At 39.5% G+C, this 144,179-nt stretch overlaps 3 protein-coding genes across 4 annotated transcripts in view; 2 read left to right on the top strand and 1 right to left on the bottom strand.

Moving 5' to 3' along the window:
- Positions 1-20,250, bottom strand: part of ODF2L (outer dense fiber of sperm tails 2 like) — a 55,766-nt gene extending 35,516 nt beyond the window's left edge. The window contains exons 1-8 of the mRNA XM_032155463.2: positions 20,174-20,250; positions 12,879-12,940; positions 11,220-11,391; positions 9,780-9,912; positions 9,004-9,129; positions 7,475-7,537; positions 7,273-7,344; positions 6,572-6,688 (exon numbers count right to left, since the gene is read on the bottom strand). Coding sequence (XP_032011354.1) covers positions 6,572-6,688; positions 7,273-7,344; positions 7,475-7,537; positions 9,004-9,129; positions 9,780-9,912; positions 11,220-11,332 — 624 coding nt within the window. The 5' untranslated portion in view covers positions 11,333-11,391; positions 12,879-12,940; positions 20,174-20,250. The remainder of the gene's footprint in view (positions 1-6,571; positions 6,689-7,272; positions 7,345-7,474; positions 7,538-9,003; positions 9,130-9,779; positions 9,913-11,219; positions 11,392-12,878; positions 12,941-20,173) is intronic.
- An 18,961-nt stretch (positions 20,251-39,211) lies between these two features.
- CLCA2 (chloride channel accessory 2) lies at positions 39,212-71,184 on the top strand. Of its 2 annotated transcripts, XM_032155462.2 has the most exons (14): positions 39,214-40,106; positions 41,014-41,151; positions 44,068-44,218; positions 46,511-46,619; positions 48,017-48,176; positions 50,162-50,389; positions 54,518-54,748; positions 55,778-55,955; positions 57,057-57,163; positions 59,407-59,631; positions 62,124-62,394; positions 65,226-65,396; positions 68,045-68,278; positions 69,768-71,184. In XM_032155462.2, exons 1-14 carry the CDS (start codon positions 39,921-39,923, stop codon positions 70,208-70,210), a joined length of 2,832 nt encoding a protein of 943 aa, XP_032011353.1. In that variant the 5' UTR covers positions 39,214-39,920; the 3' UTR covers positions 70,211-71,184. The 2 variants fall into 2 exon arrangements, with proteins under 2 accessions (XP_058295604.1, XP_032011353.1); XM_058439621.1 differs by lacking the exon at positions 65,226-65,396 and having other exon boundaries at positions 39,212-40,106.
- An 11,943-nt stretch (positions 71,185-83,127) lies between these two features.
- Positions 83,128-114,702, top strand: CLCA1 (chloride channel accessory 1). Its single transcript, XM_032155461.2, has 14 exons — positions 83,128-83,334; positions 87,634-87,774; positions 87,946-88,093; positions 90,674-90,779; positions 96,300-96,477; positions 99,777-99,995; positions 100,971-101,198; positions 103,392-103,566; positions 105,653-105,759; positions 107,775-107,990; positions 108,576-108,837; positions 109,922-110,092; positions 112,990-113,229; positions 114,072-114,702. The coding sequence occupies exons 1-14, from the start codon at positions 83,173-83,175 to the stop codon at positions 114,461-114,463; spliced, it is 2,745 nt and encodes a 914-aa protein (XP_032011352.1). The 5' UTR covers positions 83,128-83,172; the 3' UTR covers positions 114,464-114,702.
- Positions 114,703-144,179: the final 29,477 nt, after the last annotated feature.

Here is a 144,179-nt window from a genome sequence, read left to right as displayed (position 1 = left end):
GAAACCCATCTCACGTGCAGAGACACACATAGACTCAAAATAAAGGGATGGAGGAAGATCTATCAAGCAACTGGAAAACAAAAAAAGGCAGGGGTTGCAATTCTAGTCTCTGATAAAATAGACTTTAAACCAACAAAGATCAAAAGAGACAAAGAAGGCCATTACATAATGGTAAAGGGATCAATTCAACAAGAAGAGCTAACTATCCTAAATATATATGCACCCAACACAGGAGCACCCAGATTCATAAAGCAAGTCCTCAGTGACCTACAAAGGGACTTAAACTCCCACACAATAATAATGGGAGATTTTAACACCCCACTGTCAGCATTAGACAGATCAACGAGACAGAAAGTTAACAAGGATATCCAGGAATTGAACTCAGCTCTACATAAAGTGGACCTAATAGACATCTACAGAACTCTCCACCCCAAGTCAACAGAATATACATTTTTTTCAGCACCACACCACACCTATTCCAAAATTGACCACATAGTTGGAAGTAAAGCTCTCCTCAGCAAATGTAAAAGAACAGAAATTGTAACAAACTGTCTCTCAGACCACAGTGCAATCAAACTAGAACTCAGGATTAAGAAACTCACTCAAAACCGCTCAACTACATGGAAACTGAACAACCTGCTCCTGAATGACTATTGGGTACATAATGAAATGAAGGCAGAAATAAAGATGTTCTTTGAAACCAACGAGAACAAAGATACAACATACCAGAATCTCTGGGACACATTCAAAGCAGTGTGTAGAGGGAAATTTATAGCACTAAATGCCCACAAGAGAAAGCAGGAAAGATCCAAAATTGACACCCTAACATCACAATTAAAAGAACTAGAAAACCAAGAGCAAACACATTCAAAAGCTAGCAGAAGGGTAGAAATAACTAAAATCAGAGCAGAACTGAAGGAAATAGAGACACAAAAAACCCTTCAAAAAATTAATGAATCCAGGAGCTGGTTTTTTGAAAAGATCAACAAAATTGATGGACCGCTAGCAAGACTAATAAAGAAGAAAAGAGAGAAGAATCAAATAGATGCAATAAAAAACGAAAAAGGGGATATCACCACCGATCCCACAGAAATACAATCTACCGTCAGAGAATACTACAAACACCTCTATGCAAATAAACTAGAAAATCAAGAAGAAATGGATAAATTCCTCGACAAATACACCCTCCCAAGACTAAACCAGGAAGAAGTTGAATCTCTGAATAGACCAATAACAGGTTCTGAAATTGTGGCAATAATCAATAGCTTACCAACCAAAAAGAGTCCAGGACCTGACGGACTCACAGCTGAATTCTACCAGAGGTACAAGGAGGAACTGGTACCATTCCTTCTGAAACTATTCCAATCGACAGAAAAAGAGGGAATCCTCCCTAACACATTTTATGAAGCCAGCATCGTCCTGATACCAAAACCTGGCAGAGACATAACCAAAAAAGAGAATTTCAGACCAATATCCTTGATGAACATTGATGCAAAAATCCTCAATAAAATACTGGCAAACCGAATCCAGCAGCACATCAAAAAGCTTATCCACCATGATCAAGTGGGCTTCATCCCTGGGATGCAAGGCTGGTTCAACACACGCAAATCAATAAATGTAATCCAGCATATAAACAGAACCAAAGACAAAAACCACATGATTATCTCAATAGATGCAGAAAAGGCCTTTGACAAAATTCAACAACCCTTCATGCTAAAAACTCTCAATAAATTAGGTATTGATGGGACGTATCTCAAAATAATAAGAGCTATCTATGACAAACCCACAGCCAATATCATGCTGAATGGGCAAAAACTGGAAGCATTCCCTCTGAAAACTGGCACAAGACAGGGATGCCCTCTCTCACCGCTCCTATTCAACATAGTGCTGGAAGTTCTGGCCAGAGCAATCAGGCAGGAGAAGGAAATAAAGGGTATTCAACTAGGAAAAGAGGAAGTCGAACTGTCCCGGTTTGCAGATGACATGATTGTATATCTAGAAAACCCCATGGTCTCAGCCCAAAATCTCCTTAAGCTGATTAGCAACTTCAGCAAAGTCTCAGGATACAAAATTAATGTACAAAAATCACAAGCATTCTTGTACACCAATAACAGACAAACAGAGAGCCAAATCATGAGTGAACTCCCATTCACAATTGCTTCAAAGAGAATAAAATACCTAGGAATCCAACTTACAAGGGATGTGAAGGACCTCTTCAAGGAGAACTACAAACCACTGCTCAATGAAATAAAAGAGGATACAAACAAATGGAAGAACATTCCATGCTCATGGGTTGGAAGAATCAATATCGTGAAAATAGCCATACTGCCCAAGGTCATTTATAGATTCAATGCCATCCCCATCAAGCTACCAATGACTTTCTTCACAGAATTGGAAAAAACTACTTTAAAGTTCATATGGAACCAAAAAAGAGCCCGCATTGCCAAGTCAATCCTAAGCCAAAAGAACAAAGCTGGAGGCATCACGCTACCTGACTTCAAACTACACTACAAGGCTACAGTAACCAAAACAGCATGGTACTGGTACCACAACAGAGACATAGATCAATGGAACAGAACAGAGCCCTCAGAAATGACGCCGCATAGCTACAACTATCTGATCTTTGACAAACCTGACAAAAACAAGAAATGGGGAAAGGATTCCCTATTTAATAAATGGTGCTGGGAAAACTGGCTAGCCATATGTAGAAAGCTGCAACTGGATCCCTTCCTTACACTTTATACTAAAATTAATTCAAGATGGATTAAAGACTTATATGTTAGACCTAAAACCATTAAAATCCTACAAGAAAACCTAGGCAATACCATTCAGGACATAGGCGTGGGCAAGGACTTCATGTCTAAAACACCAAAAGCAATGGCAACAAAAGCCAAAATTGACAAATGGGATCTAATTAAACTAAAGAGCTTCTGCACAGCAAAAGAAACTACCATCAGAGTGAACAGGCAACCTACAGAATGGGAGAAAATTTTTGCAACCTACTCATCTGACAAAGGGCTAATATCCAGAATCTACAATGAACTCAAACAAATTTACAAGAAAAAAACAAACAACCCCATCAAAAAGTGGGCAGAGGACATGAACAGACACTTCTCAAAAGAAGACATTTATGCAGCCAAAAAACACATGAAGAAATGCTCATCATCACTGGCCATCAGAGAAATGCAAATCAAAACCACAGTGAGATACCATCTCACACCAGTTAGAATGGCCATCATTAAAAAATCAGGAAACAACAGGTGCTGGAGAGGATGTGGAGAAATAGGAACACTTTTACACTGTTGGTGGGACTGTAAACTAGTTCAACCATTGTGGAAGTCAGTGTGGCGATTCCTCAGGGATCTCGAACTAGAAATACCATTTGACCCAGCCATCCCATTACTGGGTATATACCCAAAGGACTATAAATCATGCTGCTATAAAGACACATGCACACGTATGTTTATTGCGGCACTATTCACAATAGCAAAGAGTTGGAACCAACCCAAATGTCCAACAACGATAGACTGGATTAAGAAAATGTGGCACATATACACCATGGAATACTATGCAGCCATAAAAAATGATGAGTTCGTGTCCTTTGTAGGGACATGGATGAAACTGGAAAACATCATTCTCAGTAAACTATCGCAAGGACAAAAAACCAAACACCGCATGTTCTCACTCCTAGGTGGGAATTGAACAATGAGAACTCATGGACACAGGAAGGGGAACATCACACTCCGGGGACTGTTGTGGGGTGGGGGGAGGGGGGAGGGACAGCATTAGGAGATACACCTAATGCTAAATGACGAGTTAATGGGTGCAGGAAATCAACATGGCACATGGATACATATGTAACAAACCTGCACATTGTGCACATGTACCCTAAAACCCTAAAGTATAATAAAAAAAAAATAATAATAATTTCAATGTATACATAGAGCAAAACATCACATTGTACACATCATAAATATATATAATTTTTATTTGTCGATTATATATTAATATAGCTGAGAAAGGATTTGAAATTTTAAAAAACAAAACTGTACTACCCAGTGCTCAGTGGCTGCTGTGGTGGTACTTTTCTTATAGGACCAGGCCTATGGCTGGTATTTAGACATTTTTTCTGGAAGTTCAGCCTCAAGACTGGGAGTCTCCAGTCCTCTATATATTTCTGTGAGCACCCTCTATCCTTAATAAACCAAAGTTCATTTTTGTTGTGTGCTACTAAGAATTCTGACGGAATCAAAACCCAGCTCAGACAGCACTTGCCTGTACAGTCCACCAACATTCTTTTAATGGATGACCTACATCATTAAGGAAAGTTTCGATTATATTTTCTACATTCTGATTACTAGGATATAGAGTGTGGACTATCATTTTGGAAATTTCCATTTAAAAAAGAAAGAAATGGTTTTGTTAATTAAATAAAATCATCCAAAACAAAAAAAAAAAAAAAAATTGCAAAGGAGTCACAGTAAAAGCTAAACCTAGGACTTTTCAACTTAACTCTATAATCATCAAAATCTAAGCTTCTTAACTGCCTCTAAAATTGAGATTAAGAAGTATATATTAAGATTTAGATTTGATTTCTTTGAAGAGTGACTAAGTAAACTAAAAGAAGGAGCAATACATTCTTAAATTGTTTTTAAAAAACAAAATCTCATAAAACATAAGTAGCTGGGGAAAAACAGCAGTACAGTAAGTCGACATAAGACAAAGGAACATCCCACAGGAAACACTGCTGTCATTCCTCTAAAAGTCCACACGGTGTCATCATCACACCATGAATAGTTGCCATCTTAGGTTAAAAAACTTCTAAACCTAGAAACTAAATTTTCTTTTTGAACACGGTTCCAGACACGATTTTCTCACCAGATTTATCAAATCCCACACTTACGCACTATCAAGGAGTATACTGAAACGACAAATTATTTTTATAATTTCAAAATAACCTCTCAAGTCATTTGCCAAATGAACACATAAAGCTGATTATCTTCTTTTACTATCTTCAAAGCAGTGTCTGTATATACATGTTACATTTTATACAGACAATTATTCTCAGTCTCTTCTGAAAGTATGAAAATGTTCTAATTGCTATATCACAAAGATCTAGAAAGAAAAATTGGTGCAAGGCATCTGTGGGATAGTTCCCAGAGATTTACAATGTAAATTTTTAAAAGACCCAATAAAACAAATTACTCAACGCTAGAAAGTTGAGATTGATGTTGCCAAATTGAGTTCACTGGATTCAGACTCTTAAAAAAAAAAAACACAACAACAAAACAAAAAAAAACACTGTCAAACCTAAGTCAAAAAGAACTAAATTCTGAACCGCTTAATTACTTAATGGCTTAAATCCAAAAGTGTGTGAGAGAAAATGCAGAAAAATCCGTAGACTCAGTTTCTTTTAATCATTTCTTAACAGTAGCATTTTGGTAAAAGAATTTGAATTCAAATTATAGTAGAATTTCATAGCAAAATTTTAGGATTTTAGCCTTACGTTCTTTCTCCAAATTATCATGGTTATAAAAAATAACCACTATGCTTTAAGATAAATTGGGAAAGATGATTATCTAATATGTTCAATCACACATCAGATGTATTCAATCACATGTGTTCTCCTGTATTTACTATGACAGACCACTGCAATACCAAGTCCAGTTCATCTGCAGTGCCCTAGCATATAAAATTTATATCCCCCATAAACCCGCTTAATGTCCCTTTAAAGGAACACACATACACACACACACACACACACACACACACACACACACACACACAAACTCGAGTATGGTTTTGAAACATGCTACAGGTTGCAGACATCTGCTATGATTCAGGAGTGCAAAACCAAACAGAAATCTAACTCAGAAGTCCTCACACTCAATGGAGTTTGAGTCTCTGTAACCTCTCAAGGTGGGAATATTGCTTCTTTGCCTTTGACGGAAAAAAAAAGTTACCTTATATTGTATGATATGCCACCTCAAATTCTTATCTCAAAGTGACTTTGACTCCAAAAGAATAATTAAACCAAAAAATTCTCCTTAATTATACTTCTACAAAGTTGTTTAATAAGGGAATTACTTAATTTTGTGAACAACAAAGTTGGGCTGATTTTAAAATTATTACGATTAGTAACAAAAAATAAACATTGTATTGACTGTTAAACATGTGAAAGAATGTATGTATATATGTATAGATGGAGAAAAAAGATTGAAATAATGTACACCGAAATGTTAACAACGATTTTGGTGTATTTAAATTTATTTTCTATAAATTTTCCACAGTAAATATAAATTAACTATAAAGTAGAAATGATTTTTAAAGTAATTCAATTCCATAAATCCTTCCTAGATTGGTATTAAACAGAGACAGCATTCTTATATTGAAATTTGGACCCAAACCTTTAGTTAGGCCACAGATATTAAGATTTACCTTAAATATGTATTTCCCATGTCAACAATTGTGTATTTTAAAACCACCAAATTCTAGAACTAAGGAAGGCTTTATAGCCTTTCATTAATTTTATCACTTAAGCTATAAAAATGGATACATATTTATATATAACCTTTACATATTCTTTCAACTTATCGTTCTCGGCTTCCTTTTTATGAATTTGAATCTGTAGTCGTTCATGTACTACTTTTACTGATTGGGAAAAACGGTTTGCTTTCAAAGTGTTTGTCTGTAACAAAGAGAAAGAGAAAACCAAAAAAAAATCCATATTATTTGCTGTATCCCCAGCCCAATATCTTCAATTTTACCCTGATTGAGGCACAATCTAAACAGCTGATAAAAAGCAAAGCACTACTTTACATAAACTGCCGCCCCTATTACAAATGTATTTCATGCTCAACCAGGGCTAAGTTTTTTTCCCCAACCTTTTTTATTTAATGGCTCCTGATAATCATCTCTTTTTTAAAATTCTCATCTATCTTTCTAAATAAAGGTATGGATATACCTAAAATGCTCCTACAAACACTAAAATTCCTTAATTTGTCCCCCAATTGAAATACATACAAATTTAAAACAGTTCCTATATGAAGTGATTTATGCCAAGTATCCTGACAAACACCATAAAATTCTAAAAATACTTAATAAAATTAAGATGTTATATTTGATAGGTAAAACCTGTAAAATATCCAAATAATCTAGAATTTCAAAACACTTTTCTGTGTTTATTTCTGAGGAGTTGAAGCCAGGGTGGGAAAAAAAAGGGGGTCAATATTAATATAATGAATTAAGCTCAAAAGCTCAAATTTTGCTTACCTTTTCACTCTGAAACAAATAAGAAAGTTCTTGGATGTGGGCCTCCTTTTCAAATACCTTCTTCTTAAGATTCTTGAGCAAATATAAAATAAGAATTAGAAATTTCACAACTTGGATAATATTGGCTAATTTATAAAACCAAGCAGCATGCAAATAACAATGACAGGAAGAATGGACACAAAGTAAGTGTGGAAAGACTTACAGTATTTTCACTTTCATTATCAGTTAGATTTTCTAGCAACATGCTGGGTAAATTGTCTCCTGTCTGAGAAAAGAATGTTATAAATCAGTGACCGCAAATTATATTTCTCTATATAAAAAAGTAGGAAGTGAAATAAGCATTACTCAATAAATTAATATATTAATTCAGATTTTTAAAAGAGTTAACCATTGAAAAGATTTTTGCCCAAGTATTCCAAATTATTTTTGGTCTGCAATTTATGAAATTAGTTAATTTACTAAATTGATCTCAAAAGAATGCCTCAGAAAGTATAGGCCAATGACACTAAAATCACAAAAACCCTCTATACAAAAGAAGTTTGTATAGAGTTTGTATAGAGTATAGAATGCAACACAGTGCTGTTTACAAATAGGCAAAAATTATCAACAATCTAAATTCTAGCAATAAGAAATCTCTTAAAGAATTACAGCAAATCAGTAACAGAATTCTATATAGCCATTTTAAATGAGACCATAGACGACTATTTATTCATTTTTGAGAGTCATACTTCTGCTTTAGAATGTGAAAAAGCTATCAATTCTTTTCACCCAAAACCACATATATATGTACATATAATGCAAAATTGTACATGGAATTTCAGAGGGCTCATGGATTTCATAAAGGCCATCCTTGGATCCATAAGCGTCTAAAGAGCTCGAGTTAAGATTCCTTTCTATTCAAAAAATATTCAATACATGAGAAAATATTGATACAGTGTTAAGTATAAAAGTCCAATTACAAAACAAAGATAGTAGTTTTACTCCATTTTTCTAAAACACCACGTATATATGCACACATAACATATATAAAGAAACAAAATACTGCAAAACGTACACAACATAAAATTAACAGTCCTTAATAGTGATGTTTCACTAAGTGCTGAGATCGAGAATATTTCTCTGCTTATCACAATTTTCTATCAGCATGTAACCTTTTAATTACAAAAGCTATTACCTAATATTAGATAGTTTTTACAATTCTGAAATAATTTTTATCATAGGAAAAAGCCAAAAGGGAGTCAGAAGAATAATTTAGGTGATTTAAAGGGTATAAGCTTTCTTTTTGGAGTGATAAAAATGCTTTAAAATTGACTGTGGTGATGGCTGCACAACTCTGTGAATACAATGAAAACCACTGAATTTTATAATTTAAATGGAAGAACTGTATGGTATGTGAATTCTATTTCAATAAAGCTTTTACCAGATGAAGAATATATAGATATGTATAAATATAACGTACAAAAAGCTTAAACTCAAAAAGTGTATATTTTATTCGAATCAGCTAAGTATAACAAAGTTTTTGAGATGAAAAACGAAAATACATTTTCTATAAAAACGTGGTTTTCATATACAACTACTTATGAAACATTAAAGGTATGGATTAATGACTGACAAAATTCAAATAATTATTTCCATTTAAAATATACCAATAATTTCTACAGTTTAAAAATAATGTATCCTTCAAATGAGAAATATCACTATTAAAATGAGTGCTTAGTGTTGATGCCTTACTTGTTTGTAGTCTCTCTTTCTAAGAAGATGTTCTAAAGCTAGTTTTACACTTTTGAAGGTGTCTAATTCTTTTGTTAATATTTCCTTCTGTTCGGAAATCTTCAAATTCGATGCAGAAAGATTCACCTGACAAATTATAAGAACCACATACACATTTTAAGACAGCATTAAGTAAAACCCTCTAAAATATATTATCAAACGACATTTTTTCCTACTAAACAAAATCATTCTTTTGTGCATAGTAATAATAAATGTTACAAAATTTGTTAATAGTAAATTGGATCTGTTATATAGTACATTAAAATAAAATGAAATCAAAATAAGAGCTTAAATTTTAAAAGCATTTTAGGCTTTTATTTAAATAAGTTATAGAAGATAATCTATTGTTTGTCCCTAATTTAAACTTTAATATGCTGAAACTTAAAAATAGTTCTCTACTCCAAATAATACTATAGAAACATATATTTCATCTCTCAGAAGATTTTAGTTTAAAATTCACTCTTAAGAAAAGCTGATTTTCTAGTTGAACTCCGGGTAATTCAAACATCCAAAATATATTGTTTCTAGCTTAGCCTCTTATCAGGTGTATGCTGAGATTATCTTTCAGGAAAAGAATTGTAGTTAATGACACGGGAATAAAGAATTCTGATAAACCCTCATTTTTGGTATTAAATACTCATATGTGAGCACACCTATATAAGATATGAGACCTCAGTTAATGCATTCTGAGTATTATACTAGCTTTTCATTTTATTATATATTCATAAGTCACTCACATTTTCAAAATTAATCTTTTCAACGGTGTCCTTAAATAGTGGCAAAAGCAATTCTATAGAACGAGTTACCAACTCCGCTTCCTTAAGTGTTGCTTCCAATTCAGTCTTTTCATTTAGAATGTCCTGCTTCAGGCTAATTACAAATGCACATACAAAATTTAAGTTAAATCCACTTCATTTAAAGATGCTCCTCAGAAATGCCATATCACCTATACAGTACTCTTAATAGCAAGGACAACTTTTAGTTCAAAAGTAGCTCGAAACTTGGATTTTGAGTGTAAGCAAATTTTAAGAATATTTTACTTATATTTTACTTGTATGTAATCACAAAAGTTATTTGGATTAAAGATGTATGTATAGTTAAGTTTGAAGGAGCATTTTCAATATTTATAAGTAAAATTCCAAGTGATATGGAAACTCTTTAATTGGCAGCTTTTCTCTTTCTTTGTAAAACATAACGGCTCATTAACAACTGACGGCATCTTAGAGGCGATGTCAAAAATATATGTGTTCTTAAGCACAACTGGCTTAAAGTAATGAGCCTAAGAACATTCTATCTATAAATGACACCTGTCCCTTATTAAAAACCATGGGCAGAAAGTCAAGTGTGATTATAGATGATAAAATATTATTTTCATTCATAACAAGTTAAACCAGAAGCTGGACTAAGCTATCCATACTGACAGTAATGGTATACTAAGATTGCCATTTGACGGGGGGCAATATTCCATGTAAATAACAAGTGTATTCCTCACTCTAAAGAAGTATGACAAGTATTTGCTATATAGTAATATACCAAATGACAGTGATTTCACATTCATTAACTACATTTCTAATATCACATATTATATTTTCATTTATCTTAAATAGCTTTATTTTACAAATTCTTAACAGATGAGGTTTTCATTTTTTTTTCTTTTTCGAGATGGAGTCTCGCTCTGTCACCCAGGCTCTGTCACCCAGGAGTACAGTGGCGTTATCTCGGCTCACTGCAACCTTCGCCTCCCGGGTTCAAGTGATTCTTCTACTGCAGCCTTCCAAGTAGCTGGGACAACAGGCACATGCTACATCTGGCTAATTTTTGCATTTTTTCAGTAGAGATGGGGTTTCACCATGTTGGCCAGGCTGATCTTGAACTCCTGACCTCAAGTGATCCACCTGCCTCATCCTCCCAAAGTGCTGGGATTACAGGCATGATCCATTGCGCCCAGCCAAGTTTTCATTTTTAATTGCTTTCATTAAGATTCAAAAAAACTAGCTGAATTCTGCTAGATGAGTACCTTTGTAATCAGATTAAATATATTTTAATAAATAAATACTAGATTTGGAAAAGATATTCTTAAAAGAATGCTGTATTTGATTCAAATAATTTATATTATAGACAAAACAGGAAATCCTGAAATCGGAAATTTAGATTTCCCCTGATACTGATGAGAATACCAGCTGAGATGACTTTCACTGGTACACCGTGGTAAATCTTCTTTCTCTGATATAGTTTTAAGATGGGAAAAGAGTTCTTCAGAATGACTTCCATCATTTACAGCCTTCTCCATAAATTCAGTAAATGGATTTATAGGTGGCTTCACAGAGACTTCTCCACATAAGCTGAAAGCTAGGAAATATTTTAGTTATTAAATTTATTTCAATAGAGATTTTTTGTCATTACTCTCATAAAAAATAAAGGTTATAAGGATGTGTAAAAGGATAACATTTCAAAGACAAAATAAGAGGTATAACTGCTACTCATTGTTATACTAATTCAAAATTGTATCAAAATTGCATAGCACAACCACTCAACAATTGCCAATTTCCATACACTGTTTCCAAAAGGCCTGATAATTCCTAAATAATCACAAGAGTGTAAAAATCTTTATTAGTCTATTTCTTGAAGTATTACAATATTTGAACCCAGCAGGACTATAAAACAAATATAAAAACCATGGGTTACCTATAGTCTGTCTTATTAGGCCCATGCCATAAGAAATATATGTTATTTATGCCTAAATCTGCAGAAATTCAACTTTCCAAAGTACTTGGCAACAATAGCTACAAAGGATAGGATACTCAATTGCAAGTAGACATTTCAAAATTAAATTCACTTACTCCTATTCCCAACTCAATCTAGAATATTATTGCTGATAATGAAAAGACCAGACAGATGACATTACTTCCAAATGTTACTAATTGTTTTTACTCACACCTGTAGATGTCACTTTAAAAATGTGAACATTTATTAATTTCTTCAAAACTACTCCAATTTAAGTAATGAGTTAGAGCTCTGGCAACCATTAAGGCTCTGTTTTCCCAACTCTAACAATACGTGGTAATGTGTTCCCTGACTTCATTTTATGTTTACACAAAATCAAAGGTTATATTTAAGGTTTTCTACATTTTTTTTGGATATTTGCCTCCTTGTAATTTAGTTTTATATGTCTGTATTACAAAACATATTACATTCAGGAATTTTTAACACTTAGAGTAGAAGTGAAATTACAGGTTGAAGATTATTTAAATTAGCCATTCAGAAACCTTCCAAAGTGTCCATAAAATGTATACATTTTATCTGAATGTTCTATATACTATAGAGACAAATATTTAGGAAACAGGCCAAAGAAGTATGGTCATATTTTTTAAATACCAGAAAGTGAAGTCCAAAAAGAACTGCTAAGTAACCAACAGATAGTCTAAGATGATTCCCTTGAACGCTGCAAATATGCAACATCTATTACAATGGTATAACAATATTTTGAGCTATTTATAGACTAGAAGAATTACAAGTACACAAAATAAAATAAAAAACCAAACCTGAAAGTTAAGAAGAATATGTTCTGGATAAGTCACTGCAATCAAGAGAACCATCATCTACTAATTCGTTCAGTTGCAATAGCTATCCCATACAGAGAGCAACTGGTACCAACCCTTTACTTGTTTAAATATTTGTCATATTTGTCTCTCTGTGGACTGGAATCTCAAGAAAGAATGTCTTTTTTATATTTGAATCCTCAGCACCTATAAGCCTCGTAAAAGCTAAGCAATAATGGAAGGAAAACACATAAGGCTTAGAGCTTTTAAAGAATATAATGACTAAAGACTGTTTACCTTTTTTTTAAAATTCACCCCTTGATTTGTCTTTTCAGGGATCATTAAAAGACAAATGGTTCCTATATTTGGAATAAAAGTTTAAAAAACAATGTAAGAAGACAGAAATTTTCAATTTGTAGAAAATATTTTACAAGATAAGACTAGTTTGGTATTGGTATTTTATACACAACTTTTCTAAAAGTTTTATCATAAGATAAAGTCATAAAATTTTTCTGCTTCATCACGTATAATTGGTAACCGCCATTTATCTTAAAGGGTAAACAAATAAATAAAATCAATACACTGTAAAACTAGGAATTCAGAATGACTTTCTACCTAACATTCTAAAATGGAATCTACATTACATTACTGATTTCTCAACACACAAGGAAGAGAACTATTTGTCTCAGGAATTTCCATGAAAATTATCGACAGTCATCTTCTCCAGGATAAATATTGTTCAGAGATTCCAAGGCACTCCACTGCTTTTGTGTTGTGATAATTGTGTAACAAAAAATATGTGTTGAACAAAAATGTAATAATTTTATTTAGCATAAAAAGTCCTACTTTATAAGAAATGCTATCATTTTATTGGACCAAATGTATTCTTGCATAGAAAAGCAGACATTTCACAATAAAATGTTTTCAGTAATGTGGAATATACTGTTAACTGACAAATATACTTTTGTACAACTTTTCAGTGGTGGGTGAAACAAAGACACATATTCTGTATACATGTTTAATGATCAAATCATTTTAAAGATAACTTTAAATTCTTCAAACTGAATGATAAGAGTGACACTATCTATCAAAACCTCTGGGTGCTAAGAGAAAGGTTCATAGCCTTAAATGCCTACATTGAAAAGTCTGAAAGAACACAAACAGACAATGTAAGGTCACATCTCAAGAAACTAGAGAAACAAGAACAAAACAAACCCAAACCCAACAGAAGGCAGGAAATAACCAAGATCAGAGAAGAACAAAATGAAACTGAAAAAAAAAATACAAAAGATAAATGAAACAAGAAGCTGGTCCTTTGAAAAGATAAATAAAATTGATAGACCATTAGCAAGATTAATCAAGAAGAGAAAAGATTCAAATAAGCTCAATTAGAAATGAAACGGGAGATATTACAACTGACACCACAGAAATACAAAAGATCACTCAGGCTACTATGAACACCTTTACACACATAAACTAGAAATCCTAGAGGAGATGGATAAATTCCTGGATACAACCCTCCTAGCTTAAATCAGGAAGAATGAGAAACCCTGAACAGACCGATAACAAGCAGTGAGACTGCAATAGTATTTTAAAAATTACCAACAACAACAACAAAAAGTCCAGGACCAGATAGATTCACAGCTGAATTCCACCAGACGTTCAAAGAACAACTGGTACCAATCCTATTGACACTACTCTACAAGATACAGAAAGAGAGAATCCTCCCTAAATCATTCTATGAAACCAGTATCACCCTAATACCAAAAGCAGGAAAGGACATAACCAAAAAAGAAAACTATAGACCAATATCCCTGATGAACATAGATGCAAGAATTCTTAAAAGGCCAGGCGTGGTGGCTCATGCCTGTAATCCTAGCACTTTGGGAGGCTGAGGCGGGTGGATCACGAGGTCAGGAGTTCAAGACCAGCCTGGCCAAGATGGTGAAACCCTGTCTCTACTAAAAATACAAAAATTAGCTGGGCATCGTGGCGGGCGCCTAAAATCCCAGCTACTCCGGAGGCTGAGGCAGAGAAATGCTTGAACCCGGGAGGCGGAGGTTGCAGTAAGCCAAGACCATGCCACTACACTCTAGCCTGGCAACAGAGTGAGACTCTGTCTCAAAAAAAAAAAAAAAAAAAAAAATTATTAACAAAATACTAGCTAACCAAATTCAACAACGTATCAAAAAGATAATCCACCATGATCAAGTGGGCTTCATACCAGGGATGCAGGGATGGTTTAACATCCACAAGTCAATAAATGTGATACACCACATAAACAGAATTAAAAAAAATCAAGCGATCATCTCAATAGATGCAGAAAAAGCATTTGACAAAATCGAGCATCCCTTTATGATTAAAACCCCCAGCAAAATCGGCATACAAGGGACATACCTCAATGTAATAAAAGCCATCTATAACAAACCCATAGCCAACATAATACTGAATGGGGAAAAGTTGAAAGCATTCCCTCTGAGAACTGAAACAAGACAAAGATGCCCACTCTCATCATCTGTATTCAACATAGTAATGGAAGTCCTAGCCAGAGCAATCAGAGAAAAGAAAGAAAGAAAGGGCATCCAAATAGGTAAAGAGGAAGTCAAACCGTTGCTGTTTGCTGATGATATGACTCTATACCTAGAGAATCCTAAAGACTCCTCCAAAAAGCTCCTAGAACTGATAAATTCAGCAGTTTCAAGATACAAAATTAATGTACACAAATCAGTAGCACTGCAATACATCAACAGTGACCATGCTGATAATCAAATCAAGAACTCAAGCACTTTTACAAAAGCTGCAAAAACAAAACAAAACAAAATAAAATACTTAGGAATATACCTAACCAAGGAGATGAAAGACCTCTACAAGGAAAACTATAAAACACTGCTGAAAGAAATCATAGATGACACAAACAAATGGAAACACATCCCATGCTCATGGATGGGTCAAATCAATATTGTGAAAAGGGCCATAATGCCAAAAGCAATCTACAATTTCAATGCAATTCGCATAAAAATACCATCACCACTCTTCACAGAACTAGAAAAAACAATCCTGAAATTCACTTGGAACCAAAAAAAGAGCCCACATAGCCAAAGCAAGACTAGGTGAAAAGACATCACATTACCCAACTTCAAACTATACTCTAAGGCCACAGTCACCAAAACAGCATGGTACTGGTATAGAAATAGGCACACAGACCAATGGAACAGAATAGAGAACCCAGATATAAACCCAAATACTTACAGCCAACTGATACTTGACAAAGCAAGCAAAAACATAAAGTGGGGAAAAGACACCCTATTCAACAAATGGTGCTGGGATAATTGGCAAGCCACATGTAGGAAAATGAAATTGGATCCTCATCTCTCACCTTACACAAAAATCAACACAAGATGGATCAAAGACTTAAATCTAAGACCTGAAACTATAAAAATTCTGGAAGATAACATCAGAAAAACCCTTCTAGATATTGGCTTAGGCAAAGATTTCATGACCAAGAACCCAAAAATAAATGCAATAAAAATAAAGATAAATAGCTGAGACTTAATTAAACTAAAGAGCTTTTGCATGGCCAAAGGAATAGTCAGCAGAGGAAAGAGACAACCCACAGAGTGGGAGAAAATCTTCACAATCTATACATCTGACAAAAGACTAATATCCAAAACCTACAATGAACTCAAATTAGCAAGAAAAAAACAATCCCATCAAAAAGTGGGCTAAGGACATAAATAGACAATTCTCAAAAGAATATATACAAATGGCCAACAAACATGAAAAAATGCTCAACATCACTAATGATCAGGGAAATGCAAATCAAAACCACAACGTGATACCACCTTACGCCTGCAAGCACAGCCATAATCAAAAAAAATAATAGATGTTGGCATGGATGCAGTGAAAAGAGAACACTTCTACACTGTTGGTGGGAATGTAAACTAGTACAACTGCTATGGAAAACAGTGTGGAGATTCCTTAAAGAACTAATAGTAGAGCTACCATTTGATCCAGCAATCCCACTACTAGCCATCTACCCAGAAGAAAAGAAGTCATTATATAGAAAAGATACTTGCACATGCATTTTTATAGCAACACAATGTCCATCAAACAATGAGTAAAAAAACTGTGATATACATATATATAATATATATGATAAAATACTACTCAGCCATAACAAGGAATAAATTAATGGCATCCGCAGCAACATGGATGGAATTGGAGACTATTACTCTTAGTGAAGTAACTCAGCAATAGAAAACCAAACATCATATGTTCTCACTCATAAGTGGGAGCTAAGCTATGAGGATGCAAAGGCATAAGAATGAATCAGTGGACTTTGGAGATTCAGGGTGAAAGGGTGGGAAGGGGGTGAGTGATAAAAGACTACCAATTGGATTCAGTGTACACTGCTCAGGGATGGGTGCACCAAAATCTCACAAATCACCACTCAAGAACTCACTCATGTAACCAAATACTACCTGTTCCCCAAAAACCTATGGAAATGAAAAATTTTAAAAAACCATTTAAAAATCCTTAAAGATGAGCAATTTTAAAATATTTTAAAATGTTTAAAGATTTAAATTTCCTATACAGAGACAATTTTGCCAGTCTACTGCTAAGAGGACATGTACTTAAAGCTTTTTCCAGGAGTGCTTGTAGGCTATGTTCCATTGTGGCCAACAGCAAGCATTTGGGGATAACTGTTCAGGGATCATGATGCCAGCCATGGTCAGAGAAAAAGGAAAATCATGGTCCATGGCAGATCAGACTAAGTGAATTAACTAACTTCAGACGAATACGTATTTTAAAATAATCTCTCTGAAGAGAATAGCATATGAAACCTGCACATTTTGTTTTCTCAAACACGAATTCTTAGAAAACTAACTTCTACTGGCTTCAAACACAGCTTCTACTGAAAAAAGTCACCATGAAATATTCAGCAAGGAACACAAAGTAGATGTAGGAATGCTCTTTTTTTCCCCCTACTATTCTGGACACTAGTCAAAAGTTCACCAGAGAGGTAACTGTATGAAAAAAAAAAAGTATAGGAAGTTTGGAAAAAGGCAAAAAGCTGGAAAATAAATTTTATAGGTAAAAGCTACCAAAATGGAAAAAACATTTTCTGATACAGAGAGATTAGCTTAGATAACTAATTGGCTAATGCCTCTCTCCAATGAATAAAGAAGGATGTATATTTAAAAGATGGGCTGCAGATTGGATAATATAGGCAGAAGAGTTGACAGCAAGAGTGGCTGGTCTGTAAACACGGCATGTACTTCAAAGCCAACATCCCATTTCCTTCTCAAAGTATTGCCCTGATTTCTTCAGCCCACCAAGAACTCTAAACAAAAGTATTTTCAGAATCATATAGTTTAGAATTTAATTGCTCCATAAATGCTCATATTTTAGTTTTCTTTTAAACTTGCCATTAACTGTGAGGACAAATATACGCATCACTCTGTGCCCTAAAAAATTACCTAACACAGTGGGGAGCGTAGATTAGGTTCTCAAATATAAGTTAGGGTGACTAAATTATTTATTGTTTAAACTCAGACACTTTTGAGTGTCCATATAGAGCCCAATTACTCGGAAAAAGACTGGGCCAAAGATGTTCAGAATATTGTCTAATCCCAAATAAAGTCACCATCCTGTACCAGATAAACATAAAGCATATTCCTTTCCTTCAACATGACAGCTGTTGTCATTTACTGAGCAGAGCACTGACTGACCTTATAAACATCATCTCACAAAAGCTTCATAAGGTTGCTATTAAAAAGCTATAAATAAGGAAATTAAATCTTAGAAGAGTTAAACAGCTTGTCCAAGATTACAAGTACGAAATTGGTGGAACTCAGTTTTGAATTAAAAGCCATGAGATGGTGAAACCCCGTCTCTACTAAAAATACAAAAATTAGCCAGGCATGGTGGTGGGTGCCTGTAGTCCCGGCTACTCGAGAGCGGCTGAGGCAGGAGAATCGCTTGAACCTGGGAGGCGGAGGTTGCAGTGAGCCGAGATCGCGCCACTGCACTCCACTGCGACAGAGCGAGACTCCATCTCAAAAAAAAAAAAAAAAAAGCCATGATACGAAAACATAAATATAAAAATCTACAAAGCAAAAAGTACCCCACAAACTTGCCTTTATTCAGTCAGGTTTTAATACTTATAAATTCAATTTAGATTCAAAAGATTAAAACTGTTCTGGACAAGGAAATGAGTAATGAATAAGATTGAGCTACCTAAAAGCTCTACAGACTACAATTCTAAAGAAAGAGAGCAGACCCTGACCAGATCACTAAATTCCATTGTTCTAAAGTCTGTCACAAGGAACTTTTGGGATAGAAAAACTACACTATAAATACACATCCATTGTGAAATAAGAAGATGAAAAAGAGAAACAAAAAGCAGATCATAAACATGATCATGACATTCTTACTATAAGCAAAATATCAAACTAATTTCAAAAGCAGACAGGTTTTCTGCCTTTTTTTTTTTTTTTTGAGACAGAGTCTCGCTCTGTCGCCCAGGCTGGAGTGCAGTGGCATGATCTCGGCTCACTGCAAGCTCCGCCTCCTGGGTTCACGCCATCTCCTGCCTCAGCCTCCCGAGTAGCTGAGACTACGGGCGCCCGCCACCACGCCCAGCTAATTTTTTGTATTTGTTTTAGTAGATACGGGGTTTCACCGTGTTGGCCAGGATGGTCTCGATCTCCTGACCTTGTGATCCGCCCACCTCGGCCTCCCAACGTGCTGGGATTACAGGTGTGCGCCACCGCGCCCGACCGGGTTTGTTTCTTTAACCATAACTAAGTTGCACTTAAAACTCCAAGAACCTCATTCATTCAAAAACACTTGAAACCGTACTATGCGTTGCGTGATGAGGAAACTGTCTTCGAAATAGATTTTATCCCCAACAGCAGCCCCAGTATGGTTATTCTCAGTAAATAACAAGCACCACCAATCACTAACCACCTACATTCGGTGCCACCTTAATGGCCCTGCGTTTACTTAATCTCGTATTACAACCACCCCAAAGTGATGATTATTGTCTCCATTTTAGAGTTATCAGTAAGAAGCCAGGAAGGTTCAGTGACCTAGACAAGGCCACACAGCGGGTTCAGTGGCAGAGCTGGGACTGAACACAAGTCGGCCTTTAGCACTCTCCACGACCCTAGGTCAATCCCGCACTAGAGGGGTCGCCTACAGGGGCTGGGACCTAGAGGAATCCTGGAGAAGGAATTATTTCCTGAGGATTCCTGTAATATACCTCACTTACGAAGCCCCCAGGGCTTCCTACAATTTGATATATCACATGATGGGCGCTTAAAAGCCAGCCCAATGATTAAGAGGTCACTATTTCTGAAAGAAACGCAACCATATCCAGGAACAGCCCGGTCAGGACTTCGTTCTGGACAAGCCCACCTCACGCTAACATCTGCCCTGATGGCCCAGGGACCACAACCTTCCTAAGAGTGAGTCTCGCCGCCCTTTTCCCAGGCCAGGTAGTCAGCCTGAGGGAGGTGGAGGGTTTGCGCGGAGGGGGCTGGGTAGGCGCGAGGGCCTGTTACTTCCGGGACCCACCACTGCCTCACCTCCAGACCTCTAACGGCTCCCGCGGTAAACGCTCAGCAGCAGCTAGGCTCCCCACAAAGTCGTCCCCAACCCAAAAGGCGTACTTACGCCCCCGCCGCTGCGTCCGCACGTCTTCGTGACGTCAGCCCGCCATCGCCGCGCTATAAAAAAAGGGTCAGAGGCGCCAGGGCTGCTGCAATGGAAACCCTGGCAATCCTTCTTGTGCTCTGGGTCGGCTAGGAGGGAGCGGGACGCAGGGGGCACTACAGTGGGTAGACTAGGAAGGAAGGCAAGGGACGCGAGGTGGGAAGCAGGCGAATTCCTAGACCTGCTTGCCGCGGAAGAGTGCCCGCTCAAGTGGAACAAAAGCGCAGCTAGTAACCGGCTAGTGGCTTCTCTGGCAACGGCGGCCCCGCCCCTCCCGTCAGGCCCGCAGCAGGCTGCTGATTGGTCCGGGTTAGGGACGGCGGGCAGCGCCTGTCGCTATTGGCGAGGGTGAGGAACGGGTCAGGGAGGGCAGCTTCGTGTCTATCCTTGTTTCTCGGGTAAAATTTGTTTTAAGCGTTTGTCTATGGAAAAGGACAGCACTTGTGTACGTTACCGAAAATCATAACCGAGCCCAACTAGAAAAAAAGGAAATAAAGCCAATTCCGAGTTTTCTGGCGCTTGGCCTGGATGTGCCCTGCTTTTGCTTTTTAAAGAGAAGATTTGAAAACGTGAAGGCAACTGCGACCGGAAGAAACCTCCTTTTAAATGTATAGTAGTATTTTTAGCTGAGATGCCTCCCTGGGCCTCAGGTTTTTTCCTGTTAAATGAGGAAGCCTGAGGATGTTCTTCAAGGTGCCTTCAAGGTCTCAAAGTCTTTCGTATCTGTGCTACAGCCAGCTGGTCTGGTTTATAAAGTCCTGAAGAAGCAAAGCAAGATTATAATCGGAAAATTATCTTCATTCAATGCCTCTACTTAATATTCATGTTAAGAATCGTACACCAACCTATGAAGTTGACAAGTAGAGTAACTGTCAACTAAGCCGTAACCGTGGCATGCTGCTACCTAAATAATTGGTTTCACTAAAGCACTCCAGCAATGTTTTTCCACCAGTACTGTAATTGTCCCTTTCATAATTTAAAGTGGGAGACAGAATTAATACATTTTCAGCAAAGGGCCAGTGATATGGTTAGGCTCTGAGTCTCCAACCACATCCCATCTTGAATTGTAATCCCCATAATCCCCACGTGTCAAGAGAGAGACCAGGTGAAGGTAATTGAATCATGGGGGCAGTTCCATAATCCCCACGTGTCAAAAGAGCGACCAGGTGAAGGTAATTGAATCATGGGGGCAGTTTACCCCAATGCTAGTGAGTTCTCAAGCGATCTGATGGTTTTGTAAGGGGCTCTTCCCCCTCCACTGGGCACTTCTCCTTAACGAAGAAGGTGTCCTGCTTCCCCTTCACCTTCCGTCATGATTGTAAGTTTCCTGAGGCCTCCCCAGCGACACTGAACTGTGAGTCACTTAAACCCCTTTCCTTTATAAATTACCCAGTCTCAGGCAATTCTTTATAGCAGTATGAAAATGGGCTCATACAGCCAGATAGTATTTTATTAATAGGTTCGGCAGGTCATATGGTCTCTGTGATACTATTTAACTCTGCCATTGTCGTACCAAGAAAAGCCATAGATGATACATAAACATAAACATATCAGCTCACTAAAGTACATTTGTGTGTATGATGCAACACTACAGTGTTGGGTAGAAATCACAATTTCATGGCAACAAATAGGGACTAGAATGTAAAAATAGCAGACAATGAAATAGAATAAAGATACTTGAATACAAATAATACTTCAAAATTAAAAAGCAACATTTTAGATAACCTTCTGTTTGCAGAGGACAAACAGAAGGTTAAATGAAAGTGTGATGGAGAATCACCACCTTTACATCTTTGCACTCTTTGATAGTGCCACTAATCACTGGAATTCCCCTAGGACTATGGTATTGCCTTTGGTTTAATCTTTTAGTAGATAAGGGCAGTTCCAAAGGCTTCCACTTTGTCTTCCTATTATAATAGCCATGAGTCAAAAAGCCAATGACAAGATGCTGTAAATCTCCTTTAAGGTTATGACATTCAGGTCTCTTTATTGGTTCTGGTAAATTTTTTGCTGTACAAATTAAATAGAATCTTAGCAGACTATCCATTTCAATTATAGGGGCAGTGATTAATTATGAACTCCTAAAAATCCCGCTTAGTCAAACAATATGATACGTCCTGCTGGTATCATGGTAACAACAGATATCTCATCTCTGATGGCTCAATGGTATCACTTGGCCTCTATCACTTTGGGATCTTACTATTTCCATTGGGGAATTAGGGATTTCATGCAATGGCAGCATCTTTATCCCCAGGCTTATAGAATAGCAGCTACAGAGCTTTTAAAGGATTCTGGCATTCCCTATATTTTCTCAATGCTTTAGTAAAAAGAAGGTCCTTTGGCCCTCTCAGAACACCTTTGAAAGGAGATGACTGGGTAACATATGATAAATCCATTCCTACAGTACTATTCCCTAAGTCTTCTTTAAAAATTATACATACTAGATGAACATATTTTCAGGGTACATGTGATAATTGGACACATTTATATGAATGTGTAATGTTAAAGATCAAATCAGGATAGTCAGGATATCCATCACTTTAAATATTTATCTTTATGCTATGAACATTCAAATTGTTCTCTTCTAGTTATTTTGAAATATACAATAGATTATCGTTAACTATAGTCACCCTACTTATCTGTCAAACACTGGGTCTTATTTCTTCTATCTAACTGTATGTCTGCACTCGTTAATCAACCTCTCTTCGTTACCTGCTTCCCTAAGTCTTTTAATTCAATCCTCTAAAATCAAGAGATTTCTAACATCTCAACTTTATTTAGTTTCAATCAACCAACTGAGCAAACCTTGACAGCCACTCCCACATGTTCAAAGCAAGTACAGTGAATTATGGTCTCTGCTAAATGTATTCATATTAATATCTTGGTCTCATCAAAAATATTCCTTCATCCCTGGTCTGCCACACTTGGAATTCCTTATCATTTTCTATAGTCTTCTGCCGATATAAGTAAGCAAAATCTTGCACTTTTTTGGTATGAAAGCCTTCTCCCAGGTCAGATCTTTTATTATACCCTGGAACATGTTAGGATCTAACTTTAGATCTAGACCAGTGGTTCTTGACATTTTTTTGCCACAGCCAAAGGGGAAGGGCAAGTGTCCTACTGGCATCTAGTGAGTAGAGGCTAGAGATGCTGTTGAACATCCTACAATGCATGGGACATCCTCCACAACAAAATGTCAACAGTGCTGACATTAAGAAACCCTGGTCCAACATGGAGAATACAAAGGCCACCAGCCACCTATAGCTATTTCAAACAGTTGAAATGTGATGATTCTGAATTGAGACATGTTGTAAATGCAAAATACACACATTTTGCATATGAAAAAGAACATAAAATATCTTGATTTTCATACTGATTATGTTGAAATGATATTTTGGAAGGCAGCTATACTCACCACTATACCACCAATGCCACCAGAAATGATATTTTGTATATGTTGAGTTAAATAAAATATATTACCAAAATTTAACTATAACTATTTCTTTTTCACTATTTTAAAAGTAGCTAGTAGAAGATTTTAAATTACGTATGTGGCTCACATTATATTTCTACTAGGTGATGTAGTCTAGAGGTATAAAGAAGTGATAACAGTTGAGTTTTGAGAACAATCAGTTCTTCTCAATTGATTCACAAGGTAAATTCCTCAGATTAAGTTACTTCAGAATTTTCAAGGAGTACAAGACCAGCCCTATAGACAAGAAAGAAAAAAGCTCTGTAGTGTCTGTGTATTAAGATAATAGAGCTATCCAAATTCACCCAACCTCTCTATCACAACTCTAAAGATCCAACTCCTTCCCAATCAATGCCTTAATTTCTTACATAAGAGAGCTGAGGAGTCTGTTTATTCAACTTACCTTGTAATTTAGCTCTTCACAGCATTGATACGTGATTTGGATGTGTCATCCCAGCAATTAATAAAGTTTTAAGGTAATCATAGAAGTTCTCTGGGCCTCTGAGCTTATCACATTTTTCTTTAAGCATCCTACTACAGTCATAAATAGAAAAATCACCCCACAATCTTTGTATTCTTCATTCCTGCCATTCCCAACCAAGGTGTGCCTTCAGTGACTACTTAATTCCTGAGGATTACAGGCCACTTTTAAATGGTTGTATAATTTATATTCAATAAAGTACATATGTATTAAATGTTCAGAGTATGACTTTTGCCAATTATATAATTATACACACTCATGAAAATAATACCTAAAACAAAATTTAGAACATTTATGTCAGCCCAAAGTGTTTATTTGTATCTGTAGCTTGTCAGTTCACCAAAACTACCCTCATACCTCTCCCTTCTCCCCTAGGCCACACACAGAGAGACTACTACTTTCTAATTTATATGACTAGAGGTTAATGTTGCCTATTCTTGGTGTTCATATAAATGGAATCACACAATATATATTCCTTTTAGTCTGACTTCTTTCATTCAAATATGCATGTGTGTGTGTATATATGTATATATGTGTATATACATATACATATATATACACACCCACATATTTGAATGAATATATATATACATATATATAGTGAGAGACAGAGATTGAGATTCATCCATGTTGTTGCATATTTTAGTAGTTTGTTCTTTTTTTGGGGTGGGGGGTGCTGAGTAGTTGATATAGTTTGCATGTTTGTCCTCTCCAAATCTCGTGTTGAAATGTAATCCCCAGTGTTGGAGGTGGGGCCTGGTGTTGGAAGTGTTGGATCATGGGGGCACATCCCTCCTGCTGGTAATAATGTAGGAAACCAGCAACAAGGCTTCCAGGGATTTCCTGAAAACAGTGGATCTGATACTGCTTGTGTTTTTCATCAGTGACCACCCCCAAGTGGACCCTCGCACTACTCCCTTCAATTAATTGCCTCAGCTTGCCATCTGAGCAATTGACGAGGATGTGCTGGGCCTAGGTTAAACTTTAAAACATGCTTGACCATTGTATTTCCTGATCCTTTCAGAACAGCTTTCTACATTTTGGTTTATGGGGCCCTCAAATATAGCTGGAAATCGAGTTAGAGGTATAAGAATGCCTTAAAACATGCCAGCTTATGAGGGGAGTCAGTGGGTGAGTGGCAGGTAGCTAGAAAAACACTCGAGGAATCATAGACAGTTTCAACATGGCTTTACTCTCTCTCTGGGCATGAGTGAACCATATGTACAGCGTTAGCAGGGTAATTATACCTTTTTCAGACAACAGTGGCTCTCAGCCCTAATGTGCCTTATGTGGCATGGTTACATAATGTGTGGGGTTGTGCACCTGCACTCCAAACCCACTGAATCATGCTGCACCGGAAGGCCACTTCAGCCTACTCCTGACTAAAGTTAAGCTGTATCGCTTACACTCCACCCCCTAGGCTGAGGGCCTCCTCCAGGCAGGGATACGTGACCATAGGGTGGAGACCTGAATCCATATCCCACAACAATACAGACAGCAATAGCTCACTACTAGGATCCCAGCTATGCTACTTATGACTGTTAGGGCCCAGCATAGGCCAGAGCCTGGGGAATGCCACCATCTCTGCAGGGGGTCATCAGTAAGTCTCTCAACCGCCTTAATCTCCCATGAGACCTCTTGCAGGGCTGCTGTTAAGTTCTGCTGATCGTCAGGGATAAAGGTACAACACTGTGTTCCTAAAAGGACACAGGTGCCTCCTTGGGCAGCAGTTATTATGCCTAAGGCCATTCTGTTTTGCCACCCCACCTTTCTGATCTGATCAACCTCATCCATTAACAGGAGGAGGGCCACTCGGGTGTAATTCAGAGCCCAAGTGGCGTGCTCTACAAGAGCAGTAACTTGTGCTTCTAAAGTTATGACACCCGCTCCAGGGATAGTCATTGCCAAGGGGTAGAACCACCAGGGGGCTCGTTGCATTTGCGAAAACAAAGAGCGTAGCACCTCCCAGTTACGCAGACATCTGGGCAACACGGAGAGGACAGTGGCAGGTACATAAGGCCACCCCCAGGTACAACATCCAATCCAGTCATCTGGTAGGTAAGGCCACCCTGTGTCCCCACAGACCCATAAAGTCTCAGGGGCGAAAAGTCCATTGGGCCTGACCTTGGTGGGGCCGCTTGTTCCAGCCTACCTTCGGTGTGGTGACACATGTTATGTTTGCACAGGCCATGACGGATACCCATCCCACAGTGGTGCTACCCCAATGTTGCTCTACGAACTGCAGTGCCTGGGCCAGGGGTACTACATGTTCCCCCACTAGCCAGCCCCACCTGTCATAAACGCTATAGGCCAGCCAGGTGATGGGCGCACCATGGGTCTTGCAGCGTCCTTTGTCCAGAGTTTGCCACTTTGCATTCCCAGTGTCAGCTATGGGACCCCAAGTCTCCAACTATGTCCAGTTCTCTGCAGATGTGGGATGCATGTGCCAAGGCAAGCTATCTGCAGCTGCTGCTGGAAGGGTGGTGCAGACCCAACAGTTGAAAACATTGGTCACCTCAGCATAGGTCCACAATGCAGTTGGAGCATGTTAACCTATGTCGAAGTGACAGAGCAAGCACGGGTACTAACGGGGGTAAGTCACATCCCTCAGGCAAAATACAAGCTAACCTTTCATCCCTGGATAACAATGCAGCCACCAAAGGACTTTTGCCCTGGGCGATGGTACAACTTCTCAGCTCCCCATGGTTTCTTTGAGTCCTGTATCAGTGCCAAAGTCACAGGGGAGCTCATAATAGGCCACACAGACAGTACATATGTCCCCCAGAGGAGGGCTCCTTCCCCGACCGCCCCACCATGAATAGCCAACCATGGGAGCCATGCATCAAACACCCAAGGAGCGAATGCAAGTCACACTGCAGGCCCTCCCCCAAGGGAGCTACAATGGCCAGCCACCAGCAGTGGGGGACTTGGAGGGTCCACAGCCACAGCCAGGTTTTCTGTTCTCCTGCCGTCAAGGGTGTTGAGGCAGGCAACAACAGGTTACCATATGTCCCCATATATGGTCAGAGGAGGTCATCCCTGGTATGTATCTGCAACTGAATGGGACAGTGGCCCAGTGTAACAAAGCCTCCACTGGGGCTGGGCCACCTTTTGGTGGTCATTCATTCAAGGTTTGGAGCACCAGGTCCAGCCTGGAACTCCAGCCCCACAAAGATGGGGGTGTGACATGCAAGCATAACCCATTCTTCAGGAGCGTGTTATATCGCTCAGTCATACCCACAGCTTGTGGTTTGTATGGCACATGGAGTCCCCACTTTATGCCCATTCGTTGTGCCCATTTTTGTACCTGTTGTCCAGTGAAATGTGTTCCTCTATCACTCTCAATGGCCAGAGGGTAACCACACAGGGCACATAAGTGTTGCAGGGCCTGAATGGTGTTCTGTTGGTTGACCACCCTGCAAGAGTAGGCAAACAACAGGCCTGTGGCCATGTCCACAGCTGTTAGCACATGCATATACCCTAGCAGCTTCAGCAGTGGCCCAGTGTAGTCTACCTGCCACCTGGTCAAGGGCACTTGCCCTGTCATTACTGTTGTGTAACACTGGGCAGCTGCCTCTGATTAGGGTATGTGTGAGCACATGCTGGGCATTTCTGACAAGCCTCCCAAATATCTTGCATGGGAAGGGACAGATCCCGGTGCATATTGACCTGTTGCATCAGTTTACCCCCACAAGTCCCAGTTTCTGGTGTAGCCACATGGCCACATCTCATGTAGGTGCCGACTCTAACCATCAGACCTTGGCTAAGACATCTGCCTCATCATTGCTGGGGGTAGCCAAAGGCCACTCCTGTATTTTCCTGGTAGTTAACCACAAGGTTAAACCTTGATAGACCACCCAAATATCCGTACAGATTACCATAGCTTTCACCTCCTTGGTAATCACCATCCATAGTGCTCTATGTTCAGCCCGTTGTCTACTTTGTCCATACCCCGTTTCAAACCATATGGTGTCAGTACTAGGTTGGACTGCAACCGTGGTCCAGGCAGCAGTAGCACCTCAGCTAGACCCATCGTGTACCATGCCACATCGGGAGTGGGGGGACGCCCTTCCTTAAATGGTGAAGGCTCAGGGTCTAGGGGTGCCTCAGGCCTTATTTTGCATTAAGACTACAGGTCTCAAGACCTCTTGAAACTCTGCTGCTAAGGGGCTTGTACCCAGCATACTCCACTGCTCCAAGTAGGCGGCCCACTTTGCCAAGATGGATGTCTGTGCCATCCCAGTCTAGGGGGTCATTACCCATGATGCACCCATCCTGCTATTGGGTAAGTCATTCGCACAATGACTGCAGCCGATCCTGTCACACTCTCACAAGCCTGAAGGGCAGCATATACAGCTGCTAGCTGTTTCTCTCAAGGAATACCAGAGCTCAGCTCCCTTCCATAGGGATCAAAAGCCTAATGGCATTCTCAAGCACTCCTTGTGCTGCCACAGGTCCCAACGGAAACCATCTATGGTCACATGCACATCCAGCTCAAATGAATACCCCTGGTCAACTACACATAGGGCTTGTGCTGGCTGAATAGCCTGCTTGGCTGGCAGGAAGGCAATCTCAGCCACATCATCCCAATCCCAGGTAGCTCCCTTCTTTGTTAACCAATGCAATGGTTTTATCATTTGAGCTAAATTGGGCACGAATGCCCACCAATATCCCAGCAGGCCCACAAAAGTTTGCAAGTGCTTCACCATGGTGGGGCGGAGATATGCCTGAATTTTATCAATGATAACCTCTGGGATGGCCTTTGTCTCACCCAACCAGATAACTCCCAATAATTTGGCAGATAATCTAGACCCTTGGACCCTGGATTCATTGACAGCCCAACTGCATGCTGCCAAATGTTGCTGCAAGAGGGGCACTGCCACTTCTAAATCAGCAAGTGAATCAGAGTTTAACATAATATCATCAACATAATGGAATAGGCGGGCCCCTTCTGGACATTGCCAGGCAGCTAAATGTGTGGCAACTAGACCATGACATATGGTGGTGCTATGCACATAGCCCTGTGGCAACACTGTAAAAGTTCATTGTCCCCCGTCCCACATGAAGGCGAACCATTCCTAGCTTTCTGGAGTGATGTCTATGGAGAAAAATGTATTGGCCAAGTTCACTACATAGTGGTACTGTCATCAAATGGTCCATCAAATCCATTATTGATGGTACAGCTGCATGCAAAGTGGATGTTACTTAATTTAGTTCCCGATAGTCCACCATCATCCGCCAAGTTTCATCAGGCTTCCTATCTGGTCACACTGGAGAATTGTAGGGGTTGTAGGTGCCACACACTATCTGCACCTCCTCCAGCTTTTTAAGTGTCTCAGTCATCTCTGTATGCCCACCTGGCAAATGGTATTGATGAATGGAAGTAACCCGTTGGGGTTGGCAGGACCTGAGGCTGGCGATGCATATGTCCATGCAGCACTGGCTTCACGACACGCACTCGGAGTCTGAATTACCTTGCTGTGGTTTGTAACATCAGGCCCTGTAAAATTTCCACCCCCAGAATGTATTCCGGTATGGGAGAGACATACACAGTATATAAGTGGAGAGCCAAACAGCCCATGCCAATGTACGATATAGGCTTCACTTTCACTGATCAGCCTCCATAACTGTCAATATAAGCAAAATTGCCTGGAAACTTACCTAGGTGCCCATAAACAAGGCTGCAATCTGTGCCAGTATCCACCAGTGCCAGCACCCACTGTACATTAGTGGGGGAGCAGTGGATTGCTAATTCCACATGTGGCCTCCAGTTATCTAGTGTCCCTGCAAGCCGGGGACCTCAGCCAGTTCCCTAATCAAACAGAAAAGTCTCTACATTTCCACCTGGCTGCAGCAAGTAGTCTTTGAGCTAAAGTACCCAGGTGGGACCGGGTGGCACCGAGTGGCACAGCAACATCCTTCTCCCCCTTGGGCATTTTCTGGAATTGCTATTCTGAAGACAACTATCTTCACAAAGTTAAGAGTACTTCATTGGGCTGCTTATCAATTTTCTCTCATCCAATCCCGGCCAAAATCAAATCTATCTACATCTGTGAGCATGTCACTCATTGTGGCCCCCTTTTATTCCATGGTGGGGCCCCTATGGGCAAGATGTCTTCCCCTTCTTTACTGCGTGGAGCCCTTGGTCCCACCAATGGCCTTCTGCTTCTCCAAGAGCCGCCACAGCAGTAGTCACTTCATGTATGCAGCATCCTACGTATGGGGTGAGGACAGCAGCTAGGAAGCCAAAGGCACTGGGGAGCACAGAACCCAACATGAGATCCCTCATGTGGGAGGTGAAATGTTCATCATCTGGGGCATTCAGGTCAAACATAGTGTGATGGCTAATACTGAGTGTCAACTCACTTCAATTGAAGGATACAAAGTATTGATCCTGGATGTGTCTGTGAGGGTGTTGCCAAAAGAGATTAACATTTGAGTCAGGGGGCTGGGGAACGCAGATCCACCCCTAATCTGGTGGGCACAATCTAATCAGCTGCCAGCAAATATAAAGCAAGCAGAAAAATGTGAAAAGGAGAAAACAGGCCTAGGCTCCCAGCCTACATCTTTCTCCCATGCTGGACGCCTCCTGCCCTAGAATATTGGACTCCACATTCTTCAATTTTGAGACCTGAACTGGCTCTCCTTGCTCCTCAGCTTGCAGACAGAGTTTAATACTTAATAAACTCTCATATATATATATATATATACACATATATATATGTATGTATGTATGTATTTCCTATTAGTTTTGTCCAAGAGAATCCTAATACACATAGCCTGCTGCATACTTATCTCCCAGGTGACTTGCACCAAATTGGCATACAACTGCCATTTACCCACAGTTTCAGGTATTTCACTGGTGTCGTTCCACACCATCCGTATGGCTGCCCATAGCCACTCAATCAAGGTGTGGTCACCTTGCCCTTGTGTCAGCCACCAGCTAACCTGCAACCGCTGATGGAGGGAGGGGTGAGTCGTGATAGAGGCCATCTTTTCCATTTCAGAGGCAGAAGAGGAGATACTGTCTGATCCCTCATCCCACAGACAAAGCATCCAGATGAGCAGAGGTTCCCCTGGATGCTGACGGCACTGCTTGCCTAACTCCCACAACTCAGTTGGGGTATAGGCAGTATTTGAAGTATGTTGCATTATGGTGGTGGGTCTCTGAGCCTATCCTTGGGACCCCAATGGCTGCTTATGTTCTGCCTTCTGATGGGCCACTGGGTGAGCCCACAACAGGGGTTCTTCCTCCTCGGTATCTGACCAAGTGGGGGTCTCTGGCTGAGAAAACAGACCCAGGCCTGCATTCACAGCAGCTTTTTAAATTTAATTTTATTTTTTTGAGACGAGGTCTCACTCTGTCACTCAAGCTGGAGTGTAGTGGCGTGATCTCAGCTCACTGCACCCTGCACCTCCCAGGTTCAAGCAATTCTCCTACCTCAATGGCCCAAGTAGCTGGGATTACAGGGGAGCACCACCATGCCCAGCTAATTTTTGCATTTTTAGTAGAGACAGGATTTCACCATGTTGGCCAGGCTGTTCTCAAACTCCTGACCTTGGTTATCCACCTGCCTTGCCCTCCCAAAGTGCTGGGATTACAGGCGTGAGCCACCTCACCCGGCCCACAGCAGCTTCTAATTCCTTTTCCAAGCTCTGTAGCCAGGACTTCAGGCACCCTGCCTACACCTGGAGGTCCCCATTCATGGCAGCTTCTAACTCTTTCTGAGCTGTGTAGCCAGGCCTCCATGTGCGCTGCCTGCACCTGGAGGGTCCTTATCTGCATTGCATCCCTCAGGGACTGGGTGTGTACTTCTCATAGTGCAGTCAAAAATGCCCATCCAACTCTGCCAGCAAAGGCTCGCTCCTTGGTGGTCTGTGCTTCCAGCTGCTTCAGCACCTTCTCCATGCTCATGGGGGACCCAACTACTGCTGCCCGGGTTTCCACCAGAACAAATCCAAGCAGAACAGCCGCCACGGGGTACCACAACCCATGTTGCAGCCACATGGCCAACCTGGAATCAGTGGGGGACCAAAGGCTCACTCTCCTCAGGATCCTGTTCATGATGCCAATTGTCAGATTCTAACTGAGGTCTGAGGGGAGTCGGTGGGCAAGTGGTGGGTAGCTGGAAAAACATTGAGGAATCATAGACAGTTTTGACATGGCTTTACTTTCTCTCTCTGGATGCGAGCGAGCTGTATGTACAGCGTTAGCAGGGTAATTATACCTTTTACAGACAATAATGGCTCCGAGCCAAGCACGAGCTCACATGGGTGATCACCTTATGCACCTCGTGTCACGTGGTTACATAATGTGCAGGGTTGTGCACCTGCGCTCCAAACCTGCTGAGTCATGCTGTACCAGGAGGCCACCTTGGCCTGCTCTTGACTGAAGTGCAGCTACTTCCCTTACAAGAATGTTGCCGTTTTCACTGACTGCTTAAGTTTTATTTTTTTCTGTGATATAAATAACTCTCCAGTTTCCCTAAGAAATCTTTAGTAAAGTCTAAATTGCTGCAAACACAGTATATACATGGTTCTTTGAGAAATTCCAAATACACATTTAAGACAATGTAGTGAAACACAGAAGCAGCAGGTGTGGATCTGGGAAGCAGGCGTTTTGAGAAATCGAGCATCCAGCATATTTGCAGAAATTTAGGAGGGGCTTGATCTTCCACGGGCCATGAAATTGACAAAGGTGAAAGCCAATTTTACATACTTCTCTAAGGAGCAAGAGAACTCCAACAGAGAGTACTGATAATTATACTAATTAATAATTACTGTAGAATCAGCTGCCATTTATGGAGCATTTATGGATGAGGCATTAAGAACCACAGCCTTATAAGCTTAAACTTGAACTACATTTTTGTCATTTGACTACCAATGACTATAGGTCTCAGGTTATATTTGTTGTTGTTTCTCATTTTATCTCATCTCTTGTCAGTCAGCATTACATTAAGGCCATTTGGGCAGCCAAAGAAGTATGATCCTTCCTCTTAATAAGCCTATAAGCTGAAGGGCTCTTATTTCACCCACACAGCAACAATATTTAATAGGGAGAGGAAAGGAAATTCCAGGAAAGTTGGACAAAGAACACAACCCAACCTGTTGTCTGAGCTTTGTCTCCATTCCTCACTGGCATTACAGTCACACCCTCCAACTGGCCCCCACTCCACCTGCGGCCTCCTCCCATTGACTTTCAACTCAGCAGCCAGAGTGGTCCTTACAAAAAGAACGTCTGAAGGTCATACTATATCACTCTGCCAAATTTACCACTGAGTCCCCATTTTACAGAGTAAACTCCCATCCTTTACATAAAGTTGCAAGCTTTGCATGATCCGTACACCAGAGGCCACCTGGGTGCTTTAGCCTCTCCAGAGCCAGAGATTTCACCTCCTCTCTCACTCTGCTGTCCTGTGCCCACTCCACTGCAGCACCAGCCAGTCTCAGCCTCTTGCCCTTCTATCTGCTCTGTCTTACTCTAGGGTAGTTGCATGATTCCTCCCCTCACTCCTGATAATCTGGTCTGCGAGGCCTTCCTCATACCACCTAGCACAAAATAGGGAACCCCAACTTCTGCCTTCTCATTGCCTCCCCACCTTATCTGATTTCTTATATGGCCACTAGATATCACATTATACTTCTTTGTTGTCTCTCTCTCTTCTCTGGAATGTAAATTCCATCAGGACAGGGACTTGGTTGGTTTTGTTCATTCATATCCAGCACGTAGAAAAGTGCCTGGCATCTAGCAGGAACACAGTTTTGTTTTTAACAGCTTTATTGAGATATAATTGGCAGAATTTTACTTTTGAATGAATGAATGAAAGAGTGTGCAAAAACAGAGAGTAAGAAAAGTTAAGGGAGCAGTCCCCTGCTGAGTAAGGCAATCATTGAAAATCACTTGTTTGAGGCTATGTGTTGGAGATCACTGAGGAGGCATAAGAAATTTTTTAAAAAGTGCCCATTAAAACAGTCTTACCATGCCTCACATATGATCAATAAGAAAATAGATGGATTGAACTGGGGGCGGGGAGGGGCAGGGCAGGGCTTTAATAATAGAGAAGTGATTGTGAATTTTAGGATTCCAAAACCTACAGATCAGTGTTTTTTTGTTTTTGTTTTTTTTAAAAAACAACAACAACAACAAACCCACACAGTTCTTTGCAGTTGTTTCTTTACAAAGAATATTTAAACAATGGTGTCACCATAACTAATGCAATGTTTTTCTCCTGAGTTCTGAAGAATACACAGGCCTTTTCCATAGAAGGTAAAAATGTGTTTGAAGACTATAGAGACTACCTCTTTCTGGTGTAAAGGCTATAAACACGAAGTAAATCCCTGGACATTTCCCAGGAGCTTTCCTGACCCAGAGGTTACTTCAAGTATGGCCCAAGGACCAAATTTATATTTGGAATATAAATTTCCAATATATATTTCATATATTAGGTTGAGTTTAGTGTAAGTTATTAATGTTTATCATAATGATTTATTCGTTATGGGCAATCTTCACTTATTAAAGATGTCATTGATTGGCTGAAATTAATAATTCCCTGTTAATTCACAATTTATATTTTAGTGGTAACTATAAAATAAAACAAAGGCTGCATCAGTCACAAATTAATTTACATTTGTATTAGAAATATAAGGGAGCATAATGGAAGCTTAATAGACATGTAGAATATTGGTCTCATCCTGACCCACTGAGTCAGAATCTGCATTTGAATACGTGATTCTTGGGTATAATAAAACTTGAAAAGCACTGTTCTAGACAGCTTTTGGTACATTTTGGAACGGAGGTCTGTGCAGGCCCATTCTGTTGCTGAGAATTTATTTAGAGATTCATAGCCCCAGATACCTGCACCCCAAGAACAGAAGGGGGAGCCCTAATCCCCCAGTTGCCGGCTGAAAAACTGGTTATAGTTGCTTCCTGTTCTTCCCAGGGCAGGCAATGTGAAATGGAGTATTAGAAGCAGCAGAAGAAGAGGAAGGAGAACAAAAAATACCCACTACCCCTTCCCAGTGGGGTTGCGAGCAAGAGGAGAATCTGGCAAATCCCTGGGGTCTCAGAAACATATGGAGGCCACTGTCAGAGCAGGAAGCAATCAAAGGGAAACTAGGGAAGAACAGAGACGAAATCTTGTTCTACTACTTCTGTGTCCTGTTCTGAGTCTCGCTGGTTATTTTTCATCTCTTTAATACATTTCCTACACTTCTGCTTTCTCTTTTTTTTTCCTCTCAAAAGTAACAGCAGTAATAATGATAATATCTTATATCCACATGATGCTATATACTCTCTGGTATATAGTAGATATAACAGTCTTTTACAAAAGTCAAGTTTGAGGCTGTTTTGCAAATGATAAATGTTCCATACACTTTCTCCCATTTTTTAATTGGGTTATCATTAAAAGTATTTCTTGTTTTTCATTCATTTTGGCAAATTTTGGAGGGTTTCGGTGTGTTTGTGTGCACACAAGATAATCTGTTGAGTTATTGCCAAAGTGAATTGAATGAGGAAAGTGAGGAAAAATAATACCATTAAGTAGATCAACCCCCTTATTTTGAAGGTGACAAAACCAAGCCTCAAGCGTTTAGGTGATGTGACTTGGATCCTACAGCAAGTGAATAAAACCAGTATCTCCCATTCTTTACATTCCACAGTACACTCTGCTGATATGCATGGAATAAATTTTAGAGAACCTGTGAGCTAAATCTTAACCTTGTATCCAAGACAGATCTCACCTAAATGGTCCTTTAAGAAGATAGCTACTCTTACTATTCGTTAATTTCCACAGAAGCAGAATTTATAAGTTCCTGTGACTCATGAGATACAGTATGATTAAGGAGGGCTTTGAAAAGTGCAAAGCACCATACAAACATGAGAGATTGTTTCTAATAATGACTGGTGCCCATAAGCCTTTATTGCTGAGAGTGTCTTTACAATATCCAAACTCAGTGCCTCCTTCTGCAATGTGAGACAGTCTCTGTTTTGTTCAATTTTGGAATCTTTTCACCATCAGGTTCTCAAGCAGCTATCTCTGAAACCAACTGGTTTATCCTGACATGCTCAATTCTGAGTTTATGTTTCATTGTGTTTCACCTTTGCCCTTGATCTCCATGCTTTGACATGGTGGTGATTTGACAATACAAATGGCTTCCCAGACCCTATCTGGACCATCCACTTTGTTCCTTTGCTTTGAAAATGGGTCTAAATTTGAAGGAGACTGGATAAAGGAGATAGGAAATGTACCATCTGGGCCCTTGGCAAACTCTGTGTTTTGTTTAAATTCTTAGTCTTGACAATTTGTCTCACTTCTTTTCTGATTTATTTCACAGGGATTACATAAACTAACGTGACCCATGAGCTGTGTAGCCCAACCGTACAGTGTACTACACTTTCCTCTTCTAAATGGGATTGTTGAAACCAAAGCCTGAGAGGAAATAATCCAAAATTTTCTTTGATTTCCCCAAGATGTCAAATCTCTTGACTTCTCTGACACCAATTGGATGTTTTATTCACTTAGACTGTGGGTCTGTACCAGCTGACTCCATGAAAAAAATAGACAGGCCCTTCTGGGGCCAGGTTGAACTGCAGAGTCAGACAATGAACAAAGATGTGCTTTAGATTCTTCAGTTACTGAAATTGAATAATGCTTATTTTCTTGAAAGCAGAATAAAAGCAAAGCAGATTCCTAGAGTTTATATAACATTGAAATAAACACTTAAAAATTGTATTCCTCCTTTCTTTTCCTTTAGGTATATTTTCTTTCTCAGATATTATAAAATCTAAAATCTATGGCTATGATCAGTTAATTTTTGTTTAATGAAAGGATAAAAAGTTCACTTTATTGACAAAGTCACACTTCACAAAAAGATGCTGTGCTCAGTGTAATTTCGAATTCCTTTACTCAATTTCATTTTCTCCACCTTTTCAGTTTTGTCTGCTGTAAGGTCAGCCTGATGAAAGAAGAAGGCAGTAAAAAGAGACCTTCAGCTGGCCCAGTCCCAGGCCTGGTTGCTGATAACAAAAAGGGCTCTGAATTATAAGTTAAAAAAAAGCAGACAGACAAGAGTAGGTATCATGCCTGGACTCTCAACCCAGGCTAAGCAAAGCCTGAGTGAGCTTGTTCAGGTTTCAACCCAAGTGAAGCGGGACAAAATTGTTCATTTGTAGCTGTTCTTTATAAAGTTGCATGCGCTCTCTAGCCAATATTTTCCACCCTCACATCCCAAGGGAATCATCGTAATGATAAAAACAAGTGGAGAGAGTGCTGAATGTCAGTCCTCAATCACTCCCTCCCACAGCAAACAACCTATACAAGTGTCAAGAAAAGCTTCCCTGGGTGTTGGCAAAAAGCCAGTCTTGCAGTGTGCTTACGAGTTTAGTTTTTGAGCATATTGGTTTATCGATGGGAATATTTTTATTCTTAAAATCACAAGAGGTTGGCATAAGAAAATAAACTGCCAGGGATATTTGAAATGAAGTGCATTGTTCTGCTCAATGAGTCACATTTACAGACAGAGCCTTTGGAGCTGCCACACCTCTAGCCTTCTACTCTGAAGACACAGTGAACAAGCAGAAAAAAACTAGGGCTGGGAATTCAGTTCAGGAGAAAAGGCAGCTAAGCTGACCTTTGAACTTTAGGGTAAGACACTTGGGCAGCCACGTAATGATCAGCGCCGTCTCATTCTCCAGGGAGGGCGCCATACTCAAGCACTGCCTGTCAAGAGGGAGCAAGAGGGAAACTGCTCTAGAACAGAAGAGATGCCTTCTAGAAAACAAGGGTGGAGGAAAGAATTTTTACACTATAACCCGGGGCTCCTTCACTCTCTTGTTTTATTTACTTCTGACTCCATTCATTCAGTCATTCAACAGAGAGTTTACTGAGCTAGGTGCTGGGGAAGTACTGAATGAAAACAGACTCCATCCCTTCCCTCATACAGCAAGAAGCTGACAATCAATTATACAATATAAATGTGACATTGTTACCATGATCATACTGCAAAGGTGAGTTATCTGATGCTATGGAAACATGAAAGAAGGGAAGTTGGCTTAGTTATGGAGCTCAGGCCAGGCTTCCAGGACACAGCTGGAATTTGAAGGAAAAGCAGATGAGAAGAAGCATGAGAACAGGATGCAAGCAAGACAGCGAGGGGAAAAAATTCCCTCAACATCTGTCAACATTGCAGTGCAATATCAAAGCCCAGGTTCAGAAGACTCCAACCTTGGTGGGAAGAAGAGTGACATCACACTGCCCGTGAAGATGGACAGTACAGCAGAAAAGAGACAACGTTGGTGAAATCCCTGTTGAGAGCAGGGACAGACTGTTTCCTAACTGCTACACTCCCCTCCTCAGAAATGTTCTGAGACGGGGCCACAGCAGGGAAGAGTCACAGGTTTTGCTTGCTGTGGACCTCTGACGCTGTGAATAAAACTTTTTCTTTAGTTTTACAATAGCTGTCACTGTGCGGTGTTCTTAAACACAAAGAAGAGGGAGAAACGAGGTTACTAAGATAATTTAGTAACTAAGAGAGAACATGATATACTGAAAAACAGTGGAATTTGGAGTCACTTGGTTCATTCTAGTACGATGATAATACTCCCAACCTTGAACAAGTTACTTAGATTTTTTTTGAACGTTAGTTCTGTCACCCATAAAATAGGCATAATAAAATCCATCACTCAAAAAATGTTAGTTTCTTCTCTCATTGGCTAATTTTCATAATCAGAATTTCCAAGACTCATTATTTTCATTTGAAAAGTACAAATTATACCTGCATCAAAGTATTGATATTTAAGTGAGTTCATTTGTAAACTTTAAAGCATGAGGTAAATATCAGGTATTATGAATCAGTCATAAAATATTTGCGATGGTTACTATATATTAGATCCTGTTTTTGGTCCTGGAGAAATGGAGGGTTGACTGAAGCAGGGCCTTGCCCTTAGAGAGCTGAAGGAGAAATCTATTCTTCTTCCTGATGCAGAGAGAAAAGGTAGCAAGGCCAGAGGGAAAGACCTGCACAGGCACCCAAGTTCCTGGCAGTTGGCCCTCCCTGGGGGATATCTGATATCTGACCCCCAGCCATCAGCTGAGAGCTTGCCCAGACTATCTGACCCAAGGACTGGAGGGACTGGGCTGCAGAATGGATTTCTAAATCTTCAAAATAAACAGGCAAGGAAATCTTGCAACAAATGAAAAACGACTTGAGGGCAGTAGAAAGTACTTGTGCCAACTGATGGAGGCGGGTATGAAAAATGAGGAGAGGAAAACCACTATAGACTTCTGTGTTTCTACTGCAAGTTGATTGAACAGTCCAGATATACTGATTTCCAGCCCAGATTTCCTGCTTTTAAGCTCCTTTGGTTTTATTTCCCTCTTCTTTCTGAGAAGTTATAAAATGAATGAAGGGCAGAATGTTTCTTGCCCGACCATGATTCAGGAGGCAGCTCAGCCACAGAACAGGCAAGTGTAGCATTGCCTAGAGGAAAAGGACTTGTAGAGGCAGGTCCCAGATGGATCCACCCCAGACTTTTCAAAGAAGACACCTCCTTCATCTTGTGTTCTAAAACCTTGCAAGCTCAGGAAGAAACCATCTGCATCCATATTGAAAACCTGAAACAATGTATGCAGCAGGCTCAGTGTGAGTGAACTGGAGGCTTCTCTACAGCATGACCCAAAGGAGCATTACAGGTCCTATTTGCGACCTGAAGTTTGTGACTCTCCTGGTTGTCTTAAGTTCAGAACTCCCATTCCTGGGAGCTGGAGTACAGCTTCAAGACAATGGGTATAATGGACTGCTCATTGCAATTAATCCTCAGGTACCTGAGAATCAGAACCTCATCTCAAACATTAAGGTGAGTGGAAATTATGAAATTGATACTAGTATCCCGTTTGATCAGACCTGTAGCCTTATTTAAAAAGCTAACTACCCTGCCTGGTTTGTATTTGAGTAACAGAGAGAACAGCATTTTTAAAAGATAGCGCCACGACGTTATGATTATGGCTAACTAAGCCAGTTTGTTCATCTTATTCTGTGTAGTCTCAGCTCACAGAGTGTTGATCTAGCCCTCTCTTTTGTTATTGTTGGTTGCTACTAATTTCAGCTCTTTTGTTTTCCTACATGACTGTTTTTGGGGTAGCAATTTAGAAAAATAACAACCCATTGTGGCAACAAAGATTGAATATTTAACTGATGAATAAGCATGATAATGAGCATGCTTGTTAAAATCATATTGCTACATTCCATCCTGAGGGTGAGAATTCTCAGGCAGAAAGGGTGACAGTCTGTATGGTGGGCCAAAAAGCAAAATTATTTCTTTTCACTTGAATGTGCTGTAACATAATTGACTATTTTTACTTTAACATGGCAAGGGAGGATCATAGCTCTATGACGTAAGAGCCTCCTTTTGGTATTGCTTCAGTGAAATCAGTAGCATCATAAGGTGTGGTCTTGAATGTGCCCACAGGTGTGACATGAAAAGGATTTGTTCCGTAAAAGCTTAAAAGCCTTTCTCAAAATTGGGAAAACTATGAAGGCAAGCACAGACATATAATTAGTGTCCTAAAATCTTCCAGATAATCATTTAAAGTTTTTTTAAAAAATTTGCTCCTATGTTTTCCCAAAGTCTAGTGCTTTCTCTAAAAGAAATGGGTCTCTTCAGAATATTTCAATATTTTTTATTACTGTTTAAGGACACCAAAAAAACAAAACATACAGGATATACAAGTGGTAAAGTAAGTTTTTCTTTCGTCTGCCTATAGGAAATGATAACTGAAGCTTCATTTTACCTATTTAATGCTACCAAGAGAAGAGTATTTTTCAGAAATATAAAGATTTTAATACCTGCCACATGGAAAGCTAATAATTACAGCAAAATAAAACAAGAATCATATGAAAAGGTAAGAATCCAGGATTTCATTCAATGATCTCAAGGGGAAAAAAACACCAAAATATACTGTGCTTAAACTATAAAAGTGAGAAGTTAAGTAAAAACAAATCATTAGTATTAACAATGCAAATAATATTAATGGGCAGAATGTTATCAACAAAATATATGAGAATAAATGAATGCAAATTGTGCAGTAAAAAATGAGTCAAATGCCATTGCCTAAGTAGTTTCTCAGAAGATCTCTTTATTTTGTAACTTATGGAGTCCTTTCTGAAAAGTTTGGTTGAGGATCAAGAACTAGTTTTATCCTACTGAGGATGAGCTGCAAAGGGAACAGTTCCAATTATGACTATACCCATTTACCATCCTGTCAGGAGCAATAAACATGCATGTCCAGACAGAAATATAAACCACCATGCATATAAAAATATGACTGCCGTCTTATGCCATGGTGTAGATTATCAGAATTTCACATTAGCTCAAGTCCAGGATATTGTTTTAGGGGAATAAGGAGATTAGAAGGAAGGGAGGAAGGATGTGGGGATGTGGGTGAGTAGGGGAATGGCTACCTTTTTTTTTTCCACCTATAGAAGAACTTCACCTTGAAAGGCTCTCATAAGTTGCAGATCATGATTAAGCACCCATGATGATGTCTGGTACATGCTAGTGTGCACACTATAAATAAACGATAAATAATATAAATAGTAAATCACTGTTTGAAGTCAACTGTGAACAAGAGTCCATTGCAGCTACCAGAAGGGCCAGAAGTAGAGGCATTGGCAACTTATCTCAGAGTTTCAGCAATGGAGTGGGTTTGAGACTGTAACTACATCTCTAACAGAATGACTCAAACTTGTGGTACAGCTTTCCCCTTTCCTTATTTCTGACCCTCAGTATGAAATTTCCTAAGTCTGTTTCATTCTTAGCTCTCCTTCAAAGCTACTCTGTCAGAAATTGAATGGTATAGCAATCCAGATAGGTACCCCAATGTCCTGAAGAAGTTAAAGAGCCTGTGAAAAGCATTTGACCTATGACCAGATGAAAGCATTTGAGAATGCTTGCACATGAAGATAGGATAGGTGGGGGAACTGGGAAGAGTTAGTGTTTAAGCTCCAACTAAGTGCCAGGCATCTTACATATATTATTTAATTCTCACATAACTTCAAATTAGTTTCTGTGATCACAAATTAAAACACTGGAGCTCAAATAAGGTATGGACTTTGTCCCAAATCTAACAGCTAGTAAATTACAGAGCCATAATTTGAATGTCTGTTTGACTCCAAAACCCATGCTTTTTGCACTAAGCTTTGTTGTCTCTAGCTGTCAATAGAGATTTAATGCATCTATTTGGCCTTCAATAGAACTAAGAAGTATTGGAGACAACAAACACCAAAACCAGGTTGCCATAGGTAACACTCTTGATCCTAATGGAGGGGAGAGAAATAAGTAAAGCAAAAGTGAAAATATGAGTGAATGGAAAGACCAAAGGAAACAATAGTCCCTGAATGCTGTTCATATATGTGTTGGATACCAATTCTTTAACCTCGGAATGTCAATTAAGCAAACACTTAGTGAATGATCATTATGTACGGGGCCATGCTAGGCACTGCAGAGAACCTAAGGACCAGCAAGGTAGTTCCTGTCCTTGTAAGTCTACAATGTGATGTAGGTAGGAATCAAGGAAGGGGGAAAGGGTTAGGAAAAGTAGATAAGAGCTGAATTACTGTGGTCTATAAGGTATAAGGTAACCCCAAACAGCCTCTTAGTATTCCATTCCATGAAGGGCACTCTTTCCTTTTGGCCTCAGGACAAATTTTCAGACATAGGAATGAGGTTTTACCCAAGCGAGGACTATCCAAGAGCGTGACCTCTTCAGCCTTTTTTGTAGGTACTTCCTTGTAATGACCTTGGCTTGAATTCTTATCTTTCTAAAACTAAATGTTAATTATTATAAAAGTAATTTATACTCATTGAAAAAAATTAAATAATGTAGAAATATGGAAAATAAAAATGAAAAATATTATTGTCCTCTTCTCAGTGTCACACACACAGACACAGATGGACACACATACACACACACACACAACACATATACATATTGTACATAGAGTGATAATTATTTATATTGGATCATATTAGATCTATTTTTTCAAAATCAGCTTTTTAAAAAACTTAATAGCATATTTAACTTTTAAGGGCATATCCAGAACAATATGTTATCTTTCTTCCTAAAAATAAAAGAAACAATGTTATATATAACATTTTCTTGTCTTGATAATTATATGAGTAGATATTTCAGTTTTGGACTTAAAATATGTTTTAGCAACAGTAATGGAAATGGTCAGGCCATAAGATGAAATATAACTTCATTGGAATGATCGTTTTGCTGATCTAATTGGTTACAGGAAAGAAAGGACAAATTTTCAAAGAAATAATGTTCTATTGTCTTACACCAATAAAATAACCCAAAGAAAGTTGTTCACAAAAGGCTGTAACATTTTACAGCCTTCTGAATGGTTCTAAATGATGTATAAATGCTTTTAGAATTTCTTCAAATATTTTAATTGCATTTTATAGTGTTTTGTTATATCAGACTTTTACAGGATTGACTTTTGATAATATTTTATTCTTGAATGTGGAAAGATCAAATGGAAGTAATTAGGTTCCATAAAAATTTGCTAAGTTTTCATAACATAGACCTTTTTGGAAATCCCAAGTGATTTTATTGATATGTAGCTGTGGGTGCATTTTAAACTCCATCCATAACGTGTTTTTCTTCAATTCTGTTTTTAAATTGGGTTATAATTACATACAATAAAATGCACACATCTTAAGTGTAAAGTTCAAAGTGCTTTAGTGAATGTATACATTTATGTCACCAACAACAGAGCTGAGAAAGTATTACAAGGCATTTCTTTTAATTTAGGCAAATGTCATAGTGACTGACTGGTATGGGGCACATGGAGATGATCCATACACCCTACAACACAGAGGGTGTGGAAAAGAGGGAAAATACATTCATTTCACACCTAATTTCCTACTGAATGATAACTTAACAGCTGGCTATGGATCACGAGGTAAGTGGGACCAATAAAACAATAGCCATTGGACAGTACTACTTATAACATTATGTGCTTGGTGCTGAAAGGGACTCACTCACAAAATCTGAAACTTGTCAAGGACTTACCACTCGAATGGGGAGATAGGCCATATGCCCATGCAAAGATGTGGGGCTAAAGTGAACTAGAAAGAGTTCAGCACCAGATTAGTGGCCCAGAGAGGAGTGCTACAAGAATTCAGTCAAGGAAAGGTCATTTAGAGCCAAGGGTGGTCAGAAATGGCCTCACAAAGGAAAAGGTCTTCAAGGTTGAACATCATTTTGATAAATGGAAAGAAGGGAGAAAATAGTGGGAAGACTATGAAGAAAACTGTGGCAGCAGAAAAATCAAAGGCATATAGGAGAGACAGAGACTCCGATGATGGTGCAGGGAGACTGTGGGCAGTGGGAGAAAACGTTGAAACATACATGAGGGCCAGGTGATGCACTAAAATGGCCACATTTTCAAGTCACCACTCAAGGTTTCTAAGCACAGGAGTGACTCCACCAAAGCAGTGTTTTAAGATTAATCTGGCTTCCTCTGATCAATGAGGGAGAAACTGGGTATCAGGAGAATAATTGGGAGAAGTCGAGGTATGAGGCCACAAGACTTAAAAATGGGTGGAGACAGTGAGATGGGAAGGATAGTAACAAGGACACTGAGGATTTCCTATGCGCTAGCCGCTCTGTGGTTTGCTTTTCAAATGTTATCGTACTTAATTCTAGCAATTCTAAGCGATGAGAAATACTCCAGAGATAAAAAACAAAAAGAGGTCTGAAATGCTTCAGAAGGAAAGGCAAGAGGCATGTGGAGACAGCATTAAGGAACAAGGCACACACCAGGTTTTTGTCAGACGTGGAAAAAACCAGCTTCAAGAAGAAATCCCAGAAGTCTGGATCTAGGCAAATTCATGGTGAAGAGCAGTAGACTATGCCAGGGAAAGTGGTTCAACCTATGGTTAGATATTGATGGCTGGAGTTTGGGAGAGAATTCAGGGTCACAGGCCTAGAGACTGGTATTTAGTGAGTGAGATCTCAGGGAGAAAATAGTGAGCACAGTTCGCCAGTCAAGAACTATCTATCCCAATCTTTACTTTTTGTTTTTGATTTAATGTAACAGTAGTGCCTTTCAAGTGATGTCTTAATTTTCTTCTTTATCCCTGGTTAAATCTAAACTAGGGTTTTGTTAGCAAGGATTTTGTTATCCTCTGTATAGTTAGCAGGAAGTGGAGTGAAACACTCCATAAAATACACTTCACAAAACACTTTGTAAGTCTTTAGAAAAACGTAGTTTTTTTTTCTTTCCTGGTAACCATGAGATGCTGATAATCTCTGCTCAAGCATGATTTCATCAGCACTTCTAAATTTCATGAGTAGGCACAATCTTTCCCTCAACACTCACAGCTTGGACTGTTACCCTCCCTTCCTTTGTCTCGAGGTCCAAAAATTACACAATACGCCACAGCCTGAGTCAACTCAGCACACACTTCCTGAGTTCCCAGAACTTAAAATAATTCAGAAAAAAGAAATGTGTGCTTTGGGAGGGAGTTCATCTGGAAAGCTTATATGGGAAAGTTGTGGTCTGAACTTTGAAGGGAATGTAAGATTTAGAGAGAGAAAGTTCTAAAGGATCTCATGCAGAGGATGGGGGTTTCCCTGACCTAAGAGCTGTAAAATACATGTAAACATGGAGAATAAGGGATAAAATAAAAGAGAAAGGACCATCCAGGCTGAGGAGAACATTCTGTAGTCTCCTTTTTTTGCTCCTTCCTCCTTCCCTAGCTCCTAGATTTCAACTATTGCTCTAGATAGAAGAATTACCTGCAAGAAAAAAAGCAGGTCTGCTTGGATAGCTCAGACAGAAGATTAGGAAAGCTTTATTAGCCTATCTGGATATGCTTCTTTCCCTTTCTCCAAACCCTGAACTTAGAGGCCTCTACGAAGCTGAATAGAAACCTGCTGGGCAGCTTCACTGGGGAGATGAGAGGATGTGGGACTACCCACTAGCTTCAAATAGATGTGCAACGAGTAAATTACCGCATTTACAAGACCAAAAATATTTTCATGCTGCCTTTTTTATGAAGGTAGGTGGTGGAGTAGGAGGAGATGGGAATAGGATAGGGGAGAGGAAAAGGGGAGAGAGGGAAGTAACTTACACTCTTTGGTCATTCCAAAGAGTATGTGCGGTCAAGAAATGTTACATCTTCACTAGTTAGCAAGGCACATTGCTGAGATTTTAGAAGCTCAAAAGCAAAAGCTCTTTCTTCCACAGGCCGAGTGTTTGTCCACGAATGGGCCCACCTCCGTTGGGGTGTGTTCGACGAGTATAACAATGACAAACCTTTCTACATAAATGGGCAAAATCAAATTAAAGTGACAAGGTTAGTACTTTTTTTCATGTTATAATTCATTATTTATTTGACTCTAAAATTGCTTATAACTTAAGCAATTAAATAAGTGCCTAATTTAAGCAATTAATTTAATTGCAGCTAAAACTTAGTTGATAAGAAAGAGATCCTTTCACTTTTCAGTTCTTAAGTTATATGACATTTTTCTTTAAACTGGTATTTATGTGGTTCAAATATCAAAACAATATTAAGAGTCATGCTTATAGCTGTCTTGCTCGCAGCACTATCTTCACTGTTTCCCCTCATGCCCTCTAAGTAACCACTTTGATTAGTTTCTTGTTTATTTTTTTCAATATTTCTTCAGGCAAATTCAAATGAATAGAAATATATGTTTTTCCTCGCTCTGTGTTTTATAATTGCATGATGTTCCATTATGTGACTATACCATAATTTATTCAACCAGTCTCCTCTTTGTGGACACACAGGTTGTTTCCCATCTTTTGTATTATCAGTAACACTGCAGTTCATAGCATTAAACATGTGTCATTTGTCATACGTGCAGACAGATTCACATATCAAATTCTTCCAACAATTACTGGGTCAAAGGGTGATTTTGGTAGCTATTGACTGATGCTTCTTCTAAAAGTGCCACTGTTTTACATTCCCATCAACAACATTTGAGATTGCTTATTTAGGAAAGAATCCTGTTAAATATCATCATTACATGTTTATTCTCTTTTTTTCCCCTGATACCAAGTGGAAATGAACTCAAAGGAGCACTGACCCAGGATCTTGCCACTCATGTCCTTCCTTGGGCTTCCCAAAGTCCATCTGGATTTCCTAGTATCTTTTGCTTTGGCCCTATTTAGTCGTTAATGCCCTTGTTAATACAGAACCCCTCCATCAAGATAAAATGCTTTAAAATAAAATAGAGTGCATTTCTAAATTAGTGAATTTTCTTAATAAAGCAGTTTTTTGTTTGTTTTTGTTGTTGTTGTTTGTTTGTTTGTTTTTTGAGATGGAGTTTCACTCCTGTTGCCCAGGCTGGAGTGCAATGGCACGATTTTGGTTCACTGAAACCTCCGCCACCTGGGTTCAAGCAATTCTCCTGCCTCAGCCTCCTGAGTAGCTGGGATTACAGGCGCCCGACACCAGGCCTGGCTAATTTTTATATTTTTAGCAGAGACGGGGTTTCACCATGTTGGCCAGGCTGGTCTTAAACTCCTGACCTCAGGTGATCCACCTGCCTCAGCCTCCCAAAGTAATGGGATTACAGGCGTGAGCCACAGTGCCCCGCCAATAGAGCAGTTTTAAAGGTTTGTATATATCTAGCAGGCTACAATCCTTGAAACAATTATATGAGCTAGTGAAGAAGAAACATAAGTGTTTCTAAAATAGACTTAATTCCCAGTTTCCCTTTCCATTTTTAGGTGTTCATCTGACATCACAGGCATTTTTGTGTGTGAAAAAGGTCCTTGCCCTCAAGAAAACTGTATTATTAGTAAGCTTTTTAAAGAAGGATGCACCTTTATCTACAATAGCACCCAAAATGCAACTGCATCAATAATGTTCATGCAAAGTTTATCTTCTGTAAGTATGCCCTTGGAATGACACCCTCTTGCAGGATTCCTTCTCTTCCCATGTTTCAAGTATTTAAATTATAAGACAATTAAGATGCACTATACTTTAGAACTTGGGGGACCCTAGAGTTCATCTAGTTTTATCCTACAGATTTAAAAATTGGAGCCCCCAAGATAATTACCAAAATGATACCTTTAGGAAAGTGACTATTTGCTTTCCTGGGAGGTTTAACAAGGAGACTCGGGACCACAAAATAAATTGTTCTTATGGTGATGTTCTTGTATTCTTTCATAAGAAATTACATTGGGTTAATGAGTGATATAATAAATGGTTATAATTCTCTCGTTTGAGGTAGCAGACCACTCTGTATCTGAAGTGCATTTCCTAAATCTCTTTCCTTTGTTTTGAATAGTCTAGAACTTAAAAGTAAGGTATCACCAGGAGAAGTCAACCAACTCTGCTTTGCAGAAACCCAACCTTGTCAATATTACATGCTAACTAACTGACAAGAGACTAGCATATAAATCCAGAATATTATTTTTAAAATTATTAATTAAAAAGAGTACTCTGTCATGGTGATCTCATACTTGCATCCTCTGGCCAACTTATTTTCTCTCTGGATGAAGCAGCCTGGAACAGCCAATTCTCACCAGATGCATAGCCTGAGAGCATGGAATCAGAAAGGAGGGAGTTAGGTGATTCAGAGGTTGGTAGCATCAGCCTTCATGACCTGATATATCTCTCTAAGTTCACAAAAACCTGTAAGTCACATCTGTGGGTCATCTCTTCACAGCTCTGGGGGTACAGCCCACACATGCCTCTGTGGAGTTTTCTCTTTGTTTCCATGGCTGGCCAATGCCCCTTGGATTGACATACTATTTTATTTCATTCTGGTTTTAGTCAGGACTAAAAGTTATTTTGTAACTTTAAGGCAATTTTTCATATTTCTTGTCCCATCCGTTATGTTTCTTATTTATAGCTTTAATATCTGATACTAACCTAATGCATTCGATCCACATTATTTGTGACTAGGTACTATCTTCACGATGTTTTGAAAGACCTACTCATAAATATCTCGTCAGAAAAGTTTTACAATCCCGTAACCATAGTCATGAAATGGAAGAAAAAGGGTTAAACAATGCAAAGCAAAACTAGATTCTGTTCATCCCTGCACCTTCCTAAGAAACTCATGTCCTTAAGCAGTTATCAACCTTTCAAGCTTCAGCTTTCTCTTCTATGAAATTAGAGCTGAGACAAGAGAGGCTATTCAGTTGCTTCTAACTCTAAGTTTCCATGGCTCTGTTAACAGGAAGTATCGACTCTTTGTAGTAATAGAGCCACTGGGAATAGATGGTAATGCATTACTTAGCAATTCAAACCATATTTTTAAGTGGGGTATTGGCATAGGTTCAGTATCATTCAGTGAATTATGTCTATATTTCTGTAAATTATATCTATATTTCCAAATTGAGTGGGGGTGGGGGGATCAGTAGTAAATTTAAATTGTTTATCCCCTTATCTATTTTTACAGAGATCAATATTTGAGATAGAAAAATATATATTGACTAATCAACAAATAAAGGTGCAGTGATCATTAAATATTATTCCAGGAAGTAGGCTGGTCATGATAACTTCTCCTGGCTGTTTTCTTAACACAATATTGTGCTAAGGGAGGAGGGAGATTGTTTTGTTTTGTTTTTTAAGACTAAGATTATGTGTATGTATGTACACATACATGGTTTGTTATCTAATACCAATAAACTTTAATAGAGATTGCTCTCAGAACCACAAAGGTGCTAGTGTTTCCAGCAAGAATGCCAAGGTTTATTGTAAATTTGATGTCATTCTTGAAGGAAAGAGGTATATCCCTGTACCACTTTTGATTTCTTTTCTTTCAGTTCACCTTTTCTTTTACCTATAGTTTCTTGAGAAGGAGAACTATGTTTGCTTTGGGAGAAGTGCCTTTCTTTATTAAAGACTGTATTTATTTCCAGGTGGTTGAATTTTGTAATGCAAGTACCCACAACCAAGAAGCACCAAACCTACAGAACCAGATGTGCAGCCTCAGAAGTGCATGGGATGTAATCACAGACTCCTCTGACTTTCACCACAGCTTTCCCATGAATGGGACTGAGCTTCCACCTCCTCCCACATTCTCGCTTGTACAGGCTGGTGACAAAGTGGTCTGTTTAGTGCTGGATGTGTCCAGCAAGATGGCAGAGGTAACATTTTGAACGAAAATGAATGTAAACATTTATCTTTTTTCTATCGGTTCTTTATTATTTCAATTTATTTTAAGTTCTGGGGTACATGTGCAAGACGTGCAAGTTTGTTACACAGGTAAACGTGTGCCATAGTGGTTGCTGCACCTATCAACCCATCACCTAGGTAGTAAGCCCCGCCTGCATTAAGTATTTATCCTGATGCTCTCCCTCCCCACTGTCACCCAGACTGGAGTGCAGTGGCACAATTTCAGCTCACCGCAGCCTCAACCTCTAGGGCTCAAATGATCTTCCCATCTCAGTCTTCCAAGTAGCTGGGACTACAGGTGCGGGACACCACGCCTTTTCTATCAGTTTTTAATTATTTTTATTTTCACGAGGTAAGGGTGAGAGTTGGAGGAGGCAAAAGGTTTGGAATAGTCAAGGACATCCTATTTTTGGGGCGTTGGGTGGAACGAATTCAGAATGTGGCCAGAAGTTGAGATAATGCAGATAAATTAAATCCACAGATAATTTATAACCCTTATTTTTGCTACTAATTGAAACTCTTTCCAAACAAGATCCTTTTCCAAAATTCTTAACTATAATGATCCAAAATTCTTATGTATAATGAAAAGTTCCTGCTGGCTACATTCTACTCACTGGTAAATATCCCTGGTTGAGGAAGTAAACTGTGAATTTGCAGTGAAAGTGAATGTCCATTATATGGCTATTTTCCATGTCATTGTGTACAGAAGACCATATCTCAGTCATCTAACAATCTAGCAGCCTCCAGCTGCTTTAACTGATTAAAGTCTTAGTCTCCACAATCAGGCAGCTGTGTTTTAATCCTGGCTCCTTTACTACTGTGTCATATGTCTTTGTTATAAAGAGCATGATGGCCTCTCTGAAGCAGCTTTCTCACCTGTAAGATAGGGATAATAGTGCCTACTTTTATGAGAGTCAACTTTTAAAGTTCTAGGAAATCTGCAAACCAGTAATTAAACATAGCTATTAATAACAAATGATATAAGCTTACAATAAAATATATGAAAACAAATATATGAAATACTCAAAATTCATCACTTCTTAATTTTTCCTACTATTTTTTACTATTATCTATGCCCAGGGTCGCAAACTATGTCCCACTACCTGTTTTGCATGGCTCACAAAATAAGGACGGGTTTACATTTTAAATGGTTAAAAAAAACAAGAGGCTTTTTCATGACCTGTGAAAATTATATGAAATTCAAATTTCAGTGCCCACAAATAATAATTTTATTGGAATATAGCAATGCTCATTTGTCAACATATTATCTATGGATACTTCATTGCTACAGTAGCAGAGCTGGGGAGTTGCAACAGAGAACTTATGGCCAGCAAAGCCTAAAATATTTACTATCTGGCCCTTCACAGAAAACTTCTGCTGATCCCTGAGCTAAATTCTTGAGGTTATTTCTGGTCTATTGCATCTGTATGGATGTGCTACTATAATTTCATCCCAACTGTGCACTCAGTGATGTCACATTGACAGCAGGAAATCAACCATGGTTTCACACATGGAAGAGTATTTACCCCGCAGAAACTGGCAGTTGCTACGAATCAGGCCTGCCTGCCTGCCTGCCTGCCTGCCTTCCTCCTTCCCTCCCTACCTCCCTTTTTCCCTTCCTTTCTTTTATTCTTCATCAGAAAACTGTTATTAAACATTTACCAGCATACCACTGTCTATTTCATAGGGTTATTGAGAGGGGAGTAAATGAGATAATATGAAATTTTTAGTTCAAAATAAATAATAAATGGTAGCTGTTTATTTTAACAGTACTTGTCCAAGGAGAGAATTTATCCCCTTGTGCTTTGTGGATCAATAGTCTTGGAATACTTGCCTTTTTGGCCGATACCTGAAAAACTAAAAACTCCACTAATATACAGCATTTGAATAATTGTGTTATGTTGCCTACGTGCAGTTGACTAGGGCATTTTTTTTTTGTTTTTTTTGGTTTCTTCTGAGATGGAGTTTTGCTCTTATTGCCCAGGCTGGAGTACAATGGTGCGATCTCAGCTCACCGCAACCTCCGCCTCCCAGGTTCAAGTGATTCTCCTGCCTCATCTTCCCTAGTAGCTGGGATTACAGGCATGTGCCACCACACCTGGCTAATTTTGTATTTTTAGTAGAGACGGGGTTTCTCCACGGTTGGTCAGGCTGGTCTCGAACTCCCGACCTCAGGTGATCCACCCGCCTTGGCCTCCCAAAGTGCTGGGATTACAGGCATGAGCCAACATGCCCAGTGGCATGCTTTTCTTAAACATGGTCTCAGAGTAATTTATATTGGCTATCAGCCTGTATTGAGCAAGAATGATGGAACGAAGAGGAAAGATGATGGTACTTGAGAGTACCATCTGAAATATGTAGAAGAGAGATAAGCCCAAAGTAACAAACTCATGGCAAACCAAACTTTCCTCCCTTTTCCTGCCAACAACGTCATTGAACCATTATTGCCATTCATTATCAGATGCCTACACTGCACTGGCCTGAGGGATATGGAGATGACAAGAACAGTGCCTCTGCTTTGACATGCTTACAGCTAATGAGGGACACAGGACACACACATGTGAATAGATACAATACAATGTGACCAGGCTCCACAGAGATGTGAGTTACTATGTGAGCACTGAAGAGGTGGCACCTGGTGCTGTAGAAGAAAGTGGTCAAGGAAGATTTCACTGAAAGAATCAATTTGGAGTTGAATCTTGAAGGATTCAACTAGGTGCTTGCTAGGTTGGGTGACGTAAGGAAAGAGAAGAAAGGAGGACACTTGTGGGAACGGAAAAGTGTGTGCAGTGGCCAAGAGGCCAAAAAAGAAGGATTTGTTCAAGGGAAGGGCATTCATTTGTATGACTATAACTAACACTGGGTAGATCTGAGAGGTGGCGAATGGGATAGAGACATAGGTATGGATTTGAGAGAAATTTAAGATATTGAGTCGATGGGACCTGTTCAAGAATATGGAGGCTGGTAACAGAAATGGTAAGAGAGTCCTGGGTTGCTGGCTTAGCTAGCTGGGAGTAGAGATCAAGATTGGGAGTGATGATCTGATGACCATGAAGATGGCAATAGCTATTCTATCGTGAGTGCTTACTCAGTATCCATTTTGCAGATGAGAAAACTGAAGCTAAAAAAAAAAGTAATTTTACTATGATCACGTAATTAGCAAAAGTTGAAGGCAGAGTTCTAAGTCCTTGTTTTACCCCCTTTACAACTTACCTCCCAATATTGTAAGAGAAAGAGTATTTGAATTCAAAGGGTAGAGTTGCCATCTTCATGGTCATCAAATCATCACTCCCTACTAGTTAAGCCAGAAACCTGTGTCCTAAGAAGTGTGAAATGCAGGTCTAGATCCACCCAGGAAGATGCTTGAGTTGGAGATAGAGATCAGGGTCATCCCTGAGTGGGTGGTCATTGAAGCTCAGCTTGCTGCTCCTCTCTTTTCCCATAGTTTTCAAAACAAGTTACCCTAGTGAATTAATCAATAGCATCATCTGCCCAAAACTGGTCACTAATATTACTTTACACCTGGTTAGCCCTTCATGATATAACTGTACTGCCATATATGTATCTCACTTGATCCTCACAGCAATTCTAATTTCATAAACAAGAAAGCTATCATCCTCACTCTACAGAGGAAGTACCCAGCCTAAGGTGACCACAATAGCAGAGGGTAGTGCCGGGGCAGATCATGGGTCCTCTGACTGCCACTCCTCTCTAGCAAAGGTCTCTTTGCAATGTTTCCTTTTACCTGGACTGCATTTTTAAAACAGCACTTACAAATCTCGTCTCAGCTGGGTTCATGAATCTTTGAATTCTAGGTTGGAGTGAAATAGTGGGGATGATGAGAAACAGAGAGTGGTAAGTTATGAACATCTTGTTGGGGGCAGAGTCCCAAGCCACTCCCTCTTCCCTGAAAGCATGCATTTTTGAGCCTGCAATTAATCAAACAATATTCTAATATTATGTTACTCTTTAAAGCTCAAAAAATTATGATCCAACATCTCTAAAGAATTAGCAGAGACGTTTGCTAATTGAGTTACTTCATCATACTTTTGTCTACCAATCAAATGTTGCCATTTTCTTTTTTCCTGTTTGGGACATAGGCTGACAGACTCCTTCAGCTACAACAAGCCGCAGAATTTTATTTGATGCAGATTGTTGAAATTCATACCTTCGTGGGCATTGCCAGTTTCGACAGCAAAGGAGAGATCAGAGCCCAGCTACACCAAATTAACAGCAATGATGATCGAAAGTTGCTGGTTTCATATCTGCCCACCACTGTATCAGCTAAAACAGAAGTCAGCATTTGTTCAGGGCTTAAGAAAGGATTTGAGGTACAGTAGAGCATCCTAAGCCTTGGATCACCGTCATTTTCCTTTCCCTCATCTGGTATACGAGGTTTCCTCTGATGAGGGGCAGTCTGTTACAGGGTGGTCAAAACAGCCTCAACTATGAAAGTAATGATGGATTATCTTTAAAGTCAGGAACCATGCCTTATTCACCATTGTACTCCTTGTGCCTAGCAAAGTACATAGCATAAAATAGTTGCTTAATAAATGCTTGTTGACAGAATGAGAAAATAAATGAATACAATAGACAAGACTAGAGGACCTAAACAACATCTGGGCATTTTCTAGACTGTTCCTAGCCATTCTGGGCCATTTTTACCTTTCAATTTTCTTGTCAAAATCAGCATGTCTAGCTTCTGTCTATAGTCATTCTAGACTTCACGCATATCAGAACCAATTAAGGCCAGAATTGTGTTTCAGGAATGACAGAGTTTATTTAAATCAGCACAAGTTTGCATTCGCATCTGGGATGCTTATCTGATAGCAAACAAGACACAACAGCTATGGTTGTTGCTGCCCTAGTCTAAACCTTGGCTATCTATTGAAATCACCTGGGGATCAAAAAGAATACCAATGCGTGAGTCTAACCCCCAGAGATTCTGATTTAATTGATCTGGGATGTGACCTGACCATTAAAATTGTTTAAGTCTCCACATTTGACTCTAACATGTAGCCAAGACTGAGAACCACTGCTGTAGGCCCTCTTATTGGTCACTTGCTGGATCTCAGAGGCAAGCCTCTCACATAGTAATGTATTCCACATCCTGTATGATGGATACAGTTCTAAACTATGGGGACACCTTGATGATTCAAGCAGGAAAAGTCCCTGCTCACAAGCAAACTGGCAGTGGAATGTAGGGTGACAAGTGCTGTGATGGGGTGAGGTAAAACTTGAGTGGAGATGGGCATGGGGTGTAGGAGCTACAGTGGGAATTTGGATGAGAGTGAATCCTTTTGCTCAATAAAACAATTTGAACTACACTTCCTTCCAAGTGACTAATTCTCTATGTTCAGGTGGTTGAAAAACTGAATGGAAAAGCTTATGGCTCTGTGATGATATTAGTGGCCAGTGGAGATGATAAGCTTCTTGGCAATTGCTTACCCACTGTGTTCAGCAGTGGTTCAACAATTCACTGCATTGCCCTGGGTTCAACTGCAGCCCCAAATCTGGAGGAATTATCACGTCTTACAGGTAATAACCGTTTAAAAACATATCTTTTGGAGCATTTCCCTTTAACTTGACTATCCAAGACATAACTGTGAAACTCATTATATGGCTTAATTGAAAATATAGAAACTGTTTTTAAAAAACGCACACACATATTGCTAAAATCTGTCAAAATTTTGCTGATTTTTTTTTTACATTTTCCCTAAAGATTCCAACTATATACATCCAAAAAATAATATTTTATAATTCTGTGTTAAGCCAGTCTGAGCATGCATAATCATGGAGCTAAAACATATGTTTAAGATTAAATGCTTTGTGGCCGGGCACGGTGGCTCACACCTGTAATCCCAGCACTTTGGGAGGCTGAGGTGGGCAGATCACTTGAGGTCAGGAGTTTGAGACCAGCCTGGCCAACATGGTAAAACCCCAATTCTACTAAAAATACAAAAATTAGCCAAGCATAGTGGTGGGTCCCTATACTCCCAGCTACTCGGGAGGCTGAGACAGGAGAATCACTAGAACTCAGGAGGCAGAGGTTGCAGTGACCTGAGATCGCACTACTGCACTCCAGCCTGGGTGACAGAGCGAGACCCCATCTCAAAACAGAAAAAAGATTAAATGCACTAACTTCTATAATAGGGACACACACAGTGTTTTAAGATACATATCCTTTTATACTAAATAAGGCACAGAATAATTTTATCTTATATTCCTTATTCAATAAAAAATGGGCATGCTGATCTGACAAACGAAAGGTTTTATTGAATTATCTTTAAAAGCAATGTTTTCAGAATATAACTGTAAACATATAGGGATGTAAATAGCAATTATCTTAAAATTACCTTAATCTGAAGACTATTCAATAAATATTTATTGAGTTCTTATGTACTGTACAGAAGTTCTAGGCCCTGGCAATACAGTCATGAATAGAATAGCTGAAACCACTGGCCTAGGGCCACTTACCATGTGGTTGTATAGGATGTCAGGCAAAGCAAGTCAAGCACAGCTCCCATTTCCCCAAAACAAACGCTCTAATGCAAAGAAAGCTTGTTGGAAAAGGCTTAACTTTTATTTTTCTTTTATTTTACCCATTTTAATAGTGAACATCCCTATCATGTATTTCAGGAGGTTTAAAGTTCTTTGTTCCAGATATATCAAACTCCAATAGCATGATTGATGCTTTCAGTAGAATTTCCTCTGGAACTGGAGACATTTTCCAGCAACGTATTCAGGTCAGAATGTTCTCAATGTTATATTTCCAGGTGGGGAGTGGGAAGGAAGAAGGAAACAAGAGAAATCAACGAATTGTGCTAGGTGCTTCATTAACCTTACTTGAATATGTAACAGCTGTGTATGGAAGGCTTTTAAAAGGCTGCTTGGCATCACCAGAGCCAGGCTTTCAGCCCTAGGAGCCATTTACCACAATTGCCACCTCAGCTTTTCAAAGTCTGCGAGTGCAGCTTGCTCCTTTCTTGCGGCTGAAAGTGCAGATGGGGGTGTGACAGAGGCAAGGTGCAGAAGAAAAATAAGGAGCTGTGAATTTAGTTTTAGTGTTATAGTAACTTTCTGTCAATCAGAATTCATCTTATTTTTGCTTCTTCAACATCTTCGAAGCTCTTCCTTGTATAAGGGGTATCAACTATTTCATTAAATTCTACCACAAATATCTAAATATCTCTTTGACTACCACAAGCTACATGATTTTGCTCACCAAAGCTTCCTCTAGTTAAGTCCTTTTCATAGGGCCATTTTTTTTCTTTCCAAAGTACTTTAAAGCTATTTTGGACATAACTGAATAATGTTTTAAACAAAATTTCATCTATAGTTTCCTCACAGATGGCAAGTGTACCTGCCAAGTTAATGGCTGGATGTGATCAATGCAGCCTGTCAATTTATTTAACATGAAGATTATATTTACACAGTGAAGGCAATAAACACAATTCCATAATAAGTAAAAATGTGAATTATAAATGACAATATCTAGTACAGATTAGGCTACAATTGGCTCTTCTGATAATGCTCAATCTTTATGCCCTGTGACTTCCTCTGCAACAATATGGAATAAAAACAAATGTTTAAAGAAGTAAAAAACAAATTTAACAAAATATTACTCATATGGGATCAAATAAGCCTTAACATTCCCAAACTTGTCCCCCTCCCCACAAGCTGTTGGAGTCATTAGCTCCACTGGACTGAGGTGGGAACTACATGTAAATCTTCAACAGCCCAGGGCCCAGCATAGCATGTGGCCCAGCCGTCAGCAATCCATAAATATTTATTAAATTCCTTTGAACAAACAATTCACAATGTCTTTGCTGTTATCCACCAATATAATTTTACATGCTTTGCAGGTTTGAGCAATTTAACGAAGCATTACTAATGTGCTTATTTAATAAACGTAAATTCTCAAAGTTATTTAGAGACTTGTATCCATTGGAAATACGCAGTGATTAAATGCAGGGTCTCTGGTGTCAGGCCCACTGGGTTTTATCATGATTCCACTCCCTTGGTATGTGCCATCAGCAAATTACTTCTCTAAGCCTACTCTTCTCATCTCTAAAATGTGGATAATAATAGTGTTTATCACGGAGGATTTTTATAAGGATCAAGTGAGATTGTGAAGCCTTTAGCACAGGGCCAGGCATACGTTTGTACTCTGTACATGTTACACATGCGTGTGCACACACATGGCTTATTGTGAATGGCTAAATAACTTTTTTTTTTTTTTTTTTTTTGAGATGGAGTCTTGCTCTTCTCCCAGGCTGGAGTGCAGTGGCGCGATCTCGGTTCACTGCAACCTCCACTTCCTTGGTTCAAGCAATTTCCCTGCCTCAGCTTCCTGAGTAGCTGGGATTACAGGCACATGCCACCACACCGGGCTAATTTTTTTGTATTTTTAGTACAGAGAGGGTTTCACCATGTTGGCCAGACTAGTCTCAAACTCCTGACCTCAGGCAATCCACCCGCCTCGGCCTCCCAAAGTGCTGGGGTTACAGGCATGAGCCACTGTGCCTGGCCTAAATAATTTTTTAATGTAGCAAAACCATGCCAAAACCCAAGTTTTTATTTCTTATCGAAATATATAAAAGGATCTTGACAGATTATATATAAATTAATAAAATTTAAGCATATTCACAAATGAAAATTTTTAAAAGCTTGTTATTGTAGTTGCTGATCTGAGGCCAATGTTGGTTTGGATAAGAGATAATATGAGGACAGCTAACATCTCTTAATAAAGAATAATGAAATGACACTTGCATTAACTACAACAAAATGTTTTATACCTACTGTACTTAAATAACATGCAATATTTTGCCTTGCAAAGAATTTTTATATGAAAAATGATGTATAATTATAGTACCTGTCAGAATTAAATTATTTTTGTTTTTGCCAATTCATTGTTGTTTGTTAAAAAAGAAAAAGATGGAATGATTGTGCATACACCAGAAACTCATATATATCTTCTCTTTAACAGCTTGAAAGTACAGGTGAAAATGTTAAACCTCAGCATCAATTGAAAAACACAGTGACTGTGGATAACACTGTGGGCAACGACACTATGTTTCTAGTTACGTGGCAGACCAGTGGTCCTCCTGAGATTATGTTATTTGATCCTGATGGACGAAAATACTACACAAATAACTTTATCACCAATCTAACTTTTCGGACAGCTAGTCTTTGGATTCCAGGAACAGCTAAGGTAGGTGTTGTGAGCTTGTTCCTAAGGACAACATTCAGCCAAGTTTATGATTTTCAGTTGAATCACATGATTAAATGCATTGTGTAAAGAAAATCTTGTTTTAATATATCAAAAGTTTACTTTAAATTTATAAGGCCATTTTGTGAATACTAAAAATTTAAGAGGAATAACTAAGGTATGTTCCCAGTTTTATATATTAGATACCAAATACTTCAACACTGAAAATTAGTATTTCCACTAGTATTACAATTAATGTTTTTTCTAGCCTACGTATTTCTTTACATAATCCATACAAACACACTTTTCTATATGCTTAGAAAAAAATCTCTACTTAGAATTTATAATATGAATACATGCAATGCATGTGGTTTTTAGCATCTACTGGGTGTGCTGGGTCTTGTCCCAGGTACTTTACAATAAAATGCCATGGTAAGAGTATGAACAGGGTACTGTCAGAACATACAAGAGGGTGGGAGGAAGAATGCTTCCTGGAAGCAAAGACATCAAAATGGAAATATAAGGTGGGTATGATATTGTGGGCAGAGGAAACAGCACATAGAAAGACTCAGATAAAAAGAACATGGCTGTTCATAGAACTAGAGTAGTTCAATAGAGTAGGGTAATCTATAAGTTAGGGATGTAGGCAAAGGAAGGAGAGGGGAGTAGTGAGGCTAGACAGATAAACAGGAGCTGTATTAGCAAGGGCTTTGCACAACAGTAAAGTGAACAGGGCCTTGAATCCTGAAAGTGAAAGGGAACCACTAATGGTTCTAAGGAGATTTGTAAGTTAATCAGATTCACTCTTGCACTGCCTGAATTCAGTGCCTCCTCACATGATGCCCCACCCCCCACTTTTGTTGTTGTTGTTGTTGTTGTTGAGACGGAGTCTCGCTCTGTCACCCAGGCTGGAGTGCAGTGGCAGGATCTCAGCTCACAGCAACCTTCACCTCTCGGGTTCAAGCGATTCTCCTGCCTCAGCCTCCCGTGTAGCTGGGACTACAGGCACTTGCCACCATGCCTGGCTAATTTTTGTATTTTTTGGTAGAGATAAGGTTTCGCCGTGTTGGCCAAGCTGGTCTCAAACTCCTGACCTTGAGTGATCTGCCTGCTTCTGCCTCCTAACATGCTGGGATTGCAGGCGTGAGTCACTGCTCCCGCCACCCTCTTGACAGTCCCTTAACTAGCGTCCTTGACTCTGAACTGCCATCCCTCCAGTCCATTCTTTACCTCTATCAAAGTGATCCTTCTGAAGCACAAATTAGTCTGTCTTTTGTTCAAAACCTCCTTGGTTGTTTCAGAATAAAATCCAAGTGGTAACTCTTACATACCAGACCCTTCATGTTTTGGCTTCTACCCAAGCTTCTCTCTTAACTTCTTCGATGCTCTGCTCCTATTGAACTTTTCTCCAAATTCATCATGTTCTTTTCACACCTGGGTATAAGGGCCAGGGACACATTATCTACTTCTTCCTCCCCTTGCCTGACCTCTTGGTCTGGATTAGATGCCCTGTATCAAAACATTTATTACACTCAGAGAACTTTTTGATGTGGAAGTTCCTGCCATGCATCTGTCACTAATGTTATGATTCAAAAAACAAAAACAAAAACAAAAACAAAAAAGCTTGGTGCTTGAATCATGACTTAATGGAAAATGGTGAAGCTCATGAATCTCAGTGAAGAAAGATGGCTAGGGTGTGGTGCATCTAAACTCTCCATCCTGAGTTACACTTCAATCCCTTGCTTTTCTGTTCTTCCTTCTGCTTTGTTGTGTTTCACTTGTTACTTCTGGGGGTTTGATAAGGAGCAGCAGCAGGAGTCAAGAAAAAGCAATATATGTTAGCTTAATCAAAAGGACAAATTTCTGCCATATTGTAATTTTAGTCTTTTTCTTTCAGATTTTCTTTTGTAGGTTTTTCCCAGGCAGAAAGGCAAGAGTAGTGTTTAGCAGTATTTCTATAAATTACTCAAATTAGATATTGTATAATCCTGACCTACTAAAAATAGTAGGTCCTTTTCTTGGTCCCTAATAGTGTAAGTGCTTTTTGTTGATTGAGATTTCTGTGTGGAGTTTTGTGGGAAGTGGAGTGAAAGAAGGATATTGTTGCCTTTTTAGTCCACGGTGTCTGCATAAATTACAATGGTCCACTTAATTTGATGTAATTTTCTCAGTTACAAAAAGAAATGAAAAATATTTAAACTCCTTTTTGGGGAATGGGAATCAAGATGTATCCTCCCTCACTCCAAATAAATTCGAGGTGTAATTGCCTAAAGAATTACCTAGAAATAAAGGTGACTTATGCTATGAAAGCCATGTAAATACAAATTTATTCATCCCTTAACCAATGCTACTTTTCCTGGCATCTTTTTGTAGTATTTTAAAAAGTGCAACATCAACAAAACAAGAGCAAAATTCTCCAGAAGGTTTGATGTATGCTTTAAAATTAGGGTTGATTTTTTTTCACACTTTCCAAAACAATAAGACTTGTTTTACAGCCTGGGCACTGGACTTACACCCTGAACAATACCCACCATTCTCTGCAAGCCCTGAAAGTGACAGTGACCTCTCGCGCCTCCAACTCAGCTGTGCCCCCAGCCACTGTGGAAGCCTTTGTGGAAAGAGACAGCCTCCATTTTCCCCATCCTGTGACGATTTATGCCAATGTGAAACAGGGATTTTATCCCATTCTTAATGCCACTGTCACTGCCATAATTGAGCCAGAGACTGGAGATCCTGTTAGGCTGAGACTTCTTGATGATGGAGCAGGTAACAAGGAATGTCATGACATTTTATCATGTTCTCAGCGGCCATTGTGATATGATGCGGTAGTATCAATATTAAGTTTATCTGTAAGATTCCTTCAGTTCAATTATTTTTTTAATCTTACAATATTCTCAAATTCTCATAGAGTCACTGATATACTGAATAGCTACAGGTTAACATGGAAAAAGAGAGTCCTCGTGAGACTCCTCATGGTGTCTATGTTTGAGCAAAGGGTGGGAGGCAGTTGCTGGACAACTTGGTCCTGGCTTCCACTTGCTGAGGTCATACAGGAGCAGGCTTCTATGTCCTTATGACATACTTATATTCCTCTAAGAGTCACTAGCTTTATTATTCACTGAAGTAATCAGATTGGACTGTTAAAATAGCAAATGAAAATCAGAAGGGAGGTGCAGTGACAGCGAACCCACTTTTTCCCTTTGGACCCCAGTTATGAAGAAAAAATTGGAAACTGAACTTGTGACCTATAAGATGACCCTAGACCCAAGAGGCTGGGTTAAAGAGAGGGCACAGCTCAGTTCTAGCACAGCCAATGCCTTTTACATGTGTAATTTGGTCCCAAGAAGACCCAGCCTGCAAGCCTAGTGGAATCAGAATAGAGAAAAGCTCTCATTCTGCACATACAGCGTTCAGAGCCTCATCATCATACATTATAGATGATACAGGATCCAGCCAGGTAAACAGCAGCACTTGAGCTCCTTTGAAAAACAAATTCCTTTGTTATTCCATCTTTCCTATTTGGTTATTTTCCTAAATTACATTCTTAGAACGGCAGTAGACCTGCCTCTGTTGGCAGCCCGAAGTGTTTAATCTACTAACAAAATTATATTCTTTTGTTGTTTCAAAGTTAATCTTTTTTCAAGAGTCTTAAGTTTGGTAGCCCATCAGTATCTTGCCATGGCAATCATGTATGATGTGCAGGAAAACAAAAGTTCATTCAAAGGGTTTTGGTTCAAGTCCACCTCAGGGGGATACCAGAGAAGTCTTCTTGTTTTGCCTGTTGGATTGGATCCAGATGAACTTCTCATGCTCTGATGGCTTATCCATCATTTCATTTTTTGTTTATGGTCCAAAGATGTACTTTTGCAGAATGTTTCTCTCTTGCCCCACCCTGTGGGCTGGCCTGGAGAACAGAGCCTACTCTCCTAGGGAAAATCATCTGATTCAGCTCAGTAGGCTTTTATATTATTCCCTGGAACTATTTTATTTGTTTGATATCTAAATGTATGCCCTAAAAAAAGAAACAATAAAAAATATTGCTCAGGCATAAAAATGTAAATTGTTTCCCCTCCAATCAATCCTTAACACGCGTGTACATAGTTGTTTAATACTTACTTTTATAATGGAAGCAGTATTTATTTGCTCAGTAAATGAACTATAATAAAACTTATACCTCTAAAATGATTTACAATTTAAAATGTACTTTTCATGCATACTCTGAAATAATCATCACAACAACCCTGCAAGATAAGTTATCTCCATTTTATAGATGAGAAAACTGAGGCTCAGAGACATGAAGCCTCATAGCTACTAAGTGACAGAGGAAGGCCTTCAAACCAATTCCTCTGTCTCCCAAGCCAATGTTCTTTCCCCATTTCTTTCTGCCTCAGTTATTAAAAGAGGTGACAGTGGTGACTTTAATGTGGAGAGATTTTCCTTTGTAATTTCTCAACAAAGATAAACCTTATTAATCATTAAACCACTAAATACCAAGATTTGATTTCTTACAACAGACAAAAAAGAGTTCTAAATCTATCTTGATAATAAAATGTTTAGCACTTCTTATTTCATTTAAATATACTCCTGTTTTCTTATGTTAAGGAGCCCTGCCTTTGCAGTGGGGAAGAGGGAGATTCTGGGGACACTTTAGCAATGATACACTGCTGCTATGCAGGGCTGTGTGTGTGGTATGAAAACTGAATTGACCTCTAGGATAGAGGACAAACTGCTTGCCCAATATGGCCACCTGTACTTGAACGGCAAAAGTGATCTGTACTTGGGCTCAGCTGGACTTCCCCCTGCTGCCCTGGGGTCTAGGCCTTCCTGCCACTGAGTCATGAATTTGGCTTGGAATTGAACTGCTCTCTGAAGATCAATGCAAAAGGAAGGAAGCACATCCCTGGCTAACCTTTCGGAATGCCCCCGAGGCAAGGCACAGTAGATGCTACCAAATTCTGTCACACTCCAGGTCATCAAGTCCCCTAGAATCTAGAAAAACAGTTCCAGATACCCTCTAATGAGGAAATTAAGTAATTTCACACTATTTTATAAACTAACCAAAGTTTTTATTTATTAAAGGTCCTTAATCAAGCGACTTCAAGGGCATTCATAAACCCTTGAAACTGTAGGAAAATGTGTATATGTGCATATATATTTATTTCCTAGGGACAAAATGGCTTTTATTCATATCTCAAAAGGGTCAATGACTATAAGCAACTTGAAGAATGTGCTTGATTTCTAGAAAAAACTAGTATTATTTTCTTTTTTTTTTTTTTTAATTTTTTTTTTTTATTATACTTTAGGTTTTAGGGTACATGTGCACAATGTGCAAATGTTAAAGGTGATAATTAAATGTTTTATTAGCATGGTACAACTTATTCACCTTTAGAAAATCATTTTTCTGAGGTAAGAAATTACAGGGAGAAATTATGGACCCATTGGACTTTTTATTACCTGAGAATGTAAAAAGTAGATAAGAGCATGACAATATATCTTATATAGAAAGAATAAGGGGATTAAATCTCATTTTTAATGACTTAAATATTAATAATCTACTATGACAACAAGTGTTGACACTGTGTTTTTTATATATACAGGTGCTGATATTATAAAAAATGATGGAATTTACTCGAGGTATTTTTTCTCCTTTGCTGTAAATGGTAGATATAGCTTGAAAGTGCATGTCAATCACTTTCCCAGCATAAGCACCCTAGCCCACACTATTCCAGGGAGTCATGCTATGTATGTAGCAGGTTACACAGCAAACGGTAAGAACCATTAGCACTGTTATTTGAGTAACATCATTTCATGTACATATCTCTGATGGGTATGTGTGTACTGGGGTGGCGGGAGTGAGAGAAAGAGAGAATTTCAAAACTCTTTACACTTAAGTCCATATATAATTTGTTTACTGTTTCTTCAATCCTCAGTGATTCACGGTAGGGGGGTAACAGGAAGGCAATAGGTAATGCCCACAGATTATACCTAACTTCATTTTAGTCATTATGTTGACCTCTTTCTTGTTTCATCAGAATTACTAATAGATAAAGAGATTTACTGGGTTTTCTCAATTCCTGCTTCTGTGTTTCCTCTGTAGAGGTTTAGGCAAGAGAAAGAGGCAAAAAGTTATTAGCAGTTGAAAGAAGGAGGCCAACAGCCCGAACAGTCCACACAGGAAATGAGTTCCTAAATAAATATGAGCTTGGATGTTACAGACAACTAAGTGATTCCTGAAGATGTTTTGCTTTTCTTCAAGAAAAAAGTGCAAAATAAATGGAAGATAGTTATCTTCTTAACACCATTATAATAGTTCCTGATAGAAAGTGGTGGTTAAAGCATAATAGACCAACAGAAATATATCATGCTATAGTCTTTGAAAACAATCTCAAAAAAGACTTGTAAGCATTTTTATTTCCAAAAATGCAGATTCTTTATAAATATTATTCATGTATTTTAGAAGTTGTAACTAATCATTTGGACTATTCCATAACATGATTCTATACTTTTTGTTTACTTTTCAGTGCTCATTCTTCCTGACCTCACCAGTATCAAACACAGCCAGTTGATCCCTCCTTTGCCATTTCCTGGTTTCTATGCTACCTCACTCTCCTGATTACCTCTTATTTTCTGGAATTTTTTATCAGGCTCTTTTTCCAGCTCCTCCTTTTCTACCAGGCCTCTAAATGTTGGCTGAGTCCGAACCTTCTTACTTCACCATCTGGAGCCACATTGCCTGGTTTTGAAACCCAGCTCCTCCATTTACTTGCCGTGTGACTTTGGGCAAGTGACTTAGCTTCTGTGTGTCTCAGTTTCATCATCTAAAAAAATAAGGGTAATAATTGTACCCTTTTCATAGCCTTGCTGGGAAAATTAAATATCTGATACATGTAAGGCCTTAGAAAAGTGCCTGGCACATAGACGGTGCTCAAAAAGTACTACTTATCATTATAGTAATAATTATTATTAGTTAATCTCATTAATCCATATGCCTTTAATAACATCTATCTGTGTATAACCTCCAAATTCATAAATTTAAAATTATTAAATTTAGCTAAAATCTCTTTTTTAAACTTAAAATCCAGATCTAAATGGCTCATTAACATCTTGAATTAGATGTTTTACAGGAATCACAAACTTTGTAATTTAATTTTTGTTCTTTTTCTCCTTACCCTGCTTCTCCTCCCAGCTTGCTCATTTTAGAAACCTGGAAGCTTTTTTTTTTTATTTTCATTTTAAACCATGCTTCTTTTCTTCACCATTCTGTATTCATATCCATCACCAGCTTTTGCTTGACATCTGCAGAAGACATCTTGAACTGCCTCTTTCTTGCCCCCCTCTCCACACCATCTCCCATCCCAAGCTGCTATCTTCTCTCATCTGGACTATTGAATGGCTAAGTGGCCACCTTGTTGCTTGCTGTGCTTTAATTCATTCTACACCAAGCAGCCAGAGTGTCCTATTAGAAAGCAAATACAATTTTGTCACTTCCCTGCTTCCCTACAGCATGTAACATTAAAATCTAAAACCACTTTGGACCATGAGGTCCTGTGTAAACTTCTCTCCTACCTCATCTCAAACGACTCTCCTTGCTTTTAATTTAGCTTTTCTAACTTGAAACCTCTTTTTGCCTCAGGGTTTGCTGTTCCCTCCACCTAGAATGTTCTTTCCCCTCTTCTTTACCTGGACAGTTCCTGCTCAATCTTTAGGAAGCCTTTCAATGTTACCTCTTTGATACCACGCTAAATTATAGACCCACATTATTTTCTTTCATAGCATCCTGTCTTCTTTCCTTCTTACACTTATCATACTTTGTAAATATATGTTTATTAATATGATTAACATGACTATAAATTCCATGAGGGATACTGTTTTGTCTGTAATTATTGGCACAGCATATGCCCTCCATAAGTATTTACTGAGGCCGGGTGCAGTGGCTCACTCCTGTAATCCTAGCACTTTGGGAAGCCAAGGTGGGCGGATCATGAGGTCAGGAGTTCGAGACCAGCCTAGCCAACATGATGAAACCCCGTCTCTACTAAAAATACAAAAATTAGCTGGGCGTGGTGACGGGCACCTGTAATACCAGCTACTCAGGAGGCTGAGGCAGGAGAATTGCTTGAACCTGGGAGGCGGAGGTTGCAGTGAGCCAAGATTACACCACTGCACTCCAGCCTGGACAGCAGAGTAAGACTCTGTCTCAAAATTAAAATAAAATAAAATAAAATAAAATAAAATAAAGATTTACTGAGTGAATAAATGGATGAATTAGTGATCAAAGTATTGTACAAATACACTCAGTTATTCTAAAGATATAGTAAAGAAAAAAAGGTTTAAGGAAGTCTCACTGTGTCGAGAACAAGCTATTCAGAAGCTTTGTAATTTGTCATTTTGCCTTTTTTTTTCTTTTTTGTCTCAGGTAATATTCAGATGAATGCTCCAAGGAAATCAGTAGGCAGAAATGAGGAGGAGCAAAAGTGGGGCTTTAGCCGAGTCAGCTCAGGAGGCTCCTTTTCAGTGCTGGGAGTTCCAGCTGGCCCCCACCCTGATGTGTTTCCACCATGCAAAATTATTGACCTGGAAGCTGTAAAAGTAGAAGAGGAATTGACCCTATCTTGGACAGCACCTGGAGAAGATTTTGATCAAGGCCAGGGTAGGTTCGCTCATTTCATTACCTATTTTTCCATAAGACAGCATTTCTAATAACTAGGTCAGGGGCTAGTAGAACTGAGAAAGGTACAGAGGATTGTTGTGAAAAGCTCTGAGTTGCTGATCAGGCTTTAAATCCTGGAGTCCCAGAAGAACAGTGTGTTGCCTGCCCCTGGACTGAGGAGGCCCTGGCTAACTCACTGATACTAATCACTCAGAAACCTTGACTAGGAGCATAAACACCACGTGTTAATGGGTGTCTGTTCAGTAGAAATGGGCTCTGCACTACAGAGCATGTGCTTCCCAGTACTGGAAGTGATTCGTTTTCTGGAAGTTGGGTAGTAAATATGTATTCATGTATTTATCAGTACGCTTCGGGGAATTTTTTTGCATAACTCATGCAAACCTTGGTGCATTTTTGTTTCCTACTTCTGGCCATTATTTTTGCTAGGAAGCCTGGGACCAGTCCCCTGATTCAGGGCTTTCTTATTCTCGCTTAGGTAAACATTGACGGAGTACCTTTTTCTACTTTCCCTTTTCTAAGGCTTATGTTAACTTTGAGGCTTCTGCCTCCATCGTCTTTTTCCAAATTTTTTACCCAATTTTCACAACACCATTTATTCAGAAATTATATTTTTTCCCCATTAATTTGAATTCCACCTTTGTCATATACTAAACTTCTGAATGTGTTTTGGCCTATTTTTTGATGTGTCTATTCATGCATCAGTAAGTACCACAGCATTTTAATTACTGAGGTATTATAGCGTTTGTATATCTGGTAGGGTTAGTCCTTCCATATTGCTATTTTTAGACTTTATATGCTCATTTTTGATTGCCTAATTTCCATATGAATTTACAATAAACTTGACTAGATAAAACAGAAATGAGGCATTTTAAATAAAATCACATAACAGACCAGGCACAGTGGCTCACGCCTGAAATCCCAGCACTTTGGGAGGCCGAGGCAGGTGGATCACCTGAGGTCAGGAGTTCGAGACCAGCCTGGCCAACATGGGGAAACCCTGTCTCTACTAAAAATACAAAAATAAGCCGGGCATGGTGGTGCATGCCTGTAATCCCAGCTACTTGGGAGGCTGAGGTAGGAGAATTGCTTGAACCTGGAAGTCATAGGTTACAGTGAGCCAAGATGGCGCCACTGCACTCCAGCCTGGACAACAGAGCAAGACTCCATCTCAAACAAAACAAAACAAAACAAAAACAAAAACAAAAAAATCACCACACATTTACAAAATGACTTAGGAAAAGATAACATCTTTTATGTTGAATCTTGCTTTTCAAAAAAAAAAAAAGTCCTCGGATTTTAATATGAGTCCTTGTGTAGTGTTTTAAAGTTTTGCTTGTATTCATATTTCTTGTTATGTTTATTTCTAAATATTTTGATTTTGTGTTGCTGTTCTCATTAGTAATTTCTAATAAACTAGAAAATATACTCAAAGTGACTTAATTTTCCTATTTATATTTTTTAATTTCAGCTACAAGCTATGAAATAAGAATGAGTAAAAGTCTACAGAAGATCCAAGATGACTTTAACAATGCTATTTTAGTAAATACATCAAAGCGAAATCCTCAGCAAGCTGGCATCAGGGAGATATTTACGTTCTCACCCCAAATTTCCACAAATGGACCTGAACATCAGCCAAATGGAGAAACACCTGAAAGCCACAGAATTTATGTTGCAATACGAGCAATGGATAGGAACTCCTTAAAGTCTGCTATATCTAACATTGCCCAGGCATCTCTGTTTATTCCTCCCAATTCTGATCCTGTACCTGCCAGAGATTATCTTATATTGAAAGGAGTTTTAACAGCAATGGGTTTGATAGGAATCATTTGCCTTATTATAGTTGTGACACATCATACTTTAAAGAGGAAAAAGAGAGCAGACAAGAAAGAGAATGGAACAAAATTATTATAAACAAATATACAAAGCATCTTCCTTCTTAGATATAAGACCCATGGCCTTCGACTACAAAAACATACTAACAAAGTCAAATTAACATCAAAACTGTATTAAAATGCATTGAGTTTTTGTACAATACAGATAAGATTTTTACACGGTAAATCAAAATCTGTATTAAAATGCAATGAGTTTTTTACAATACAGATAAGATTTTTACATGGTAGATCAACAAATTCTTTTTGGGGGGAGATTAGAAAACCCTTAGACTTTGACTATGAACAAATAATAAAAATTATTCTTTAAAGTAATGTCTTTAAAGGCAAAGGGAAGGGTAAAGTCAGACCAGTGTCAAGAAAAGTTTGTTTTATTGAGGTGGAAAAATAGCCCCAAGTAGAGAAAAGTAGGGTAGGTCTGCATTATAACTGTCTATGTGAAGCAATCATTTAGTTACTTTGATTAATTTTTCTTTTCTCCTTATCTGTGCAGAACAGGTTGCTTGTTTACAACTGAAGATCATGCTATCTTTTATATATGAAGCCCCTATTGCAAAGCTCTTTACCTCTTGCTATTTTGTTATATATATTACAGATGACATCTCACTGCTAATGCTCAGAGATCTTTTTTCACTGTAAGAGGTAATCTTTAAAAATATGGGTATTACCCTTGTCTCTTCATACCAGTTTTATGACAAAGGTCTATTGAATTTATTTGTTTGTAAGTTTCTACTCCTATCAAAGCAGCTTTCTAAGTTACTGCCTTGGTTATTATTGGTTGATAGTTATAGCCCTTATAATGCCTTAACTAAGGAAGATAAGACATTATTCTGAGTTTGTTTTAATACATATATGAACATATGGTTTTATTCAATTAAACCAAAGAAGGATACTAACCTTTGGAAATGATTAGCTGGCTCTGTTTTTTGGTTAAATAAGAGTCTTTAATCCTTTCTTCATAAAGAGTTACTTACCAAGGGCAGGGGAAGGGGGATATAGAGGTCACAAGGAAATAAAAATCATCTTTCATCTTTAATTTTACTATTTCCTCTTATTTTTTAAAAGGATTATTGAACAATAAAATCATTTGCCTTTTTAATTAAAGAGTTTAAAACTTTATTGAAGAATATATATAATAATGTAGACTAGATCTAAGTTTTATAACCAGGACCAATTAAGAATAAAAATTAGATTATGTTTTAGGGTGGGGGAAAGGGAAACGTGGGGAACTGGGACAGGAAGAAAGAGACAGCATGAAGCCCTAAGTGAGAGACTCAGACCAGTGCTGGGGAGAAAAACAACCAGCAAATCTCTCTACCCAGGCCACCTCCTTGTAGTTTATACTGATCCAGTGTCTGGCCTGTTACTTTCTAAGTCTCACGGTGCCTACATTTTCACAGAGGAAAGCTTCAAGACCCTTGCAGCTCAATTCCTAGCTGGCAGTCAATCCTTCCTCCCTCTATCACTATTATACTTGCTAGCATGGAATTTGCTTCTGTCTAGTTTCAAACTGGGCTAGTGAAACACAAGAGACGGATTGTAGTGGGTTTCAAGTTCTCGAATATTTTCCTCATTTTACAGACAGGAAAATGCAGGGTTGGGTGAGTAATTCAAAGTCTTATACTGGTTAATGGCAAAGCTATATTAGAGGTAGAGCCAGGTTCTCAGACTACTCCATTACTCCTATTTAAGAAGGTGTGGGAGATGCCAGGGTTTCTACCTAGAGATATTTAACTGTTTCATGATAAGTTAGCAGGACAGCAGATCTAGCTTTGAAGAAACCTGGTGGGTTTTGTTGTTGATGTTGTTGTTGATTGTCTTCCATTTTGTGGGTACAGGAATGGAACAAATGGACTTAAGTCCAGAAATTAGTGAGTATAAGAGGCAAAATTAAGGGGCTCTAATGATATTAAAGTAACAAACAAATATAACAGTATAGAAAGAGTGATCTCATGAAGTGTGTAGGGTAAACAGTGTTCCGTGGTTGTAAGGAGTGAAAATATTCAACAAAAAGAAAGATGTAGTAAATGTAGGAAAACACAGATTTAGAGATTCCAGCAATCAGTAGAACAGAGTCACAGTAAAGACCCTGTTGATTCCGAATACCTGATAAAAAAAATAGAAACAATAGGGCATTTGGCCAAAAAGAATGAAAAACTGTGATGTGCTCGCTGGTCACTAGTGGAATACCATGATGTCAATACACGTGACATCATTAACAATTTGACCCAAGATTGAAAGAGGAGGAAGACTGTGGGTTGGATGCACAGCTGTCTGAGAGAGGGAAGGGAAGTCTATGGAATTAAGCAATATGGGCAGATATTATTTTCAAATTCCAGAATAGTCATTGTCATGTAGTGGATAGAAATTTGTTCTGGAAAGTGAAGAGAGCATCCCCCCATTTTTTGCCCTCTTCTTTTAGGGATAGTAGAGGAAGATTAAATCTCAATGGAAGAGAGACAAAAGGAGGGGAAGCGGAATTTTTAAGAGCTGCTGATACAGCCGATGCACTGAGCAGGTCACTGTTTATGTGGACACTACCGACTGTCCCAAAAGTACCTTTGTACTTGCATGTTAATAACAAAAAGTCTACCAAAAAAAATTGTGTATGCTTTATCTTTTATTACAATGCAATTATTCTTAGAAGAGTTAACCCCTAGATATATCTTACATTTAAAACTTAATGTGACACTGATGGTGAAGCTGCTCATATCAAACTAATCCTCTTACAAATAACAATTATAATTCTGGAAAAAAATGTAGAACACAACTATTTAAGCAAGGATCCTGACAAAAGCAAGCAGAAACTGAAGGAGATATGACCCTTAAAAGGGGAGAATAAATAGAGGTGGGATCCACATTTAACCAAATTTTTCCCCAAAGGATCTCCCTAGTTTGCTCAGAACATCTGGATAGAGCTCAATCAGAAAGTAGCCATCATTCCAGGTTGACAAGTCAGAAGTAAGCAATCTGGGTGTCAGATTAGTTGGAAATTGAGGAAGGGAATCCCAAAAAGAAGCAACCACAAAGAGGAAAGTCCCCAAACCTGCATCCTCTCAATCTGAAAAAAAAACAAAAACCCAAATTTGATTTAAACTATCAATCCACAGATCTTAGATGTTCAAGTGAGCCTAAAATAGGATCTATACAAAGAAAACACCTAGGCGTATCATAGGAATGATGACTGACTACTCATCAGAAACAACTGAGGCCACAAGACAATAAAATAGCATTTTAAAGTGCTCAAGAAAATCTGTCAACATAGAATGATTTCAAGCAAAAATGTCTTTCAAAATGTAGATAAGTAGAAGCTAATTTTTGCCAGCAAGAAATACCAAAGAAATTTCTTTAGGCTGAAGGAAAATGATGTCTGATGGAAAAACAGATCTATAGCATTGAAGGGTTTTTGGAAATTATAGGTTGGGCACGGTGGCTCATGCCTGTAATCCTGGCACTTTGGGAGGCCTAGGTGGGTGGATCACCTGAGGTCAGGAGTTCCAGACCAGGCTGGCCAACATGGTGAAAACCTGTCTCTACTAAAAATACAAAAATAGCTGGGCATGGTGGCAAGTGCCTGTAATCCCAGCTACTCAGGAGGCTGAGGTAGAAGAATCACTTGAACCTGGGAGGCGGAGGTTGCAGTGAGCTGAGATAGTACCACTGCACTCTAGCCTGGGAGACAGAGTGAGATTCCATCTCAAAAAAAAATAAAGAAAGAAAGAAATTATAAATAGGTAGGTAAGTATCTATGCTGTTGGTTTGCCTTACCCAATTCCTTTAAAAAACAATTAACTATAGCAGAAATAAAAGCAATATATTGTGGTATTAATAACAAGAAGTAAGATATAAGATAATAAGGGCAGAATGAACATAAAGGTGGCAAACGGAATTATCGAAGGGTACTCTCATTATACGTAAAGTGGTATAATATTAATTCAGAGTAGACTGGGATAAATTAAGAACGCGTAACTCTTTTAGCACCCATTAAAAATAGAGAATTGAGGCCAGGTATGGTGGCTCACACCTATAATCCTAGCACTTTGGGAGGCCTAGGTGGGAGGATTGCTTGAGCCCAGGAATTGGAGGCCTGCTGGGGCAACAAAATGCGATCCCATCTCTACAAAAAATCCAAAAAATTAGGTGTTGTGGCACATGCCAGTAGTCCCAACTACATGGGATGCTGAGGCAGGAGAATCACTTGAGCCTAGCGGGTCAAAGCTGCAGTGAGCTATGTTCGTGCTACTGTACTCAGCCTGGATGACAGAGTGAGACCCTGTCTCAAAATACATAAAATAAAAATATCTAAAATAAAAATATGCTAAACATCCTACAATGCACAGGACAGCCCCTGTTAGCAGCAGTTAATCCACATGGGTCTGCAGCAACTCAATTCTTGCCCCCTTGAAGGAAAGAATTTGACCAAGGGGCATAAGGTAGAGTGAGAGACTGAGGCAAGTTTTTGAGCAGGAGTAAGAGTTTATTAAAAAGCTTTGGAGTGGGAACAGAAAGTACACTTGAAAGAGGGCCAAGTGGGCAACTTGAGAGATCCAAGTGCCCTCTTTGACCTTTGACTTAGGGTTTTATACATTGGCATGGTTCCGGGGTTTGCATCTCTCCTCCCTTGGTTTTTTTCTTGGGGCAGGCTGTCCGCATTCGCAGTGGCCTGCCAGCACTTGGGAGGGGAGCATGCACAGTATGTTTACTAAAGTTGTGTGCATGTTCATTTTAGGCATTTTTTTCCTTACCAGTCGAGTGTTCCTAGAGGAAGGTCATATACCAGTTAAACTCCACCATTTTGCCTCTTAGTGCACATTCTTGAGCCCACCTGCCCAATTCCTGAGATTTTACTGGGAAGCTGCTAATCGCCAGCTTCAGGTGTTTTCTATCTATTGGGAAACTACCTTCTCCTGGTGCTGGCTGCAACCAATTATTATTTTAGAGAGACAGTTTAACAACTGCCTGACCATCACCTGATGGCTGCCTGACATTCCTGGTGGAGGGTGGGGAGTCTGTCTCCAGTCCTACTCATGTCTGCCTAGCTACCTACTCTAACACCCCTACAACAAAGAATTATTCAGCCAAAAATGTCAATAATGTTGAGGCTGAGAAACCTTGCTTTCTAAGGAGGAAGAGAAAGAGGCAAGGATATTTGATACATAAAGAAAAGAAAAAGTGGCCTTATTGAAGAGAAAAACAGGACAAGAGTATGAACCAGATCTAAATAAAGCTGATAAGACAAAAGAGAAGAAAGAATACATTTAAAACAAAATTAAGATGATCTATAATGGAGGATTGGATGTATAAGACTGGCAGAAAATCCAACTCATGAAAAATAAAGATGGAATGTATATAAAGTTGGGTGGATGCTGCATTATGTGTTAAGATCTGCAAATGCAAAATGAAGGGAAACAGGAAGTAGAGGCAGAGGGAAGTCAGATGAGTAGCAGGCTCTGAAAGAAAGAAAAATCCTATTTCTTGTGTATGTATATATTACAGGAAGTTTAATGCGCAGATCCGGCACAAAAAAGAGAGGTGAAGTAAGGTATGAAAGGGACACATCAAAGAGTACACAGTGATAGAGAAACACACAAAGACATAGATACACAGGCATGGAGGTGATTAGAGCTTGCTCCCAAAGATCAAAAGCCATGCCTTGGTCCAAACATCCCTCCTGCCCTTAGAATGAGTAGCTCTTATCAGCAAGATGGTTCCCGAAATGGGTGGAGAGTGACCCAGATGGTGGCCACTTTATTTCCCAGTCCCTCTCAGCTACAAGCTGCTGAGTCTTATCAAAAAGCTGCTTTCTGACAACTGTTGCCTCAAGGACCCAGGAAGGAGGAAGCTATCCAGTATAGTGGGCAATTACTTTCTATTTCCCTAGCTCTGTGTAGCAAAAGCAATATAAAAGAACAAACATCTAAAAGGAGTATGTTTTAAATTAGCATGATCTTACTTCACACCAACATAGGAAAGAAGAAGCAAGAAAATGAAGAAGATAAAAGGTGGAGAGGGGACCGTGGAGAAGAAGAAGATTGCCATTTTTGAATGCACAGGCTTTTATAAGAAACCAATGAGGGCTAGGTGTCTCATTTGCATAAGGCATGAATTTCTGGTAGCTCCACCCTGTCCTCCTAGTGTGCATGTGGGCCCTAAGCTTGAGTTACTCCATATTGCTTTGTTCCTCTTACTGCACATGTGTTAGTGGACAGAATTTTCCATTGCAGGCATGTCTGGGTAAGTCACCTGTGTAGCCTTTTTTATCTGTGCAGTTGTGGGCGTGTCTTAGGCAAGCCCCTCTGTGCAAGTTCCCTTATCTATGTCTGCTGGTTGTTCTTTTGTTTGAAAGAATTCAACCAAAGACCCACCCTAACTGCCTGCTTGACTGGTGTCTTCCTTCTCTCTCAAAACACCCCCATTGCCCTCTGAAGCTTGGCTGAAAAATCAACTCACAAAAGGCAGATTAGTTGGAAAAATGGCATACAAATTTATAATGTGCACATGGAGAGAATCACAGAATGATTGCCCACCCTCTAACAGAGTTCAGAAGCTTGTCTACCGTCCTGGCAAAACAGATTATGACACAGGGGGAAGAGGAATATAATATATTAGTGTGTATATATATAATATTTATAATAGTACATATTAATACTACAGGGAAATTAAATTAAAAATCAAAAATAAATCACTAGAGAATCCCCAAATGTCTGGAAATTAAGCAACGTATTTCCACATAACTCATATGTGAAGAAAGAACTCACAAGGAAAATTAGAAAACAGTTTGTAATCCCACCACTTTGGGAGGCTGAGGCTGGAAAATCACTTGGGGCAGGTAGTTCAAGACCCGCCTGGCCAACACGGCAAAACCCCATCTCTACAAAAAATACAAAAATTTACCAGGCATGGAGGCGTGGGCCTGTAATCTCAGCTACTCGGTAGGTTGAGGCACAAGAATAACTTGAAACCGGGAGGTGGAGGTTGAAGTGAGCAGAGATTGTGTCACCACACTCCAGCCTGGGTAACAAAGCAAGACACTGTCTCAAAAAAAAAAAAAAAGCATATTTATATTCTGTCTGTATACACTCTGAAACAGTTTTTATGACTATTTCTTAGTTTCTTAAATTTCCTCCTGACTATTGCTTTAGCTTTGTCATATAAATTTTGATATGCCATATTTTAATTATCATTTAGTTCCAAATATTTTCTAATTTTCGTGTGTGTGTGTGTGTGTGTGTGTGTGTGTATTCTGAGACAAGGTCTCACTCTGTCACCCATGCTGGAGTGCAGGTGGTGTGATCTCGGCTCACTGCAACATCCATCTCCCAGTTTCAAGCAATTCTCCTGCGCTGGGACTACAGGTCTGCACCACCATGTCCAGCTAATTTTAGTATTTTTTTGTAGAGATAGGGTTTCACCATGTTGGCCAGGCAGGTCTTAAACTCTTGGCCCCAAGTCATCTGCCTGCCTCAGCCTCCCAAAGTACTGAGATTACAGGCGTGAGTCACCACGCCCAGCCTCAGAATATCCTTGATACTGATACTTGGCAAGGACACGACAGAAAAGGAAAAGTACACACCAATCTTACGAGCAAATATGCAAAAATCCTAAGCAACATATTAGCAAATTGAAAGGACACTACATCATGATCAACTAAGATTTACTCTAGGAATGGAAGAGTGATTTAACATTGAAGAATCAATCATTGTAACTCATCACGTTATCAGAACAAAGAAGAAAAATTATATACTCATCCTAATAGATATTTAAAGAGCATTTGATAAGATTCAACACCTATTCATGATTTAACAACAACAAAAAAACACCTCTCAAAAAACTAGGAATAGAAAAATGCTTTTTTTTTTTTTTTTAAGACAGGGTCTCAAGGTCTCACTCTGTTCAAAGTGAGAGTGAGAGGCAGGATTGCAGGAGTATAGTGGCTCTCCTGGGCTTAAGCAATCCTCCCACCTCAGCCTCCCAAGTAGCTGGGACTACAGGGACATGGCACCACACCTGCCTAATTTTTGTATTTTTTGCAAAGACGGGATTTCACCATGTTGCCCAGTCTGGTCTCAAACTCAAGCAGTCCTCCTGCCTTGGCCTCTCAAAGTTCTGGAATTACAGGTGTGAGCTACTGCACCTGGCCCAAAGAGACTTTCTTAATCTGATAAAGGTATATACAAAATATCTCTAGGTAACAGCATGCTTCATGATAAAATATAGAATTCTTTAGAATGTTTTTCTCTCAGAGATTGGGAACAAGAAAAAAAATATCCATTCTTTTCACTATTCAATATTGTACTCAAGGTCCTAGCTAATCCAATATGAGAAGGAAACAAAAATATTGGAAAGGAAGAATCCATATGTTATTACTCACAAATGACATAATTATATACATAAAAAATCCAAGAGAATCTACAAATACTAGAAATAAGTGAATTAAACAAGTTCACTAAATTTAAGGTCCGTACATAAAAATTTATTATATTTTTATATACCAGCGATTAGCAATTAGAAAATGGAATTTTATAAAAATACCATTTACAATAGCACCAAGAAAAACCCCTAAGAATAAATCTAATGAAAGATGCGCAAGATCTCTATCCTGAAAACTATAAACCACAGTTAAGACAAATTAAATAAAACTCAAAATGAAGAGAAATACCATCTCCATGGTTTGAAATACACAATATAATAAAGATGTCAATTTTTCCAAAATTGATCTATAAACTTAATGCATTCCTATAAAACCCAGATTTTTTGTATGTGAAATTGACAAGCTGCTTTGAAATTTTATATTGAAATGCACCTAATGTAGCCAAAATAGTCTTGAATAAAAACAAATCTGGACTGTTTACACTACCAGGTAATCAAGGTAAGGACAGTCACACAGACCAATGGAACAAGGAACAGAACAGAGAGTTCAGAAGCAGACCTGCACATCTGCAGTCACTTCATGCACAACAAAAGCACAACTGTAATTCAGTAGGGGAAATTATGGTCTTTTCAATAAATGCTCTCGGCTTACTGGCTATCACAGAGGAAAACAAAACAAAACAAAAACCTTGAACCTTTCCTCACACCATACACAAAAATATTTTGAGATCAATCAGTATACCTAAATGTTAAAGGTCAAGCAGCAAGGCTTCTAGAATCATATATTGTATAATATCTTCATGAATTTGGGAAAGCTGTCTTAAATATGACACAAAACCATTACACATAAAAGATTAAATTGGATGGTACTAAAATTAAAAACCTCTATTCATCTAATGATACTATTAAGGCAAGCCACAAACTAGAAGATATTTTCAATATATCTTTCAATACAAAAGACTCAGTATCCAGAACATATAAAGAACTCCCATAAATCAATAAGAAAAAGACAATTTAATTAAAAATTGTGCAAAAAAAACTTGAAGAGATACTTCACAAAAGTATACCTTTTTATATGTATATAAAAAGGCCTTTAACAACATTAATCATTAGGGAAAATGCAAATCAAAACCACAGAACAATATGACTACACTACCAAGAAAATGGATAGTTAGAAAGACTGACAGTACAATGTACTGGTGGAAATGTGGAATAACTTGTACAATCACTTGAAAAGTATTTGGGAGATCAACATAATCTAGTATCAAGGAAAAACTTCATGCAAACACTTGTTAAAGATAGTAAGGGGTGGGAGGCATGGTGATAGGTACAAGGACCATTGCAAGGAGGTCTTGCAGTTGGGGAGAGAGAGTGAATTAACTCCAACTCCAATAAGGACAAGTGGGAATTTATAACCAAGGAGAAGGGTGGGGTTAGTGGATGAAAAATGCCTATGAGGAAACATCAAGGATAAGGAATGTCTGGCTAAAATGACTTGATAGGGTCATTGCTGAAGGCAGGCCATGGTGGAAAGATGCTGAGAATGGTCAGATATCAAACGTGGGGATTTTCCCTAAACTGACTTAGCAGGATTCTTGCTCAAACTGGATTCTGCAAGGACAGAGAGGGAAGCCCAAGGTCAGATCTAGTCAGAGAAGACTCAGGATCCTGACTTAAGTTTTGGTCAAAGGAGGGAGTCTTTGTCACTAGATAGATGTATACCCTGTCACCCAGCAACGTCACTCTTTGTATATTCGCAACTGAAATCAATGCTTACATCTATGGCAACTTCATTCATAATAGTCCCAAACTGGAAATAGTCCAAATGTTCATCAAGAGCGGGTGGTAAGTAAATTGCAGTATATTTTTACAGTGGAATGGAATGGAAAAAGAACATATTACTGCTACATTCAACAACCTGGCTGAATCTCACATAGAAAATGTTATGTCACAGTAGCGAAATGCAAGAGTACATATAGCATATTTCTGTTTATATGAAGTTCAAAAGCAGGCAAAATTAACCTATGTGTCAATAGAAGTCAGAATAGCAATTATCTTTTGGGGGGATTGACTGGAAGGGAATGCAAAGGAAACTTCTAGAATGCTGGAAATATTCTTTGGTGAAAGGTTGTCCCTTAGGGTGCTAACTCCCTGCATCTCTGGTTTGTGTTATTTGGCCCATTTGGGCTGCCTCTGACAAAGCCAGATCCCAGTGCCATGGTGTAGTGCTTTATCTGAGCCAAAGCCTCTGCACATCCATTCAATCCAGACTTGGGCACGGGAGAGAATGGAGGAGCTGCCCACACAGTCTGCACAGTGAAGGCCATGCTAAACTAGGCCCTCTTCTTGGGGAAAGCTAAGAAGAAACACTGGTATTAGGAGATGTGTGAATTTTAGCAGCAGCCAGAACTCTCCACTGAGCAAGCAGCCAAGACCCAGCTTGCAGGGAATGCCAAGCAAATTTGGAGAGCACTTAAACTGAGTCTGTCACACCAGATGACCTCTGTCATAGGGAAATGCAGCAGCTGCAGCCAACAAAGGCAGGACAACTAAAGACCCCACTCAGGGATGAAGGGTAGGATTACCCCAACAAGAGAACAAACAATACAGATCAGCCAAAATGCTGAGTAAAAGTGAGGGAAATAGGTGATAAAGGAGGGAGATTATAAAAGCCTTGAGACCAGCTGTAACAGCAGGCGTTGCAATTTATTTCAATAACCCTCTTGCCTTATGCATTTGAGCAGATTGCAATTGACCACCACTTTGAAGGAGATTCTGTAAATGATTAAACTTGTACCTTCTCTCAGAGAAAAAGTGAGACAGCTCATGCTCACACACACAAATCCTACATTATAATATTGGAACTTGATATGATGAAAGTACTAGAGTGAATCTGAGCAGCTCAAAGAGTGGACTGTATCAGACTCTTCTTATTGAACTTCCTCAGAGTTGCTTGGTTCCATCTGTCTACTGGGCACTCAGTCATTTGTTCCACCTCAGTCACTATCCACTCCTTGCAGGTGCAAGCAGTTCCACTGCCCGAGGTCAAGCTTCCACCTCTTGTAACCCCTGGCTCCTCACATACCACAAGGCATGGGGCTCTCTCTTTCTAAGCGACTGCCAAAAGGGCTGGATGACACAGCCAGGAAGTCTGGGGGGGAGATGATCGCCTGTAGAAGATGAGAAGGAGCCAAACACTTTTCCTTCCTCTCTCCAAAGGGCTGCTCCAAGGCGTGGTTTCTTTGCACAGCCCCTTAGGAGACATCCCACACAGGAAGGCAAGGGCACCTGTGGGCTGGCCTGCTGGGTCTCTCCATTGCAGGGCTTAGTAATGCTCCTCCTTTAGTTGCTTCCCAGCCTTCCCTGACTCATTTCCCCATTCCCTCATTCTCACTGCTCTGGGATTAAACTCTCAAACTCTTAGCACATATGCCTGCCTTAGGCTCTGTTTTTTAGGGAACCCAGGCAAAGACACATACATTTGGGGTCTGAGATATCTTGGAATCTAAATTTTTAAATTTTGTATGAATAATAAACGTATACGTATTTTGATATAAAAGCATATCTTGGATCATCTGGACAACCACGTTATAATTGAGTATTTCCACTCTATTTCAGTGTTTCCCTTTTAATTGCTTAAGATTATGCTAGACAAGATGAAATTGATGCTTACCACCATCTGAAGACCAAATGAATTTATGAACAAAGAGACATTTCAAGTATTTCAATACAAGAAAATGGAGGGCTAATTAGAGGTTCCAACTGAGGTTTGGCAAACTGAAAGAATATATACAGCCACTGACAGCCCATAATTCATGTTTCTAGGGACATTTAGTTTCAGCAAAATAATTTAATGATGTTAACTGGAATTTTATTGACTGGTAGAAGCTATGCAATAGAGAAAGCAGAAGTCTGATGAGGAACTTGAAGGAGTATGCTTTGCAAAGTAAGATATACATTTTATCTTTACTCTCCATTATAAAATAGTCAATAATATCTATATCACTTGCTAATGCTTTTGGTACAAATGGATGTGGAATATAATTGAATATTTTCTTGTTTAAGGGGAGCATGAAGAGGTGTTGAGGTTATGTCAAGGTAAACAAAACCGCCATTGTGGTAAAGACCACCATGAGGGATAACTGGATATATGGCTTACAAAATGTTTATTGAATATGCAGAACAGTCTGGATTTTCCTGGGCAGGAGGGGGTTGGGGTGGCTTTGGGTGGGTTGGTGTCCATGGCTTGGTAAACATTTCCAGGAAGTAAACAAACCTATCAACAGCCAAGCTGCTTGTCACCTGTGAGTGCTTCCAAGGAACCGGATGTGGGCTCCCCCACCCTCACCCCAGCATCCGGCACAGCTGAAGGCAAATTGAAATATTTACAAGTATGTAATTTGAGACTAAGATATTGTTATCATTCTCCTATTGAAGACAAGAGCAATAGTAAAACACATTCAGGTCAGGGGGTTAAACACCTGTGATAAACCACTTTTGATAAGTTGGAAACGTGTGTCTATATTTTCGTATCTGTATATATATAATGGTAAAGAAAGACACCTTCGTAACCCGCATTTTCCAAAGAGAGAAATCACAGGGAGATGTACAGCAATGGGGCCATTTAAGAGTTCTGTGTTCATCTTGATTCTTCACCTTCTAGAAGGGGCCCTGAGTAATTCACTCATTCAGCTGAACAACAATGGCTACGAAGGCATTGTCGTTGCAATCGACCCCAATGTGCCAGAAGATGAAACACTCATTCAACAAATAAAGGTAAGTTCATAGTAATTACCCATGCTTTTTAAAAAATAGCATAATGTTGTGATGGAGAGAACATGAGTGCCCTATTCCAGCTGCACGGCACTGGCATGTATTTTTATGTCTAAGTCTCAGTTTCCTCATCTGTAAAATGGAAATAATAATAAATTAGCCATTAGGATTCTTGTGTCAGGTAAGATAATAAATGCAATGCACGTAACTCAGAGTGATACATTGTTGGCAATTGATAAATGATAAATTGATATGTACTGCTGTGGATTATGTCACTGGAAATTATTTAGTTCTATAGTAAGGCAGAGTCAGCTACATTTGACAGATATGGTGAGATGCACAGATCCTTTGCCTGATTTTACCCTTGGCATGAGTCAGACTCTCCTTTTATTCTCCTAATTGGAACCCCCTTCCCTGTGATCCTAAAAGGAGCCCCAGATGCAAATCTCTGATGTAAGAACAACCCTGACCCTCTGATGGGAGAAAACCTTGCATTTTATCAGCCCCAATTTAAGGGATCCTTTCAGAGATTTCTTGCTACCTCTTATGTAGCGGAAGGGAAAGGAAGAAGACTTCCTGTCCTGGCAGGGGCATCTATACTCTTGAAGAAGGTCTTGTACAACAACCACAGCTAAAACTAAGAGGGAAATGCTTTATAAAAGATTGCCCTGGAATCTGGCTGTAACACATCCAGAGGCAGTGCTGTACTAGTAAGAGTATCAGTCCGTAAAATGGGAATAATAATAATAAATATCTCCCTTATCGGATTTTGTGAGGATCAAAGTTAAAAATGCATGCATATAGAGGGAAGCTGGGTGGAGTATGTAAGAATACGGTGCAATATTTTGCATGTCTTCTGTTAATCTAAATTTATCTTAGAACTTTAAAAAATAACTTTAAAATGCATGCATAGTGCCTGGTACATAGGAAGAGCTCAATAAATGGTGGATATAGTCATTGGCTCTCTCTAGATGGAAAATTAATAGAACAAGGGCCCAGAGGGATTTCCCCAGAGATCCATTGCTCTAAGCAGAGGCAAATACAGAAAGATAATATTTGGAATGAAAACCATCTCTACCTGCTGGGAGTGTGTGGTTAGAGAATTGCAGCAGTAGGGGATGGGGAACAGAGTGAAGGGTGTCACTCACCATAAAGCTTACCTACTTAACCCAAAGAGGATCAGGCTGTCTGTGATAAAAGGGAGATTCAGACCTCTTGAATCTCTCAATCATCTAAAATGTTGAGTGAGTTTTTGGAGTTTTTGATTGTTTCTAAATTTGGAAGTGGCATCAGCAAACACGTAACCAGTGTGTTTCGGTCTCTGGCTAGACAGTGGGGTTCAGCAATATGCCAGGAGAATGTAGATGCCGTATTCATCTTCAGTGACCGTGGTAATTTGTATCTACAGTATATAGTGACTAGAGCTTTCAAAGTGCTTCCACTTCATTGTCCTTGGAGGTTTTCTTCCTGAGGTACGTACTTCTCACTACAATTATTAAATTGGCTTTCCAGTATGGATCCTAAAGTTGGGGGTGAGATAAGTTGGCTTCCATCATTTCCTTCTCTGTAACAAGAACACTTAAGTGAATAGAATGCTCAGAGTCCCTAACTCCTTCCTATTCGATGTCCCAGATCTGCAGAGTTGAGGGACCTCATCGAGGGCTTGGAGACCTTTCCCAACCATTCCTCCCTCTGCTCCAACAACCTTCTTGCTGATGAGAGACTTTCCCCTGGTGCCCCTGTGGGGACAGAAGCCCCTAAGTCAGCTTTAAAAATGCTTGCTTCAGCAGGACAGTCCCCAGATTTCCCTGCCTACAAGAGCAGTTGAGGGTTCTGCACCACTTCCATCCACTGCATTCTTGCTAATATTAGCAGGGGGAGTACATGTCACAAGATGAGGAAGGGAGAGTCACAGAGAAACTCTCTCTTCCCCCGTCAAATATACATACACACACACGCACAAGCACGTGTGCACACACACAAGCCCATGCACACACGCAGACATACACTCGCGCATACACACACACACACACACACACACAAGAAGGTACACAATAGGGTTATTTTGGAGTCTCTGCAATATGCAGGACTCCAGGTACTGCCTGTCTTGGCACTTCTATACCAGTTTTCCACTTACCAAACCCACTTTATTTATCTATTCGTTTGTTTATTCATTCAACAAATATTTACAGAGCATCTAAATTATGTCAGGTACCAGAAGTCCAGTGGTCAATATACTGTCCCTGTCCTGATGGAATTTCTAGCCCATCCTATAAACTGTCACCCCCAACCTTCTCTCAGCCTGAGAGTCTAAGTGTGTATTAGGATACGAGGTGATTTTCTGAAAATCTGGAACAGATGCCAAAACAAAGATCCCTTATTATTGTTTCTATTACAATGTGGAAGACAAGAGCATTTCATGCTACTTATTCTTCCCGGGAGATATTAGAAATTCACATTTCACAAGTCAAATGGTAAAATACTCCAATATATGAAGTTTTATATCTACTTTTCAAGTCTTTGGTGATCTTGGCTTATTTTTTAATTTTATTTTTTAAAATGACATAATATTAAACTCTCCTAGTGAGTATTAAAAATCTGGGAGTTTTAGAAGAAGAAAACGTAAATCATTAAGAACACTTAAAAAAAATAGAGGCAACCATAATTATCACTATTTGAAAGGGAGAAACAGAGGGTCAGAGATAAAATAAGTTCCTCAAGTTTACCCCTTAGGAAGAGGCACAGTAGGACTTACCCATGCACTAATACCCAAGTGTTGCTTCCCCATAAAATGATGAAGCGTTTCTGCTCCTAACACGACCCCCACTAGGCAATGGAGTCTAGTCACTCTGGTCTGTTCCCACGAGGACTTTGCTCCTGCAATGACCCCTTTTTCTTTTACATTTTTGGGTTTTTTTTTTTCCGTTAGCTTAGAAATACTTTATAATAGTTCCCACTAAAACAAACAAAACTGTCTTGTCCTGAAGTCCACTTCCAGCTGCTGCCAATTTCTCCATTCCCCTTTAGTTCACAGAAAAACTTCTGAACCTGTTGTTGTCTGTATTTACTGTCTCCACTGCCTCACCTCCCACTTTCTTGAATCCACTCTTAAGGAGCTGCTGTCTTTATTCTGCTACTAGGGCTCACCATGCTGCCAAGTCCAGTGATCAGTTCTTAGTCCTCATATGAAGTGATGGCTCAGCAGTGCTTGACACCGATGATCACACCCTCCTCCCTATAGCACTCTCATCCCGCAGCTCCTCATTTCCTCTACAGGCACTGACTGCCCTTCTGAGGCCCCTGTATTGGCTCCTCCTCTTTCTACCTCTGAATGCTGGGGTCCCCCACATTCCCTGGGCTCAGTCTCCAGCCTCTTCTTTCCTCGGTCTATGCTCACTTTCGAAGCAAATGGTTTTCAGTCCTAACAGATACACTGCCCCCTTTCTATAACAGTATCTTCTATCACTCTCCCTACTCTACTGTCTTAACATATCTCAGGGAACCTGCAGACACATTTATAATTTAACACTGTAGCTATTTCATTTTAGAGAAGTAAAATTAGGTGTAATTTGAAAATATATAATTATGCTATTTTCTTGTGTCTCTTAGTACCACACTGCACGAAAAATAAATACTTCTATCAGCACTTGGCAAAGTTTAAAAAAAAGAAAAATGAATAAATAAATAATACCACAACATTTAGTATTACATTTAATTTGACTTAGTATATAATCCCAAAATTATTACAAGAGTCAGCAGGTGTTAAAATCACATTCACTTTTTCTCTTCATTACTACTTGCTGTGAGACCTTGAGAATTATACTAAGTCTCAGTTTCACCTTCAGAGATTTATGGATCCTCAAAGGAGCAAGTGAAATGCATAGCTAATATTTTATACTTGCTTGTGTGAAGTAAACATTGTTCCTAGCACATCACATGCTTCACTTTGTTCCTCACCACAACCTTATCAGCCAGTCACTATAATATAATATCCCATTTTGTAAATGGGAAAACTGAGGCTCAGAATTAGAAATTGCCAAATGTTCCACAAAAAGTGGTGCAGCCAGGATTAGAGTCTGTCTCCAGGGTCTGCATTGTTACTGATTATTCGGTGACACAGAATATTTGGCAAATGCTCTCAAAGCTTAGCTATTATTATTAAAAGGTATTTCTACATTTCTTCTTCCCATCTTAACGAAAAACTAGTTTTTGAAAATGTGAAATCCAGATGTGAATTTGAATGACTGATAATTTAATTTATTTTCAGTCCATTGTTAATGTATGCTTTTTTTTTCTTCCCAGGACATGGTGACCCAGGCATCTCCGTATCTGTTCGAAGCTACAGGAAAACGATTTTATTTCAAAAATGTTGCCATTTTGATTCCTGAAACATGGCAGACAAAGGCTGACTATGTGAGACCAAAACTTGAGACCTACAAAAATGTGAGAATATCAAGTTTTTCTTTAAAATTCCACTTTCTCCTGTAACCAAGATTTTTTAAAATCAAAATACTCTAGAATCAAATGTGATTGTTTGAAACTTACTCCAGTACGAATATGGTTAATTCATTTGCTGAAACTTTGTGATGATAAAAACTTTTTCTTAAATTTCAGGCTGATGTTCTGGTTGCCGAGTCTACTCCTCCAGGTAATGATGACCCCTACACTGAGCAGATGGGCAACTGTGGAGAGAAGGGTGAAAGGATCCACCTCACTCCTGATTTCATAGCAGGAAAAAAGTTACGTGAATATGGACCACAAGGTATGAAATATTCTACCATACTTCTCATACAATTTAACTATTTTATGTTCAAAGTGTATCAACACTAGCATTATCTTTGTGAGTGAGCACGTATAAGCCAAACTATTAGAGATAAAACATCATAGCATTTTTCACTTAAAATAGAACATGCATTTCACTTAGAATTTCCAGCATTTCTCAGCTATGAATTTAATTTACTTTAGATACATGTATAAATATGGTATTTTGAATTCTCGTAAATTATTATTATAGCATCATACTATAACTGTAAAAGAATTTAATTTGTATTAAGTTTCTAAGGATATGTAAGGAGACAACGGAATTAAATCTTCTGCCTGCAATTCATACAATAGCCACCAGATGGCGTATACGTGCAGTGCTCTCAGACGTGCATTCAAATTATTTATGAATCTTGTTAAAATGTGGATTCTCCTTTTGGAGGCCGAGGCGGGCGGATCACGAGGTCAGGAGATCAAGACCATCCTGGCTAACACAGTGAAACCCCATCTCTATTAAAAATACAAAAAATTAGCCGGGCGTGGTGGCGGACGCCTGTAGTCCCAGCTATTTGGGAGGCTGAGGCAGGAGAATGGCGTGAACCCCGGAGGCGGAGGTTGTAGTGAGCCAAGATCGCGCCACTGCACTCCAGCCTGGGCGACAGAGCGAGACTCCGTCTCAAAAAAAAAAAAAAAAAAAAAAAGTGGATTCTCATTCATTAGGTGTGGGGTGGGACTCAAGAATCTGCATTTTTAACAAGCTCACGGGAGATGTTGATTCTACCGGTCTGTGGATCACACTTTGAGTAGCAGACAGAATACCTTTGCAATTCAGCTCTCAAAAACATGTAACTAAAGAAAAAACTCCAATGATAAATAAACTTTATCATTTATATATGAGGTACATATAACAATTATTGGAGGAAATATTAAAAGTAATGACATATATATAAAATGTACTTTCCAAGAATCAAATGTGACTGTTTACTAAATAACTAGCATTAGATTTCTTTACCTCAAAAAAGATTTGGATACCCTGGAACCAGCTTGATTTTTTTTTAACAGAATAAGGCAGAGAAGCAAACGAAAGAACGCTATCCAAGCCCCATCCCCAAACACACTAGAGCGCTTAAAGACCTGGTCAAGAGGATGTGTCAAGCGTACCTCTTTGTTGTTCTGCAACACATTTCACCTCCATAACAGGAACAGAACATTCTCAATGTATGGCTCAACAAACAAGTGTTGAATTGACTGACCTGACTGCCCCATCCCACTCCTGAGCCCACTCCAGCCATCATGATCATATATAAAACCATTCCTTTATAATGTCTCCTTTCTGTATTGTGACTCCACTCCAACTCTCCCACGATCATCGTTAAAGAGACCACCAACACCTACAGAATAAAGTCCCAATCCTTAGTGTGGGATACTAGAGTTTCCACAGAGTGTCCCACCTCACATAACCCTCCAAATTCAGCCTTCCTTGGAATTTACATTCCAGAAAAACTGAGCTGTACATACGTCATTCACTCAAGTTTAACAAATATCACTGAATGCCTGCTAAGTTCTAGACACTATATGCCCGAATATGACAGTGAAGAAGTCATATTGTCTGTCCTCATGGAGACAATTTTCTATTGTGGGAGACTGGCAAGTAAGTAGCAATGACTGTTTATCATTTTAAGTGCCTAACGGGAGATGGTGAAATGCAAACACAGAGTACTGGGCCTAGGATGAGGATTTCAGGGCAGGCTTCTAGGCACACAGAAGCTTGATTTTCAAAGAAGAATAAGAGTTATCCAGGCAAAGATAGGAAGGAAGTATTCCAAGCTAAGGAAACATAGGTAAAAAAAGACCAGAGTTGAACAAGAGCATGATATGACCTAGGAAAAAAAGGAGTTCAGGAATTCATCCTAATTCTAGACTTTGGGAAGTGAGTGGAGAACAGCAAGAAATAAGGCTGCAGAGAAGAGCAGGCCTGAGGCATCAGGGACCTTGTACACCATGTTGAGAAGTTGGACTTACCCTGAAGGATGGAGACATGGAGGCCAATCTGGTGACTACTGCAGCAATTCAGGAGTAAGTGGCAATGGGCCTGGAAAGGTGAGAATGAATAAAAAAGACAGAGATGGAGTAAGCAGATCTTGAGGTCTGATGGGATAGGAGCCATGAGGGAGGAGAATTGGTTGAGGATGCTGCCCTGGCTGCTGTAGGAATGCCTGGGCTCCCGTAGCCGCCTTTGCTGACCTCTGTCATCATACCTGCACCACCAGGCATTTTAGCTTCTAATCACACATGCCCTCCACTACGCCAGGAGCTATGTGAGGATAGGGCAGCTGTTTCTCTGTGTCTGAATAACGGCTTGGCACTTACTAGGTGCCTGATTAACATTTGATAAGCCAAAATAAGTATTTATATTTTAAGAAAATATACAGTTATGATATTAAATCTAAAGAAATCAAGTCTTTAATTTAAAAAATTAACACAGCAAAGAATAAATATTCCAAACATTGCTTTCTTCCAATGTGAGAAGGTAATTTTGCCATTCTTATTGTAATCAGTTTTTTAAAATACTTTCTCACAGGTAGGGCATTTGTCCATGAATGGGCTCATCTACGATGGGGAGTATTTGATGAGTACAATAATGATGAGAAATTCTACTTATCCAATGGAAGAATCCAAGCAGTAAGGTATGTATATTTTGATTTAACTTGTTCCAAACTATTTTAAATTGCAACCTTTTTTTTCTTGAATTGATTACTTTAAAAAATGTGTGTCCTGGCTTATTTTCTAATTCAAATTCATTCTTAGTGCCTTCTTTTTCAGATTTCCACAAAACTACCATTTTGTTTACAAGTGGTTCAGTTAATTGAATTCTTCACTCTGCAGCTAGAAATCATTTGCCTCCTTTTTTTTTTTTAACTGTACCAACTATAAAAAATCTACAGTTGCTGTGTTTAGTATCTCCATCATCCCATACCAACATCAGTGACATAAGCAGAGCTAATGAGGCTCTTTAGTGCCTTGAGGGCAGAATAATATCTTCTTTTTTTTTTTTTTTTTTTTTTTGAGAAAGGGTCTTACTCTGTCACCCAGGCTGGAGAGCAGTGATGCAATCACAGCTCACTCCAGCCTCAACCTCCTGGGCTCAAGCAATCCTACCACCTCAGCCTCCCGAGTAGCCAGGACTACAGGCACACATTACCACATCAGACTAATTTTTATATTTTCTGTAGAGATGGAGTCTCACCATGTTGCCCAGGCTGATCTTAAGTTTTCGTACAGGCAGGGTGTCCTTATGTTGCCCAAGCTGGTGTTGAACTCCTGGACTCAAGAGATCCTCCCACTTCGGCCTGCCAAAGTGCTGGGATTACCTCTGACATCATGGTGGCGTGAGCCACCATGCCCGGCCCAGAATGGTATCTGTGTGGACTCTGTCAGTATGAATGGGCTTGGGAGGGACTGTGAAACTTACCTGAAAAACAATCCGCATATCAAAGCAAAACAGAAACTCCTCCCAGTTTGAATTAAACCTTGCGCGATGTCAGTAGAAATCAAGAACAACACTTGGAAAGAACGCTTGGCTGCCATGAATTTATGGGCTAATTCTTGCAACCAGCAGTCTCAGTGCACAAAAACTGCTTTAGTGCAAACAGAAGTGACAGTGAACTTCCTAATTTATTTTAAAGAGTTAGTATAACTCAGATACTAAAACCTGACAAATGGAATGAAAAAAATTCTGTAGCTACAGGCTCTCTAAAAAGATAGAGGCAAAGATTTCAAATAAAAGGATAGTAAATTACATCTGGCAAAATTAAGGGAAAAACAAACATATTAAAGCCAAGTAAGAATGTCTTCCAGAAATCCAAAAATGGATGAATATAGTATATGAAGAAAAGAAGAAAATAAATGATTGTTCCAACAGATTCTCAAAAGAAACTTGATAAAAATGCACATTTATTCCTGCATTTAAAAACAACACCCTCTTTTTAAGTAGAAGTTGGTACAACACCCTCTCCATGTCTGCTTCTGGTCTTGCTTGCCTGATGGCTCTTTAAGGAGGTGCACTCAGCTTTGATTCCTAACTATCTTGACCTAGTACAATTTTTTCAAAAGGGGCTCAGAACACAGTTTTTGCTTCCATTTCTCCCACAGGACCACTACTGCTCTTTACTTTTCCCTTTCTTTATAACAGTCAGACTCTGTACACTTGGCCCATTTCCGTTATATTATGCCTCATTGTTGGATCTCTTCAGGCATAAGAAGACATCAAGTGGGCAGGGCATGGTGGCTCACATCTGTAATCCCAGTACTTTGGGAGGCCGAGGCAGGATCACCTGAGGTCAGGAGTTCAAGACCAGCTGGCCAACATGGCAAAACTCCGTCTCTACTAAAAATACAAAAAAATTGGCCACGTATGGTGGCACACACCTTTAATCCCAGCTACTCAGGAGGCTGAAGCAGGAGAATTGCTTGAACCCAGGAGGCGGAGGTTGCAGTGAGCCGAGATCACACCACTGCACTCCAGCCTAGGCAACAGAGCGAGACTCCATCCCAAAAAAAAAGAGATGCCTTCACCCTGTACACTCTGCACTACATGGACCACAGCCCAGAGGGGCTTCTCTGATGCAATCATACCTTGCTTTGACTTTTCAAACCCAGTGGGCACCATTCCAAACCTGATACCTCTTTCCCAGTTCTCTTTCCTAAGCTTCCAGCCAGTTAGACACCATATATTGCCTTGGCAGAAAGGGTGATTAGTAGTATTTCCTTCTAGAGATATTCTAGAAATGAGTACATATACAACACGTTTTTCTTTCCACAGATAAGACATGATTGCCATGTCCTCTTTAAAACTTTTAATTTTAATATATTAATAATATGTATTGCTCATTATCTTCCAAAATTTTAAATTATTTTTAAGGCTTAGAAGCAATAACACAAATAACAGCACTGCCCAGGACAGGAGGTTACTTCATTCATATGATACAGAACATCTGTTCAAAGCCAACAATCTACCTCATATTTAATAGGGAAACACTAGAGACACTGCCAGGACTAAGAATAGCCACTATTATCACAATTATTCAACCTTGCTTAGGAAATTGTGGCCAATGTAATAAAACTGGGGAGGTTAAAAAGATGGAAAGGAAGAGAGAAAATCATTGTTATGCAGATGATCTGTGATCCACGTAGAAAACACAAGGAAATAAATTGAAATTAAAATTGACAAGGGAAGCCAATAAGGTGACCAGATACAAAATAAATATTCAAATTACTTTTGCATATATTAGCAATAACCAGTTCAAAAATATAATAGAACAATACTCCAAGACAGCAATGAAAGGTATAATAAAAGTAGAAACAATGCTAAGAGATGTGGAAGACGTATTTAAAGAAAACTATAAATTCCTTCTCAAAGGGTTAAAAGAAAACCAAGGTAAATTGAGAGACATTCAATTCATGGAAGATATAAACTCCAACAAAATTCATATATAGGGTTTATGAAATTCTGGTCAAAAGTACATCAATTTTTACCTCATTAAAAAAATCCAAGAGTTCGTTGCATAGACAGCAGCTAAGATCATTTTGGGGACAAGAAAGTAATAAAGGGAATTCTTACTTTTCAAATTTTAAATATGCTATAAAACTACATTAATTAAAACAATGTGGGCCAGAGCATAGCAGCTCACGCCTGTAATCCCAGCACTTTAGGAGGTCGAGGCAGGCGGATCACGAGGTCAGGAGATCGAGACCATCCTGGCTAACACAGTGAAACCCTGTCTCTACTAAAAATACAAAAAATTAGCCAGGCATGGTGGTGGGTGCCTGTAGTCCCAGCTACTTGGGAGGCTGAGGCAGGAGAATGGCATGAACCTGGGAGGCGGAGCTTGCAGTGAGGCGAGATCACGCCACTGCACTCCAGCCTGGGCAACAGAGTGAGACTCCATCTCAAAAAAAAAAAAAAAAACAACAATGTGGGCAGACATTTACACGTATGATAATTTAGTTATTATAGGTAGAATTACAAGTCTGTGAAGAAAGGATTTCTTGAGATAGACAATTTTTTAACTGTGTGGGGAAAAAATTAACAGACTCTTTAAAGATAAAAAGCAAAATGATAATGAAAACTGGAAGAATGTTAATAAGTATCAAATCCCTAGATAGCAAAACTCTTTCAATGCATTCAATCATTGAAAAATATAACTAAGAGAATAATAAATGTGGCTACATATAAATTAAAAATTTTGTTGCACACAAACCAAACATAAACTAAATAAAAAGGAAAAAACAGAAAAAGATATTTGCAAAAACAAAAAAGAAAGGCTTTAGAAGCTTAGTATTGTAACACATAAAGAGCTTTTGAAAAATCAGTAAAACAGTAACATCCAAATAGAAAAATAGACAAAGGAGAAGAATAGATAATTTACAAAAGAAGAAAATAAAATGCCCAGGAGTTTGAGACCAGCCTGGGCAACATGGTGAAACCCCTTCTCTACAAAAAATACAAAAATTGGCCTGGCATGGTGGCACATGCCTGTGGTCCCAGCTACTTGAGAGGCTGAGGTGGAAGGATCACCTGAGCCTGGGGGTGAGGTTGAAGCTTGGGCAACAAGAGTGAGACCCTGTCTCAAGAAAAAGAAAATTAAAGAAATGAAATAAAAATGTCCAATAATAAAAATGTTCATACTTACTAGTAATGATAGATGTAAATTTGACAAGGATGAGATGCATTTATTGTCTAGTAAGTTACTGTCAGTGGGATGAAAGCTCTCAGAGATGGTTGTTAGAGGCATAAATTCATGCAACTTTTCTGGAAAGCAATTTGGGTGACACATATCAAATTAAAAAAAGTCTTGATCCTGCGATTTCATGTTTAAAAATGCATTGTAAGGAAATGATAGAGCAGCTGTATCAACAGGATTTAAAATGTTCAAACTTTTGGATCTAGTAATTACTCAGGGAATCAATCACAGAGCAAACTTGGAAATACAGTCAAAATTGGATATGAAATTTTGTTTATTAATTGATGTTTTACTTTAGTACTGACAAATTGGGAGGGAAAACGAAGTTCAACAAGTTAGTCTGAATACATATGATAGTATTAAAAGATATAAAATTATTAAGATCACATTTTGAATTGTTTTTTTCTTTTTTTTTGGAGACAGTCCCAACTGTGTCTCCCAGGCTGGAGTGCAGTGGCGCAATCTCAGCTCACTGCCACCTCTGCCTCTCAGGTTCAAGCAATTCTCGTGCCTTAGCTTCCCAAGTAGCTGGGATTACAGGTGCGCAACACCATGCCCAGCTAATTTTCATTGTATTTCTGCTAGAGTTGGGTTTCGCCATGTTGCCCAGGCTGGTCTCAAATTTCTGGCCTCAAGCAGTCCGCCTGCCTCAGCCTCCCAAAGTGCTGGGATTACAGGTGTGAGTCACCACACCCAGCCACATTTTGAAAAATAGTAAATAATAATATTAAAAAATTAAATATGCTAAGTTTTTTTAAAGCAGGAAACAAAGCTATCTGTGCAGTGAGTGTTATGTTGATATATACAAAGTGAAAAATGCTTCAACATGGTAACAGTAGCTCATTTCTGATGGTGAGACATGTTTTTTTTCTTTTCTTCATGCTTTTTGCCATTTTCCAAATTTTCTATACCGCTCATGCATTGTTATATACTTAAAAAAATACAATTAAACAATAAGATGTGGGGGAAAGCATTCCAACTATAACAGCAACAAAAGTCATAAATACCTAATGCATGGAAACATTTAAAATACCTATGAACATACCAGAACTCTACAAAAACCATATGAAATAAACTAATTAGAAAACAAACAAACAAGAAATGTCAGCAAATCTTTTGTGGGAATAAAAGAGGGCTCTTGACCTTCTATGGATGAAGGGAATAGATTCAAAGGTGCCTGAGGACTCAGTCTGTATTAATGCTAACAACAGCCCTAAGCCAGACTTGGCTTTTCTGCTGCATAGAAATACATTCTGATGCCATTTTTGTAATCCCCTCAGATACTTTCTGGCAAACAGAAATGACTCTGATGACAAGTTAACAATTTTGCTATGATGGGATGTCCTTGTTTCTTGGATCATGAGAGGAAAATCACAGAAAGGCAATCTGTCAGAAACTGAGCATAGACTCTGACCCTTTGAAATGACAACATCACCTAAACATCTAACCTTCCTATATTTTCAGATGTTCAGCAGGTATTACTGGTACAAATGTAGTAAAGAAGTGTCAGGGAGGCAGCTGTTACACCAAAAGATGCACATTCAATAAAGTAACAGGACTCTATGAAAAAGGATGTGAGTTTGTACTCCAATCCCACCAGACGGAGAAGGCTTCTATAATGTTTGCACAACATGTTGATTCTGTAAGTACCTTGTTCTCACCCCCTCCCTCAGATTCTTATGAATTTAGTGAGGCTTTTACTCCAAGTGCTCCAAGGGAGAATCAAAGTTTAGAGAAATCATCAGTGAGCAGTGGATTATCTCTGGGACAAGCTGGGCGTGCAAGTCAAGGATAAAGTCCTGTCTTCCTTCCTGTCACTCTCCTCGTGCCCACGCTTTCTTCTCCATCATCTCCCTCCCACTAGTTTTTAGTTCAAGTGCTTAGGATTACTTCAAATACTCACAAAGGCATACAAGCACACACATTCTTACTTAAATAAGGACTTTACCCAGGGGGATTAGGCAGTTCCTTTTATTAGTTAATAAAGACATGATCAGTAGGCTCTTGATTTAACTTTCAGAGAGCTCTTTTCAGACTGCATGTTTGCTTTTGGTTGTTAACTGAAATTTTCTATCTTGTTAAGAGTGTTGGTTACATTAGGGAGTTTATACATAGTTTAAATAGCTTTAAATAGTTTCAAAATTCTTAATTTTTTAGTGACTAACTGGTCATAAAATGAACTTGGCCAGTTATTGATATTACTGCTAAATATATAAATCAGAAATTTTGCGCAAAATGAGATTGAAGGCATCAGTTAACTGACTTCAGTGGGAAGTCTCTCTTATCTTCCAGTCTCATATAAAATTACATTTTCCTTTTGGAATAGAGGGTGCAATAAATTGCAAGAGTCTGTCAATAGGAATGGAGCATAAGTTTTTTTTTGTTTGTTTGTTTTTTGTTTGTTTGTTTGTTTGTTTTGAGACGGAGTCTTTCTCTGTCCCCCAGGCTGGAGTGCAGTGGCGCGATCTCGGCTTACCACAACCTCCACCTCCTGGGTTCACGCCATTCTCCTGCCTCAGCCTCCCGAGTAGCTGGGACCACAGGTGCCCGCCAACACGCCCGGATAATTTTTTTTGTATTTTTTAGTAGAGACGGGGTTTCACCGTGTTAGCCAGGATGGTCTCGATCTCCTGACCTCGTGATCCACTCGCCTCGGCCTCCCAAAGTGCTGGGATTACAGGCTTGAGCCACCGCGCCTGGCCGGAGCATAAGTTTTTAAAATGTGATGCACCATGGCTCACCAGGCCCATCGTCCTTCTATTTGGCATTGCAGTCCATTCCCAGGCCTATTCAGAAACTTCCAGGAGGAGGCCCAGATTATATATTTTCAATTAGCCACAGAGTTAAATCTGATGCCTAGTCAGGTGTGGAAGCCTCTGCCTGGGGTTTACACAAACGTTTTTCAGTTCTTCTTCCTAAAAAGTATCCATATTGATAACATAAAAACATTACCGAAACACATGACCTGAAAAATGCACATAAAGAGAAAAATGTTGTACAACTAATGATTGCTTTCTAAATTAATAGAATCCCAGATATTAGGATTTGTAATTGAATGATAATATTGTAAAGTCACTGAGAGGAGGAATCATATTACTTCTCTTTTGTATACTATGCCTTAAAAAAAAATCCCTCACATGCGAGGGATATAAATACTAGCAAGTGTTATATGACATAAGAAAGGGAAAGGAACCATCATTTATTGGCTGTGTTAGTATTGACCTTAGTGCATATATTCTCATTTATTTTCTGCATAATAACTATCACTATTTTGTAGATTTAATAATTCAGGTGCAGAGAGGTTAAGGTTACTCAAAAAACAAAGTTATATTGAGTTTTTGTTATGTGTCAGGCACTAGGGCTAAATTTTGAGGAAGCAAAATTTAGTAAGCAGGTTTCTGTAATAGATGGTGTATTGATTCATTTTCACACCTCTATAAACTATATCTAAGACTGGATAATTTATAAATGAAAGAGGTTTCATTGACTCACAGTTCCATATGGCTAGGGAGGCCTCAGGAAACTTACAATCATGGTGGAAGGCGAAGGAGAAGCAAGGCACACTTTACGAGGTGGCAGGAGAGAGAGAATGCAGGGGAAATTGCCACTTACGAAATCATCAGATCACGTGGGAACTCACTCAATATCACAAGAACAGCATGGAGGAAACCATCTCGATGATCCAATCACCTCCCACCAGAGCCCTCCCTCAACATGTGGGGATTACAAATCAAGATGAGATTTGGGTGGGGACACAGAGCCAAACCATATCAGATGGATTTACAGTCCAGTAAGTGCACTGCAATGTTAAAGGGGCCTTATTGAAATTTCTACGAGATACTGTGAAGCTATAAAGGGTGGAATGGAAATTGTCAGGAGGAAGAGTAGAAAATGGAGAAACATTTCGGAAGTGACTTTTTGGCTGAACATGAAGGTAGAGTTTACAATGTAGAATACAGAGGAGGAGCAATAGAGATGCCAAAGGCTGGCAAGTTTGGGAACTGACAGGCTATAGTGGGGTAAATTAGAGACATGGAATACACAGCCAGAATGAGAATGGAGAATGAAGCAAAGCTCCAAGTCATAGAGTTTGCCATTGGTATATGAAGAGCGGATTGTAATGTATGAACAATCATGAGCCACCAAAGGGTGTTAAGCAGAGGAGTAAGAGGAAAGACTCTCAGGCAGCTGTGAGGTGGACCAAACAGAGAGGAAACAAGATGGAAAAGTCACAAAGGAAACTGCAATTATCTGAGGGAGGAACTGTGATGGCTTGGGTGATGGATATTTCATTGAAGATGGAGAAAAGATGATGAAATTGAGATATAGTGAAATGTATTGGTCTTGGGTACTTTTTAGGAGGGAAAAGGTAGGAAAACTTCCAGTTTCCTAATTTTGGTGATGGGGTTCATAGTGGTGACATCAAGTTAGGAAATACATGAGGAGGAGGAGCAGATGGGAGAAAAGTGATAAGGTCAATAATGAACATGCGGAGTTTGAGGAGCATGTGAGACATCCAAGTGGATTTTGGAGAGAGCTGGAACATTGGGAGTTGAAGGTTGGAATATAGTGTGTTGGTAAATGAGTGGGAAGTAAGGAAGTGGAGTTTGGTGGTATAAGGGTGGAGAGATAAGATGGTTCCAAGAGAGGAATGCTGGAGAGAGTAGTGATGGCTTCAAATGGTAAATTTGAGGAGTAGGAAGGAAACCAAAAAGAGGAGGTAAATGGATTGCTGAGGAGCACTGAGAGTCCAATGAGATTGAAGGCCTGGTTTAAGGTAGGAAATCTGCATTATTACTGTGATTTTCCCCAGCACTGTTCTACAGCGATTGTGCAATTGAGCCAAGGTTATGCATTATCAGAGCAGACAGGTCTAACAAACTATTAAATATTTTACCACATAGTTTACCATTATCTATATAATTTCATTGACAATTTCAGGTAGTTGAATTCTGTACAGAACAAAACCACAACAAAGAAGCTCCAAACAAGCAAAATCAAAAATGCAATCTCCGAAGCACATGGGAAGTGATCCGTGATTCTGAGGACTTTAAGAAAACCACTCCTATGACAACACAGCCACCCAATCCCACCTTCTCATTGCTGCAGATTGGACAAAGAATTGTGTGTTTAGTCCTAGATAAATCTGGAAGCATGGCGGTATGTTCAATGAGTCTTGGTCTTCTGGATGCTGGTCACAGATATGCATGTTCTGGACCCTGACTTGGAACTAGTTGGGAATAAACATAACCCGAGGGCCAGAATAGTTATAACTGTAACATTATCTTCAGAAATGCCCACTTCAACTTTGTTCACAAAGATTCAGCATCAACTATCTCATTTGCCAAATTGAATTAATTTTCAATTTATGAGCCAAGATCTGATGAATTATATGAGCTTAACATTTGTAATGTTTCACTGACAACATATAAGTCTATAGGTCCGTAGTCTTATGTATTAGTCTGTTCTCCTACTGCTATAAAGAAATACCCAAGACTGGGTAATTTATAAAGGAAAGAGGTTTAATCAACTCACAGTTCCACATGGCTGGGGAGGCCTCAGGAAATTTACAATCATGGTGGAAGGGGAAGCAGGCATGTCTTACATGGTAGCAGGAGCGAGAGAGAGAGAGAGAGAGAGAGAGAGAGAGAGAGCACAAAGTGGGAAGAGCCCCTTAGGCCCTTATAAAACCATCAGATCTCATAAGAACTCACTCACTATAACGAGAACATCCTGGAAGAAACCGCCCCCATGTTCCTCCCACCTCCCACCAGGTCCCTCCCTCGACGTGTGGGGATTACGAGGATTACAATTTGAGATGAGATTTGGTTGAGGACACAGAGCCAAACCATATCACCTGATACAGAATTTATCTAGAATTATTACTAATGCATTGAACTTTAATGATTATGTCATCTGTTTTTATCTTTTACTATTTATACACTGGCCCTAAAATTCTACCCAAAGGTGCTGCTAAATATAAATAACAAATTTTTCCCCATAGGATACGCCTCAAGTAAGCTTGTGGTTATTTGCTATACCTTAAGGCAGCCACTTCCAAATTCCCTATGGCCTTTTCTGTTATTAGTCTTTCCATCTAAACATAACCTGTTTTTCTTTTGCTTCTCCTTTTAGACTGGTAACCGCCTCAATCGACTGAATCAAGCAGGCCAGCTTTTCCTGCTACAGACAGTTGAGCTGGGGTCCTGGGTTGGGATGGTGACATTTGACAGTGCTGCCCATGTACAAAGTGAACTCATACAGATAAACAGTGGCAGTGACAGGGACACACTCGCCAAAAGATTACCTGCAGCAGCTTCAGGAGGGACGTCCATCTGCAGCGGGCTTCGATCAGCATTTACTGTGAGATGTGTTTTTCTATTGTAGTTTGGAATGTTTGCAATTTATGTTGCTTAACAAACTTTCATTTCCAGTGTTTCCATACATGCCTAGGGTCCAGCTGGATGAGATAACCAAGGAGCAATATTCCCTATTTACTTGGAGACTATTTAGCCACATGAAACAGAATAGGAGATTGAAAGGGGCTGGCAGGCATAAGGTCTCAGAACCTTGCAGTGTCTTAGGCAGGTTTGCCCTAAGCCTGTTCGTTGGGCACATCACACTCAATAGTGCTGTTTGTTTCCCATGTGGCAGCAGGAATATGTAGTTTCCAGCTCACATGGCTTGATGTGGACAATGGGCTTGACCATTTCCTCAAGTGCTTTCTGTCTCTCTGACCATTTTGGTCCACTTTGAAGATCAGTTCCCTGAAAGTGGTTTCTACTGCATACACAGTCAGCTATGAAACACTTCTCCAGATGCCTGCATGCATCTGCATTTTATTACCCCTGTCACCCACCCAAGCTTTGACTAAGGGAGCAAATAAGGGAGGAAAACAGACAATAAAATCACTGATGTGCTGTACCAAACCCTTGCTGTGCAAGACCCTAGGGGAGATGACTAATACCAGATGGCATGGTGGTGAAGAGAGAACTTCTGATTCTGCATTTTCCATTCAGATGAGTGAGAGAGAGTGTGCAGTATACCAGTGGAATTTAGGATGCCCCCTTGGGTGGAGTCTGGGTGTGGGGTGGGAGAAGCTCATGTGGCTTCAGGGTGATGAGGCAAAGGACCTTGGATATTATACTGTCTTCAAGATCCCTGCTAGTCCCTGCTGCAGGCCCTGGTCAGGTCTGCCCTGGGCTCCTTGCAGTGGTGTCTGCTGTGGCCATACGAGTTTGGCTTGTTCTCTTGGCTTGCTCCTCAGTGGTCCTCCTCCACTGACAGCCCCACCCTGGCTCTCCCTGTTGGAGCAGAGCCCTGAGCACCACCCTATCCTCCATCCAGCCTCTAGCCATAATGTATAGTCCTCAGCCTCTGCGGCAGGATTATCCTTCTCTTACCTGCCAACACTCAACTCAGCTGTCTTCTGTCTCCTCTTTAGGATATGTGGCAACATTTGCCTGTTTTCCATGACACACAGCAGTTATGGGGAGTGCGACAAGAAAATCCAAATTGGGCCTCTCTGGCCTGCAGCTTAGTAAGGCCAAGGCCATGATCACAGCTGACAGGCTTCTGGGCTCTGGGCTCTTTGACACAGCAACAGCAACAGTCACTGTTCTGTTCTCTTCTAGGAAGTCAAGGTAGCCTCCTCTAATAGCTGAAACAGTGAGTGAGGCGGAAGCCTCCTCTGCCCTCAGCTTTCCCTTCCACCTTCAGAGGACGCCTTCTTTTCTGAGATTCTAGGCCAGAGAGATGCTTAGGCTTGATTTCTTGTTTCCCCTCATTCTGGGTCTCTCCTTCCACTCTGTTTAGGGGAAGAGTGGACTCTTGCTTTCTCTTCTTAAATAGATAGCATTATTCTTTTATCTAATTTTCCTCCTGTCCTAATCTTATTCAACATTGGCAGAAGAGTATCCTCTCTATACCACGTAAAAAAAATAAATAAATAATCCAAATATACCAGGAATAGTTGAGACATAGGTGTCACAGAACAACTAGGAACTGAGGATTAATGGAAATGAAATGTTTTGCTTTAATCAGAAAGGCTGTTAAAAATATTGACAACTCATGTGACCTAGGTAATGACCAATCAGAACCAATCCCAGCCATAAATGCTGGTATTGTCAGAATGGTGAGTATCATACAAGTTAAAGTCTGCCCTGGGTCTAATATCCCCCCAATATAATCCCCATTAAATGAGATGGTTTCTGAAGGTATCTTGGAAGCTCTGAAAACCTATCAAGGAGAGGCCACGTGAAGGAAACTGGGAACACCTTTGCTGTTTCCCCAGTGCTGTCCACCCCTAGAGTTGCGCTGCATCCCACACCATCCCTCTCTGCAGCAGACTAGCCAAGGGGAAAGACAGTGGTCAAGTTCCATGAATGCTGCTGGGTTAAGATTGTATCATTTCAAGACAGACAGATATTTGGTCATTCCCAGACAATTTTTGTTATTCCCTCTGGAATTTCTTTTCTCCTCTCCTGTAAGCAGAATTTTCATAAACACTTTGGCCACGCTAAGTCTGATAACTCGTGCCCTAAATTCCATCCTTAGGTGATTAAGAAGAAATATCCAACCGATGGATCTGAAATTGTGCTGCTGACGGATGGGGAAGACAACAGTATAAGTGGGTGCTTTAATGAGGTCAAACAAAGTGGTGCCATCATCCACACAGTCGCCTTGGGGCCCTCTGCAGCTCAAGAACTAGAGGAGCTGTCCAAAATGACAGGTGAGGGATGATTTGCTAAGACCCCCAGTATTGTCTCTCCTACTGCACCATGAGCTCCAGTGAACTGGGGAGTGGGGGAAAGATGGGATGGAGAGAGATAGGATAACCTAATTGGCTAACTAGCCACCCTCACCCCTGAATGACTGTTTGAATGGACTCTGCCCATTTATTTTAAAGCTTTGTGTCTAGGACTAAGGCAGCCTGGAGAAGACGGAACTAGCACAGCACTCTAGTGAGGACTCAGGACCTTCTTCCCAGGCCAGCAACCACTACCTTCCAGTGGCAGCTGGCCAAGAGACCTAGGGGAGACAGATGACAAGCCACTAACTATATAACACCATGGCATGAGTGCTATATTAGCAACAGAAGTACAATAAAGCACAAATAAGGGAGCCTTTAAATTTACCTAGAGAAGAAGCATTCACGAAACAGAATAAGTAGCAGGGAAGGGCAAAGGGCATGTTAAACAAGGCAAAAGATCACTCCCAAAATGGAATACAATGCAGTTTCTCCATAAAACCTTAACGTATTGTGTGTCTAACTCCCATACACAGACAGATGGTTAAAATAGATTCCATATGTCACCAGCTTCTTTAGCAGAGTAGGTGAGCACATTTTTTTCTTTTTTAACTTAGGGACAATATTGTGGATCTCAATTATTATACTGAGTTGCCTTCTGAGGCCACTAAAATGCCAGAGCTGTTTATTCCTAATACTACCTGTCCTAGCCTGGGTTTCTCAGAAGCAGAGCCTGAGACAGGGATTTGGGTGCATGCAATTTATAGGAGAGAGAGCTCTCAGGAGAAAAGGAAGGAGGAAAGGATAGGGCCAGGGAAGGAGCTAAGCATTGATGCAGACCTAGTTGGAGTCTAGCTGCGCCCACAGGGGACTCTGGAATGGAAAGTACATCACAGACTTGTCTCACCTTGAGGCAGGAGGGTGGCCTTTTGCACCATTGTGTCTATCAGTCTTTGGCTGTGAACTGTCAGAACAGGGCAGAGGAAAGGGGCATGTTATCTCTCTAGGTAGGATGGCCCCTTTTGGTAAGATACTTCCCTGGAAGAAGAGGCAGCTATAAGCCAATGCCTAGACCAGCTGGGAAGAGATGCACTTGGCTGGGTAAGGGGATGTGGGTGGGGCATGAACAGCCTTACTGAAATTATTTCCTTAAGTTCAGATGGAATTATAATAGTTAAAAAGTGCTTTCACATCGACTAACTTAGTGACACCTATTCTAAATAGCCCAAGACTGCCTGGCCTGGTGTAAAATCCTGTTTTTACAATATACTATTCTGTAACTGTCCCTTTGTCCACTGTTATTTCTTGCTGCTGTCACATATGTGCCTTTCCTCATTTAGAAGAAAACTCTAAAGCCACGTTTGTTAGAATTATGTTTCAAATAAGAGTAAATCAATAGTCCTGGAGTACAGCTTAATGACTTCTCTCATGTAAAAGTGCAGGACCTTTAATATGTAGATTTCATGACATCAATTTATATCATAAATTAATATCAAATCATATCAGAGATTCATGGCTGCTTTGCAGATAGTTGAAGTAGCCAGGTGACCGAGATGTTGCTGAAGCTATTATTTACTAAGATTTAAAAATTAGTGGCTGGGTGTAGTGGCTCACTCCTGTAATCCCAGAATTTTAGGAGGCCAAGGCAGGTGGATTGATTGAGCCTAGGAGTTCAAGACCAGCCTGAGCAACATGGCAAAACCCATCTCTTAAAAAAAAAAAAAAAAAAAAAATTAGACATGTTGGCGTATGCCTGTAATCCCAGCTACTTGGGAGCTGAGGTAGGAAGATCGCTTGAGCCTGGAAGGTGGAGGTTGCAGTGAGCCAAGATCGTGCCACTGTACTCCACCCTGGGCAACAGAGTGAGAGCCTGTCTTAGAAAAAAATAAGTAAGTTAAAAAAAAAGTATTAAATTCTGTGTTAATGTAGGCACCTATTTGGTGTTGATCTATTTATACTTTCATAACACAAAGGGATATTTATATTGTATACTCTCTAAACAACAGCTAAAATGTTGCAAATATTTGCTTTCTGGAAAATAATTTCTGAAAATGTAATTGCATTTTAGGAGGTTTACAGACATATGCTTCAGATCAAGTTCAGAACAATGGCCTCATTGATGCTTTTGGGGCCCTTTCATCAGGAAATGGAGCTGTCTCTCAGCGCTCCATCCAGGTTGGAGTTCTTAATCTTTGGTTTTTCATATTTGCACATAATCATAGCCAAGATGGAGAATTTCATGGCTAAAAGTTTTAAGTTTTCCACTCTTCTGGTACTGAATTAAAATTAAAATAGAAGGTCCAGTTTGATATTAAACATTATTCCTAAAATGCAACACTACTCATTTAAACAAGGCAATTAGTGTCTACTTGTTTGGAAGCAATACCAAGTGACTTCCTCACAGAAATCAGCAGATAAATTGTCATAGATCCAAGAATTCTTTTTTAACATCTCTGAACAAGCAACTAGAGCAATTATAATTGGCTCAGAATTTTCTTCAGAGTAGATCATCTCAATTACAAATTTTCTGGGACAAGTGTCCAGGGATTACTTGCTTTATTTTTCCATTACATCAAATTTCTGTTGTTTGCCAAGATTTACATATAATGGACAGAAAGTGCTTTGTACTGTAAAAAGCCAGTGGTGTGAGTCCAGACCCCCAGATCTTGGTCCTGGGTCTGCCATTAACTATGTGACCTAGGCAAAGAACTTCACCTCTGTGGACCTTCATTTCTCCACCAGGTGTAGACAGAAAACTTCCAATGGCCCATCTGGTTCTAAAATTTCAAGAAAACCAAATTGCCTTTTAAAAGTCTTGAAACTATTAAGAAAAAAGAAAAAATGTATTTTTTCAATGCTCTTTTTTAGTAATTGCAGAAATTATTGACATTAATTTTTAAACTAGAGAGAGTGAACAATCAGCATTCACACTGGTGTGAATTATAATTTTTATGATGAAAGTTCAGATAAAGGTAAAGGAAAACTGTAATGTCAAAGCCTAATAATGAGAGATTTTGAAACCATAGGCTTTCTGGCTTACCAATAGAGCATTTATTCAATCTAGGAAGACAGCAATTATACCCATCTGGGTTATTCTGGTTCAGATTTAGAAAATTAAATGCAAGGGCCTGCTTTGGAAAAGGTAGGAATGTGTCCTAGAAAAGTAATTAAAGTGATAAAAGGACAAGTTCACATTTAGGAAATTTCTGCCTATGATTTTTGTATTTAAGAAACCTAACAGAGAGACAGATAGATGGAGAAATGAGCAAGACTCATTCGCCAGCATGCCACAAGAACCAGGTCTAATAGCCCTTCACTTTCTCCACATGCCAGCTTGTAATCTACTTGTGAAACTAGGAAATCTGGCTCCATGACCAGCCCATTCTGTCTTCTAATAGGTGCTAACTTTGAGACAATAACTACCTGGGAGATAATCCTCAAAATCACATTTTCTAAAAAAGCCTTGTTAATCTTTCCTTGCCTCACTCCCACTCTGCAGCTCCCTCATTCTATTCCAAACAAGTTGGCCTTGGCTTATGTCATTTATCTCCACGGGGCCTGCAATACCACCTGACTTAGCAATTAGGTAATTCAGACAATCCAAGTGTGGGTAAAAAATAAGTCACAGTGAGTCCCCTTAAGGGTTCATAGTCTAGTAAATAAGATGAGCTGAATATACCAATAAATAGAGGGTGAAGCACAATGTGATGAATGTCAAAGGATTGATAGAAATACAATCCTATAGGAGATCAGAGGAAGGGGAGATTTTTTACAACTGGTAAATGAGATGGACAGCAGAGAAACCTTCATGGAGCAAGTAATATTTGAATTTTGAAGGATGGGTAAGGTTTAGACAAATAGAGAAGACTAAGAAGGCTTAGATACATGGAGAAGACAAATGTAAAGCCTTCCAGGAAAAGTAAAGAGTATGATAATAAAGTCAAAGTGTCAGGGATTCACAAGGACCTTTTGGGGAAGTGGTCTTACTTGGGTGGAGGAAGGAAAACTGTGGAAGCTAAGGCTAGAAAGCTAACTTAGAACTGCATCATAATTGCTCCTAACACCAAATCAAGGACTCAGGCATCACTGAAGTCTTTTTAATGGGGCACTGGGGAGACAAGGGCAGAAGGGAAAAGACCATGTGATGGGAGCTGTATTCTCCAGAAAGTAAGAGCTGTTTTTCTTAACAGCTTGAGAGTAAGGGATTAACCCTCCAGAACAGCCAGTGGATGAATGGCACAGTGATCGTGGACAGCACAGTGGGAAAGGACACTCTGTTTCTTATCACCTGGACAACGCAGCCTCCCCAGATCCTTCTCTGGGATCCCAGTGGACAGAAGCAAGGTGGCTTTGTAGTGGACAAAAACACCAAAATGGCCTACCTCCAAATCGCAGGCATTGCTAAGGTATGGAGTCAGCTTTTTTTCTTTCTCATAATTCAACAAGATAAAATAAAGTTTTTACAGAATAATCGTAGCATTTTAAATGTTGGTGGTTGCTAAAAGGAGAGTCAGTATTGAATCAAAGAGAGAAAGAGGAAAAAAGATCTCATCCAATGAAAATCACTCAGTGTGTCAGCAAGTAAAGAGAAAGGAAATAGATAATATTTTGTCCAGGTACTAAAAGGAGAACCTTCAAATTACATAGTAATCAAGATGCAAAATGATCCTCAACATTTTGGGATCATAAAGACTATTTCCTTTATCTCAGAGACTCGTCTCTTATAAATCCAAGCAACAATAAGCATATAGCTTTCAGACCTCACCATCCCCCTGCCACCCCCCGTGGAATTTTCTTGACAATGGGAACGATATAGTTAGTTCAAACACACTGAAGCTCCCCGTGGCTGACAGAGTATCAAATATGCACACCTCTTCTTAGATATGCTTCCAACATGCTTGTATCAGAGGCTTTTCCTGTATGTGACATTGAAGTCAGGTCTGTGTCACCTGAAGTTATTCATTGGAAATGTTTACATGTATTTTGGTCAGGTTGGCACTTGGAAATACAGTCTGCAAGCAAGCTCACAAACCTTGACTCTGACTGTCACGTCCCGTGCGTCCAATGCTACCCTGCCTCCAATTACAGTGACTTCCAAAATGAACAAGGACACCGGCAAATTCCCCAGCCCTATGATAGTTTATGCAAATATTCGCCAAGGAGCCTCCGCAATTCTCAGGGCCAGTGTCACAGCCCTGATTGAATCAGTGAATGGAAAAACAGTTACCTTGGAACTACTGGATAATGGAGCAGGTAATCACCCAAGAAATTGGAAAATATTTATTTCTTTTTCCAAGAAGCAACCAGGGAATGCCAAGAGGGCATGGTGTGGTGAGGGCAGTTAGACAGGCAAGGCAGCACAGCACTGAGGTCTGGTTGGGAGAGTTCTCCATTTCCCCACAATTCCTACATTTGAAACTGCTGGAAAACATGAAGGCTTCTGCAAGGCCCAAAACACATTAATGGCTCAAGCTCAATAGATTCAGAGTCTCTAGGGAGTTGTCATAGGGTATTTCACAACCCCCAAAACAGAAAGAGAGGAAAATTAATAACCATCTTGCGTTAGGTGCTTTGTATATACACATACATACATACACACATATGAGTGTGTGTGTGTATATACACAAACACATATATACAAAGACATATATAATCTTTGTTTTTATAATATCTTCACTGAGGCTTTCACATTTAGAAAGCAGCAGAGATAGATTCAAGCACAGTCCTATATGATTCCTGTATCTATGCAGACTCTATATTAGCTTGCCCCAAAAGTGAAAATTCTGCCCATTATTCTTGTCTTTAAGAAGTCTATCAGAGAGAGAGAGAAAGAGAATTCTACACTTTAAAAAAACAAAAAACAAAAAACAAAAACATGTCTGCTTACTGTGAAGCAAATAACCTTATTAGAATGAATCTTGTGAATGAATTTCCCACCTAAATCTACCCTGGGGAGAAGTCATGAATTTCATTAAAGAATCATACATTTTTTTCTTCCACAGTTGCATATAGCAGTTTAATTTAGTTCAACAGATACTTATTGAGTAGTTACCCTGGGCTACATTGGGTGTAACAGAGAAACAATATCATCTTAGATTTCAAAAAGAAAGTCAACAATTTAAGAAGACAGAAGGTATACATAAAACCACACACTATACACACAGTGATAAAAGAAGTAAGCCTTACCCTCAACACACCAAAATCTTAAGGTCTTTAGGAGCTAATGCTGAATTTCTTGTTGCTTTGAAAATTCATAGCCTACATATGAGTTGGAAATATACAAATACCCTCCCCGTTACCTTTAGGATATTTATTAATTCATTCATTCTTTATCAAGGTGCTGATGCTACTAAGGATGACGGTGTCTACTCGAGGTATTTCACAACTTATGACACGAATGGTAGATACAGTGTAAAAGTGCGGGCTCTGGGAGGAGTTAACGCAGCCAGACGGAGAGAGATACCCCAGCGGAGTGGAGCACTGTACATACCTGGCTGGATTGAGAATGGCAAGTAATCTGTAATAACACACCTGGCTTGTGCAAAAGGACTGGTTTCAAGAGGAAGCTATTAAGCCTGTGGGGCAGAATGGCGCATGATTAAATCAGGGTTTCTCAACCTTGATACTATTAAGATTTTGAGACAGACAATCCTTTGTTGTGGAGGGCTATCCTGCACATTGTGGGATGTTTAGCAGCATCCCTAACCTCTATCCATTATTCGTCAATAGCAATTCCCTAGTCATGACAATCAAAAATGTCTCCATATGTCGTCCACTGTCCCTTAGGGGGGCAAACTAGCCTCCAGCTGAAAATCACTGGATAGAACATAGCTTTTGACCGCCTCACTTCAAATCCCAGCCCTCTATCCAATACAGTATTTTGTGTAATCTTTTTGTACTTCACTCTCCTCAGTTGTAAAATAAGGATAATAATGGCAGCCACCTCATAGGATGGTCACAAAGAATAAATAACTAAATACATCTAACAAACTGTTACTGGTAAATAGTGTTTAATAAAGGTTTTATCATTATTTTAAAAACTCTTTTAATGAAGTTCTTTCCATTGAAGCATTTCTAATTTATCATAATGAATCATTTCCACAGAATAAAGAAGTAATAATTTAGGGTTTGTTATCTACGTCAATATCATTTTCCAAGTCCACTGTCTGTCTTTCCTCTTTTTCTCCTCCTGCTCAGGCCAGGGAGCATAGTAGATGAATTTCATGCGGGCCAGCACACTGAGCCCACGTGTAAGCAGGTGGGAAAATTATGTCCATGAAACAGACAGTCCCATACCACTTTTGGTTACAAACACTTGCCCTGGACTAGAGAAGGAATTGAGACCAAGTTTGTGTCCAGTGGGTTCCATGACTAGTTTTCCATTAATCTCCACCCTGTCCTGGGCAGGCTTTTTCCTGAGGTTGGTGTGTGGGAAGGAGAAGAGCTCCTTTGAGAACCTTCCCACTGTCATCTTAACTTGGGTGTGTGCTTAGTGAAGAGAGGATTCAGAGACACATGGTGTCCCTCATGCAAAGGTGATAATAGAGGGAAATGTTTTAAAAGATGCCACTGCATTTTTTTTTTTAGACAGTCTTGTTCTGTGGCGAGTCTGGAGTGCAGTGGCGCAGTCTCAGCTCACTGCAACCTCCATCTCCTGGGTTCAAGTGATTCTCCTGCCTCCGCCTCCTGAGTAGCTGAGACTACAGGCACGTGCCACCATGCCCAGCTAAGTTTTGTATTTTTAGTAGAGACAGGGTTTCACCATGTTGGTCAGGATTGTCTCGATCTCTTGACCTTGTGATCTGTCCGCCTCGGCCTCCCAAAGTGCTGGGATTACAGGCGTGAGCCACCGTGCCCGGCCCATGCCATTGCTTTTTGAGTTAGGGGAAGGAGGTGGAAGGGGACTGGTTTAGTGGCTAAGTCTAGCCTTATCACAGCATTTTACTTACAGTAATACATTTCATTCTTGGAAGTATCCCTTTTTAAAGACGGGGAAACAGAAGCTAGAGAGGTTATGGGTTCATATAACTAATAGTGTCAGTGCCTGGCATAACAGTAGAAGGCCATGTTCTTCCCTCTATCCCTCGATAAGCCTTAATGGCAGTCTCTACTGGTGCTTTCAACATGAACCCTGAACCTGCTAGAGCATTCACTTCATCTTTGCCAAGACCAGATTAATGGGTATGAAGATTAAACGGTCTTTAATAGGTAAAAATTCTATAAAGAGGTAGAGTTTATGAGAAAACAAGTTCTAAGTAATGCCACGTTAGGATCTTATGAGATATTTTTATTGAAAAGAAAAGAGAACCTGAGAACTATACAGATTGAACAGACCAGGGTATTTTTTAAGTTCCAGGATTACTTTTATACATTCTTCAACAAGAATGTGAATGAAATTGGGATCGCTACAAGAACTAGATTCCCATGCATTCACTGAGGAAATGAGAAGTCTTTCAAAACTACAAAATTTTGGAACCTCTAACATAAAACATTTCATTAAAAACTGAAATTTAATAAGAAAAATGAAATACAAACATCGAGAAAGTGAAAGAAATATGCATAAACAATCAAGGCATTCTTGAAGGTCCAGCTGATTAGTTGCCAAATAAAAGGAAAGATAATGAAACCCACACTATTATTTAGGAGGAATACATCTCTTGAGGCAGTCTGAGGTTTAAAACAGAGTTAGTATTTAGGCCCGGCACAGTGGCTCACTCCTGTAATCCCAGCACTTTGGGAGGCTGAGGCAGGTGGATAACCTGAGGTTAGGAGTTCAAGACCAGGCTGGCCAACATGGTGAAACCCCATCTTTACTAAAAATACAAAAATTAGCCCGGTGTGGTGGCACATGCCTGTAATCCCAGCTACTCAGGAGGCTGAGGCAGGAGAATCACCTGAACCCAGGAGGCAGAGGTTTTAGTGAGTCAAGATCACGCCACTCCAGCGTGGATGACAAGAGCAAAACTCCGTCTCAAAAACAAAAACAAAGAAAGGAAGGAAGGAAGGAAGGAAGGAAGGAAGGAAGGAAGGAAGGAAGGAAGGAAGGAAGGAACAGATGTAGTATTTAAACTGACCTGGTGGAAAGACAAGATCAGGATGGGCAAAAAGATGGGAAAATAAGCAATTTCAGGACAAATGTCATGAAAATAAATTCCAAAAGGTTAGTCCACTAAATATCCAGGAAATATCTAAGAGATAAAAAAAACTGTGACTCTCTGTTTGCTCTTTTCCCTCTGATGAAACCGTATTTGCGGTCTTGTCTCCAAATATTTAAAATTAATTCTGTGTGTGGAAGGAAAGAAGTAGAAGTGGGGAATAGAAAGAGGGTGATCCGATAAGAAAACAGACGGAGGTATCACCATTTAGTGGTGTTGCTTACCATATTGAGTATTTTTTTTAATGCAGATGAAATACAATGGAATCCACCAAGACCTGAAATTAATAAGGATGATGTTCAACACAAGCAAGTGTGTTTCAGCAGAACATCCTCAGGAGGCTCATTTGTGGCTTCTGATGTCCCAAATGCTCCCATACCTGATCTCTTCCCACCTGGCCAAATCACCGACCTGAAGGCGGAAATTCACGGGGGCAGTCTCATTAATCTAACTTGGACAGCTCCCGGGGATGACTATGACCATGGAGCAGGTAAGCTGAACCTGGTGTGGACCCTGTAAAGGAGTTTACCAGCCAAGTAGAGGAGCAGAAGCGGGTGAGGCAGGCAGCCGTGTTCTTAGGCTTAGGGGGCAGAAGGCAGGAGGGACCTTGCCAGTCCTTTGAAATGAGGGATAAATGTATCTAAAGAAGAGAGATTTAAAACCTGAAAAACTGGTATACTTTGGGAGTAAGAGGTTTCAGCCGGGAAAGGTAAACCTCACTTTGTTTCTGAAATCTTGCCAAACTGTCCTTTGACAAACTCCATTTTCTGGGTAGCAGTGACTCCTGGGGAAGAACTGGAAATGGAGCACAGATGTCTACAGAGCAGAGCTCCTTTGCAAGGAACCTCAGGTCCTACCAGACTTTCTCTCTCAAAGTGCGGTCTGTGGACTGCAGCATGTAGATACCATGAACACTTGTTAGAAAGTGTTTTCAGATCTGCATTTTCAGATCCCTGGGTGATTTGTACACACATTACAGTTTGAGAAGCATTGGTGCAAACTCCCTTTATAAATAATAAAATAATAAACAGTTGTTAAACAATCTCTTCTTTCTGCCAGGCACTATGCCCAGAAATGCTGACCAAGGCTTTACGTCATGCCCAATCCAGTTTTACGCTTATCATTGTGTCATTATATACAAACAAGAATGTAAAAGAGATAGTAACCCTTGTAAATAGGACCATCAGTTCATTTATTTGGGAACCTTATGGGGTGATGATATAATTTCCAATAGACTTTTAAAGCTTTTTAAATATTTTTTAAAGCTCTACTGCTTAAGAAGTTTCTTTAAGATTTCAGAATTAAAGTCACATTCTTCTTTTTCCTTTTTAGCTCACAAGTATATCATTCGAATAAGTACAAGTATTCTTGATCTCAGAGACAAGTTCAATGAATCTCTTCAAGTGAATACCACTGCTCTCATCCCAAAGGAAGCCAACTCTGAGGAAGTCTTTTTGTTTAAACCAGAAAACATTGCTTTTGAAAATGGCACAGATCTTTTCATTGCTATTCAGGCTGTTGATAAGGTCGATCTGAAATCAGAAATATCCAATATTGCACGAGTATCTTTGTTTATTCCTCCACAGACTCTGCCAGAGACACCTAGTCCTGATGAAACATCTGCTCCTTGTCCTAATATTCACATCAACAGCACCATTCCTGGCATGCACATCTTAAAAATTATGTGGAAGTGGATAGGAGAACTGCAGCTGTCAATAGCCTAGGGCTGAATTTTTGTGAGATAAATAAAATAAATCATTCATCCTTTTTTTAATTATAAAATTTTCTAAAATGTATTTTAGACTTCCTGTAGGGGGCGATATACTAAATGTGTATAGTACATTTATACGAAATGTATTCCTGTAGGGGGCGATATACTAAATGTATTTTAGACTTCCTGTAGGGGGCGATAAAATAAAATGCTAAACAACTGGGTATATACGCATAAAAACTATCCAAACCCAAAAATTTGATAATCATTGAGTCTTTTATTAATGAATTTGAATACTAGAAAGAAACAAGGTTTGTATCAATAAATGGAAGTATGTTTTTATTTGTTTTAAGGAGCTTTGCCAGTTAAAAGCAACATGGAATTGCATAAATCTAACAGAGTTGCTAAAAGTTGTTTGGTTTCTTTTGGTGAAGAAAAGACCAATCTAAATTATTTAAATATAAAAAACATGACTTGTTTTATAGGCGTTTTGGACCAGCATCACCAGGAATATGTATTATTTTCTCTAAATCTGAGCAATGATGGTGCATTTAAGGAAGAGATGGCATTGAAGAAAGAAAGGACAGCTTAATGAAAGTTCCTTAGGCACAGAAATGAATGTTATGTGCATGAAATTACAAGAGTTAGTGATGCTTTAAGCCATGGCAGTGGGGATAATGTGGGAAAGGTAGCTTCAGGCCAGGTGTGAAGGGAAAGTGATTGAGAAATAAACATTTATTGTGTACTTTGTCCAAGCGCCCAACTAATGCCTTATATGCATTAGTTCATTTGATGTAATTCAGTTCTTTCAACAAATGTTCACCAGCTGCTTATTATTTTCCAGGCCAATGCTGGTTCTAAGGATAGAAAGATGAGTAAGCATTGGCCTTTTTCCTGTACACTAAAAAGAGCATTTGAGGATTTATTTTTGAAATCAGGAGGCAGATATGCTCAGAGATATGCTTGAGAAGGGGGTCTTTGAGAACCACACGAAGGCCTTAATAAGCGTGAGAAAGACCAGCAGCATGACAGATGAAAGGGGAAGGAGAAGAGGAAAAAGGGCTGCAAGTATAGGCCTAGCAGTATGGCGGTCCTCGTGAAGGACTAGTCACAGATTCCAGTGCCTGCAGGTGTAGATATTCCTGTGAAAATTGTTTCGAGTTCTCAGTTATTAGCACAATGAGGTCAAGATGTGGGTGGCTCTCTTTATGATTGAAAACAAAATATCTAGCATATCATTTCTGTGTAGACCCCAAATTTCTTTATTTGTAGACCTTTCTTATTTCAAAACCAGATTTGAGCCATCTTAGTGATACATGCAATAAACATAAAAATAACGAAATAAAATATATAATAGAAACTAGAAGAAGTGCTCAGGTGTAAACCTATAAAGAATACATGGGGGAAAAAGAACTAGAGGAAAAACCACCACATCAAATGCATAATATAATGTTCTGTACAATTGCTACAGCCAAGTCACATATTTCACTTTGTGACAAGTAGGTAGGACAAATGAGGTGTATATAGTAACAAGATTAACAGAGTCTATAGTGAAAAGCAAGCCAGAAGCAGCTCAGGAGAAGCATGGCTTTTCCTAGTCACAAGACCCACAAGAAGTTTTATCTACGGATCCTCAGTTTATTAGGGCACTGTGATGTTAAGGGCTGCAGCCAAAGCAGCATCCGTATAGTAATCATAACAACAAGTTTAATATGGGGCTAATTACATTCTTCACTGTAAGCCAAAGGAGTAACACCACAGCATTGTTCAGGAAAGGCAATTATACAGGGACCCAAAAAATGCAGGCCTAGCAATTGGCTCTTGAGCTTGCCCCAGAGGTAAAATTTGGAGTGAATGGATTGCATGTCCTTCAGGCTGTTTTCTAGGACCCGTATTTCTTACATATAAATTTGTTATAAAAACTGAACAGTAGAGAGTTCCAAGACTAGGAAGACCCTGATGTTCCCAAAGTCAGTACTGTTTATTGAGGGCACAACCAGTTGCTTTGCCAGCCAAATGGGCAGAGGGTTGTTGGGGGTGCATGGCAACATATTCAAGCTTGTGTACAAGGCATTTGAGGTCGGGGCATGGAAAAAGACGAAGGCACTGTGTGTATGTTATTTGTGCATGGAAATGTAATTCCTTGACCCTGAAAACAGGACAAGGAGTGGAGTGTGTCATAAGGAACGCTGAAAACAGCCTCCTGAGAATGTGGTTTGAGTGCTTTTACAAGGCCACAGGTGTCTAACGACCCGACCTCAAAAGGCCATCTAGTGGATGTTTGTAGTTTAACAAGCCCTTTCAATAAATATTTGGCGGGATGGATTCTGCAGTGACACTCTCTCAGAAGAGTGGTCCCCCGCTCCGCTCAGCTGGAATTGTCTGAGAACTCATTCTTGGCCTTCACTGCAAGCTATAAGCTCTACAAGTGGTGCGCCCGAAGTGATCGCCTTGAAGTTACACGTGAAGGAGGAAAACTCATTAATTTTGGGGGAATCCCAGTAAGGGACAGTCCTGATTCCCATTAGGAGGACGGGACCCACGCGTAAAATACCAGGGGTTGGGTTATCATGGGTCAGGAAATGACCAAAGAACAGAAAGTATTTTTTAAAACAGTGCAACAGCTACTTAAGACTATCCAGTGCACTGTAGGGCCTGGAGCTCTACACAAGCCTATGCTTTTAATTCAGCAGGGGTGCCCTTGGTTTCCTGATCAAGGAACCTTAGATTTAGAGTTACGGGAGCAGGTAGGTCGCTGCCTGAAAAGAGGATATGAGCAAATGTTACTATTTTGACCACCTGGGCGCTGGTAAGCTCTGCGTTGTATCCTCTTTATCTGCCAGATTGCGGTGAGTCAGACCGCCCATTATCTCCACCTGAAAGGAATTCAGAAGATTTAAAGGGAGAGATTCCTCTCCCCTCTTCATTCCCTTCTATGGGGAATAAGAGATTTTTTCTAGTGAGGAAAAACAGGAACCAGAAGAGCAGGGAGGTGCTCCTCTCTCTACTTCATTCCCTTCCGTAGGACATGAGCAGGATATTTTTTCTAGTGAGGATAAGGACGGACCAGAGCCTTTTCCTCCCCCTATAGAAAAGCCATTGCCCTCCTTTCCTCCACTCTTAAACGGACCTGCATTTGCTGGCCCCGTTCAGCCAACAGCGCCTCCCATCCCCCTTAAGGAGATTGGAGACTGCCCAAGGGACGGTTCTTAGATAAGATCCCCGGTCTGCGAACATCTGTATGATCGGGTGTCCGCTTCTCCTTGACAAACTTCCCTGCTGGAGGGGGTGCCTCCAAGAGGGAAGGAAAGTAGCTGGTTATGATTGTCTTCCTAATATGCAAGTTCTCATTTCCTACTTCCAGCATCAGCCTCTCTGGCCTTGTCGGTTTTCTGTTTCCCTGGAGTATAAGGGGAACTCACATGCTGCCTCCTGGGTTTTATCCTAGATAGCTCTGGCTTTCTTGCTGCCCACAGAGGCCTGGGGCAGGAGAGTTGCTAAGATGCTATGGAGTGCCCATTTAGTCACTGGCAGTCTGGGCAGGTTGCCCCTTTCTGGGTTTGTGGTGACGGAGGGGAGGCCGAGAGGCACAAACCGAGTCCCCGGGTGGCTGCAGGCAGCTCCAGCCCGGTCCTGAGGATCCTCCTCACCATGGTCACGTGCCTTAGTAACTGTGCCCAGGAAGTGGCCTGCTGCTTGCTGTGCTGCTGCTTTTCCTACTTCTGCCCTTCCCTGCCACCCCTCGCATGTCTTAGTTGACAAGCAATTCCTTGTCTTCCTTGGCCCCCTAGGGAAAGGGCTAAGAAACAGTCCATGTGCGCCCCGACCTTACTAGCCTAAGGTGGGCAAAGGAGTGCGGAGGAGCCTAGAGTACAGAGCCCTGTGAGAGGAGCCCGCTAATAAGGGACGCTTTCCCACAGCCATATGTTAAATGCTAACTAGGCTGAGGTGGATGAGCTCTGTCAGCTGCTGTCATCGTCAGAAGATAGACGCAGCAGTAAGGAATGTTTGTTTCGCTTTTTTATAAAATGTTTAAAAACACTGGAGCTAAGAAACTTCAAAGCAGACCCTGTGCTGCCTATCTGCTCCTCCCCTGAGCCTCTCTGCTTGAGGGTGGTAAAAATAATAAAAAGCCCAGTCTATTTTCAGTACCTTACCTAACAGGGTTGGCTTCAGGCGTAGGTGGCCTAGAAGATAAGCGGAGTGGTTTTCTCCCAGCCTGTTACCTTCTTGCCTCAGGCCGCTGCGCTTACACACACACTTTACCACCCGGTCATTCTTTGGCCTCTTACTGCCACTTGTAGTCTTCCTTTCTTTCAGAGTAAGGGCAGCAACAAGTGGCAAGCTATTAAAAACAGAAGCTGCCTAAGGAGCCTAGAACGAATAAAAAGAAACTGGCCACAGCCCTACTTTCCCAAGCTCACTTCTAAGACATTCCATCTAAAGGCTGATGCAGGAAAATGGCCAACACCAAAGGACATTTTTAAAAGTTTTTTGGGTTTTTTTTTTTTTTTTTTTTTTTTTTACATACTTAAGCTAACTCAATGCAGGTTTATTATGCTGGCTACTTGCAGTCACATTCTAATGACTTTCAAGGGCCAAAATATAGTAAAAATCATTTAAAATATCCATTGCTTCCATGCCTTAGTTTAACAGGTAGGCTTCACCTTTTGCCATTTCTGTATTTTACATCTGTTATGTACCTGTCTCATAATCCCTCTAAACATATACAAAAGACTACAGATTTAATAGCTTCTCTTCTCATAAAGGGACACCAACGTTGCATCCAGCTGTCAGGATATGACCCTGCTACTCTTTTCCTACCTTTAAGCAAGGAACAATTTCATACTCTCTTAGCTCGTGATCTTGATTGGCAAGGAGCAATGGCTGACTTTATTCATAATATCAGCTTCCATTGACCAGCCTCTAAGCTCCTGAACTTTTTACAAACTGTGCCTGTGAAATTTGTATCTATTGTTGTCTCTGAGCCTTTACTTCATGCCATCACTCTCTTTACAGATGGTTCAGGAAAAACTGGAAAAGCAGCTATAGTGTGGCAAGATGCCATGCAAAACTGGCAGCACAGAATCCAGGAGCATTTTAAAAACTACACAACAGGCAGAGTTAGGTGCCCTGATATTGGCCTTACAAACTTTTCCTCACCAAGACATAAATATAGTTAGTGATTCCACTTAGGTGGTGTATAGTGTTACTCATTTAGATCTTGCACATGTGAAGGGCATTACTAATGAACCCCTACTAGCTTTGTTTCTCGCAGTGCAAGACTCCTCTGTGCCAGTCATCACCCTCTTTATGTCACACATATTCGCTCTCATTCTGGGCTATCTGGTCCCTTGTCAGAAGGGAATGCTTGAGCTGATGCTCTGGTACAACCACAGATGTGGTTTGCAGATTCTCCTGCTTTTTTCTGAGCTCAAGCTGATCATGCTGTTTTCCATCAGAATGCCCGTAGTCTTCAACAACAGTTTCATTTGACACTTGCTTAAGCTCACATAATAATATGCGATTTAATAACCACAGCTTTAATGATTATTAAAACTGTCCTGATTGCCAACAGCATTCTCTTTCCCCATTTTCCTTAGGGCTTGGTGCTAACCTACGAGGTCTGGTGGCTAATACTATCTGGCAAACTGATGTTACTCAGTATCCATCCTTTGGAAGTTTTAAATTTCTCCACGTTACCATGGACACTTATACAGGCCTGATACATGCTACCCCCCAGACTGGAGAAAAAAACTAAAGATGCATTTGCTCATTTGTTTAACTCTATTATGACTCTAAGCTTTCCACACACTATAATAACTGATAATGGACCTTGCTATCTTAGTGCTCAGTTTGCATATGCATTGCAACTTTGGCACATACAACACAAAACTGGTATTCCTTCTAACTCAGCCAGTCAGGCCATTGTTAAATAAGTTCATCAAACTCTTAAAATATATCTTAATAAACAAAAAAGGGGGGATATGGGGCTCTGTTCTCGAGAATAGGAACTGTCGGAGAATCAACCAACAATGACGATGATGACTCAGAAGTCACCTAACATTACCTGGGGACAGCTAAAGAGATTGGATCAACAGGCATCTATCCTGCTTGCAGCCGTGGAAGCCCATGCAACTGCAGAGAATCCATTTCTTATGTATCTGGTGGTAACTGGGGAAACTTCTGAGAAAGTAAGACAGACATGGATGTTGGGGTGGCTGGTAATTCTTATCCTTTTCCAAGTGGGATCAGCTCAAGAACATGTTTATTGGAGTCATGTTCTAAATCCCCGTGTTTTTAATGTTATTACATGGTGGGATGCTGACCCACCTTTGTCATCTAATGATACTTCTTGGATAGGAGGTCGATGGATGCTCCTGTCTTACCCCTTAACTGAAAATTTGGGATGGATTAAACTTAATTACTCCTTGATTTTATTGTCCAGCAATCCCCCTATTTGTTTTTCCACAATAGCACATGGTAAGTGTGTTCCTCTCATTCTTCAGGAGTATCTTTACCATCAGTCCAAAAGGGATACTAAGCTTGCAAACTTGACCTTTATTTCTGCTGTTACCACTAATCTTACTGAGGTCTCTAATGAAGCTACAAAGGGCCTGATCTTCCTATATGCCGTCTGAGTAGAGACTGGCAATATAAGTTTGAGGTCGTCCAGTGTTCACCACGCAGACAGCCTGTGCCACATCAAGGGCCTCTGTTTGATAATGGAGTCCCCATGGTTATCTTATGTGTGCCAATCAGACTATTGGATTTGGAGTCCTCCCAATAGTTTTGTCACCTGGTCAGAGTATGGGCTTTCAGGACCAATATTATAACTAAGAGGGAAACAAGCTTTAAGCCCTGCTCATACCGAAATTTGGAGACCAGGACTTCCTTTTATTGAATGGGTTCTTTAACATGGTGAGTATTACTAGTGGTGGCAACTATACCCTCTTTTTGCATAATAATGTCACTGACACAGTACTGATTTGTACTATGCACCCCTATATACTTTTGTCTGGGCAAGGTGTTCCTAACATAGAGCAGAATCAATCCTTTTATAGTATTAAAGTCTCTTCCAGTAGTTGGTATGCTACATGCTTGTCTCATCAAAACATTACACAGTTGAATATAACCTATGTCATGACTGTAAAATGGCATGCAGAATTGTGGCTGCCCATAAATTTAACCAGGAGGTGGGAAGGAGATTCCACTCTGCAGCTATTTAGAAAAGCACTGTCTCATACTCAGAAAAAAAAGATTTCTGGCCACTTTAATTGCTTTTTAGTCTCAGCTATTATTATATTAGCAACTGCCGCTACTGTGGCTGTTTCTCTGACAGCATCTATTCACACAGCCTCAGTGGTGAACCACATTGTATATAATGTAACCCATGAATTTAAAGAACAGGTAAATATTGATAAAACTATTCTGTCTCGCCTGGAGGCTCTTAAAGCCACTGTTAAATAGCTAGAGAATCAGCAGCAGGCATTCATTACCCATCAAAATTTACATTGTGATTGGCAATATAATTCTATCTGTGTCACACTTCTGCCATATAATAGCTCCCAATATGCTTGGGAGAGAGTGAACACACATCTGCAAGGGGCTTATCGTGACCATTTGTCTTCTCAAGTTTCTACTCCTAAGTGTGAGTTAAAGAAACAACTTGAAGAATGGTCACAGCAATCACAAACAAGTACCCTTCTGCAATTTCAAGAAGGCTTTCAATGGTTAAACCCAAACACTTGGTTGTCTAGGTTAAACATGCACATCTGGGGGATGGCCGCTATAGTTATTCTTTCTTGTATCTGTTTGCTAGACATCTGCAGATGGCTCTCTGCTGCTACCCAGCGCATCGACGACCAGGGAAGAACGATAGACGCTTACCTTGCATTGGATGACCAGCATGCTCTAAGAATTAAAGAAGGGGAAGACGTCGGGGGTGCATGGCAACACATTCAAGCTTGTGTACAAGGCATCTGAGGTAGGGGCATGGAAAAAGACAGAGGCACGGTGTGTATGTTATTTGTGCATGGAAATGTAACTCCTTGACCCTGAAAACAGGACAAGGAATGGAGTGTGTCATAAGGAACGGTGAAAATAGCCTCCTGAGAATGTGGTTTGAGTGCTTTTACAAGGCCATAGGTCCCTCACCACCCGACCTCAAAAGGCCATCTAGTGGATGTTTGTAGTTTAACAAGCCCTTTCAATAAATACTTGGCGGATGGATTCTGGGGTGACACTCTCTCAGAAGAGTGGTCCCCCACTCCACTCAGCTAGAATCGTCTGAGAACTCATTCTTGACGTTCACTGCCAGCTATGAGCTCTGCAAGCATCAATTTGGGGTCCTCTTCTGAATGTTACAAAATCAAACCAAGCACATACATGATGAGAAGGCCACTTTGTGACAAATGAGCCTGAGGTCCCAACTTCGCAGAACATGGTTGCCATAGGTTTCGCCTGGAAATTTTCCAATAAGTCACTCACTGAGATTTTAATTTCCCATTTGGGTGAACTCAGTGAAATGTAGCATGGGATATGGTAGTAAACCAGAGATGCATACCATGTGACTTTGGAGAAGAAGAGATAAATGTTAGCATGTAGATAAGATAGAAAGTAGAGAACAACAAAGAAAAAACATTCTTATGTACTCTGGGTTATAGGAAAGTTTATTGCAAAATGGATCTGTATTGTCATAGGTGATAAAATAAGTCAAATGTTTGCCTTATGCTATCATTGACCCACAATGACCTTAGTTTCTGATAAGTCAATTAAGTGAGTGAGTAAATCCAGTAAGTCTGTCCCAGACGTTGGTACTTCTCTTAATATCCAAGTATCCAGCATCAAAAGAGGGTAGGGAGAAATATTCTCCAAGCTCCCCTTTGCAACTTCCAGGCTAGGCTGTTACCCCTATGATCTAATGTGATTTGTTTAAAGCTTCCATCCTATGTCATTGATCTATGCTGTTTTTTTATCCCTTCTCTTCACTGTTATCTACCACCCTCACCCAAGCTAGGCACAACACTCTTCCCCCCTCACCTCTTAAAATCACTCTGAGAGGTCTCAGAATCTATATTAATGAGTCAATTCATGTCTCAGCCTCAAAATTGCTTGATCGTCACCCCACCTCCACTAAAATTTAGCAAACTATTGGTTTGAATAATAAAAGTGTATTTTTATAAGTAAAAAATTTGAATATTGGCAATTCCATATGGTTTGAGCAAGTCTTGCTAAGACCACACTTTGACCTAGTAATGACCTAAAACAACTGCACCTGTGAAATCTTAAAATCCAGTATCCTATTCTGGACACAACCTCCTAACCCTCCGTGCTGTTCACTTCCTACCCCACTGAACTGACGTTGTAATTTCATGATGACTCTCATCACTTGATTGTTTCTTTTTACCTGGTCCATTATCTTTTTCTTTTTATGGCCTCTGTATGCCTTGGGATGTCACTTCAAGTCCTTCTTTGACAATTCCTTCAACTTCCACCTCTTAACACACCTGCCCTGAAATCCTTTAGCTTTGCATTAAGCATGTTGTCTGTGTGCTTGAGACATTCATTTATCTATTCAGCAAATATTTTTAAAGTGCCCACATTGTATCCCAAGTTCCATGTTAGACACTAAGTTTACAATGGGTAATAAGCTATATGGTTTCTGCCAACTAAAGTACAATCACGCAAACAGGCCCTTAACAATGCACAGATCTATAAGGAACTTAAATTTACAAGAGAAAAACAACCCCATTAAAAAGTGGGCAAAGAACATAAACAGACACTTCTCAAGAGAAGACATACATGCAGCCAACAAGCATATGAAAAAATGTCCAACATCACTAATTATTAGAGAAACGAAATCAAAACCACAATGAGATACCACCTCACATCAGTCAGAATGGCTATTTTTAAAAAGTCAAAAAATAACAGATGCTGGCAAAGTTGCAGAGAAAAGGGGACACTTATACACTGTTGGTGGGAGTGTAAATTAGTTCAACCATTGTGGAAAGCAGTATGGTGATTCCTCAAAGAGCTAAAAGCAGAACTACATTTGACCCAGCAAACCCATTACTGGGTATTTACTCAGAGAAATAGAAATCATTCTACCATAAAGACACACGCATGTGAATGTTAACTGCACCACTATTCACAATAGCAAAGACATGGAATCCACCTAAATTCTCATCAATTATAGATTGGATAAAGAAAATGTGGTGCATATACACCATGGAATACTATGCAGCCATAAAAAAGAACAAGATCTTGTCTTTTGTGGGAACATGGATGGAGTTGGGGGCTATTATCCTTAGCACACTAATGCAGGAACAGAAAACCAAAGACCACATGTTCTCACTTATAAGTGGGAGCTAAATGATGAGAACTCATGAACATAAAGTAGAGAACAACAGACACTGTGGCCTACTTGAGGACGGAGGGTGGGAGGAGGGAGAGGAGAAGAAAAAATAACTATTGTCCTCTGGTCTTTATACTTGGGTGATGAAATAATCTGTACAACAAACCCTCATGACACAAGTTTACCTATGTAACGAACCTTCACATGTACCCCCAAACCTAAAATAAAAGTTAAAAACAAACAAACAAACAAAGCAATGCACAGTATGTAGGGTCTATTTCAGGGGAAGCACATATTATAGGAACTCATGCTTTGCATACCTAATCCACATGTGGTATCTGCCAGAGAAAGTGATCCTTTTACTTTCATGATGTCTGGGTATATGTATAAAATGAGAAGAGAAAAGCAAGAGAAAGAAATGAAGCAAAATAACCCTAATCAAACCTCGATTTCTCCAAATATTACTACATCTTGGAATTAGTCATGCTGGGCAAAATCTACTTCCAGGTATACTCTGGAATTCCTCTAGGGATTGAATTATTTTTTAATTAATTTTTTGTTGGATATTGGCAAGTTATAATTGTATATATTTTATGAGGTATAAAATGATTCTGATATATATATTTATATATATGTACACACAATATGGAATGATTGAATCCAGTTAATTAAGAAATCCATTACCTCAAATTCTTATCATTTATTCCTCCTGTCTGGCTGAAACATTATATACTTTGACCAACATCTCCCCATTCCCCTAACTCTCCAGCCTCTGTTAATCCCGATTCTACTCTCTGCTTCTACGTATTCCATTTTTTTAGCTTCCACATATAAGTGAGAACATATGGCATTTGTCTTTTGTACCTGGCTTATTCACTTAGAATAATGTCCTTCTGGTTCATTCATGTCACAACATAATCTCTTTTTTTAAGGCTGAGTAGTATTCTATTGTGTAAATATATAGATATGTGGTGTGTGTGTGTGTGTATATATATATATATACACACCTGTATATATATGCATATACAGATACACATACAATCATCCAAACAGATGGATAAAGAAAATGTTCTATATATGGATGGACACTTAGATTGATTCCATAACTTGGCTAATGTGACTGATGCTGTAATGAACATGGAAGCACAAATACTTCTTCAACATAGTGATTTTAAAACTTTTGGATATATACCCAGAAGAGGAATTGTGGATTATATGATAATTTAGTCTTTTGAGAGACCTCTATACTGTTTTCCATAATGGCTGTCTTAGCTTACATTCCCACCAAGAGTATGCTAGCTTCCCTATTCTCTACATCCTCGCCAACAACTATTTACTGTCTTTATTATAATTGCCATTCTGATAAGTGTTAAGTTATATCTCACTGTGGTTTTAATTTGCATTTCCCCACTAATTAGTGACGTTGAACATTTTTTTCATGTATTGTTGACTATTTGTCTGTCTTCTGTGTTACTCCAGCCCATTTATTGAGTGACCCAAAAGACTGCCAGTTTTGAGTGGGGTCCAGAACAGAGGGCTCTGCAATAGATCCAGGCTGCTGTGCAAGCTGCTCTGCCACTTGGGCCATATGACCCAGCAAATCCAATGGTGCTTGAGGTGTCAGTGGCAGATAGGGATACTGTTGGGAGCCTTTGGCAGGTCCCCATAGGTGAATCACAGCTAGGATTTTGGAGCAAGTCCCTGCCATCTTCTGCAGATAACTACTCTTCTTTTGAGAGACAGCTCTTGGCCCGTTACTGGGCTTTGGTGGAAACTGAATATTTGACTAAAGGTCATGAAGTCACCATGCTCCCTAAACTGCCTATCATGAACTGGGTGCTTTCTGATCCATCTAGTTATAAAGTGGGTCGTGCACAGCAGCATTCCGTCATCAAATGGGAGTGGTATATAATGTGATCTGGCCCAAGCAGGTCCTGAAGGCACAAGTGAGTTACATGAGGAAGTGGCTCAAATGCCCATGGTCTCTGCTCCTGCCACCCTGCCTTCTCTTCTTCAGCCTGCACTGATGGCCTCATGGGGAGTTCCCTATGGTCAACTTACAGAAGAAGAGAAGACTAGGGCCTGGTTCACAGATGGTTCTGCACGATACACAGAAACCACCTGAAAGCGGACAGCTGCAGCAATACAGCCCCTTTCTAGGACATCCTTGAAAGACAGCAGTGAAGGGAAATCTTCCCAGTAGGCAGAACTTCCAGCAGTGCACCTTGTTGCGCACTTTGCATGAAATTAGAAATGGCCAGATGTGCAATTATATACTGATTCATGGGCTGTAACCAATGGATTGGCTGTATGGTCAGGGACTTGGAAGAAGCATGATTGGAAAATTGGTGACAAAGAAATATAGGGAAGAGGCATGTGGATGGACCTCTCTGAGTGGTCAAAAACTGTGAAGGTATTTGTATCCCATGTGAGTACTCACCAACGGGTGACCTCAGCAGAGGAGGATTTTAATAATCAAGTGGACCAGATGACCCATTCTGTGGACACCACTCAGCCTCTTTCCCCAGCCACCTCTGTCATTGCCCAATGGACCCACGAACAAAGTGGCCATGGTGGTAGGGATGGAGGTTACTCATGGGCTCAGCAACATGGACTTCCATTCACCAAGGCTGACCTGGCTATGGCCACTGCTGAGTGCCCAATTTGCCAGCAGAAGAGACCAACACTGAGCCCTCCATATGGCACCATTCCTTGGGGTGATCAGCCAGCTACCTGGTGGCAGATTGATTATATTGGACCTCTTTTATCATGGAAAGAGCAGAGGTTTTTCCTCACTGGATAGAATAAGTGTCTATCCGGAAGAGACATTTACTCCGGATATGGGTTTGCCTATCCTACACGAACTGCTTTTGCCAAGACTGCAACCGTGGACTCACAGAATGCCTTATTCACCATCATGGTATTCCACACAGCATTGCATCTGACCAAGGCACTCACTTTATGGCCAAAGAAGTGTGGCAGTGGGCTCATGCTCATGAAATTCACTGGTCTTACCATGTTCCCCAACATTCTGAAGCAGCTGGATTGATAGAACGGTGGAATGGCCTTTTGAAGTCACAGTTACAAAGCCAACTAGGTGACAATACTTTGCAGGGCTGAGGCAAAGTTCTCCAGAAGGCCATGGATGCTCTGAATCAGCGTCCAGTATATGGTACTGTTTCTCCCATAGCCAGGATTCATGGGTCCAGGAATCAACGGGTGGAAGTGGAAGTAGCACCACTCACCATCACCTCTAGTGATTCACTAGCAAAATTTTTGCTTCCTCGTCCCATGACATTATGTTCTGCTTGCCTAGAGGTCTTAGTTCCAGAGGGAGGAATGCTGCGACCAAAAGACACAACGATCCATTATACTGGAAGTTAAGATTGCCACCTGGACACTTTGGGCTTCTCCTCCCTTTAAGTCAACAGGCTAAGGACGGAATTACAGTGTTGGCTGGGGTGACTGACCAGGACTACCATGATGAAATTAGTCTACTACTCCACAATGGAGGTAAGGAAGAATATGAATGGAATACAGGAGATCCATTAGGGTGTCTCTTAGTATTACCATGCCCTGTGATTAAGGTAATGGGAAACTACAACAGCCCAATCCAGGCAGGACTACAAATGGCCCAGGACCTTCAGGAATGAAGGGTTGGATCACTCCAACAGGGAAAAAACCATGGCCTGCTGAGGTGCTTGCTGAAGGCAAATGGGATACAAAATGGGTAGCAGAACAAGGTAGTCATTGGTATCAGCTACCACGACAGGACCAGCTGTAGAAACGAGGACTGTAATTGTCATGAGTATTTCCTCCTTTTGTTAAAAACATGTTTGTACATGTACACACTTGTACCAAGAAAATATCTTAATTTTTCTTCCTTTCTCCTTTATCATGTGACATAAGATTTATTGACTTCACATTAGCATTTAAGTATCATTAACTTTATGTATTTGGGTTGGGGATTGGTGCATTTTGGTTGTATGAAGGATAGTTGTATTATGTTAAGCATAATTATGACCTTATTGTCTTTATTTGAAGATTATGTGTGACCTTAGGAGATGTGTATGGGTTCAAGTTGACAAGGGATGGTTAATACTGAGTGTCAACTTGATTCAATTGAAGGATACAAAGTATTGATCCTGGGTGTGTCCTTGAGGGTGTTGCCAAAGGGGATTAACATTTGAGTCAGTGGGCTGGGAAAGGCAGACCCACCCTTAATCTGGGTGGGCACGATCTAATCAGCTGCCAGTGCAGCTAGAATATAAGCAGGCAGAAAAATGTAAAAAGAAAGACTGGCCTAGCCTCTCAGCCTACATCTTTCTCCGGTGCTGGATGCTTCCTGCCCTTGAACATCATACTCAAAGTTCTTCAGTTTTGGAAATCAGACTGGCTCTCCTTGCTACTCAGCCTGCAGATGGCCTATTGTTGGACCTTGTGATCGTGTGAGTTAATACTTAATAAAATCCCCTTTATATATTCCATTAATTCTGTCCCTCTAGAGAACCCTGACTAATACATCCTCTTTTGAGAAATGTCTATTTAGGCCCTTTGCTTATTTTTTAATCAGGTCGTTTTCTTGTTATTGAGTTGTTTGAGTTCCTTATATATTTTAGATATTCCCTCTTTATTAGATGTATGGCTTAACAAATATTTCCTCCCATTTCACAGGTTGCCTATTCACTCTGTTATTTGTTTCCTTTGCTGTGCAGGAGCTTTTTTGTTTGATGTAATACCATTTGTCTTTGGTTTTGTTGCCTGAGCTTTTGGAGTCGAATCCACAAAAATCATTGCCCAGAACAATATCAAAAATAAAGAAAATATAAACACTATAATCTTTAAATTATACTTTAAAAATACACCTGACATATGACCTCGATAGATTTTCATTGCCTCCAAGTAATTCTACATGGTTTCAGACTTTTAAAGAAACGCCAAAATCTTTCCCAAAAAAATTTGTTAGAGTGATTCATTAAACTAAGAAAGAGAAGACAAATCAACAAAGCAGCGTTCAAGGAGGCTTACAGTAAAATTTCACATAGACAGTCAAATCTAACAACCCAGGTAAGAACTAAATAAAGAGGACAAGAAAGTCATTCAATTAAAAAGCCTAAGCAATGCACAGTTATTGTAATTGAGAAAAATCTATTTAACTCAGTTCTTGAACCCACATGCCAAAAGGAAATCATGTTAAATGGTTCTTCCTAACCTATTTTAGCTGTTTCTAGAGATAAAGCTTTTCCTAAATTTCAAAGAAGCTCAGAATTCTTAAGGGGGAGGGGAGACTAAAAAATAGTGATGACCTGTACAATGGACAGCACAAATCAAACTCCAGAGGGCACACTGAGTTCATGTGTGATTTAGGCAGGCACAGGAATGCACTACTCCTACTGGTAGGGCGTGGAAGTGGGACCCCAGGCAGCACTTTAAGGATCAAGGCAGCCAGTCCATGTAGAGAAAGGTGTCCCTCCTCAGACACTAATCTGAGGGTTGGAAAGCAAAATACTACCACCATCATCACGCCAATTTGTGGGGGAAAGTGCAGCAGGAGGGAGAGGTAAGCAAAACTCAGGGCCTTGACAGAGAAGAAAATGGTGTGATATTATTACCATTATCATTAATTATTTTATCTGATAATGATAACAGCTACCATTTCCTGGGTTTTTTGTTTTGTTTTGTCCTGTTTTACTGAGTGCCAGGCACTAAGTGCTTCACATGGTCATGTCTAGGTCCTCCACTAATATTTGAGTGTCCTGAGGCAAGAGGACAAATGTAGATCCAGATACCATGTGTCTAAATATGCACACACTATAAATCAGGCCTACAAGCTGTTACAATGTGTTATCTCCTATCTTGACAAATATACCCTCATAATGATTTGGAAGTCCAGGTTCAAATTTAAAATTCTTGGAAACCTCTTAGTGTGATGGTGGGACATGACACCTCAGGAACAGATAGGCCATGATTCACCATCTTCCTATCTTTCTCCACTCCACAGTCCAAACCCCAATGGGCCTCATGCATATGGGTGTGGCCTCATCAGCCCATACACCACATCAATAGCTACCCTTTGTCCATCTTTCCAACCTGGAAGTATACATACCTTTGTCACAATCTTCCCTAGGAAGAACTTCAAGTCAGTTGTGGCATACACAGACCATGGAAGGAGGATGAGTCATTTGTCATGGAATTTCATGTTGGGTATGTTATGCATGTTTTAGAAATGTGGGGCGGTGGGAGGACACACACTGGGTGTCACAATCCCTTGGTCCTGTGGACTCTACACTTCATCGGAAGAGGACAGGACACATTACATAATTTTGGGGACCCAGTACAAAATGAAAATGCAGGACCAAGGCCTTATTCAAACATCAGGAAAAAAGTGTAATTAAAGTTACTAAAATATAAAGCTTTTTTCTTTCTTCCATAGTGCATCTCAGCTTGTCATGGTGTTTTTTTGTTTTGTTTTGTTTTGTTTTTTTGTCATTTAATGTTCTAAGTAAAGAAAAATTATAATTCTAAAGTATTCATATGAATTTCACCACATGAATTTCACCATATAATGCATCTACATTATGTGGTGCCAGTTTTAAACACAAATGTAAGAACTTTTAACTTGTATGTTGAATACACAATTTGTATTTTGTAGCTTGTACATGCATACTTACTTTGTTTTGTCAAAACAATGAAAATACTGCATAAAACTGGCTCAAGTGTTTTTGTTTCACTTAATATGTTCACATTCTACCAACACTCTCTACCTTCAGCTGACTGATGAATAAGAAAAGACTGAAAGGAAAAGGACCTGTGGGCTGCCTCATCTTTCTCCTTCCATGTCATCATTTTCAGCACAAGTAATTGGCAAATACAGGGAAGTAACACAAATAAAAAAGGATAGGTAGAATCGCGTGGTCTTTTATGTTTCCTAGAATGTTGTTGCCTTCTTTCTGTGTTTGAAGAAAGTTCTGGTTTGAACTAAAAGTGTGGTCTCAAGATGTCAGGGCACCTGCTTACTCAGTCCTAGAAATGGCATGCTTATCTGGCACTTTGAGTCTCACTGACTTTCCAAGCACTCTAGGTCTACCCAAATTCTTTGTGCATGAGCCATCAGGAACTTGTATGCAAATGGCACAGTAAGGAATGGCAGATACACATATTACACCTATCTCCACTAGTTACACACGTTCTCTATTGTCCCATCAGACTTCCCTTATAAAACACAAGTTCAAAGATAAAATTATTAAGAATTTTAAGACAACTGAAGCAGAGGATTAAACCAAGCGCAGGACCCCTTGAGTGCAGGGCCATAAGTGACTACACAGGTCTCTCACGCCCTTGAAACTCACCCTGAGCCCACTAAGGGGAAGAAATGTCTTATCAAAAGTCTGTGTAGATGGACAGCTAAGACTGAGAGCTAAATGATCTGCCTGCAACCTCACTTGGTAAGTGACTTAAGCAGTATGTAAATCAGAGTTAGTCTGACTCTGGAAGCCAATCTCTTTCATCAGTTTATTATATTTCCTCTTGAAAGAAGCTTAGTTGCATGAACTGACCCAACACTGTACAAGTCTCAGATGTTCAACAGCTTTGGTCCCTATAGCCAAGAAGCATTTTCAGGTTAATTCATTAGCAGGCTCACTCCAGAAACACAATCGCAATTATATTAATGCTATTCACAAGACATTATTTGCTGGATGAAGAAATAAGTGGAAAACTACTTTCCTTATAGCAGTAACAGAAAACTTATTAGAACCAAGAATAATAATAACAAAATTATAATAATAACAAAATACTTATTATAGCTTAGTAATAATACTAAGAACTGCTACTATTTACTAAGCACTTTCCATGTGTCAAGTACTACTCTAAGAGCTTCTGCTATATTATCTCATTTTTCTTCACAGAAACTCTAGGTCAATAATATTATTATCCATATTTACAAATCAGGAAGCTGAGGCAAAGAGTGGTTCAACAAGTTGAGTAAGGTCATACTGCGTTAGTGAGCTCTATTTGCAGGCAGGTAGAACTAAAGCAATTGACCCAGACAAGATAATCCGTAAATACTTCTAGAGTAATAGTACAAGTAACTTCAGGAACATTTTAGTTTATCTGATGAACATCTAACATTAGCCATTTTTTTCTTGCATTTTACTTTCCAGAAAAGAATTTTAAATGCTTTCATTATAGATCTAATTTTTTATTGTGTAGCCAAGGTCCCATATGCAGAAAATATTTTGTATTTAATTCAATGTCCTGTGTACCTTCCTTATCTATATTTCCAGGAACCAGGAAATAAGGGGAAATTCCTATGGATTCAGGGAAGAACTATTACAAGGGACTATTCTGAACATAGCTATTGACTTTGGAATTTTTATGACTGTGCGTCCATCAAAATTACTAACTTAAAGTATGTAGTTAAATGGCCTAGCTTGTCTGTTTTGTTTTTCTGTTTTAACCCTGGATAATGTGTGTCAATCAAATTTGCTAATTTAACCTAACATAGTTGTCTAGTTAGTTGGAGTTTTTTGTTTTGTTGTTCTGTTTTACTGCTGAATAGATTATTAAATCAGGAGAACTGACATCTTGCTAATCTTTGTCACTGTGGGCTAGATGGTTTGAGAACCTAGTGAGACTTTGAATCAGAATCCCAAAAGTGGTTTTAGATGCTTTAAATTCTTACCACTTTTCTATCTTTTTTTTTTTTTTAATAATAGAGACAGGGATCTTGCTATGTTGCCCCAGGCTGGTCTCGAACTCCTGGCCTCAAGTGATTCTCCCACCTCAGCTTCCCAAAATGCTGTGACTACAAGTGTAAGCCACCTTACCCAGCCCGTTCTCTGTTTTAAAAGAAAAAAAAAATCACCACCTGAAATGATTTAAACCATTAACCAAAAAAAAGCTACTATAGAAAAAATATCTATCATATTTTAATTTAATTCATCAACAATAAGTGACATAAACAATTCTGTGTAAAAAGTCAATATTCTTTGGAACTGTCCTTTAATCCTTTGGGAATCTGTTGTAATCAACCTTCGTTTTGACTAATAGCAAAGACACAATCTGATTTTTTAAAGCTCTGATATGCAGAGAAGATAAAAAAGAATGGTTGATTCTTGAAAATGTTTTTTGCTCCACTCAACCAAAGAACAAATTCTTTACTGTCAAAAAGCATTTTCTAGACTTCACCTGGAATAAGCTAGAAAAAAGGATTGGTACATTTAAGAAACTTGTTACTAAGTTTATTTCATTTAATTATTATTTTTTTTTTTGAGATGGAGTCTCAATATCATGTGGAGAAAACAATTAGTGTGAGGCCCAAAGAGGAAATAAGTCACTGGTATGGAAATAGGTATTTTCAGGTGCCAGTATTTAGTCTCTGGGGTGAATTTGTTTAAAAAAATAGATAAATTTATTATAGAAATGATGGGAGAGTAAAGTAAGTTTGAATGTCTATTTCTTTGCATATATGACAAACTATTCCAGAGAAAAATAGTGAATATTTCTCTGTAAAATTTCTACCAAAAGAAAATTCCCAAACTTTTCAAGATACTGTTGTATTCTATGTTTTAAATACAAGATTATCTTGAAACACCTCTTGCTACAACTTAAAACCAGTATTAATTTTCCCAGTCTCAGAAAAAATAGAGAACTGTCGTTCCTGGTTAATGTGTTCTATGCCTCTTAAACTTGAGTGTGTACATGAATCACTTGGGAGCTAGTTAAAATGCAGATTTTGGTTCAGTAAGTTCAGGAGCCCAAGCTTCTTTATGTCTAATAAGCTCCAGATGATGCTGGAGGACCTCATTTTGCATGTCACGAACTGCCCCACTTCTCATACCTTTGGCTATCTGCCCCTTCCCTTCTAGCTATCACTGATTCACCCTGGGTGGGCACCTGACTCAGAAGACTTATCAGAGCTCTTCTCCAAGACTTATTCAACAGGAACCAGTGAAGAAGATCAATGTCTCTGACAGAAAAACTATGTGTTGTAAGGCTCGGGGCTCCTCTCTGTCCATTTTTCCTGCTGAAAGAGGGAAGCTGATATAAGAGATGAGGCCAGTAGACCAAGAGACGGTCAGAACGCTGGCTACATTCATGTCCCCAGTTTTCCCAGTTCCCTTTGAACCTGAGCTGTAGGGGCAGCCTCACCTTTACGATGCTATTTGAGAGAAGCCCAATACTTTTTACATATACCGTACATTTAACTAACTTATTTGAGTTGGTTTTCTTTCACATGCCACCATCAGAGTGCTGCCTAAGTATAATACTCATACAGTACAATTAAATTTCAGACAATAACTTGTTTATGTTAATTTCCTTTTTGAGCTAACTAAATCATTTATTGTAACCTTTGTACGCAGAACCTATTTCCTAAATTTTTGTTTCTTACCTCTTGGTCTAAGTCTAACACTGTCTAGCACCTGAGACATAGTATTTGTTGTCTTGGATTCATCTATTCATGGAGAACAATCTGTATCACATGGCTGGCACTGTGCTGGAGGCTGGGACCACGTGGTCCCTGTTTTCCAGTAGTTTACAATTTAGTAGGGGATACGGATAAAGCAACAAAGTAATGTAATGTGATGTAATATAATGTCATATAAATATAGGAGTATAAAGGAGACAGTATCATGGAGAGGGTGGTACCTCCTCAAAGTCTTGATGGATAAACAAGGAAGAAGGAAATTCCAGCCAGAAAGATCCAAATAGGCAAAGGTACATAAATGAGAACTATAATGCTTTATTTAGAAAAGTGCATATGTTTCATCCCAAAGCATGAAGAGGAGATAACAGGAGGGTCAAGGGTACAGAGGCAATAGGGAAGTAGCCAACACAAATCAAGAAAGGCTTTGAAAAACATGACAGTGATCTTGGACTTCTATCCTATAGGCAATGGATAACGATTGTGAAAAGCAGCAACAGGTGTGAATCATGTTTTAGACTGTTTTGCAGGACATATTGAGAGCAATCAAGATAGAGACAAAGAGTTCTGTAGAACAGAGTTGGCAATCTTTGAGCTAGTGAGCTATTGAGCAAAGTTATAATGAGGCAGAATAAAATATTCTAGGGTCAGCTGTTTTTTTTCTTTTTCATTACCTGTTACAAATATTCTAACTTTCATACATTTTCTTTTACACATAGGTAATTCAGGAATTGTTACATTATCATTTTAAGTATTTCTCTATGAACCTTATACTATTGCATCATTTAAAAATCTATACTGAGTCTCTCTCTTACTAAAAGTGAGCTTAATTCACAAAGGTTTATTTTTTTTATTTCTTGCATTTATCTTTTCCATTTTATGTGTTTCCTTTTTGTTTCTTCTGTTTCCCTCCTTTCCTAACATCTATTGGATAGATTGAGTTTTACTCTGCTGTTTTGAAAATTACACATTATTATTTTTAGTCTTGTATTTTTCTCAACTTCTTTAGTATTCACTGATTTATTTCCTACAGTAATAGAATTCTAAAGCTTGTCAGTAGCTATATCTTCCTCATCCCCTTCACTTTCAACAGAAATACCTTAGTAAGCTCTTTGGTCTCTCTGGACTCCAACACCAACCTGACTCATGTTGGTGTTTTCTAAAGTTTAAACATTGTTAGACTTTTGTTGTTATTCATTACTTGTTTAGACAAGAAATTTTACTAAATTATTTACTGACATTTATTTCCTATATCTTATTTGCTTCTAACTGGATAATTTCCTCCAACAGTGCTTTTAACATGTGTGTTAGGTGGTCTGAATCTTAGTATCCACTTCATGCAAATATGTAAGTGATAATTAAAAACACTGTTTTTTTCTTTAAACACTTTAAAAATATACTCTACCACTTCTTGCACCTAGTGCTGCTGTTCAGAAGCCTGAGCTGGTTGTGTAGCTGGTCATCGTCAACATACAAAGGATAACTGAAGCCATGTGTGGGAGGGAAGATCACCAACTTGAACACAGATGGTGGAACAGAAGGGAGCCAAGAATGAACCCTGAGAAAAGCCAACATTTAAGGAGAGGATACAAGAGGCAGCATTGTGAGCTAGACTGAAAAGGAATGGCCAGAGTTTTGCAAATGTAATCAGAAGTGCATCACGAAAACCAACAAAGGAGGCAGTTTCAACAGAGGGATGATCAGCAACAACCTAAAATATTACAGAGAGATCTAGCAATACAAGTATTTCAAATTGTTCTTCGGATGTAACAATATATCCAAGTTACTGCATTTTCTTTAACATGAGAAAGGTTTGTATCATTTTTCTATGTTGGTGAGTGGTGGGGGCCGCGGAGAGGAGTAGGAAACCGGTAGAGAAGACGACATAAAAAAGAGAGGAGACAAATAGAACACCAAGGTAAGGTACTTAGAGAGAATGGAGGCTAAAGAGCACAAGTGCACAGACATTACCCTTTACACAGGTAATGATCAGTGTTCTCTGATGATTAAGGAAAGAAATAGTCATGAAGACAGGCATTTGAGGGAGTTCATGTCTAGGAGCTTCTATATTCTTTGTGAAGTAGGAATCAAGGCCTTTTGCTGATAAGGAGTGAGGTGAGTGAGTAGTGCTACTAATATTGGAACTATTAATGATACCAGTAAACAGTACCAGTAGTACTGGTCTACTTGTTGTATGAGATATCTCTTTGTATCTGAAATTGGTGGGTTCTTGGTCTCACTGACTTCAAGCATGAAGCCGTGGACCCTCGCAGTAAGTGTTACAGTTCTTAAAGATGGCGTGTCCAGAGTTTCTCCCTTGTGGTGGGTTCGTGATCTCGCTGACTTCAGGAGTGAAGCTGCAGACCTTCGCAGTGTGTGTTACAGCACTTACAGGGAGCGCAACTGCAGTTGTTCGTCCTTCCCGTTGGGTTCCTCACTGGCTTCAGGAGCGAAGCTGCAGACCTTCGTGATAAGTGTTACAGCTCATAAAAGCTGTGCAAACCCAAGGAGCAAGCACCAGCAAGATTCCGTGCAAAGAGCAAAACAACAAAGCCTCCACCTCACAGAAAGGGACCCCAACTCGATGCGGCTGCTGGCTCCGGCAGCCTGCTTTTATTCCCTTATTTGACCCCACCCACATCCTACTGAATGGTCCATTTTACAGAGAGCTGATTGGTCCGTTTTCCAGAGAGCGGATTGGTCCGTTTTGACAGGGTGCTGATAGGTATGTTTACAAACCTTGAGCTAGACACAGGGTGCTGATTGGTGCATTTACAATCCTCCAGCTAGACATAAACGTTCTGCAAGACCCCATCCAACTCAGAAACCCAGCTGGCTTCCCTAGGGGATCCCAGCGTGGGGCTGTGGGTGGAGGTGCTCTCCACTGCTGTGCTGCGCCCGCACAGCTTAGCCCTTGGGCAGTTGATGGGACTGGGGGCTGTGGAGCAGGTGACGACACCTGTTGGGGAGGCTCAGGCTGCATGGGAGCCCACAGGTTAGGGGGGGCTCAGGCATCGCACACTGCAGGTCCTGAGCCCTGCCCCATGGGGAGGCAGCTCAGGCCCGGAGAGAATTCAAGCGCAGGGCAGGTGGGCAGGCAGTGCTGGGCAACCTGGCACACCCTCCGCAGCTGCTGACCCAGGTGCTAAGCCCCTCACTGCCCGGGGCCGGTGGCACTGGCCGGCCGCTCCAGGTGTGGGACCCCCAAGCCCACACCTACCCAGAACTGGCACTGGCCTGTGAACGCCGGGCACAGCCCCAGTTCCCGGGCCTCTCCCTCCACACCTCCCCACAAGCCAAGGGAGCTCCATCCTCGACCAGCCCAGAGAGGGGCTCCCACAGTGCAGCCGCGGGCTGAAGGGCTCCTCAAGTGTAGCCAGAGCAGATGCCGCCCGAGGAGGCACTGACAGCAAAGGAGGGCTGCTAACATGTTGTCATCTCCCATCTTCTAATTAGACCAAAGAACAAAAACATTTGCCTAGAGGAAATAATTAGATTTCCCCCATTGATTCCCCAGAATCAAAAACCAAAATAAACCTAAGAGAAAGTGTTGCTTCTATGTCCTTGAAAAGTTGTGAAAAGGAACCATAGTGCTTTAATTGCATGTTTAAGAATCTATTACATTTTCCTTTAAATGTTATGAGATGGAAGTTGTTTGATGAGTCTCTGGTTCTTTGGGGAAAATTGTGGTTTCAACCTAGATTTTTGTAATTCTAAACTCTAAGGCAAATACTCAGTTAACAGAATTTTACAGTTAAAGATTGATCAGGGAGCAAAATTTTGGTCCCTGTATAGTTTCCTAGGGTTGCTATAACAAAATGCCACAAACATGGCAGAATTTTATTGTGTCATAGTTCCAGAAAATAGGAGTCCAAGATTAAGGTGTTGGCAGGTTGATTCCTTCCGAGTTTTTGAAGGCTGTGAAACACCATTCGTTCCATTCCTTTTCCCCCCGAGCTTTGGGTAGTTTGCTCGCAATCTTTGGCATTCTTTGGTTTATAGAAACATCACCTGATCCCTTGCCTTCATGTCTATGTGGTGTTGTCTCTATTTGAGGGTCTATGTCTAAATTTCACCATTTTATAAGTACACTAGTTACATTGAAATAGGAGCTTCACCAGTATAATCTCTTAATTAATAAACATCTTTAATGGCCTTATTTTCAAATAAAGTTATATTCTGAAGTACTAGGGTTCCAAACTTCAACATATGAATTTTTGGGGTAACAAGATTCAACCCATAATAGCCCTTTTCCAAACTTCCAAAAACCCTTTCCAAACAGTCCGTTTCAAAGCTTTTCGGGTGGTGAAAGTGACCTAGGGTGTTTCAGACTCTCAGTCTATGATTATTACCTTTGTTTTAGTTTTTTTTTTCCCCCCAGTTTTTCTGCTTATGAGAAGAAAAGCAAAGGTGAAAAGGAGGAAGCCATGTATGTGAACAACCTAGGAGAAATGTGCTGGCAGCCTAAAGAAACAGAAGTGAGTGGAATTCTGTTCTATATGAGAAGTCCAACTGTCATTTAAAAATTCAGGATTTTTAAAAATAATTTTGTTTAAACAAAAGGGTCAAAAATAGCAGCTAATCAATAATTGGAAAGAGTTAAGATTTAGTGAATGCCACAAACTATGCATCTGACAAAGGTCTAATATCCAGAATGTATAAGGAACTTAATTCAACAAGGCAACAACCCCATTAAAAAGCAAGCAATCACGCCTGTAATCCCAGCACTTTGGGAGGACGAGGCAAGTGGATCAGAAAGTCAGGAGTTCGAGACCAGCCTGACCAACATGGTGAAACCTGTCTCTACTAAAAATACAAAAATTAGCAGGGCGTGGTGACGCGCACCTGTAATCCTAGCTACTCAGGAGGCTGAGGCAGGAGAATCACTTGAACCTGGGAGGTGGAGTTTGCAGTGAGCCGATATCATGCCACTGCACTCCAGCCTGGAGTCAACAGAGTGAGACTCCGTCTCAAAAAAAAAGTGGGCAAAAGACATGAACAGATGCTTCTCAAAAGAAGACATATAAGCGGCCAACAAACATATGAAAAAAATGCTCAGCATCACCAGTAGTCAGAAAAATGCATATCAAAACCATAATGAGATACCATCTCACACCAGTCAAAAGTCAAAAAACAATAGATGTTGGCATGGCTGCAGAGAAAAGGGAACACTTATATATTGTCAGTAAAACGTAAATTTGTGCAGCCACTGCAGAAAGCAATTTGGAGATTCCTCAAGGAACTAAAAATAGAATTATCATTCAATCCTGCAACCCCATTAGTAGTTATATAGCAAAAGGAAAGAAATGATTCTACCAAAAGGACACATGCACTCGTAAGTTCATCACCACACTATTCACAATAGCAAAGACATGGAATCAACCTAGGTGACCATCAATGGTAAATCAAATAAAGAAAATGTGGAATGTATACACCATGGAATACAATGAAGCCATAAAAAGGTACAAAATCATGCCCTTTGCAGAAATATGGATGGGTCTGGAGGCCATAACCTTAAGCAAATTAATGCAGGAACAGAAAACCAAACACTATATGTACTCACTTTTAAGTGTGAGCTAAACATTGAGCACACATGGATATAAACATGGGAACAATAGACACTAGGGAGGAAGAGAGGAGTGCTTGAGTTAAAAAATACCTATTGTGTACTATGCCCGCTACCTGGGTGATGGGATCATTCCTACCCCAAAACTCAGCATCATGCAATATACCCATGTAGCAAACATGCACATGTACCCCTGAATCTAAAATAAGTCAAAATTAATTTTTAAAACTTAGTGAATGTAATCCTGATAAAATAGAATTTTAGAGTTGAAAAGAATCTTAGGAATTATCTATTCTAATGTCTTAATTTGCCACATCATATTATAGAAGGTCAGAGAGGTGGCAAAGTTAGACCCAGAAACCATTTCTCCAGATTTCTAATACAGTGGTTCTTCCCGTGTCTCTTATGACACCCAGTGTGTTCTACATGACAATAAATCAATCAGTAAATACCTGCTAAAAATCCTTAATTGTGATAGGAGGCAAAATATAAGGCATGACTGATGCTTCAAAGAAGCTTACAATTTTAGAGATATAAGACAAGTACACTATATAAAGATGATAAAGATGATAGTAGGTAATTTTAGGTTATTGTCTTTCTGGATGAGAACTGCCTCCTGCATCCAGATCTCCAGGACTTTAGAACTTTTTTCCCATATGACCCCCCCTATTCTGGCCACAGGTGATTGGTTTAGAGATTGGCATATGACCCATGATGGGCCAATTATAGTATCTCATCCCCCTCCCACTCTGGTAATTGACCAAGGGATGGGTACCTAATCCAAGCCAGGCCAAAGTATTCACCTAAGAAACTGAATGAATCCATTCCTTTCTGGTGAGAGAAGCTTTAAAACGTAAAACTCAGTTTCTGTTGTTGTCTCTTTTTCTTGTCATATGGACAAGGAAGTGACTAAAGGAAGTAGAAACAAAGGAGAGAGAGAGAATGTGTAAGTTCCTGGTTTCGACTGCTCCTGAAATTAGCTGTACCTTGACCTTCCCACACTTCTTTGTTCAGTCTTTATTGGGATCTAATAAGTATTTACCACATGTTAAGCACTAATCTAAGCATTTCACAAGAACCCATTTAATCCTCACAACAATCCTATGAGGTAAGAATCATTACTATCCCGATTTTACAGAAACTAAAGCACAGATTTAGTAACTTGCTTAAGATCACACTACTGGTAAAAGTAATCAAGCCTGGATTCAAATTCAGGCAGTGTGTTCCAGAACCTGCTCTTTCAACCAGAATGTCATATATATTTCTGTTATACGTTGCATTACACTAAGTTGCAGTCATTTATCTCCATGTCTGTCTTCCATGCCAATCTGTGACCTCACTAAAGTCATGGGCTATATTTAACTTCTTTTTGTATCTTTAAGGCCTACTACAGCACCTGGTTAATAGTCAGTAGGGCACTCAGCAAATGCTTGTTGGACTATTGGTAACCCTGGAAAACTGAGGTTACCAGTACCTGACACCAACCTACCTAATAAAGCTTCCTAATGAAGGCAATAGCACTGTGGTAAGTGTTTAACTCATTAACTTAAACATGTGAGATAATAAAAAATGTTAAACCTTCATCCTCTTAAGTTTCTAAATTTTTCCTTATGGCAAAATACATATAAAATAAAATTTACCTTTTTAACCATTTTTAAGTACACAATTCAGTGGCACTAAATACATTCACACTTTTGTGCAACCATCACCCCCGTCCATCTCTAGAACATTGTCATCTTCCCAAACTGAAACTCTACCCATTAAAAATAACTTCCCATTCTCACCTCTCCCCAGTTCCTGGCAACCACCATTCTAGTTTCTGTCTCTATGACTCTGACTCCTATGGGTACCTCATAAAAATTGACCCATGCAATATTGGTGTCCTTCTGTGACTGGCTTGTTCCACATAGTATAATGTCTTCAAGGTTCATCCACGTTGTAGCATGTGTCAAAACTTCCTTCCTTTTTAAGGCTGAATAATATTCAATTGCACATACATATCACTTTTTTTATTCATTCATCCATCAATGAACACTTCGGTTGTTAACTGTAAATAATGCTGCTATGAACATGGGTGTACAAATATATGTTCAAGTTCCTATTTTCAATTCTTTTGGGTATATACCCAGAAGTGAAATCGCTGAATTATATGGTAATTCTGTGTTTAAGTTTTTGAAGAATCACCATACTATTTTTCAAGATTGCTGCATCATTTTACATTCCCACCAGCAATGCAGGAGTGTCCCAATTTCTCCACATCCTTGCCAACACTTGTAATTTTATGTTTTTTGTTTTGTTCGTTTGATGATAATAGCTTCCTAGCAAGTGTGAAGCAGTGTCTCATTGTGAAGTTTCTAACATTTTTGACCAGTGTTTATCTTTCTGGCAACTCTGAATATTCTAAATTTCATACTACTCTTGAATCCTACACTGAAAGAAAACTTCTTTGAAATCATAGAAATAAAGAACACTTCCCAAAGGATAGTATTCATTCTATTTTATGCATACTGGTATGGAGGTGCTGAAATACTCTACATTTTGTGCTTAATATTACAAAATTCACACTTTTTTCCTAGTTAACCCTATGTTAGTCTTTGTCCTGTCTTTAATTGAGCAGTTCATTTAGACCCAATTGACCTTTATTCTGTTTATATGAGCTTTCCAATTTTTCAGTCATTCAAACTTTGTATCCAGTTCTTTCAGGTAAGAGTCATCAACAAGTGAATGAAGAAGCACGTTATTTATCAACTGCATTTTCCAAAATCTAGGGGCAAATTTTAAAACATTGTATGCTCTTTATATTATATATTAATTATTTATTTAAACATTGTATATTATTTATATTTTCTATATTATTACTTTATAAAGTATATTATTACTTTATGAAGTTTTCTCCCTTAAAAACATATTGTCTTAAATAACCGTCAAAAGAGTTTACTTACAGAAAAAACAGAGCAAACTTTTTATTGACTTGTGTGGCAGGTACTTTGTCTAAAAGAAAATTAAAATTGACTTGCTCTGTGACAATCTTCTGAATAAAATATCGCAAAGTATACAGAAACATTAAATTTCTATCTAGAGGGAAAACCCATTACATAAACACTATATTTCACAAATAAGGAGCTCAATAATAACTTTCAACTTGCTTACTTTGAAGCACACATATGTAGAAAGAAGAAAAACAAGCAGCCCAACCAATAATTAGTTGGGCAAGTATTTCATTGAAAGAGGGACCTTTCCTTCCAACCATCCCTCCCCCAGGTGTCAAGAGAATTGTCTGAGCAGGTTTTACAAGAATAATTCAAAAGCTGAAATAATATATGAATGGCACAGTTGACTCTGTACCAAGAATGAAGGCCATGCCTGGTAGAGAAATGCAA

This window comes from Hylobates moloch, unplaced genomic scaffold (assembly GCF_009828535.3).
Source record: "Hylobates moloch isolate HMO894 unplaced genomic scaffold, HMol_V3 SCAFFOLD_5, whole genome shotgun sequence".
Lineage (NCBI taxonomy): Eukaryota > Metazoa > Chordata > Mammalia > Primates > Hylobatidae > Hylobates > Hylobates moloch.
The sequence above is the reverse complement of the archived record's forward strand: the minus strand, read 5'-3'. Positions and strand labels throughout refer to the sequence as shown.

Coding starts and splice junctions, on each gene's coding strand:
- CLCA2 (XM_032155462.2), top strand. CDS start 39,921: ATGACCCAAAGGAGCATTACAGGTCCTATTTGCGACCTGAAGTTTGTG. Junction 48,177..50,161: donor TCATGCAAAGTTTATCTTCT/GTAAGTATGCCC, acceptor ATTTATTTCCAG/GTGGTTGAATTTTGTAATGC. Junction 50,390..54,517: donor TGTCCAGCAAGATGGCAGAG/GTAACATTTTGA, acceptor TTTGGGACATAG/GCTGACAGACTCCTTCAGCT.
- CLCA1 (XM_032155461.2), top strand. CDS start 83,173: ATGGGGCCATTTAAGAGTTCTGTGTTCATCTTGATTCTTCACCTTCTA. Junction 101,199..103,391: donor GGCTTCGATCAGCATTTACT/GTGAGATGTGTT, acceptor TTCCATCCTTAG/GTGATTAAGAAGAAATATCC. Junction 105,760..107,774: donor TCTCTCAGCGCTCCATCCAG/GTTGGAGTTCTT, acceptor TTTTCTTAACAG/CTTGAGAGTAAGGGATTAAC.